Source organism: Vigna angularis, chromosome 6 (genome assembly GCF_016808095.1).
Source record: "Vigna angularis cultivar LongXiaoDou No.4 chromosome 6, ASM1680809v1, whole genome shotgun sequence".
Classification (NCBI taxonomy): domain Eukaryota; kingdom Viridiplantae; phylum Streptophyta; class Magnoliopsida; order Fabales; family Fabaceae; genus Vigna; species Vigna angularis.
Window position 1 is genome coordinate 30,550,576 of NC_068975.1, and position 142,490 is coordinate 30,693,065.

Sequence of the window (142,490 nt, forward strand, 5' to 3'; positions counted from 1 at the left end):
CAGGATGCCTTTTTATTGCCACCAACCGTGATGCAGTTGGACATATGACAGCTTTGCAAGAATGGCCTGGTCCTTCTTTCAACTCCATTTTACTCTTAAACAGTGTAGAATTAGTATGTAACTTGATTTTATGTCGTCATAATTGATAAAACTTGGATTTCAGGTGCAGGGTGTATGGTTGCTGCTATATGTGGATCAACCCAGAAGGAACCTGTTGTGGTAGGGAAACCATCAACCTTTATGATGGAGTTTTTACTTAAGAAGTAAGAAAGTTAAATGCTTAAATGTCTTGGTATTTCCGGAATGTTATCTTTTATGTTATAGTTTTCTCAGCATATATAACTTAATCTTTTTTGAAAGATTCAACGTAAGTTGCTCCAAGATGTGCATGGTGGGTGATAGACTAGATACTGATATTTTGTTTGGACAAAATGCTGGTTGCAAAACACTTCTAGTTCTTTCAGGTAATGGGGTTGTCTTTTTCTGTATATATGTTACCAGAGAAGTCGTTCATAACATATATTGCGATCATTTTTATTGTGGAAACAAACAGGTGTCACAACTCAATCAGCTTTACAGGACCCTTCAAATAATATTCAACCTGATTACTACGCAAATACAATTTCTGACATGGTTGACTTATCAAAAGTATGAATGGGTTCTTCCCAATTTAGACATTCTTTTATACCAATATGGTGAGCACAGCTATGCTCCACATAGAACACTGTTCTATTTAATTTTTTCACAATCTAATTATAGCTTATATCTGGATCTCTGTTACATCACTTCGTTGTCAGGTGGTTTGCACCAAGCATTAATGGAAGAGAGATTGGTTGCTCTCCTTTGCGAAGCAGAACTATTTTATAATTGCACTGTATACTCATTTCTTCACGACGAGGGGAAATTACTCGTTCTGGTATTTCAATAAATGAGACATTGTAATGCAAATTTTTATATTTCCAATGCTGCAGTACTTCATTTAAATTTACCAGTTTGGCTCTGTTGTATAACTGTATGGTTTATTCATTCAGAGTCTCAGTAGGGTAGCTCATCCAAGAGGGTTCATTGGATTCAAATTCAGATGCTTTAGAAACTCCAACGTTAAGTATTAGATATGCTTGGATAAAGCCACGTTAAGTCATTAGGGAACAAGGGCCAATGTCGCATAAGACTATAAAAAGTTATCCACTACAAATATCTATTCTTGTTGCAAAAGGTAAGCAGCATAACAATTCTATCTAAGCCTAGTATAGGAGGATAGAAGGACTATAGTAAAAAAACTTAATAAGCAATCATATATCCGCATAAAATGTATTATGCTATTAAGTATCACTGGCAAGATGTTCTGTCCCACACCAACACTTCATTATGACTTGTCTCTTTTAAACGTGTCAACCTCGAACTATAGAAGTTTCCAAATGAACAAACACAAACATCTGGGTGGTCTACCATCATGAATAGTGCTCAGATTGAATTTCAAGCTACTTTGCCAATTCAGGTGGTACAGGACTATTACTTGGAATAGGCATGTGATATTTTGGTCCTGATGGTGGCAGGTTAGGTGAAGTCTTATCAGAAAGATGACTCTTCAGGTTTTAACTCCGAAATTTTTGGTAAAATTCACTTGGATACACTCCACTGTCACAAACATCACTGTGATCATTTCAACATTCACATGCTTGCCATGGTTTGGTTTCATGATATGAGCCACGTCAGGAATGGCAACATAAGTTGTAACTGGGACATCATACATGTCATGATACTAAATCCTTCGAGATCAATATCCTTATTTGAGATCAATATCCTTATTTGTAGAAATTCTTAGTGGGTGATTATTTTTTTTTACGTATTATAAATTGTAATTTTTTTTATTTAATAATATAAGTTTTCATTGTTCTCTTTCAGTATATTTTTCAGTTCGTTTATGTTCATTTTTGTTCCCTGTTAAAAGAATTATGCTTTCTTATAAACTACCAATATTCTCTCCTCTTCTTCACATTAAACCAATCTCTTGAGCATAAGTATTTTCTTAACTTCCATTAATGCACATATTGGGCCATGGTGGCCCAATGTATCTAAATGGAATCATGGCCCAATAGTAGCCACATTCTAGATGAAAAAAAAAAGAGAAGGGTTGTGTGTTTTGTCGCATCTGGAAAAATATTCTCACGCTGTGCTGTGTCAGAATAATTGACTTGTTACACTCCCGCATCCCTCGGCTGTGACACCAATCAACATTGATACAGGTTTGATGAGATTCTACCGTTACTCACTTCACATGCTGTCAAACTATATTTTACATAAAATATTTAATATCTGAATATTTGATAACTAACATTGAACTTCACTCCTCCATGACTCAGCCATGCTGTAAAAAATCCATCCTTCCAATGAAAAAGATAAGAACAGCTCTTAAACTGAGTAATCCACATATCATAATTGGTCCACATTTTTTTTTTCTTTCTAGACAATTTACAGGTGAAGGATGTGAATGATGATAAGTGTGAGAAAGGTTCCTCAAAGGAAAAGGTTGGACCATTTAGCCATGCCAAAACCTTGAGTTGTGCGTGCAGTCAAATTTTTATCCAACCAATCGCGAAAGCCAAAATTTTAACACTTCCTTTGGTGGTGTAGATTTTGACATCAAAAGAAACTAAAAAGTAAAGCTAAAAGTGAAGCTAGCAGCCAAATCCTATATATCCAATGCTTTTCTTAAAAGCTTTTTCTGCTTGGTGAGACTATCAAACTCTGAATCATCAGACTCTCCCGCTTGAAGGAATATATTCCCTTCTACCAGTAAAACAAAAAACAATTCAAACTTTGCCCAGACCCATATATTTTTAACAAAATAACTATATATGTAAATTATGTTGAGGGGCCCAAGACTCACATGCATGCCACATGTTAAAATCTCATTGTACTGCTCCTTCCATTTGGTAGCTGTTCTTATTATATCAGTGTCTCAGTGATATTTAATCATAGAAAGTATAATAATGAGTTTAATATGAGTGAGGAGGAGAGGACCACTGCATGAAACTGCTAGTTTTTATTCAAAATACAGAGAGCTGCATGTGGGCATGGGGTAAGTAAGTAGCTCGCAACTCTATGCATGGAACTCAGATCTGCTTTTTTCTTCTCTTATATTTAATTTTCCCTTTGCATTCTTATGCATTTTTTTAGTATTCCCCTATATTGTTTCATAGCCTCAGAGGAAAATTGAAACCAGGGTTAATAGAAACATATGCAAAGGTTTCCTCAACTTGCATGGTTTGGAAAGTCACAAATAATGCCCAAAAAAGGTCAAAAAGTGTTATATCGTCACACAATGTTATCTCTAAAGACCATGTCGGTTTCTGAGACAGTGATTGAAGCCGTTGGTTGATTATTAGTTCTCAATTAACTACAACTCTTAAATTGTTTCAATGTAACTGAAATACAAAATCATAATAAACTCGATTTTAGGAGATTGAGTTAGGTTTAAAGTTCACTTATTAATATGATATTAAAGCCTCTCTTAATAAAATTTGTATGAACATATTGTTCTCCCTACTATCATACTATTTATTAATATCTAGTCTTATACTCAAAATATATATATTTCGATACAAAGAGGTGTGTTAGAAGTTTCACATCGTTTAAAAATAAAATTAATTTAAAGTATATAATAAGGAAACAGAGACCTTACATTAACGGTTACCATAATCTCATTGGTAGGAATAAAACTTCATTTTTTTTTTCTTTGGTAGAATTTCACTGAAATTGTAATTCCTACAAATGAAAGAGAAAGAAGACGACCACGGCCTAAGTTTCACGACTATTCATTGTTCAATCTCTACATTGGAATTCATGAACTTGTTATATAGCAGTCATGTTTTAAAACTATTTGGAGCAGTGAGTTAATATAAATCACTATAGCTGGAGTTGATAACTTTGACTAGAATAAACAAAACCAAATAGTTCAATCAATCAATATTACTTTAAAAGAAAAAATTCTGAAATGAAATGTATATATATATATATATATATATATTCTCAAGATGCAACTGAAAATGGAAAAGCTGACACTATTTTTGTATATGAGAAAAGTTGTCTTAGTTTGGTTCCACTGAGTCTTAACACGCCACACGTTTCTAAACCTAGAAAAATAAAAGGCAAGAAAAATGTTATGATGATTCAACATTTTCCACAACCAAAAAAGCCTAGACAGAAAAGGATAAAACTGAGGGAAATAATAAAGTTTGGTTTGACCCGGGAAAAAATATTTTTAGGGGGAATGGTCTATAAAAAAGAGGAAAGCAACTGAGAAAACAAAGTGTCTGTTTGAGAGGGGGAAAGGACCAAAGAAGCGTGGAGTGCTTTTATTTTGGGACCAAACTTAGCTAACATTTTGTGGAATCAAATTCCAAAACACACTAATCCTAATGTTAACTCAACCTTCTTTTTATTGCCCCCATGTGGCTATTGCTGAATGACTCTAGACAAGACACAAACCAAGAACCAAAAAGGTCTCCACCACACCACCAATCAAACAAAACCATGGTAAAAATTTCAAGTCACACTTCAAACTTCATTTGTTGTCGTTTTTAGACACTTAGATTCTCAGCTCCGTGTTCAGATTTTTCCAATTTGGTTAGCAATGCCTCATACGTAACTACTGTCTGACAAACATCATAGCAGGAAAAAAATACAATATGCATGAAAGAAAAAGTCTAGAAAGAAAAAGAAAACACTTTGTTGATGTTTGAAGTGGACATTTTTGGTCATATAGTAGATAAGATATATGTTATATACTAGGGCCATGTATATGGACTGACAAGTGTCACTTCTGTGGTGGTTATTTAAGTGATACCTCTCAAGAAATTTACACTCTTTTGAAAACCCTTGTTCAAATTTTGTAAGAGTTGCTGATATTTTGCTTGGCTCTGGTGCTTGCACATCTCACTGTGGCTGTCAAAATAAGATGTGTTTGTGGATGTGCTTTTGGGAAAGAGATATTTGGATTACAGGAATCAGAAAAGAAGATCAAAATCAAATTTTGTTGATTATTTATTATCTGGGTGGTGTTCATATGTGAGAAAATGAATTCCAACCACCTCCATTGTTATTCTTTATGAGATTTCATACTCAGTTGGGACCTTATACAGTTGTACTCATCTCCAGAAAAACAAAGACCTAAAGCTCCATCTACTTGCACACACACTAATGAAACCAGTATGAGGGAAAAGTTATTAATTAATGCAACCTCTTTGTATATATATATTTCTCTTTCTGAATTGGTGACATAAAGAACAGAAAAGGGGTCAAGTGATCCTTGTGTGATTCCTTGTCCCATCATAGGAATTGCATTTAGAAACTGGGCCCTGCTTGCCAAGTATTATTACAAACCTGCAATGAATGAATGAATGAGATGAACATATGTTAATTAATATTATTATAAGTCATGTTTTAATTTTAGAATGAGATTATACATAATGTATATGATGATTATGTGATTCTTAATAAGAATATGGGGTGAGTGATTGAGTGAGTGTGGTCCACCAAAAGTTATTATAGGGTGGATGATTCAGTAATACACCTCTATTTTTCATTGGATCATCCAAACATTCCATGAACCGTTGGTCCATTACTTGGTGATTTTATTGACTGCAGAGGAAAGTAGCACCCATTTTAGGTAACCAAAAATCTTCATGTCGGCTTAAGTGATGGGAATTTGTATTTCCATCAAATGAACAATGCCAACATAATCATAATAACAATTATTGTCTATAGGAAGTTTATTTATTATTCCCTTCATTCTTTTTCGTTTAATTTTGCTTCTCATGTTTTCATTTTTATCTTAATTGTGAATTTTATCACTTATTTATTAACATTTTATAAGTTTTATCTCATTCTTTTTATACATTTGACCATCAATTTTTTTCATTTTTACAATTTTTACTGTTTTTTAAACAAAGTAATCACATGGTTTTTTAAAAATATTAGAAAAAATTAATATAACATGATTTTATAAATTTGGAAATGCAGCAATATTTTTCACATTTTAATTTTTTTATAACATGTCATTGTTTTGTTAAAAAATTAAGGATTTTTTTAACATTGTAAAATTAAATATGAAAATTGATTTAGGTATAAAAGTGATAAAAAGAACTCAATTAAACCTATTATAAATACATATATCTTCAATTGAGTTTTTATTTAAAAAAAAGATCAAAATTTATCGATTGAGTTTGTAAATTTAACTTTATCTTCAACTAGAATTATTGTTTAAGTTTGTGATTGAATTAGTATCAGATAGAGATTCAAAATATTTTAAACATCCGGTAATAACAAAATTATTTAAAAATATTCACATTTTTAAAATACTTAAAATTAAAATATGTTATTTTTTTTTGTAATAAAAATACATAAAAAAATCATGATAGAAAAAACTATCTATTTCAGTTAACCAAAATATCAAAGAACAGAAGTTAGAAAAATATAACTTTTTTTAACCCTCAGTAAAATAATTTTTTGATAAAAATTTAATTAAGTTAAATTACAATAATCTAAAGAAATTAGGCCTTCCTATGGGATGGAAGGAGGTTGAGAGGGCATTAGATTCTCCCGACAATGACGAAGTTGTCGTCTTATTCAACCTGGTCACACTTTCTTCCTCAATAACATGAACTCACTATTTTTTTAATGTATATTTCCAATTATTAACTATTTAACTAATATTCTAGTTCGAAACTTGTGCTCAGTATTTCATGAGAATTCGTGTTAAGATTCAATTCATTATATTTATTCTTTCACAGCTGTCAAACAGGTTAAAAATATTTTTTTTTAAAATCATCACCAAAATTCGGTATACCATAATGTAATTATCTATTTCATCGAAATATTAAGAAAATAAATTGAAGATTTTGGCTTTCATAATATTTAAACTAGTTTTTATGTTTCTTATCATTTGAACAACCTGTTTAAACTTACAACTTGTGTTTGATATAAATAGGTTTAAAGTAGATCGTACCGTTGCTATAAATATTTAATAAAAACAGTTTTTAAGTAAACTATAATTATTTTCTATATTAAATAATATAATAAAAGTAACATTATTACATTGAAACATTTCCTTAACTCGTGTTATTAGGATGATAAATAAATAAAAAAGATAAATTAAATATTTTAACTTGTTTATAAATTCCTAAAATTTGGTAGTACGTACACATATCGTGTATGTTTCTTTTAAGTTCATTCATGTTTTTTTTTTCGATTTATCTAAAACTACAAAAGTAGTTTTCGTTCGCGTTTATTTTTTTTTTTTATTTCAGTTGAATTCAAAGTCATTTTTATTTCAACTAGTATTTAAAAGTTAAAAACTATTATAAATATTATTTATTTTTACAGACAGACTTATAAAATTTATTATTTTACTAATTTAATTAATAAAAATAAAGTTATCACAATTTTGTACTCTTATGCTGCATTTCTTATAAACGAAGCATACTTTCTTTTTCAATAATATAAACTTATAATTCTTACAAGTCACGGGAGCCAAAATAAAAAAGATTGACTCATATTATCATCGTCACAATTTATCTTCTCGTTATGAAAATGATTTTCATAAAAGATAACTACAAATATTTATAAAGAAAAAGAATCAAACATAATATATAAAAAGTTGTAATAATTAAACCTAAAACACATCTTCATAAAACAAAATAAAATTATTTTTGATATAAAATATTATTTAAATACATCATTTTATATTTATCGATTGACATATACTTTTAGTAATTCCATATAATTCAATTATCCACAAATTTCAACTAATTAACTTTCAGATTCTATTTAACTTTTCAACCATAACTAACTAACTAACTTTTCAGTACTATATAGTTTTGCCTTATTTGTCCGTATATAGTTTTAATTCTACTCCATATACAAGTAACGTAACATTTTTTATACTAATAATATACACAAAACACCAGTCAAAAAGGGTTTAGTCAAATGATTTTTTTGAAAACACTGAGTATAAATTAGTACATAACAATATTAATTTTTTTCTTGAGATGTAATAAAATTCATGAATATAATAATAACATTTCCTAATAAAAGAATTGGACTAATCATTTAATACCCATAGTTAGACTTTCCCTTTAATATATTGAAAAAGTTTGAATAATTTGCATAAGATATGAAAATAGTCATCGATGTATGCATACCTTTATACATCACTATTGAAAAATAAATAAAAAAAAGAGTAGAATTAATATAAAAGGAGAAGAAAAGAGAAAAAAAAAAGAGATAAAAATGAAAAGGATAAAAGAATTATTTGGGCAAAGGCATGACAGACAGGTGCAAGACCTCAGAACTGTTTAGTGATTTGGACCTCTCTTGGTTTTGGCGACAAAAACCCTTTGAAATTATTGAATCAAGAAAAAAGCTTTGCTTTACCTTTGACCCCTCTCTCTCTCTCCTCTCTCTCTTTCTCTCTCTCTCTCTCTCTAAGCTACCACCAGCTCCCTATCTACAGTGCTATCTCTCTCTGCTAAAGCAACGAAGCTGTGTTCTGATCCTTCAAATTAGGTACTCTTTTGTTCTCTTCTTACTTTCCCTTTCTTCCAATCCTTCACTTCTCATTTGCTTTTCGCCATAGCTCTTCAAGTTTAACTCTTTTTCCATCTGGGTTTCTCTCTCCCCCTTCCGATCTGCTTCAGATTCCACTTTTCCTCTTCAAGATCCATTTTTTATACAATTCTCTCAGGATCACTCTCTTCTACCTGCTTCTGGTAATTTCCCTCAAACCCCAATACCCCTTTTCTCTCCAAAATATGCTTCCCCGTTTTTGCCGGCAAATTTGACCTTTTTACTTTACTCTTCTCTTGGTCTTTTAAGTCCACCCCGTGTTCTTCTTCTCTGATTTTTTTCGTGTTTTTTTGGTTGATTCTTGTCTTGTTGGTGTTCCGTGACTGTTCTGCTTTACTAATTGGATCGTGCTTTGCATGTAGCTTTGCTAGGGATGTAGATATATGGTATCTCTTCTTGCTAAAATTGGTCTTAGGGTTCTGTCCTCTGTTTGTTCTTGGAATATGGGATGGGGTTCACCTTTCTGGTGCAGTCTGAGGTCTTGGCTGTTTAATTATCTTGTTGTGTTTTGGTTAGGTTGTGATGTACTTGTGCTGTTATGTGTCAAGTGGAGGAACTGTTTTGTTTTTATCTGTTAAAAGGATCTATTTGTCTGATTCTGAATGTGAGGAAAATATGTTCTGATTTTATTGATGTTTGAAGTGTTTGTTCCGTGGATTGGTTCATGAATATCTGTTAACGCGTACCCGTTTAACCAGCATGTTTTTCATACTGTGGCTTGATGGCTGACTGATTTTTTATGATGTTGGTGGCTTTTTATAGGTTGTTTGTTGTTTTTGGAGAGATAAATGGATGCTGAGCCACTGTTTTGGTCGATTTGATCTTGATTGAAACTTTTTAGTATTTCTGATGGACTCAAAAACTAGCTCTAGATCTCTTCCGAAACACCATCAGAAGACGGCTGGAATTCAAACCCTTGAGGCAAAAGACAACGGGTCTTCAGGGAATCCAGCTTCTCTGAAAACAGGGAAAAGTGAACTGGCTGGTCCAGAGGATTTATCCAAGTCTGTAGGAACCGTTTCCAAACAGAATACTGGGGAAACTGCTGAAAACAAGAAGTTAGGAGTTTCAATCCAAAAGGGGTCTGCCGATTCCTTGAGCAATAAAAGTAGTTCTGGTGCTTCTTCATCTGTTCTCGACAAGGCGGATGGTGCTGTTAATGAGAACATAGGCTCACAGGAAAGCTCCATTGACCAAGACAAAAAGACATCGGAATATGGAAGTGTAAAGAACAGTTCTGTTTCTGCCAAAGTTAGTGATGGGGCGAGCAGTCTTGCAAAGACAAGTGGAAGTGCCAAGATTAGTGACAGAGCTGATTTTGTTGAGAGTGGTAAGAGCAGTATTTACAGAGGAAGTACAAGCAGTGATGTGAGTGATGAGAGTACTTGTAGTAGCTTTAGTAGCAGCATAAACAAACCTCACAAGGCAAATGACTTGAGATGGGAAGCCATTCAAGCAGTTCGAAGTAGAGATGGGGTGTTGGGATTAGGTCACTTTAGACTACTGAAGAGGCTGGGTTGTGGGGATATAGGCAGTGTTTACCTCTCCGAGTTGAGTGGAACTAAATGTTACTTTGCAATGAAGGTAATGGACAAAGGGTCCCTAGCGAGTCGCAAAAAGCTACTGCGTGCCCAGACAGAAAGAGAAATCCTGCAGTCTCTTGATCACCCATTTCTCCCAACTTTGTATACTCATTTTGAAACTGAGAAATTCTCATGTTTGGTAATGGAATTCTGCCCAGGTGGTGACCTCCATACTCTCAGGCAGAAGCAACCAGGGAAGCATTTTCCTGAGCAGGCAGTAAAGTATGTTTAAATTACAATTTAATTTTGGTTTATGCATGCTGATTGAGTATTTCTCCTTTAGAGTTTCTCCATTTTCTTATACTACTTGTGAGTGAAAACTGGATCCGATTTCAGATACAGTGCTTTACCGGCTTGTTATTCTACTGGGAAAGAAACTAGATTTGAGTCCTCTCAGGGTGTTGTAATTACAACTAAATCATTTATCTTTTAATTTCTTTTCAAAATTGTCCCTGGATAACCCCTTAATTCTAATGTAGGTGGTTGCAGAGTGGTCTCATCCTTATTTGTGCTTATTGCTCTAATTGCTGCACTAGATTTAACCAACCTAATTCTAATGCTTTGATCACTAAATCCTCGTATCTAGATCCTGGCTACCATTATAGAAGCATCTATGACCACTTAATTGCTTAATATGTAAAGAACATAACATTTTTAGTGTAGAATCTTCCTCTCATGCAAGCATGGAAGTATAGGTGGAGGTTGTGATACGAGTTCTTTTGCATGTGGGCTTACTTGTTTTACTTTTCAAATGTTTATGATGCTTCTGGTTGATTTATTCAAGTCCTATATGAAGTCAGATACTGTATTCCAGACAATTTCATAGATCAATTGTGGGTTTGATGTCTGCTTTCATTTTTCCAAATGAACAAATCTATACATAATCTCAAACCTAGTAAATTGAATCTTCGAAAGCTTGATTGTGGGAAGATAAATTTAGTGGAAATCGTAACTGTCTTTAGTATATCAAAACAACTCTAGGGCATCTGTTTATTTTACTGTGCGCATGCCTTTTCATTTTCTATAAATTCTTTCAGCCGAAAATGAGTTGTCTGAATGTTCCTTAAGCTTCTTAGTCATGATTTCTTCCTTTTTGGGTACTTTGCCTGGTTTTGGCAGTTATGTTAATATATGATCTGATGGTAATCACAGACAATTTCCTTGTAACTTGCAGATTTTATGTAGCAGAGGTCCTTCTGGCTTTGGAGTACCTGCACATGCTTGGGATTGTCTACCGTGACCTTAAGCCAGAAAATGTCCTTGTTAGGGACGACGGACATATTATGCTCTCTGACTTTGATCTCTCCCTCCGATGTGCTGTCAGTCCGACCCTTGTGAAAACCTCATCCACGGATTCTGAGCCTTTAAGAAAGAACCCTGTTTACTGTGTCCAACCAGCATGTATTGAACCACCTTCCTGCATCCAACCATCCTGTGTTGCACCCACTACATGCTTTTCACCCCGGCTCTTCTCTAGCAAATCAAAGAAAGACCGGAAGCCAAAAACTGAAATTGGCAACCAAGTGAGCCCATTACCTGAGCTGATTGCAGAGCCTACTGATGCTCGGTCCATGTCATTTGTTGGAACTCATGAATACTTGGCACCTGAGATCATCAAGGGTGAAGGTCATGGGAGTGCAGTTGATTGGTGGACTTTTGGGATCTTTCTATACGAGCTGTTGTTCGGTAAAACTCCCTTCAAGGGATCCGGTAACCGAGCCACGCTGTTTAACGTTGTCGGGCAGCCGCTGCGTTTTCCAGAAGCACCTGTTGTGAGTTTTGCAGCAAGGGATCTTATAAGGGGGTTGCTGGTGAAAGAACCTCAGCACAGATTGGCATACAAAAGAGGGGCAACTGAGATAAAGCAACACCCTTTTTTTGAAGGTGTGAACTGGGCATTGATCAGATGTGCTACCCCACCAGAGATCCCAAAGGCTGTAGAGTTTGAGAAGATACCTTCCCCAGCCACATCAGGTGGTGGTGAAAAGGCTGTTAACCACATGTCAATAGCTAATCAGAAAGGTTCTGATAATTATCTGGAGTTTGATTTCTTCTAGAGGTAGAGACACTATTTAAGAGGGGAGGAACTTTTTTTCAATGTTTCAGAAAACAGACCATGAGGAATTGTATGTTTGTTTTTTGTTGGCTATTTGCAGTTTCAAATTTGTATGGCACAATTAATGCATGGCTTCTCTGTCATCTCAAAAACAAAGTTACATAAAAACAACATTTATTCACTACCAGCCAATGCTGGTGACGATGCTCTAAGCTCCCCAATTGGTAACTATGCAATTTTGGATAGTGGAGCACATGTGCATCATCCAACATCCTCATTTTAATCTCCACAACAACATCACCACATGTGCCTACAAACCCCTCTCATTGGATCTAAAATCTTAATTCAATCAAATGCAACTAAATGTTTTTCTTTTATCTCAATATTTGTAATTTTGTATTCCCTTTCTAACGCAATTTCATGGTTGTATTTCAACTTTATACATCATCACTCATACTTTTATTTTTGTAAACAGTGATGATAAAAAAGAATGTTGGGTGATAGACATGCAAAGAAAAAAAAACTTAAAAGTTAAAACATTTTTTAAAATAAATAAAATTATGATTCTTAACTTGTATGAATATAGATTAGACTGTGCTACAATTTTAATTTAATGCTAGTTTCACTTTATTTCGGTATAGATGATTAAAATTTTAATTTAAGAAGCTTTTCTTAAAAATTGCTGCATTGACCACTATAGAGAATGCGGCTTCTACTTTCTAAAAAGAAGTCCTATCTATCAATTTACTTTTTAAAAGAGAGGAAAAGATTACAAATCAATTACACTTTTGTTCGTGTTTGTTTTAAATGAGGAGTACAAATATAAAACAAACAAAAAAACACAAATTCTTAGTAGATTTCAACAAATACTTTGTTAATAATATATTTTGTATTTACTCGTCTAAATATTCAGCTTATACTATCACTCGTCAGCCAAATTCAGCATCTTTTCTAGGCCCAATAATGAATGTTAATTGAGTTTATTCATTAATTATGTTAACTATACAATACTAATTAATAAAGAATGTTTTAATCTCTTCATTGACATTAGTGAAACTAAAATATGAATTAGTCAAATTACACGCCACTGATAGGAGTATCATTTATGTGTATAGATTTCACCAGTACTTGAAATATAATTGAATTTTTTAATTTTCTATGTTTTTTATTTTTGAAAAGCACTTAAATTATATGAAATTTATTATCTTTATTTTTGTTCCATAAAATATTGTTTGTCTTTATAATATTTTTTTATTTTAAATTAATCCCTGAAAAGTATTCAGTAAAGCAATAGAAAAAAAAAACTTTAAAGGTACTAAAATAAACTAACAAGGACTAGAGCTAAAATAGATCAAAAGTAAAAAAAAAACAATTTTTTTTAGAAAATAAAAAAATAACTTTATTTCAAAAATTAATCCCAAATAATTATGCAAACAGGTAATTGAATATTTGAGTTGTTTCAAAAGTCAGAGCAATTTAAAATTAAACCATTTTTAAGAAATAGTAGATAATTTGAAGTAGGACTTGGTCAATTGAATTTATCATATTCGATATAAATATTATCTCATCTCAGACTAGTGATGCATGTGGTTTGTAAAGCATCATAGCAAGAATTTGAAGGCTCTGCAACCACCACATGTCACAGCAATATTACCATAAAATACTTTCAGCCTAACTCACCACATCATCATGCATCACACGCTCACCACTAATTGCTTGGAATAGACAATTGCCACTTTCAGTAATTACATTTCTCTAATGTATACATCTGCATAATGATAATTAGCTCTTTAAGCATCAATTATTCACCAATTAATCACATTTTTATGCAGCACCTCTTTGTAATACTATATTAAAACAGGGTCATTGATCAAAATCTGGGTCTAAATAGCCATATGGGATTGGACACAAAACGTATAAGAGGAACAAAACCACATGATTCATTCTCTTCATGTGCAACTCTGAAACTGCTAATCATTTGATCTGTTACTTCTTTTCCATCGCATATTATTTTAACATCACAGATTTCTGGTACATTTCTGAGGACCTTATCTGCTATGCCATTTCTCCTTCTGGACACGGATTTGCTACACATCACAGTAAAATATTAGTGACAGATTAGTAGAAACAATTATTGCTATTAATTTAATTTTACATTATTGCAAGGAATGGTACCTTAAATTAGATTTGGTGATTCCAATCACTAATTTTCTTATATCATGATCTCTAACTTGCTCTGTTATTGCTTTGGCAACGTTGTCACCCTCTACAACATTCACTTCCACCTTAACCTGTACTTTTCTTTGCATATTAAATTCCACGAAAGTGATATTTTTCAACTATCAAACTGTGTATTGTTTTTGTGTGAGAGAGATTTCTTTACCTTTGAATCAAAGCACAAGTCAATGAACTCTTGAAGGAGCAATTTTTTCTTGCCTTTCTGTCGAGTCAAGTGAAAGTTAACATACTCTGCATTTACACGATTCCTTGGAAATTTTCCAACTGCCATCAAACATCAAAAGCAACAAAGTCATAGCTTAATGAATGGCTTCATTAATCAATGGAAACAACCACTTCATTCATTCGTTGACTTCGGCATTTTGATTAATAAAAAAGGTAAGAACCATGTTATTCATTCCTTGAATCACTCCAACAACAACTAACCTTGTGAAGTCTTATACCAGCAAAACTATTACATAGTCTAAAACCACAACATGTTTATACTTCCAACCAATCTTTTCATGACGAATAACCAAAAATTTCAACTTATAAATTAGTCTGGACCATGTGATAACGATGAACTATGCAACAATTTATCTTCAAGAAGATGATGACTCACATGGACTTGGGATGAGCCTGATTTCTGGAAAAACGTGTATGAGATAGACAGTGGTAGAGGGTGTGACAGCATGGTTCAAAGTCCATAAAAGGGCTTCCATGCTTGATTCTCCAACGTGGTCTACTGCCACATGAACAACATCTGTGTCGTTGTTGTTGTGAATGTCAAAAGAGAACACGCTGCTCTCACAGTCTTCTGATATTGTCTCCAATGATTCCTTCAGATTGATCTCAAATAGCTCCTCTGAATCTTCATTGTTTATTTCATTGGCGCTGCAGTCATACACCTGAATGAAACCGCAACAGCCTTCTTCATCGGATTCGTGGTGCAAACAATCATGTCTCGTTTTCCTTGACATCATTGGTAGCAACTGTGACAACTTTACATCAGCTTGGTTTGCCTTATGATGAGTTTGTAGACTTTCTGATTAAAAATTTAAGAAGAAACTGGGAACTGGATTAGAGTTTCACTGTGTTTAGCATAGCTAAAACGAAACTTCAATGAGTAAGTACGCGGTTTATGAACATTTTTTTGTCTTTTACGTAGACAATAGGTATTTTGTTTTTGAAGTTGATGTTGTTCAAACTAGACAAAATTATTATGAAGGAAACTTTTATACAATAATTTAATTCATTTTCATATTTAAGACTTGAACCAAATGTTATTGGAATTAAGTTAAAGTAAGTTGAAGTGAGTTGGCATACATTTTCAATGGTGTATATTTTGTTTTGTAACAATAAAGAAAGTGGGAAGAGGAGGATTTTTAATTAGTAAAAAAGTGATACGAAGATGAATAGAAATATTCTTTAAAAAGATTAAAAATAGAAATTAATGGGGTTGTGATGAGGAAAAGTAAGAGAAGTAGCTGAGTTTAAAGTCAAATCATTGGAACATGTTAACATATCAAATATGATTATCTCATCTCTTTCAAATGGAAGATTAGATAATGACTATACATTGGACACTTGTGTTAATTAATTAAGATTTATACTATAGCCAATTGTTGACCGTAACAAGTAGCTAGCGGATTTTGTTTTTCGTTAGTAATAATAGAATTATAATTTCAATATTATTTGTTTTTTATATTTGAACTATATATACATATATACCTATAATTTTGAGTTGGTTGATAATTATAGTTTTGGGGTCTCTAATAAAAAATCTGTGACAAATAAGTTTAAGGATTTTAAATGAAGAATTGATTCATTGGCCACAATTGAAAAAAAATAAGGATAACGGATAATAATGTAATAATAATGACAATTATAATGCTTATTATAATATGACAGAGAAATAATATGATAATGGAGATATTGATTATAATGATTATAATAGTAATATAAACTTCGATATTACGAGTTAGATATCTTTTTTTAACTTATAATGAGAAATTTTTAATCAAGCATGCAGTGCATTACGATGAATATAAGATCTCTTTATTAATTGAGTCATACCATACAATAAGTTCCATCTTATGTAATTGTTCATTTGTAGCATTGTAGCTTAGAAAAACCTCACTGTACAACTTCACTTGTGATTGAATATGTGTGGTAATTGGAATTAAATTATTTTAGAGCGAACCAAAATAAATTATTTTACATGAATTAAGAACATATTTAATAATAAAAAAAAGTCTACAAAATTCAAAAAATCGACATAAGAATTTTTTTTCAAAAACTGTGTGGATTCCAGCCCACAAATTGCTGGATAAACCACCCTGAATGAAGTTGACGACTTGATCAGCTTGACCCAACAAAATGTAATCAATGGTTAAACACATCAATTTTTTTTTACCAAAAAAGTTGAATTGACAATTTAACTACATTTCAACAAAAAACTTTAACATATATTTTAATATTAATATTTGTTTTTTCCGAAAATTCTTACGGACTATTAATTTTAATAAATTCAGATGAATATGTACTTTAAAATGAATGATAGATATATGTATATATATTCCTTTTGATTTTGAAGATAAATTCTCCTATTTTATCTACTCTTCTCCCAGCAACTGAATAAATAAAAAATTCTAAATATATGCTAGATTTTCTTAAACCCAATCCACATCTCTATATAAACAATGGTAGATTGATGAACATTGTTGGTTTTTCAAAGGGTAAAATCTAAAACCAACATTGATATAGTGAACTATTCCCAATGCTGAAATTCAGTGACTGACACACAGTACTTATGAAAAGCTTTGGTCTTAAAAGTTGAAGCAAACACACGAAACCGAAGCATTTTGCTGATGCTTGTTTTTCTGGGACATGGAAGTATCAGTGGCAATGGCAGCGGCTATCTGTTCATTTACTTCCTTTCCTTCACATACAATACTCACATTGCAACTTTCCGGAGCATTCTGAAGTATCTGATCAGCTATGCCACTCCCTTTCTTTGATCTCAATTTTCTGTCCAACCAAAATGTTACAAGACTAAATTATCGATTCTTTTCTCATAAATCAACATCCTTAACTGTTTCAAAAATATTCTACCGTATTTGAGATTTGCTTGCTCCAATCACTAGTTTTCTTATTTGAAGAATGGGAATGAGGTCGATGATAGCCTTTGCAATCAAGTCACTCTCAATCAAGATTGTTTCGACCTTAACCTGTTTGATATTTTTCTTACTTCAATTTTGTGTGAAATTGGAAAGTAGTTTCCATTTTATAGTTGTAGAATGAGTACCTTGGAAGCAGAACATAATTGCAGGAATTTGTTAAGGAGCTCTCTTCTCTTGCCTCTTTCTTGTGCCATGTAGCTCTCTACCTGCTCAGGACTCACTTGCTCCTTCGGAATCACTCCAACTCCCACTGTCATAACACAAACACACATTCACAAGAAAAATCTTATTTGCATAAAAATTACAAAAGTTCAACAAAAGATGTTTGACCTTTTCACATTCCTTTATTTCAATCATGTTAGGACATTACAACTTTAACTTTAGCAGACATTTTTTCACTCTTGGATTATCATAAGCCCTCAAAATTGATTCCCGGGTTATACTGAAGAAAACCGAATAAAAAAAATTAAAAATTTAAGTAACCATGTTGACCTTTCAAACTGTAAACCGTCATATACATATCTCAGAAGCGATTAATAATTTTTCTGTGGTCTTGAAAACAGCATGGTGGTTAAGACCTCAACCTCACAGGTAGGGCAAGGGTGTGAACAACTTGCACCTATCTAGCGTAGAGGTAGAAAAGAAAGAATGATTGAAAAACTATAATAATCCAAAAAGCAAACAACAAAAGAAAGAAAGAAACAAAAAACAAAGAAAAGGGAGATGAGAAATTTGGAAGAAAAGTTACATGGATTTGGAAGGTGCTTGATCTCTGGGAAAACGTGTATGAGATAGAGAATGGTAGATGGAGTGGTGAAGTTGGTGAGGGTCCATGACAAGGCTTCGATGCTGCTGGGGCTCTTTCCGACGGCGACATAGACAGTGTCTTCCTCCTCCTTGTCTTGTTCGTTAATGGTAACAAGAGAATCATTGTTGAAGGGGAAGTCTGAGGAGTTATCTTCCTCTATCTCAGTGACGGTGGTGCTTCTTCCAGAGTGGTTGTTGTCCACCTGAAGGGACAGAGGTTCAGGTGAACGGTGCATGGTGTGAGTTAAGGTTTGAGACATTTATATGACTGAACAGTTGTTGTTGTGTGGTGTTGGTTTGGGTGAAAGGGCAATAATAGTTGTGTTTAGAAGAGAGTTGAAGGTGTAAATGAAGAGAGAAAGTGTGGTGTAAATGAGAGAGAGAAATGTATGGAGTTTAATTAATAGTAGCACCGGCCTCAGAGACAGATTTGAGGGTGTGAAAAGGCATGTGATTCGTAGACTAGGAAATTTAGAGTTTGAATGAATATCAACTTTGACTTTTATTTTTCTCTAGACCGACCCAAATGTCTTTTATTAGATATTTTGCCACTCGATAGTGTAGTTTTTTTTTAATTTAAGAATTTAGGTATTTTTCTTGAAATATTTACAAGTTATGAAGAACTTGCACTCGATTGATAACTTTATTATTATTTTTTTAAAGTTGTTACTTAAGTAGTCTTAATTCTTTTTACACTAAAGAATCTCCTTTAAAGTTACTATTTGTTTTTTTTTAAATATTTATATACTTAAAAGTAAAATTATTAAGGTTTTTAACTAAAACTTTACTGTTTAATTTTTTAATTATAGCAGTGTTATTTTTATATTTAAAAATATTTAGGTATTGATTTTTGTAAGTTGTAGTTAATTTACTCTTTAGATGATACATATTGAATAACTTCTTTTTAAGTTTAAGTTTTTTAAATTGAAGTAAAATTTTAACGGAATAGTACAATAAATTTATTTATGAGAATTTGTCAATCTTCTTATTTAGTTGTCAAGTCTTTATTATAATCATTCATTTATTAACATAAAATTGGTGAGTTTTAATTATTGAAATTAATCTCTTTAATTCTCTAATATTTATAATAGAGAAAATACTTAAAGACATTTTGGTAAAAAAATAATTTATATAAAACAATTAGCATTTTATTTATATAAACAAACAAAGAAATTGTCCGTGGCTTATATTTAAGGTAGGTCTAGTTGCTAAGTAACATTATATTTAGGGTGACTAAGTCTCATTAAGAAATAGCATTATATTTAAGGTGACTAAGCCTAAATAAGAGATATCATACCCAATTACTTAGAGTTTAAAACACTACTTTTGTCTTCCATGATTGAATTTAAAAAAAAAAAATTAAACTATTGTGTTTGTCTTTAAAAATGAAGAAAGCTACTAATTAGTTTAATTATGAAAATATGACCAAATTAGTTTATATTTTCAACTTTATAAAATGAAAGATTATTCTACTTTTTTTTAAAACCCAGGTTCAATGGGTTCCACATTGTTCCATATGATTTTGTATAGAAAACACTCGAAACATATTACAATATGATATTTTACTTCCGTTTGATTAAAAAAATATGATATTTAAATTGATTAAAAAAATATGATATTTAAAATAACTGGTTCTCATACCTAATGACTTGGATGAAAGAAAAAGGTTTGACTGAGATATGTAAGAAGAAGCATTCAAAAAGAACGAGGGAGATGAGTAAGAGTTTGGAGATCCTTTTTAGTTTTGAGAATGAAAATTATTCAAATATCGTTAACCTTAAAACTTATAATCGACAATATATAATGGTATTTTTGTTTATTAAAACTTGGTACACATTACTAAAATTTACCAACTGAAAAAAAGAAATAAGTTAACAAACCATATATATATATATATATATATATATATATATATATATATATATATATATATATATATATATATATATATATATATATATATGACAAATATATAATAGAATACAGTAATTCTTCGATTTTTTGAGACTATATTATTTACCTTAATAACAACTTTCTAAAGGAACACAATATCAGGCTTTTTTTTTTCAACTATCATTGTGTCAGAACCCTTAAAAATCCTGTGAATGAAAGCCAGGAGTTAGTGAAAATCAGAAAGTGGAGGACAGGTGTGAGCAGCTGAGTGGCCGATCGGTTTTGACGGTTATGTAAAACTTAAACTTTCAATTTTCGTGCCACTTTCTCTGCATGCACCCTTCATCTTCAACCTTTTGAACCTTTCATTTTCTCCTCCTTCTCTCTACAACCTTCTTATTCTCTCTACAAAATCTTACCCTTTTCTTCTTCCAATCTTCAATCAGACCACGTCTGAGTCTTCTTGGTGTCAAGAGCTTCACTTTACACCTATCAAATTGTTGGTTTGAGCTGGTAAGTTCATTCCTCTCTCAGCAATGTTGTCTTTTGTCACATGCAAACCGAGTTTCTGGTTGCATGAGTTTGCCATCTCATTCTGAGCACACTTCTGGTCTTTTGTTTGGTTTAGTTTCATAAATTGTGACCGTAGGAGCGTAAGATTTCTGGTGGTGAATTATCTTATACAAATTGTGAGCGTTCAGCTAAGCTTAAAAGGTAAGGGAAGCTTATATAATTTGATTATGATTCTTGTTCTGAATGGTTGTATGTTGGTTTGATTATTTGATGAATATGAAATATTGATGCTACTGTATGTTGTTTATATGAGTGGATGATTTATAACTGAGGTAGATTGGGTTGAGATAGAGTTTGATCTTTAATTTGCAACTTTCTGTATAATCATGTGTTTGACACCGAGAGTCATTATTGACCGTTCGATTTTCCTCTGAGCATTCGGTCTAAATTGAATTCTTCTTCTGTAGAGAATTTAGTTAATGACCGATCGATTTTATATTATTATATATGTAAATGAGTGTTCGGTCTACGTATAGTTTCTCCTTTGTACTTCTTAAATCAGCTTAGTTAAGATATTCAAAAATACCTAAATTCTTAAATATTATATTTATCCTTTGTTGAAAATAAGTCATATGTAATTGTAATTAGAATATATTCCTTCATTGTATAATCTCTGTAGTGCTTGATCGTAAACCTAGCTCTTGGTCTAGGTAGTGCTCGGTCACCAACCAAGCGCTCAGTCTCAGTAGTATTAGGCTTCGAAATAAGTGCTCGGTTATACAATATATTCCTTAATATATCTGCTTTGGGTATTAAGAGTGTTCGGCCAAACTCCAAAGTGTTCGGCCTAGTTTGTAGTGTTCGGTTTAAACTCTTAGGTCTTTGATAAAAACTTTCCTTATCATTCAGTCAGGTTTAAGTAGATGTATTCTATAGTATTCCACCTATTTCTTGGGTTCTGTCTAGTAAAGATCTTTCGGTTAAAGTTGTTGTGTATCTCGTAGTCTTTTCTTATCATTATTATAAGTGTTAGGCTTATGATGAGTCTTGTCTCTCATGGACCGCTCGGTCCTATTTGGTGGATAAGTGAAAGACCGCTCGGTCTTACACTAAGTGTTTGGTTAGATTAGTTTAAGAAGTATTTCTCTCATTCGGTTTTGCTTCTAAGATGGAATATTGTTTCCTTGATTTAGTTTGAATGTATTGATAATGAAGTATGATGACTTTAAAGTATGATGTGATTTGAATGATATGGATATGAAAGAGTATTCCAGGGAGGAATATCTCAAGATTTGTTATGGATTGGTAAAGTATGAATGTGATCATGCTAAGGTGGCGTTTATCCTGATATTCTATTATTACTCATTCTCAAGTAGAGAGGAGTAAATCATGTGTGAGAATGGCAAGAGCTCCTAGTCCATAAGGTTAAGATGGGCGATGTAAGAACGGACTAACCTCGAGTGGCAGCTGTTGAGACATCCCAGCTACTACATCACCCGTGTGCAAAAACGTCGTAGCTACACATAATTCACACAGTCCAGACAATCAGAGTCAAATGGTTGGTCATTGCATGCATTAATGTATGATTGGTGGATTGATTGAATTATGGAATTATATCAGATTGATATGAATTATATGTGTATTGAATTAATTAAATTACATAAGCTTACCCTATTTCCTGTCTTGTTTGTTTGTCCTTCTTGTTGTCGTTTTCTGTTGCAATGATCATCTTGTGGATGTGAGCAGAAGGAGAGGAGTTACTGGAAGAAGCTCTTGAAGAAGTGGAGGTTAAGGTCGAACCATAGAACCGTTCGGTAGTTATAGTTACTTCGTTTTGTATATCCGTTCGGTTTAAGATTGTTTTGTTGGAACCGTTCGGTCAAGTATTTAGCTTTGTAAAGTTTAATTTCTGTAATATTTTGTAAGGTCGTTCGACCATAAGCGTAATCTTCCTTTCTGAACTGAATTGTAATATTGTTAATATATGAGTATTCTATGATATGATTTTATACTGTATTTTTGGGACGTTACACAATGTCCATATACTTAATAATAAATATAATGTAAAGATTTATAAAAAAATCAAATAGTAGTACTACTATGGGATGACGTCTACAGTTTCACTTATTTACAGATATACCACTGGTCAATTATTTACGTTGGGGCTTTTGTGGACGAACGTCTATGGGATGACGTTAAAGGCCAATTCTGCACTAGTAGTATAAAGAGAAAAGTGTGAGAAATTTGACAAAAAAATCTCATAGAGAATTAATATGATTTTATTTAAAAAAAAAGTAAGATATTTATGAGATTATTTTAAATACTCTTACACCTCTATATTTTTATTATTATAATAATGAGTTTTTTTTATTGAGAATATATATGTAGAAATGACAATATTTAAAATAAAATATAAATTTGTACAAAATTAAAATAACATAAAATTTTGAATATAATTTGAACAAATCTTAAAAAATATTATCATAATTTTTTTTTATACTAAATCAACCCAACTTGCTGAACTTCTAAGTAACTAACTAACCTCATTATACCAACAAACTAGGTAGTGTCAAGAGTTGTTCATAGTTTTATTATTATGACTTTTTTTGTTTGTATATTTTCAATCTTTTAAAAATCTTATAAGAAGATATCTTAGTATTTATGTATGTTTATAAATATACAATTTATTTAAATAGTATTAATATTGATATTTATATATAATATTAGTATACTTTTATATTCTCTATATTTATATATGTCAAATTGTATGTTTTTAAGTATTAATTACTTTATATTATTTTGCAAAAGATGACACATTAAATAATTTAGTGGTCAAATAATGACGTTTGACTATTAAACTTAGTCAAAATATGTGCATAGGCTTGACAAACCATCTATTCGCCTAGACTAGGGATACACCTTGAATAAAACTTCGAATGCCATATATTAAGTTTGAAATTATTCAAAAGCTCTTTCATTCTAAAATGTTTAACTTATTTAAGTAAATATAAATAATATTTTTCTGTTAGTACTACTATTTTAATTATATATATATGAAACCCAAATAGTTATTTATTATTTTTAGTGTTGAAATGTTTCTGTCATAAACAAGTTCTTTAAACTTAAAAAAAAATAGTGTTTATTGGTTTGATTGTAAAATGTATATTTAAATGAGTTGTTATGAATGAAAATAAGATGGGATCTTAAAAACAAATTTATATTTTATTAGCTGTTCGAAGATTCTTATAAAGTCAAACCTATTAACTTTCATTAATGTTCCACGATAAATTATTTCAACCATGATGATTTATAATTTGTTTTACATAAATATTTTTCTCATTGACTATTAAATTGTTTAGGTAAAAACCTATCTAAACTTTTAATAAGTAAACAAATTTTTAGATGAGTTAACGGAGCCGTTCATATATTTTCCTTAATCGTTTCAAACGAACACATAGAAAGCAAATAAAAAAAGTCTATAACGCATGACACGTGTTTGATTCTTAAATGTAAAGATGGAAAATATTATTTTTTGTTTGATATTTTATTGAGTTCGTTATAACCGATGTTGTCTAAAATAGTGTTAAATTTGTCTCGATTTTGATAAGAAAAATTTGCTTTGATTAAGTATAAAATATATGAATAAATAACTTTTAAGTATTTAAATTGAGTTTAGGAATAGTATGAGTATATATATATACAATTGTTTCATATTTATAATTATTTTCGTGTTTATATTCTCGTCTTTAATTATTAAACACTCATAATGAAATAAATAATCTAACAAACTTATTTTTTTTACCGAGATCTCTTATTCTTAATTTATCATGATAGGTGGTGCTTGTATGTTATGTGAGATAGTGCAACTTTCTCTTTTTAGATAAGAAAAGCAACCTTGCACATGTATTTACATCCATAATTTTTATAATAATAAATATGTAGAGCATCATCAATTAATTACTTCATAAAAACTATATAATTCTCAAATCATCACTTAATCACTTCATAAAAACTATACTCTTAAATCATCTTAGATTTAAATCGAGTTAAATCAAAACAATTAGGTCAAAATTAAATTTGATCTGCAAATTTATTTAAATTGAATCAGTGATAGATAGTTATATTTATACAAAAAAAGTACTAGACAAATGTACATTAATATTTATACATATTATGATTATAAAAAAAAAGTCAAAACAAAATATCGAAAGAGTTTAACTTAATAACTTTGAGAAATCAACATTTTCATATACATTTACGCCATCATATAAATTTTATGACTACAACTTTCTAAAAATCATCGACATTGTTTAGTTTTTCTTATATCAAGATAATAGGCTAAAACACAAAAGTATTTATAAAGTCTTTTGAACATATTAAAAAAGAAAAGAAAAACTAAAAAAACTTTACAAATGCAAAATATAACAATCAAAACATCATAATAGATTAATTGTTGGAAGTCCCAAATTGACTAGAGATAAGACCAATTTATAGTTTATAAATGAATGCAAACCTCATCCTACAAGCCGGTTTTGTGGAGTTTAATTAGGCTTAAAACTCACTTTCTCATATGATATTAAAGTCATGGTTAGAGTCTATCCTAAAAGCAAAAAATCTTATATTATTTAGAATTTCGATATGATCTATGACTCTTTATTAAATGTTGTCATGGAAAAAAAAAAGCCTTGATTGAAAACTTATATAAAAGAGAGAATATTTCACATTTTAAGAAATAGAATTATTTAATAGAAAATAAATTTGTTTTAAAATCATTATAATATTTTCTAAAATATATTTTCATCCTTCTTTAATTTGATTTATTTGTGTTGATGATATAAAAACTCATAATTTTGATTGTATTTTGATGTCACTTTAGAATCTTATACATGGATGCGAATATGACATCACAATTGGGGTTTTTACTTTCCGACAAATCTCCACATTTTGAAACCATTTGATGCCACCCATCAAGGATTTTTCAATATTCACCCATCCTTCTCTTTTGCCTTAAAAAAAAAAAAAATAGTATTTTTACCATTTATGTATAATCAGAATTAAAGTCTGAAAATGTGTAAGTTGACCATAGAGGCAAACACCATGGAATATGTTAAAACCATGTTTAAAATTTGAAGAACATGTTGCATGTCTTTACCATGCTCCTTCAATTGATCAAACATTCAATTGTTGGGCCATTTCGAGCCCATGCCACCGCCAGGTAAAATGTCCAGGTAATTTCTTCAATCTTATCATCTTCTTTCCTTTACTTTATTATCTATTTTTCACCATTCTACCACCTATTTGCTAAATGCTATGTTTGGTGGCCAAAAGAAAGAAACAGAGTACAAGAAAAAAATAATAATAAAAAAGATAAAAATAAAATAATTTTTATAATTGAATAACTAAAACACTTCTTTATTAACAATCGAATTATATATGAACAGTGAATAAATTTGTTTGACTTTAAAATATAAAAAATGTGAAATTAAATTTTTATAAGATTGGAGCTTATAAAAACTAGTTCACAAACTAGTTTCATGACATTCTCGTATATCTCAGTACATTCCAACCAATGAATTATAATTGCTTAGCAAAACAGGTGGTACAGTAAAAATCATACAAAATGTGTTTTGTTTCATGGTTTGATACCAATGTTCAGATTAATTAGCTCTTAGTTATATATATATATATATATATATATATATATATATATATATATATATATATATATATATATATATGTATGTAAACCCTAAAGAGATAAAATAATCATATTACTTATTAATCTTGATTTTTGGAAGCTGACTATTAACCTTGTATATTATCATGTTATCTAAATTATACTAATTTTTTCCAAAGTCACACCAATCAATTACAATGTTAATGAGTTTAGTCATCTTCTAATAATCATAATATTGGTTTGTTTTATAAAACACAAACTATCTTATATAACTGGTAAAATTCATAAAGGAGGCTCTTAAATAAGAAACCAATAACATTAAATTTGAATAAAAAAAAAAGTAAAAGAAAAACCATAAAATTTAAGGTTTCCCAATGGAGCATTTATTTAACCTGTTATAGGAACTTCATGATTAGGGAATCCGGATTATGATGCTGCAAGTATATTCTTTTTTTTTTTTCATAAAGAATATATGAGAATAGGTTAGATTTTTCTCCATAAAGTGCATGACAAAATAAGTAAGAAAACAACCAATTAAAACTTTAAATAGTTAGATTTTTAATTATCTATTATTGTCACCTTTGCAAAAGTCAAATTTAAATCGGTCGGTGGAAAATATACAGATCGAGCAGGCCGGGACCAGTGCAGTGAAGGCTCAGATTTCGTCATGCCTATATCAGCATTCCACAGTTATAAATGAAGACCACGATATCATTAATTTATAAAATATAATTGTGATCACGTTTTAAAAATTATTTTAAAATAATTATAATTATGATTTTATATTTTCTATATTTATCTTTTACAGGCTAATTATTTAATTAAATATTTTTGACAGTAAAACTAAAATAAGTTTTTATGATCACTACTTTAATATATTTTCTTTTAAAACAACAACTCATTCCAGTTTTTTTTTTAATTGTAGTAAAAACTAATTGTACATATTTTTATTTTAAATTGTTTATATTTTACTTAATACAAAGCCACTTAAGTAGTTGTCTACAAAATTAACTGTAGTAAACTAAAAGTATTGAATTGCTTTAATTTAAATATTAGAAAGCAAAATTTGATGGTTTATAACAATTTTATTTAATTTATGAAAAAGTATTTCTGATAAAATAAGAAAGATATTCCCTCCAATTCTTTTTCTTTATTATATTTCAAGTTTTAAGACAATCTTAATCATGCATTACTAGTTATATTCTTACATTTGCAATTAATAAATATAATTTAAATTAAGGAAAAAATAGAGACCATAACAGAAAGTTAGTTTATATTTTTAATAACTGAGCATGAACAACAATTATGATATATTTTATAAAAAGTATTGTAGTCTTGAAAAAGACATCCAACCAAATAATTACAAAAGCAAAGCCAATGGTTAAAACTAATATAAACAGTGGGAAAGAGAGAAAGAGAGAGGTGAATGGCATGGTGGATTGAATCTTGGGTATATCTATCTGTGTAACTATCTACCTGAGTCACTTACTGAACATTAAGTGGAATGACTGCATATAACATCAAACTTTGGTGTGCAGTACTGTATCTGTAACACTCAAGCAATGCAAACACTCTAGATAGTGAGTGAGTGAAGCTAAAGCTACAAAAACTACCAAACAAAAATTACTCTTTTTTCTTCTCTTCTCTCTTCTTCTGGGGTTTTAGTTTTTTTTCATTCTCTCACCAACACACAAAATGGGCCGTGTTGTTTCTGAGGATGCCCTCAAGAAGCTGCAAGCTCTCATGGATCAAGGTTTTACCTTTATCACATCTTCTTTCTTTTTCATCTTTCTCTATTTTGTTTTTCTCTCTCACCCCTTTTTCTTTTCTTTCTTCCTTTTGTTGAATTGTTTCTTTCTAGTTGAGGAGGAGCCACTGCTGAGAACTTTTCAGGTGACCATTTTGGTTACTCATTCCCATATGCTTTGAACATTCTAATATATTTTCTTCTGTTTTTATTTCTTGGATGTCTGTTTGTTCAACATCTGCGAGCTGACCCTGATCTAGCTCTCTCTTTTTTGTGTCTGACCCGTGTAAATTGCTCAATGGATTTTGTTTACTGTGGTCTTTGGAACCCTGAAATTCCGGTGATTGTCTGTGTGTTTCATGGATGCTGTTGACTAATTGGCTCTTCTACATTCCTCCTCCTCTTCTGTTTAAGACTTCTCTCGGATACTGATGATTCAGCTAAAGAAAGGGGGAGGGGGATGAGATCTGATTTCAAGTGTGTAGGTCAATCAATGTTGAACTTCTGTGTTTCTCTTCGAAACTCAATGTTAACTTGGTTGAAGGGGACAATCATTTCTTGTGTTCCACACCTTTTATTGTTAAGTGTGCTGACAAATATGTAATTGGTAATAAGATCTTTCTATTTCTGGATGGCTGCTAATTCAATCAATTGCGTGCGATTATCTACTTATTCTAGTTTGAGTTTGGTGAAATCTGGTGATCTCTTGACAACTTAATGCACCTGCTTAAGGACAAATGTTTGCCACCAGAAAAGCACTCTATCTCTTCTTTTGGAATTTAATTGCTGTTTTTTGCAGAATGTTCATCAAGGATGTGTTACGGAAACCTTAATTCGATTTCTAAAGGCTAGGGAGTGGAACGTTTCCAAGGCACATAAAATGGTAAGACATGTGCAGTGTTGTTTTATTGAATGCTTTGCATATGTGTTTGATGCAAAGATAAACAGGGCTGTCAGAAGGCCCAAATTCTGCTGTATACACATGCTGTTGTGGCATATGGCTCCACCTAAGTGGGTCTCCCTTCACAAATTTCTTATGGTGGAGGGGTCAGAAAAGTCATGTTATAGTGTTGTGGCGGTGCTGTAATGGATATTTTGCAATATTAGTTTATTGTTGGAAATTGACTGTTATCCATTTAACTTAGTTGTAGATGCCTGTATTATTTTTCAGATAATCGAATGTCTAAATTGGAGAGTGCAAAATGAAATTGACAACATATTATCGGTAAGTCTAGTTTATTGTTTAGACGTTTTTTTGGCAGTTCAGATTTTTTAGTTTGGAGTTTTGTCTGTAATTCGGAAATGTTCTCATTGGGGCCCTTTGTGTATTTATTGTCAAAATCTTATTAAAATGTATACTTATTGTACAAGACTGAGTTCTTACATGTTAAGCCTGGATGCTGTTTCATTTTTTCAGAAGCCCATAATTCCTACTGATTTATACCGAGGCATTCGTGATTCACAACTTATAGGTTTGTCAGGTTACTCAAGAGAGGTGCTCTTCAAACACAATCTTATCTCAGTACACATCGTCTTAGTTGTTCTTGATTACATTTTTATTGTCATTAATCAAGATTACCTAACTTGCTTGTTATATCACATCTTCCCAATTTTAATGCTTGTTCTGCCTTCCATACTTTCCAGGGTCTTCCTGTCTTTGCAATTGGTGTTGGGCTTAGCACATTTGACAAAGCATCTGTAAGCATTTTTAGTGGCTACGTTTGGACTTTGGGGCACTATCTATTTCTTCATCTTAAAGGCCTTGTGTTCTTATCTTTTCTAACACTATTTTGCGTGCTTGTATGATTGCAGGTTCATTATTATGTGCAGTCTCATATTCAAATTAACGAATATCGTGATCGTGTAATATTGGTGGGCATTTCACTTTGAAATCTTCAGATTCTTGATTTTTTTATTAACCTGCTAATTTAGCTTCTGCCCTTTTATTTGTTTTGACCTGTATATGCTTGTAGCCTTCTGCATCAAAGAAGCATGGACAGCCTATTACCACATGCATAAAAGTTTTGGATATGACTGGTCTGAAGTTGTCAGCCCTAAATCAGATCAAGGTACTTCTAATTCATACAGCTATCATGTTCAGTAAACTAGAGCATATCTGGAAGTAATGGACTTACTCAAAGTTGCACTCCAAGATTGAGTTTAAATTAAACTATTATTGTTATTACTTTGTGCAGAAATGCACAAAGCAGAAGACTTGTTCAACCTACTGCCTTTGTTTTTAAACATTTTCCTATATTGCTGAGTTGTCTTTCATGCTGATGCAGTTGTTAACAATAATATCATCCATTGATGATCTGAACTACCCTGAGAAAACAAATACTTATTACATTGTAAATGTCCCATACATATTTTCAGCCTGTTGGAAGGTATTCCTTGTGACTTTTGTTTTCTGTATGATATTTTTGTTCATTATATTGGTTTAAGTTATGCACTTAGGGATAATGCTTAACACTTTGCTTTGGCAGGTTGTGAAGCCACTTCTGCAAGAGAGAACAAGAAGAAAAGTGCAAGTCTTGCCGGGTTGTGGGCGAGATGAACTGTTGAAGGTAAAGTGGTTGTTTTTATTTTGTCGTAGAGATACTAAATTGGAAATTTTATCCCCAGATAAGAGACAGTAGTACATGCCTAAGAATGAGAATCTTTTCTGTATTTCTTTCAACAGCATGCATGCTCTTCACTGCTTAAATCTACAAGCATAGAAATTAATTATTCTATGACATATATGCATCTCTGCACTGTTTTTCCATAAAAGGTAGCAGTAGCCAGAACGGAGCAGTTCATTCCTGTGGAAGTGTGTACAATCTTATCGTGAAAATTTCTTTACTTTTCTGTTCAGTCCTTATTAATAAGCTTGTGGAGTAGTTCCTTTTTTTTGTCATAAATAAATGTTTGATAACCTGTTGTCTGTTTTTATATCCTTCAGTGGAAATTAACAAATAAAATTTGCATCTAGATCATGGATTTTGCATCTCTGCCACATTTCTGTAAAAGAGAAGGCTCTGGATCATCGAAACATTCAGATAATGGAAGTGGAAATGAAAGTTGCTATTCCTTGGATCATCCTTTCCATCAGAAGCTCTACAATCACATAAAGGAGCAATCCAGAATCCATGAAGCTGTTGAACCAATCAAGCAGGGATCGTTCCATGTAGATTTTCCTGAACCTCCTGCTGAGAAAGCTGAGATTGTCAAGACTTTAGAGTCTGAGTTACACAAGTTTAAGATCAGCAATGGGAGTTGTGATTGAAGATTGATGAATACTGTTGTCAATGTTGGTCATGTGATCTTTTTCCAGTCCTACTAACCATTTGAAAACTAATATAGTACAAGGGTTCTTCCTCTTCACTACCATCAGGATTCCGCAGTACAAGTTAGCCTTGTTTATGTTAGCTTGAGAAATTTAGGGAGTAGTAGTAAAAATAAAGCGGATCCTAGATTTGCATTATGCCATAAGGCAAGTAAGAAATGTTATTAAATGTGATCTTTCCCATTATGTTTCTTCTAAAGCTAGATATTTGCATTTTTAATCTTCAAATTTCCTTCTCAATTCAAATACATAAAAGTTTGTGTTTGAAGTACTGAACTTGGAGATAAATAGTGTATATTTGTGGAAAAAGAACCTATTCATTTCCATTTTTTTACATAAAATATTATAATGAAAAGACATTCAATTTGTACCTATATGGAGAACAGAAAATTCTTCTAACAACATCTAATGCAATAAGTAGTATCTATCTTAAACTATGTATATCTTTTCTATTAAGTAAGAATAATCAATTATTACAGTGTTATATGTTGAGATACTTTCTTATATTTTTTTTTGGGATGTGAATTATATTATTTATATATAATTAATCAATGCATTGAAAACAGTTTTTTTTCTTAATTGTTCATTTGATTTATTGTCACAGTCACATACTATTCTTATATGATAATTTTCTGTAAACATGTTAAGAGAAACTCAAAAGTAAACACTTCTTAAAAAATAGAAGAAATAAAAAATAAACTTCTTCCTTCCTAAGTTGGATTAACTCATACATTAATTGAAATAAAATTTTATATGAAAACTAATATAAAATAATTTCTATAAATTAATATAGAGAATCGATTATTTTTACCTTATAAAAGTGATTATGATTTTTTCCAAACAAATCTCTTTTATTTTATCATTTTTAAGAAATTCTCCTAAGAATAAGCAGAAGGTAGCTTCAGGAGCCATTTTGAATGACTTCTTGGGAAATACATTCAGGTTAAAAAAATAGAAATAGAATACGAAGTTGATGTCGTATATTAAAGTTGTGCATACTTTTTTGAACTTCTTGTTTTTAATTTGTATATTAGTTATATCAGACAGAAGTCCATTTTATTTTACTTTTTAAATTGTTTTCTCTTAAAAATACTTATTAGGAGAACATCATTGAAGATTATACTTGTTTATAGCTTCTTCACCTCAATTGACACGTTTGTAAACGATGAACACCAAAGAATAGGATCTGAACGTTTTCTCTAAAAATGTAGAACATGAAAAATTTCTGTTCTCAAGGAACTAAAGAAGCCAGGAATTTGACAATAAGCATTCACATTTGCATGGAAGTTGGAAACAGTGATATGACTTTGAAAGCTAAATGATTGATCATGTGGTGCAAGGAGCCTTTCAACTCCCAAGAGAAATTAAGGCACAAAGCCAGTGAATGCTATTGAATACTGATAAGTGTTAGTCCCTTTTGCTGCATAACGGAGGCTGAGATTTTCACTTTTAAATACGCAGAGAGATTGATCTTGGAGAATTTTCTGTGCCTTCAAAGTTTTGTTCTTCTAGACGCCACTTCTTTAGTTCGTTCTCAACTACAACCTTAGCAGAATCTGCCATCTCTGCATTCTTCAGAGCCATGTCTGTCGCAGCTTTTATTTCCTCAATTGCTTTCAGGTTTGCCTCCACCTTTTTGTTCACTTCATTCTTTCTTAAGTTGATTGCTTCCACCTGAGCCATGGATGCTGTTTCCGTTCTGTCAATCAAGTCTTCAGATTCCTTGATTTTCCCACTCAATGCTGCAAACTCATCAACTGTCAACACAATCTTTCCATTAGCATCTAAAACTGAGGCCGTGTCTTGACTGTCGACACTTTCAGACATCATCTTCATCGCCACAATGGCTTTTCGTTCTGCTTCTCTGGCTTCCTCAGCCTGTTTCATATAAAGCTCAAGTTTCTTCTCCAATTCTTTTGCCACAGCTTTGGATTTTTCAGCCTCATGCTTCAGCTCTTGAGTTTTGCTTCTTATTTCTTCTTCTTCCTTTCTTGCAACTTCTGTCTCAAATGAAAGCTGTTTGATCCTCAATTCTACTTTAGCACAGTTTTCAGATTCTTTTTCCACGGCAGAACTTGTCTCTTCTGATCCATTCCGTAGTTTATCAGTTAGGGTAGCAGCATGGGCTTCTGCTGCCTTTTCCTTCTCCTTGAGATCCTCTTGCTCTTTCTTGACTTGTTCTAACTCTGTCCTAATTAAATCCACTAGGTTTCTCAGGGAGGTTTCCTCTTCTAGAACTTCCTGAAGTGTTTTTTTGGCTTCTTCGATCTCCAAAGTTATAACTCTCACTGTATCCATCTCTGAAGCATGTGCCTGTTTCACCTGTTCTTGGAGAACCTGAATCTCTCTACTTGTTTCATGAAGTTTGGCCTCTAGACCCTGTGTTAGTTCCTGGTCACATTCGTTCTTCAAAGCCATCAATTTATTCTGTGCTTCTTCCTTGGCATTTTTGTAGAAACTTACTCGTGCTTCTCTTTCTTCCATGGCCTTTACCTGACCATCTTGGGCTTGTGATGAGGCAACCTTCAAATGTTGAATTTGTTCTTTCATGGTTGCAATTTGGTTTGAGAGTTCTTGGAGCTTTTCTGAGTTCAATTTTGCAGAACGCTGAGCCTCTCCCGCTGTTTGGAATGCAGCCAGTTTTGCCTCCAAAGCTGTGTCAAAATCCTGCCTGATTTTATTGAGTTCTTGCTTGGAGGCATCTAGTTCCTTTACTGTTGTTGTGTACTCTTTTCTTGCATGCTCTAGTTCTTGTTTCCATGCTTCATATCCTATAGCTTTTTGAGATAATGCCTGTTCAAGTTCTTTGGCTTGATTCTTCACAGCTTCAGCAGCCTCTATGGCTGATTGCTTTGATTGTCTGACACTGTTGAGCTTCTTTTCCAATTCCTGAAGTGTTAAATTGGCCTTATCAAGCTCGGAAAGTGCTTTTCCTTTTGTGATCTCAGAACTATCCAGCTTTTTCTTTATTGTGGTTAATTCTCTCTGGGCCAAGAGAAGCTGAGTCTCCTTTTCCAGCACATTCTGCAACTCACAATTGAAAAATATTAACGACATATTCTATTCTTAAAGTCAAACTGGTAATTAACATCCTTAAATTTAAAAAGATATTTTTTTAAGGATAAATTATTCATTTTCAAATAGCAGATGTCCTTGTACTAAATTGCTTTTAAGGAAAAATTATGTTTGATGTTTACCTCTGACGATCTTCTCTTGAAAGAACGTTTGTCCCTTGACACGGCTACTTCACCAAATAAACTAACTGCTGCTCTAACAGATTGAAATGGAGCCCTTGTGTCAATCTCTCCAACCTCTCTTGGAGAATCGGATTCTTTTTCTTGATCTCTCACTCTGAAACTCATTATACGCTTGCAAAAGGTTTCTGCATGCATGCAGCAGATGATACATAGTAAGGAGCAATGTACAGATAAATCTCATTACACGAAACTTTGTAATAACAACGTATTTATATCATTGCACCTCTTACATATAAATTTATGTAATGCTTACCTTAATGTCTGATGTTACAACAAAAGATATAATGAAACAAATATGGAGGCAGAGAGTTCTCCTTGCACTTGATCAGGTAGGACCCAGATAATGAGTTTGGAAAGTGAAGGTGTTGAAACTCAAAGAATGAATTCCTTTTAAGTCCAACTTTTATTTACCTTCCTGATAAGACCGTTGAAAGAAGAAACGCCCTAAAATATGGCTGGTTAAATTTGCTTGGAGTAGAATTGGCTATATATAACTTATATTTTAGAGGGAAGATGGGTTTGTGGTGGTGCTGACAGAAAATGCCAACCCCGCAAAAGGGTTATCCAATACAAAAAATGACCCTTTTCCTTTCTGTATTTGCGGAAAATGAGGAAGATTCAAAAAAGCCATGATGAATATAACATTCCACAGTAAATATGAGTCGGAAAATTTACCAAAGGGTCAACATTTTTCAACTCAGTTCACCATGTTTAGAGGTTGGCAATTCCTTCTTTTAGGGTTCTAAAGGTAGGATATGGCAGAAATTTGCGTATACCTTGCTGATCTGGATCCATTATATATACAACTATAGTAACTATATACGGATTTAGTCATTTGATTGTGATAACTACCCATTTGTTGCTGCAAGCTTGTAACCACAAAGGGTTGAAGAGATTTTTCTCAAACATTTCCTATGCACGTCTAAGTTAAGGAAATAAAATAGTTAGATAGCATAACAAATATCTATAAAATGTTATAATAGAATAAATATAAAATGGTTAAATAAAAAATAAAAAATAAACAAAAAAATACTTTGATTTTGATTTCTGAAACAAATTATAAAACATTAATCAGACAGACCATATTTTTTGCTGGCTGATGCATCTAAATAATGGTGGGAACATTTTTATCATTATAATTTTGCAAACTCCTTTCTTTCCTCTGCTTATAAACCTCATAAAAAAAGTATGTAGTTAGTATACTTTGGAGTGTTAATACGAGGACTTTGCACCTTGGAGAAATGTCAAATAATAAAGAATTCACTTAAAATTACGTTGAAAATGAAAAATTTGTCTTGACTTGAGAAAAAAATGTTAAGTTACTACTATAAGGAAAATGAATTATAATGTAAAGAAAACAGTAAAAGGTTCTCTTGCAAATAACAATGTATTTCAATGAAATGACCTTATTCTTTTTCTTTAAATACATTAATTTAGAAATAACGTAATACAATAAGAACAAATTAAAAACCAAAGAATTGTGATGTTTTAAATTATAAGATAACTTAGATATAAATATGAAGATATATAGTTTAATTAGCTAAACAATGCTTACTCAACAATTTAAATTATAACAATCAAATTTATAGATATTTATCTAAATTTATCAATCAATTGTGATGTTTTACTTTTTCTAAATACTTTATTTTTTTAATATTTTATAAGTATTTTATTTTTAGTCGTGTATATTAGTTTTTAGTTTTAATCTATTCATATTTTTTTTAGTTTTAGTCGTGTATATTTAATATTTTTTTGGTTTGTGAGTAGATTGTATCAATCTTTTAATTCCAAACGTTTGAAGTACATCACTCTATATATTTAATAAGAATTCCATTATTTACTTTAAGGTTTTAAAGAATTTGTGATAGTTCAATTCACCTCTTTCTTCAACTCAACTATTCTTTTTTAACCTAATGCACAAGAAGGACATAAGAACATAATGTTAGAATTGAAGAGTATAAATTTGGATAATAATTTTACTATATTATCAACTTTTGTTTTAAGTAACACCGACCCCTTGAAAATATTCATACTCTTACGATAGGTAATTATTCTTATTTTCAGTGTTAAATAAAGTCATTTAGATTAAATAATAAATATCTAACTTTTCAAAACAATTAAATTTTTGAAAGTTATACTTTAATAATGTGATATGTTGTCAAATATGATTATTATAAGTTAGTAGTGCAACAAAGGTTTTCTATGTTAGTTAAAAAATATTTTTATGTTTGTTATGGAGTTGACGTAAATATAGTTGATATAGAAATTTTTTACTATGTTAATTATGGATCGACATAAAAAAGTTTACATTCTATGCTAGTTGTGTTATAACTAACATAGAAAGTGTGATTTTCTACTTTTGTGTTCTTATTGTTTTTAGACCTCTACACAAATGACAAAGACAGTTTTAGAAGACTAGGAGAAAGCCATATTTACGTCGAGCTTGGAGGAAGAAGCTCTTGACGAGTTCATGGTTAGGCTTCATCATGCCAAAGTAGGCGCAAACATGAAATCTGTTGGTGAACTTGGTGGAGGACATGAAGGAGTTATCGGGGACGTTAAGCTTCTAGACCTTGTTGTCAAGAATATGGTGAAGGAGGCGTCGTTAAGCAATACGAAGACATGTGTGTTGGAGGAGATGAAGGACCCTAATAGCATGTTGGTGCCTATGGTGATGGAGTTGTGGTGACCAATATTAAAAAACTAAAATATTGATTGAGAGAAAGGAAGAGAGAAGGAATGAAGAAAACCCTAAATGAGAAAAAAATCACCCACTTGCCAAATGAGAGAGTTGCGAGAGTGAGAGTGACCTAGGAGAACAAGAGCAAGAGTGAAAGCGAGAGAGTGCAGTGTAGTGAGGAGGAGACGAAGAGGCAAATAGGGTGCATAGGGGATGAGAGTTGAGAGTGAAAAGTGCATTGCAAGAAGACTCGAAGGAAAGAAAGAAATTAAAGATATTATGACCGTGCTTGTGATAACTAACATATAAAGTCTTGTAATTTATTATAAAATTGTCCCACTTCTACTTTTTATGTTAAATCTAGATTTAATCAGCGTACAAGATCTTATATTCTATTATAAAATTGTTACCACTCTCACTTTCAATGTCGCTTCTAAATATAATTGATATAAAAATTTTATACTTTATTACAAAATTGTTACTATTTCAACTTTTTATTCTTATTCTAGTGATAAACTATATAGAAAGTCTTATCATATTTACAAATTTGTTACTATTACATTTATTATGATGGAAAAATTATAACCTTTAAGTGAATGTTAGATTGTATATATAATTGCATATATACTTATGTTTGTTTGTGGTTGTTGCATTCATTGGTTTGATGGTGAAACTATTGAGTTTATGGAAGTTTGTAGATATATATACATAGGACACTTCACTCTTTGATTATGACAACTATGACATGAAATATACTTTTGGTAGTTACAATTTACCAATATTTTCTTTTATAATTCTTTTGGCTAAAAGGATGCAATGAACATCCGTAGCTAGATCACTTTGGTTGTCAAAGTGATTTTTCTAGGACGTCAATAATTTTTTAAGAAGAAAATTATAAAAAAAATGAGTGAAGTTAGATAATAACATATATATATATATATATATATATATATATATATATATATCAAATAAATATTTATATAAGAAGTAAAACAAATAAGTTTTTTTATATTTTGATTTCAATACAAAATTAAAGAAATCACAAAAACATTAGGGACGGTATGGTGCATCCAAATAAGTTGTCTGTTTTATTTGTCAAATTGTAAACCTCAAAAAATTATGTCGATATAATCAACTAAATAAACTCTAAACTATTAATCTACTCTGTTCCATTTATTTCTCTTACATAGTTTTTAACATATCAATAGAAAAAGTGAAAGGATCTTTCCTGGAAGCTGCAATGTAAAGTGACAGTTTTGACTGTTTCAGAGTTTATCCATTCAATCAAAGCAAAAGTGAGGAGCACCATTTTCGCTTTGAATATAGGATTTTTAGAGTAAATTAACGTGTATGATTATTTTCCAATAGCACGACTTCATATAGACTAGAATGGAAAATAACAAAGTTATGTTGTTTTTAAATCATTAACGATAACATCCTTCACATCTTTGAAAGACATCAGAAATATTATTTTGTTTTTTATTCTTACTCTTTGAACAACGTTATTCATAGGTTATTTTTTTTGTTTCTATTGTTTTTGTTCGTTAGCACTTGGAACAACATTCACAATCTGATATGAATAGCTTAATTGTCAAACATTAAAAAGGAACCAACAAATTATTTGTTAAAAATTAGGCAATGATGAAAATCATAGTAATATTTTAAAGAACCATTAGCAGTTTGGATATTTTTTTATACCCGAAAATTATGAATCTCAAAAACTATAAACTTTATAAATAAATATATTCTTGATAATGAATATATAGTTATTAAGTATAGCAAATTAAATACTAGTGGGTAAGTTTAAGTACTGTTTTTAAAAGAAAATCATTTATTTTGGTTAATTATATATATATATATATATATATATATATATATATATATATATATATATGGTAAGATATCTGCATCGAGCGACTGGCAACCCAGACGACCACTAAGAATAAACAAGTCACATATGATCACTCCCGAGCGATCGTCAACCTGCTAGACAGAACTATTGTCATATCATATGCTCGTCATTGTCGCTCCTAACATCAATCGTCCAACGATCGTATGTTGGTTAAACCAAACAGTCAACATCATCTCACAGGGTCACGTCAACCCAGTCAAAGGTAAGGATCAACATACGTTCGGTCAGCTTTAGTCAGACTGGATCAATTAATCCAGATAAACTAAAGAATAAGTGGTTAGAAATATCTGGCCATGATGTCGCAAATCACGAAACCAACTAACCCAATATCCAACACGACCAAGCGGTTGTGTTTTCCAAGCAGTTGAGTTCTCCAACCAACCGGATTTTTAGGTAAATGGTTTATCTTACTGTTAGATTAAATATGAAAAACCAGAAGGAAAAAATGTACGTTTTTCTGATGATAGAGAGAGAAAGGAGAAAAGATTATTTCTTTCGTTATTGAACTAAAAAAGTTCTGTCATTCCCTTTTTCTGACTTAAGCGTCGGAGTGCCTTCGCAGGTACCCACTCCATTCTCCCTGAAGAGCCCTGTGCAGGAGGAAGATATAAGGATAACTACCCTGCGAAGGCACTCCGAAAAATCCGGTTGGTTGGAGAACTCAACTGCTTGGAAAACACAACCGCTTGGTCGTGCTGGATATTGGGTTAGTTGGTTCCGTGATTTGCGACATCATGGTCAGATATTTTTAACCACTTATTCTTTAGTTTATCTGGATTAATTGATGCAGTCTGACTAAAGCTGACTGAACGTATGTTGATCCTTACCTTTGACTGGATTGACGTGACTTGTGAGCTAATGTTGACTATTTGGTTTAACCAACATATGATCGCTAAAAGACGATCGCTGGACGATTGATGTTAGGAGCGACAATGACGAGCATATAATATGACGATAATTCTGTCTAGCAGGTTGACGATCGCTCAGGAGTGATCATATGTGACTTGTTTATTCTTGATGATCGTCTGGATTGCCAGTCACTCGACTCATATATCTTACCATACATTATTGACATGTTTCTATTTGAGAGACCAATCCTACCTAACCTTAAGACGAATTACAGATAAACAGGTAAAAAATATTCAATGCATGTACTACAGTAAAGTAATAATAACGTGTAATTATTTTCCAAGCACGACTTCAAATACACTAGAATGCAAATTGACAATTAATAAATTATTTTGTTTATATTTTGTGGTTAGATGGAACAACATTCACAATCTAATATTACCTATTACAAATTCTCAAATTAAGTCTGGTTAACCATAATACGATGTGCATCATTTATAAAAGTATATTAATAAATGAAGCCTATTATATATAAAGGTCGAAGATCCAATTGTAATAAGATTTTAGATAGAAAACAGTGTAGTGTATGATTAGACTCATGTATCTTTGATAGTGTGTTATCTCTCTAATAATCTCCTCTTTGATAGAACCGTGCTTTGTTCTTATAATCTTTTTCTTATTTTGGTTTTTCTTCATCTCACGCGCTATGTTTCTATCATATTAGCAACAGTCCATGGAGCAGAGGGTCATTAAGAAGAAACCAAGAGACTATTGGTTAATAATTAGGCAATGACGTGAAAATCATAGTAATATAAATACCCATCTTGGTAGAAGTTGGAAGCCTGCACCAAACCTCTTGAATCTTGACCAGCCAACAAACCACAATGATTCTGAAATTGGTAATCCATTTCATCGTTTTGGTAATATGGTTTATACATGTACAGGTATCTGCACAATATTACCCACAAGTACTAGCAAAGCCTGGCTGTGATTCGCAGTGTGGAAATCGTAAAATTCCCTTTCCGTTTGGAATGAATGGTTCAGAATGCTACTTAGGGAAATGGTTTGAAATAGAATGCAGAAACACTTCCACATATCAAACACCTTACCTCAAGTCAATAGGACTGCAAGTCACATCCATTGATGTCCAACAAGGCACGGTTACTATCAACAATTCCATTTACCGTAATAACTGCGGAACCAGAAATTCTACGCCGGTGAACCGGTCGCTGGAAGGAAGCCCTTTCGTGTATTCGCAGGAACACAACAAATTTGTGGCCGCAGGTTGCAATATCATTGCAATTTTGCAGATAAATGGGTCAGAAGGTAGCGGTTGTGTGTCCATCTGCGACAAAGACTTCAAGGTGGATGATATTGAGAAAATGGAGCTTAAAAACAGTGATTGTAATGGGAAGTCCTGCTGTCAGAATTCACTGCCACCGTATCTTAAGGAATACAGCACTGAAGTAAAAGGTTTGAAGGAGAATGAAACGGATGGTGAGTGTAGTTACGCCATGGTTGTACAGCAAGAAGAACTGAGCCCATACGAATGGGACTACCTCCCACAGTATTCTTCTTATACTCCCAAAGGCTACTACTTTCCTGTGAATGGTGAGATGAAGGATGTGGATGTGGTCCCTGTGGTGCTTGAATGGGAGATTCCCAACAACTTAAACCTTAAACTTCCTTCAAATTATCTCTCCCACTGTTTCGACACTAATATTACATCTTCACGATATAATCGTTCGGGTCAGAGATGTTCCTGCACGTACGGTTACGGTTCCAATCCCTATGTTGAGGGAGGTTGTTCAGGTATATATATATATATTTTCAACTCTACCCAATTTTTATTTTATTACTTATTTACTGCAGTTAAAAATACTTCTTTTTTGTATGGCTTCTAATTTTTCTTTTTTACATGCTTAAAAGCCACTTATCAAAATAAAAACAATGATAGCAGACTTCATTAAAAAAAATACAATCATCAAAATATTGCGGCTAAAGGTCAAATTGTCAGAAAATCAAAATAAAAACAAGTAAAGAAATTCATATTATATATATATATATATATATATATATATATATAAATAAATAAGATTACTAAAATAATATTATTTTCTTTAAATATATTTGCTGGTTTCTGACATACAAAATAATCTCATTTATATAAAATTTACTATCTTATTTAATTTAAATACATTTGGAGAATAAAATAATAATATTTATTTAAAATTGAGAATATCATACTTAAAATATCTGAGAATATCCATATATTTAAAAAAAAATTATAAAACAATCAACAAGCCATTTACACTACACAATCATGTTGTAATTAATTAAAAAACTTACAACTCGTTTTTTCTCAATTTCATTTCTTATATTTTTACTGAATAACATTATATAAATATTTTAAACTTTATTTATCACATTTCAGACTATCATTCCGTCTCGACTTCGCCGAGTCACGTATCAATATATGTCATAAAAGGTATGTACGAAGTATGAAGTGTTTAATAATTTATATGATTCCCTGATTAGGAGTAATAATAATCTTTATATTTATATTAATTAGCGTAAACACATATACGACACACGTGTATTGTCACGAATATGTGTATGTATTTTTAAATATCTATAATATTTCATTAATAGATAATGATATTGTAATTTGAATAAATTAATATATGAAGTAAATTTATATTTATTATGAGTAAAGAATAATATTTATTGGTATACATATATTTAAGAATTTGAGCTTTGTTGCAATGTTTACATATAATTATTTTTTATAATGAAGAGATTAATGTTTGTTAAATGACATTTGTTCAATAAATTTCAATTTCATGATTAGAAGAATGTTTTCTATTTGAATATGTTGATTGTTCTTTGTTTATAAGTTTTATTCTTGTAAATAGTTATTGTTCTCTTTATTATATAATTATTCTTCTTCTATTTGTAGTATTTAGTCTTCATCTTTGTTTTTATTGATGTTGTGTTGATATGTTGTCATTTATGTCAAAATACAGAATTAAATTTTAAAGAAAGAACTCATATTATTTAATATACTTGTGTGTATATTTTCTAGTAATTTAATAAACTTATATGTACATCAAAATTAAAATTGGATGCTCATTTTATTTCATTTATAATTTAAGGTGTTTTTACTCATATTAAAAAAAACAAAATAAATTGAATAATTTTTTATTAAAATATATTTATCCTTTTATTTTTTTTATTATTTGAGAAGTCATTACTCATATACTATGCATTTTCATATTATATTATATATTATATATATATATATATATATATATATATATATATATATATATGAAATAAGGGAATTTTTCTTTCTTCTTTAGTATTATATATCTCGTTAATAAATTATAGGCTTAAATGTTTAGTTTGTTCTCATGTTAAAAGTTGATTTTCATTAGTATCTTTTTTAAAAGTGCATATATTTAATTTCAAAGTTGTAAAAATTATATGAATCAAGTCTCTTCTGTTAAATGAGCAGAAACGGAGTTAACTCTCAGCTGATGTGCCAAAAAGATCTACACTTTTTCTTCTCTCTTCTCTGTTTTTCCTGCCATGCCATGCCATGCCTAACTTTCTCTAACTTTCCCTAACTTCATCTTTCTCACTCTCCCTGCTCTTATGCTTCTCTGCCATGCCCAGCTTTCCCTAACTTCATCTTTCTCACTCTCCCTGCTCTTATGCTTCTTTGACATGCAATTAATATTTTGGAGTATTCTAGATTTAAGGACATTTCTTCCTAGAATACTATTTCCCGTTGCACTTTTACCATTTCCTGTTGTTCCAACTAAAACTAACGTCTTCTCTTCATTAAATAAGGAATTTTGTTCCATTATATCAAATTCAGATTGCACCTTTTGAGTAAAAATAGCCTAAATAAAAAAAATAACATCACAATAAACAAATGTTTATAATAACAAATAACATGTTAAAAAGATAAAAAAAAATAGTATTATTGAAGCAAATATATATCTATATATATATAATTATTATAATGACCTTTGAATAATTTTACCAACTTGATTGTGCTTGAATTATATATTTTTGAGAAGCCTTTTATAGTTGCCAAGTAAAAAATTAAACTTCCTCAAGAAAGCACAAATATATTAAAAAAATAAACTAAAACTATTTCCCGATTTATTTCTGTTAATTTTCTTACGTATCAAAATTCATTCATTTATTTATGTTAATTTTCATTTATCAAAATTTTGATTATTTTGGAGAATCATTTGAGTTTGTATCTATTAAGTATTAATGAATTTTTCTACAAAATTTTCATTTATTTATGTTAATTTTTTCTTTCTGTTAATTTTTTATTTTGACTTTTGTAGAAAAATGAATTAATACTTAATAGATACAAACTCAAATTATTTTCATTTTTTGTGTAAACAGATAATTATCTTATGATGTTGTTAGTTTTAAACTACAATCATACAAATTTTCAAATGCAAAATAATATTATAATAATTTTTATACCACTTTTTATATAAAACACTTTTATCCAAATGAAAAATAAAATTAAAATATCAACGAAAATAGTAAATTTAATTATATATATTGTCAAAGAAATTAAAAATAGATCATATTTTTTTATTTATTTGATGAGATTTCATATGTTTTAGTATGACTAAAATATATTTTATGTATTATTTTATAATTATCTTTTAAATTTATCCCTGCATTTTCTTTTTAACGAAATTACATGCAGGGAATATTTTAAACAAAATATTTATTAAGTATGGTTGTGCACATTTAGGTGTAGGTGGTTTCACAATTGATGATTATATAAAATATTATATTATATGTGGTTTTTCATAACTTATATATTAGTTATTAGCTTAGAAGCAAGATGTTAGCGGATCAAAACGAACAAATTTTGATACATAAGAAAATACTCCAAAATATTAATTGCATGTCAGAGAAGCGCAAAAGAGCATGGAGAGTGAAGAAGATGAAGACAGGGAAAGCTAGGCATGGCAGGAAAAACAGAGGAGTGAGAAGAAAAAATGTAGACTTTTTCGCCACGTTAGCTGGGAGTTAACTCCGTTTCTGCCCATTTAATGGAAGAGACTTAATTCATACAATTTTTACAACTTTGGAACTAAATGTATCTACTTTTAAAAACGGGTACTAAACTGAAAATCAACTTTTAACATGGGGACGAAGTAAACATTTAAGCCTAAATTATAATAGGTTACATATTCTATTCAACCTAAACACAAACAACATATGGTCATTAGTTCCAGACTTTATTTTATATCATATAGCTTACCTTAAAGTATAAGAATATAATTACATAATAACATTTCAATTTTACTTTGATAGAAGTTCAAAAACACTCAATAAAAATGGTTTGACTTTCATTTGAGCAAGAGATTCTTGTTTTTCAACTTTATTTTGGTTACAATAAAATTTGTTACTTAATTTTGTTTGAGTGAAAGTTGTATCGTTAACACTCTCGTTTGAGTAAAAAATTCACTGTCTTAGGTTACATCAACACCATCACACTTTCATTTGAGCAAAAAATACTTTTGCTTTTGCGAAAATTTCACTACTTTGAGATAATTTGCATTGAAATATTTTCCCTTGAACAAATAAGGTTTCACATGAGAAAAAAGGCTTTATTTGAACAAAAATAAGCTCGAGAAACACCTCTTCTCCCCTCTCAAGGGGAGGAAACATTCTTTTTTAACCAAACAAAGAAGTTCTCTACATATCATACATTCTAATTATTATTTTCAAATGTTAACAAAATAGTTTAAGTTATATAGATTCATTTATATATATATATATATATATATATATAAATATAAATATAAATAGTATAAGGTTTCTACATGTGTTAGTTTAATTATAATTGTTAGGCTTTCTAAATGATTAAAGACTTATTTTAATTTATTGATATGGTAAAATATGTAGGAATTTCTATAAGCTTTGGATCTATCATTTTACTTCTTATTTTATGGCGGGTGTTCAAGGTTACAAAAAAAATCATAGTGAAGAGATTCAGAGAAAAATTCTTCAAAAGAAATGGAGGATTATTATTACAACAAAAATTGTCTTCTGGTGAAGTTAATGTGGATAAAGTTAAAATCTTCAGCTTAAAAGAATTGGAGAAGGCCACCGATAACTTTAATTCAAACAGAGTACTTGGAAAAGGAGGTCAAGCTACTGTTTACAAAGGCATGTTGATAGATGGAACAATCATTGCAGTGAAAAAATTTAAGGTCCAAGGAAAGATTGAAGAATTTATTAATGAATTTGTTATTCTTTCACAAATTAATCACAGGAACGTGGTTAAGTTGTTAGGAAGTTGTTTGGAGACTAAAATTCCTTTGCTTGTCTATGAATTCATTCCTAATGGTAATCTTTTTGAGTACTTGCATCAACAAAATAAGGATATGCCATTGACATGGGACATGCGTTTGAGAATTGCCATTGAAGTTGCAGGAGCTTTATTTTACCTGCACTCTGCCGCTTCTCAACCTATTTATCATAAAGACATCAAGTCAACAAATATACTATTGGATGAAAAGTATAGGGCGAAAGTAGCAGACTTTGGTACATCAAGAATGATTTCCCTTGATGTTACACACCTTACTACAGTAGTTCAAGGAACATTTGGATATTTGGACCCTGAATTTTTTCAAACTAGTCAATTCACAGAAAAAAGTGATGTCTATAGTTTTGGAGTAGTTCTTGTTGAACTTTTAACAGGACAAAAGCCAGTAACCGTCCTAAGTCAAGAGGAAGCCAAAAGTTTAGCTTCATATTTCATCATGTGTGTGGAGGAAAATTGTGTGTTTGATATTATTGATGAAAGAGTGATGAAGGAAGGGGAGAAATATCATATAATGAAAGTTGTCAATCTTGCAAATCGATGTTTAGAGTTGAATGGAAAGAGGCGACCAACCATGAGGGAAATCACATTGGAATTAGAAGGTATTCGAAAATTGGAAAAGGAGTCTAATGCACAAGAAGGACATGATGAGTTTGTTAAAAGTGAAGACTATCAATCTTGGGATGATAATTCTATTATCTCAGAAATAATGTCAACTTTTGATCTAAGTAGGAGAATGCCAATCTTGAAAGATGTTCCTATTGTTACCATGTGATGGATAAATATTCTTATTTTTGTATTAAGTAATTTTGGGGAAATAAGAAGTATACAACATTCCAAAATTTTGAACCATTAAAATTTTAAAGATTATACTTTAACATTGTAATGATATGTTGTTACATGTGATTATTGAGAAGTGTTCATGTCTATATTAGATTGTATATAATGTATGTCATGACTTATGTTTCATTGTGGTTGTTTTATTATCGAATGATAAGGAAATTGAGTTCATTAAGGTCCATAGAAGAATTGAAGACATTCAACTCTTTGATTATTAATACTCTATCATATATAGAATATTTGTGGTTCCCGATGTTTTCTAGTATGGATAATCTTTCTTGCTCTTTTGACTAAAAGGAGGAATACCTTACAATATGTGTGTGTCATCAACAACTTTTGAGAATGAATATCCCTAGAAAAAATTTGTCAACAACTTGTGATCCATAGTGAGGCCTAGTCATTTGTCCTTCTAGGTATAAAGAGGATGTTTCCTTCCTTGTTAGAGTTTACAAGTTATTTTTGTGAGTGTAATAATCAGATTTTAGTTTTCTTTTGCTATACTTCCTTTAATGTAAAATTATTATATAGATAACTTATTATCTTTTATAAATATTTATTTGTGAAATTACAACATGATCTTTATTATCATATATAATGATTTATGAATTTCTCAAGAGGAAAGACACACAAAATTTATTTAGTTTCTGTTTTGGTCCAAAAATGTCAAATTGATTTTTTAGTTTATTTTAATCTTAATTTTGTCCTTGTGACGTCCCAAAATATATATTGAAAGCACATATAATAAAGACGTCATCATTTATTAATATAGGAAAGCAGTCAAGAGTAATTTAAGGATTACAATCATCCTTAAAATAGCATGGAATTGAAAACTTAGAGTATTAGGGTTTCTCCCTAGAAATTACATAGAATTTAAAGCTTTAAACGTACAAAAGTTCATCAAAGCTAACTAATAAAAGCTAGCGAATCTAAGCTGCAGCATTGTCTTCCCCATCAAGTACTGTTTCCAACGTATCCTCCTTGCCATTTGCTCCCGTATAACGAATTATACGATCATCGCACATACCCAAACACAAACAAGTAGGGTAAGCTAACATGCAACCAATAATTTATAAAACATGCATGCAAACCTCATATAATAATTATGTCAGACATACTCATACCATCATACAACAATCTCATCATACATACTCATCTATTACTTTGATACACATGATAAAATGATATCACAAGACTTGTTACTTTATACCCCGACTCGTCCGGACTAGAATGATTACCGAGCTATGGCGGGTCTTGCACTCGTGGTGGCTTTATGAAACTTGGGCACTACCGCCCGGCCACAGTCACGAGGTTAATCCGTCATCACTCACCTTGGATCATATGGAAGCACCCAAGACTAGGACCTCCTGCTACTCCTCACCACATGGTTCAATCCTCTCTACATGAGAAGAAAGACCATTGGAGTTTCAGGATGACTCCCAAAACTGAGCTACCATGCAATCATTCTATACACCCCCAAATCACCACCATGTATCCTCTCCTTGAGGATCATGGAATTACGTATATGAACCATACTATCACTTTGAAACTTAACCCAAGACATGAATAACTAGATACTATCATATTATCACAGTGAATCCAACATATCTCATGCATTCACAAACTTTCCACATAAATCACATCATTATAGTTCACAACCATGTTCAGATGCATAATTCAAATGCAATAAAATCCAATCATTTTAGAAATTATACAAACTGAATATATCACAAAATAAATTAACAGTACATAATCTGTTCAATAGGATTTAAGTTAAAAACTTGTCGAGTAGACTTCTAGGAAAGAGAGGTGCGTCACAATGGACAACTTAAGTACCAAGTCTTTCCTTAGCCAAAGTGTTCCTCAACTAGTTTTTAACAAATTTCTTATTTACAGATTCAAAACAACAACATATAATATTAACACCGAATTTCAATATAAATAAACATACAGTAAGCATTAACAGTATTCACACAGAATTTCAAGATATGAATAGTATTAAAACAATACTAAATCATAATATAAAAGCATAGAAATACTAAATCATAGTATAAAAGCATAGAAAGGTTAGCTCCCCTACCTCTATTCCAGACTTAATCTCTTGCTCCGAATTTGTTTCCCCGAAAACTCTTCCGAACCTCTACTCTTCTTGCAATTAAAAATTTCTCCCTAACTCTTTCTTCTATATTTCTCAAGCTCTCACTTGATTCCTCTTTTCTTGGTGTAGAATACCCTTCCCTCCCATGGCTATTTATAGGTAAAAAAATTTACTATTCATTAATTATTTTAATATTATTTATTATTTTAATATTATTTAAAAATAATATTTTAATTAGCCACTTGATTAAATCTGAACCTAATTCCATCCATCCTAAGGAATTCTAATTTCTTCCATGCTAAGAAATTCTTAATTTTTTTTTACTATTCACTTTTTACTATTCACTATTCACTTTTAACTATTCAATTTTTTAAAAAAATTCTAAATAAATTATCAAAATTTTGAAGCTCTCCTTCTAGAATTACTATAATTTTATATCCAAAATTTACATTTTTTTCTATCCATTAAAATTATTATTACTAATAAAATGCTAAAATTTACTATTATAAATATTTTTCATGAGTCTTACCTGAGATTTGTAAAACATTATGCAATAAGGTCATTTAATTAGTAATGTACAATCACAGTTTAAAATAATGTGACATGTCAATTTGTAATTTTTTTTAATTTTTTTTGAAAAAAAATATTCACGTATTAAATTAATGTTGTGTTATGTGATGCACTTAACGTACCAAAGTTTCAATTTAGTTTTTATATTTATTTAATTTAATGTTAATTTTTTGTTAAAATAAAATAATACTCCTCTTTAATTGATAAATATATTAATAAATGAAGCCCATTAATTTATTAGATAAATTGTTGATGTCTAACAATAATTATATAATTAGGAATAATTTAAATTGAAATTTTAAAAGACCTATTTTTCAATATAAAAACTGTTTTCCTAATAAAAAAAGTTTAATTATAATAAAGAACCTCATCAAATTAAAAATTTAATCTAAACAACTATTTTTTATATTTAAGATTAATAACATACATATCGGCTTTGTACGTCCACCTTTGTCTTCACAAGCTCCACAACTACATAAAATATAATGTACACTGATGTTTAACTTTTTAATTATCCAAACTTAACTTTACTCTTATAATATTTACCTTAAAATAATTTCAATAACATGGGAGAAAAAAAGGTATAGCAAGTTGTTTTTTACAATGATTAATATATCATCGAATATTTTAACTGCACACTGCATTTATTTTTGTCCAATTTTCAATTATTTTTGTTATTTATTAGTGTTTTTGTTCTCATGTTAAGAAGATCAAATAAAATTATACACAATAAAAAAACTATTAAACCAAACAACTCAACTAATTCGTAGCACTTAGGAAAAAAAAATTAACAAAACAAGAAAAAACATAATAGATGAAGAAAATTAGAATTAGATTTCCAAGTTTTAAAACTTTGTTTGATTTGTCTCGTGCATACTTTTATATGTTCTGCAAGAAAGACTTTCAATTTCTTAAGATTTTCTTTACTAAAAAAACTCTTAAACATAAATCGATTACCCCAAACAATATGACACATTTTTTTTAACTAAGAACATGTCTGGTTTTATTCTTTTCAAGAGTGAAATTTTTATCACTTTTTTCTTTTCAGGAAGATCTGTTGCAAACATACTTCAATTGCAAATCAACATGTACGATAAATTTGATGTTTTTATAAATAATTACTTCAACGGTTATATAAATACCTATTTGTAAACGTTAAAATAATTTTATACAAAAACTATGTAAGTATTAAACTTAAATATTTAATTTTTTTTTCCACTAATTTAGTTTAGTTGATGAAAGAAGTGTTTTTTTTTCTCCTTTAAGTTGTTTTATTTGTTGACATCATCTCTCCAAATGAAGCTTTTATCTTATCATAACTTCTAGACCTAAAGAAATAGGAGTACAGTACAAAATTAGAAGACAACTTCAAGCCTTTAAGGAAAGAAAAAAATTGCACAGGATCATGGAGAAGGAAAATTATAATAAATGTTTGTTCATACTCTGAATTTTTTATTTTGTAGACATTAGTGAGAAAGACTGTAAAATGTAAAATATGTTTTTTCTTCCTAAAACTTTTATACTTTCTTATCTTCCATCTCTAACTTTTAACAAACTTTTACATATAGACAAGGAAAGAGAGAAATTGTAACATATATATGACTAAAAGTAATTACTAATTATAGTATATATTGGTTGACTTACTTCTTTGTTTTGAATTTTCGCTTAAGGGATCTTAAATAAGTTTTGATTTATAAATGATTTAATCAATATATATAAAATAACTCTATTAATTTAATTATTTTATTTTATTTTTCATACCATCAACGGTTTAGTTACATAATTCATAATTATCGTTGACTCACAAACTTTTAAGATCAAACATAATTTATCCACATGAAATTGATTTTTAGGGACATTTGTTTATATAATAAGAAAATATTCTCATACATATTTAATAAATTTTAAATATTTTTCAATTTAAATTAATAATTCAAGTTATCAAACTGGTTACGAGATCAAGCTTGTTAACTTCTCGCAATAATTTAGGAAAAACTTATAAAGAAAGCCTATTAACATTTTAATAAAAAATAAGGACATAAATTACTAACAAAAGAATACTATTAAGTTTTGAAAATTAAGAACTTTCCCATCATCAAACATTTGTCTCGTCTAACTTAAACAAAGAGACTTTAATATTTTGTAAAATTAATTACGTAACAATTAATTGTATCAACATATTTTAATTTTTTTATTATTTAATTTAATGAATATATGTATATAATAAAAATAAGGTTATTAAAGTGAGTTTTTTAAGATGTCAAATTATAATTTCTTAGAAAATTAAAAAAATTGAGTAAAGTTAGACTATAACAAAATACTTATGGGAAATTCACTTCAAATAAAAATAAATTTATTTCTATATATAAAAAGATGTATGAAGATTTATATGAATTAAAAATAACATTAATTTATATTATATAAATGAGTTATTTCTTATTTTATCAATTGATTTGTATTTACTCCGCCTTTGAAAAGTCAAATCAGATGCTCTGAAGATCTTTCCAGGAAGCTGGGATTTGAAGGGACAGTTTTGCCCGTTTCAGAGGTTATACTCAATCAAAGCAAGAGTTAGGACTCTTTGAATATAAAATTCAACGTAGATTTTGGACTAAACCAATCTGTATGATTATTTTCCAAGACGACTTCAAATACTCTAGAATGCAAATTGACAATCAATAGATTATTTTTTTTATATATTTTGTTCTTAGATAACAACATTCACAATCTAATATTACCTATTACAAATTCTCAAATTAAGTCAGGTTATCGATGATACACGTGCATAATTTATAAAAATATATTAATAAATGAAAAGTTAATTTTTAATTAATATCATAAATTCTATCCTAATAAAAATATTTGATTTAACAAGAACCTCATAAAATAAAAAGTTTAATCAAACAATTAAATAAAATGATTTTTGTATTTAAAACAATAACATATAATGGAATAGTTTGTAAGTTAACATTTATCCTGGCCATTTTTCTTTCTAATTTTGGTTTTTGTCAACCTCACTGTTTATGTTTCTATCTTATTAATAGGGTTGTCAAAATAGCTTGCCTCATGGTTAGAACTCTTATTCAAACGCGTGGAAGAGTGGCACAAGAATTCAAATGAGTAAGACTAACTAGCAACGCCCAGCAGTGAGTCATTGAGAAGAAACCACGAAATTATTGGTTAAAAATTAGGCAATGATGTGAAAATCATATATAGTAATATAAATACCCATCTTGGTAGAAGTTGGAAGCCTGCACACACATCTTGAATCTTGAAGCAGCCAACAAACCACGATGATTCTGAAATTGGTAATCCATTTCATCATTTTGGTAATATGGTTTATACATGTACAGGTATCTGCACAAGATTACCCACAAGTAGCAAAGCCTGGCTGTGATTCGCAGTGTGGAGATGTTCAAATTCCGTTTCCATTTGGAATGAATGGTTCAGAATGCTACGCAGGGAAATGGTTTGAAATAGAATGCAGAAACACTTCCACGTATCAAACACCTTACCTCAAGTCAATAGGAGTGCAGGTGAGATTCATTGATGTCCAACAAGGCATAGTTAATATCAACAATCCCATTGACCGTAACAACTGCGGAAGCAAAGATTCTAGGCCGGTGAAGCAGTCGCTGGAAGGAAGCCCTTTCGTGTATTCGCAAAAAGGCAACAAATTTGTGGCCGCAGGTTGCAATATAATTACTTTTTTGCAGGTGAATGGGTCAGAAAGCAGTGGTTGTGTGTCCATCTGCGACGAGGACTTCAAGGTGGATGATATCGGGAAAATGGAGCTTAGAAAGAGTGATTGTAATGGGAAGTACTGCTGTCAGAGTTCCCTGCCACCGTATCTTAAGGAATACAGCACTGAAGTAAAAGGTTTCAAAGAGAATGAAACGGATGGTGAGTGCAGTTACACCATGGTTGTACAGCAAGTAGAATTGGGCCCATACGCATACCGCTCACATTTTTATTATATTCGCAAAGCCTACTACCTTCCTGTGAATGGTGAGATGAAGGATGTGGATGTGGTCCCTGTGATGCTTGAATGGGAGATTCCCAACAACTTAAACCTTAAACTTCCTGCAGATAATCTCTCCCACTGTTTCGACACTAATATTACATCTTCACGATATAATCGTTCGGGTCAGAGATGTTCCTGCACATACGGTTACGGTTCCAATCCCTATGTTGAGGGAGGTTGTTCAGGTATATATATATATATTTTCAACTCTTTCCAATTTTTATTTTATTACCTATTTACTGCAGTTAAAAATACTTCTTTTTTGTATCATAAACAACCAGGCCTCTGATTTTTCTTTTTTTCATGCTTAAAAGCCACTTATCAAAATAAAAACAATAATAGCATACTTCATTAAAAAAAATATATTCTTTTAATAATTTTTCTACCATCGTTTACCTATGTGATAGTTCATCTATTTCAAATATACAAATCAATGAAATAATATACATAATTTATTTTCAAAAAGTTATTAAAAAAATGGCTAACATGATCCTTGAAAAAAAATACAACCATCAAAATTTGCCTACTAAAAGTCAAATTGTACGAAAATAGAAAAGCAATTAAAAAATTGATATTCTAAATATATATATATATATATATATATATATATATATATATATAAACAAATAAGATTACTAATACAATATTATTTTCTTTAAATATATTTCCTGGTTCGACATGCAAAATAGTATAAAATTTACTATCTTATTTAATTTAAAGACATTTAAGAATAAAATAATAACATTTATTTAAAATTGTGTATATCATAGTTAAAATATATGAGAATATCCATATATTTTTTATTAAAATTATAAAACAACCAACAAGCCATTTACACTATATAATCATATTGTAACTAATTAAAAAAAAATTGCAACTCTTTTATTTTCTCAATGTATCCTATTTCTTGTATTTTTCTTGAATAACATTATATAACTATTTTAAACTTTATTTATCATATTTCAGACTATTATCAATCCAACCGGAACTCGCCGAGTCACGCGACAATATCTATCATAAAAGGTATGTATGAAGTATGAAGTATAGGAATAGTTATTATCTTTATATTTATATTAACTAGTGTAAACACATATGAAGGCACGGTCATGAATGTGTGTGCGTATATTTTAAATACTTATAATATTATTGGTAGATGATAATAATATTGTAATTTGAGTAAATTAATATATGAAATAAATTTATATTTTATTATGAACAAAATATAATATTTATTGGTATACATATATTTAAAATGAACTTGAACTTTTCTGCAACGTTTCAAATAATTATTTTGATCTGGTTAAGTGATAATTGTTCAATAAATGTCAATCTCAGTGTTAGAAGAATATTTCCTATTTTAGAAATGTTGATTGTTTTTTGTCTATCAGTTTTTATTTATTATAAATAGTTCTTGTTGCCTTTGTATAGTTATTCTTCTTCTATTTCCAATATTTACTCTTCATCTTTGTCTTTATTGATGTTGTGTTAATATGTTGTCATTTATATCCAAATACATAATTAAATTAATTTTTAAATTTTAAAGAAAGAACTCATATTTTATAATATATATATATATATATATATATATATATATATATATATATATATATATATATATTGTATCAAATACAAGAAATTTTACATATCTCATTAATAATTCATAATATATTACATGCATTAATCCCTTATTCTACTCAACCTTAAACACAAGTAATAAATTATGGGCATTAATTTCAAATTCTATTCTACTTCTCATAGCTTACTGTACATAATTACATAATAATATTTTAATTTCACTTTGATAAAAGTTCAAAAACATTCAATAAAAAGAGATTGATTTTCAGATATTTTCACCTGACTGGAAATAAGAATAAGCTTGTTTATCTACTTTATTTTGGCTACAATAAAATTTGTCTCTTGATTTTGTTTGAGTGAAAATTGTATTGCTAACACTCTCGCTTGAGTGAAAAATTTGCAATCTTTGATCACATCAGTACCATCACACTTTCACTTAATCAAAAAAAACTTCACTTGAGCAAAAATTTATCACTTTGGAACATCTCACATTGATTTTTTTTTACCTAAGCGAAGAAAGTTTTACTTGAACAGAAATAAGCTCGAGAAATACCGCTCTTCTCAAGAGAGGAAAAATCCATTTTTTTTCTAAATAAAGAATTTCTCTACTTCATGTATTATCAACAAACAATTAAACAATGACTTAAACATCTAAAACAATACAAAATCAAGGTTTCAAACAAATAGTACACATAATAATTACTAAGACAATTGCATATCATACATTCCATTTATTATTTTTAAATGTTAAAGTATAGATTCTTTTTATATATATGTGTGTGAATGAAGGAAGAGTATTCGAATTTTACATATGTTGGTTTAATTATAATTGTTATGTTTCTAATTAATGATTAAAGACTTATTTTAAAGTTATGATATGGTCAAATATGTAGGAGTTTCTATAAGCTTTGGATCTATCATTTTACTTCTTATTTTATGGCGGGTGTTCAAGGTTACAAAAAAAACCATAGTGAAGAAATATAGAGAAAATTTCTTCAAAAGAAATGGAGGGTTATTATTACAACAAAAATTGTCTTCTGGTGAAGTTAATGTGGATAAAGTTAAACTATTCAGTTTACAAGAATTGGAGAAGGCCACTGATAACTTTAATACAAACAGAGTACTTGGAAAAGGAGGTCAAGCTACTGTTTACAAAGGCATGTTGATAGATGGAACAATTATTGCAGTGAAAAAATTTAAGGTCCAAGGAAAAATTGAAGAATTTATCAATGAATTCGTCATTCTTTCACAAATTAACCATAGGAACGTGGTTAAGTTGTTAGAAAGTTGTTTAGAGACTAAAATTCCTTTGCTTGTCTATGAATTCATTCCTAATGGTAATCTTTTCGAGTACTTACATCAACAAAATGAGGATATGTCATTGACATGGGACATGCGTTTGAGAATTGCCATTGAAGTTGCATGAGCTTTATTTTACTTGCACTCTGCCGCTTCTCAACCTATTTATCATAAAGACATCAAGTCAACAAATATATTGTTGGATGAAAAGTATAGGGCAAAAGTAGCAGACTTTGGTACATCAAGAATGATTTCCATTGATGTTACTCACCTTACTACAGTAGTTCAAGGAACATTTGGATACTTGGACCCTGAATTTTTTCAAACTAGTCAATTCACAGAAAAAAGTGATGTCTATAGTTTTGGAGTAGTTCTTGTTGAACTTTTAACAGGACAAAAGCCAATAACCCTTCTAAGTCAAGAGGAAGCCAAAAGTTTAGCTTCATATTTCATCATGTGTGTGGAGGAAAATTGTGTTTTTGATATTATTGATGAAAGAGTGATGAAGGAAGCGGAGAAATGCCATATTATGAAAGTTGTCAATCTTGCAAGTCAATGTTTAGAGTTGAACGGAAAGAGGCGACCAACTATGAGGGAAATCACATTGGAATTAGAAGGTATTCGAAAGTTGGAAAAAGATTCTAATGCACAAGAAGGACATGGAGACTTTGTTAGAAGTGAAGACTATGAATCTTTGGATGATAACTCTATTCTCTCAGAAATAATGTCAACTTTTGAACTATGTAGCAGAACAACAATCTTGAAAGATGTTCATATTGTTACCATGTGATGGGTAAATATTCTTATTTTTGTGTTAAGTTAAGTAATTTTGGGTAAATAAGTAGTATATAACCTTCATCATATGTGTCATCAACAACTTGTGGGAATGAACATCCCAAGGAACAAATTTATCCACAACTTGTGATCCATAATGAGACCTACTCATAAAGAGATGTTTCCTTCCTTGTTGGAGTTTACAAGTTATTTTCGTGAGTGTAATGATCAAATTTTAGTTTTCTTTTGTTATACATTCCTTTAATGTAAAATTGTTATATAGACAACTTATTATCTTTTATAAATATTTATTTGTGAAATTACAACATGATATTTATTATCATATATAATGATTTATGGATTTGTCAAGAGGAAAGACACAAAAAATTTATTTAGTTTCTGTTTTGGTCCAAAAATGTCAAATTGATTTTCTAGTTTATTTTAATCTTAATTTTGTTCTTATTTGTAAAAAATTATGCAATAAGATCATTTAATTAGTAATGTACAATCACATTTTAAAATAATGTTTCATGTCAATTTGTCACTTTTTTAATTTCTTTTTTATTTTATTTTTTAAAAATTAATGTATTAAATCAATGTTGTTATGTGACGATGTTAACCTGACAAAGTTTCAATTTAGTTTTTATATTTACTTAATTTAATGTTAATTTTTTGTTAAAATGAAAGAGTACTGCTCTTCAATTGATAAATATATTAATGAATGAGGCCCATTAATTTATTGGATAAATTGTTGATGTCTTGCAATAATTATATAATTAGGAATAATTAAATTTTAATTTTAAAAGGCCTATTTTTCAATATAAAAATTGCTATCCTAATAAAAAAGTTTAACTATAATAAAGAACCTCATCAAATTAAAAATTTAAACAAACAACTATTTTTATTATATTTAAGATTAATAACATACAGATTGGGTTTGTACGTCCACCTTTGTCTTCACAATCTTAGCTCCACAACTACATAAAATATAATGTGCACTATTGTTATAACTTTTTAATTATCCAAACTTAATATTAATCTTATAATATTTACCTTAAAATTTCAATAACATAGAAGAGAAAAGGTATAACAATGTTTTTTTTACGGTGATTAATATATCATTGAATATAATTTGTGTTTATATTCGAACGAGTTTTAACATTCGACTTTGACGTGTGAGTTTTTCATAGCAAACGAGCTTTACCATTCGATTTTTAACTAGGAGGTCCTGGAGAAGTTTATAGTGAAAGAGCTTTATCTCTCTCGACTTTTTGACTTTGACCTAGGAGTTCTTCCTAGGGAAGGGACTTTACCGTAAAAGTTCTTGGAGAACGCCCTAGTGAGAGGGTTTCACCTCTCGACTTTGTGACTTTGGCCTAGAGTTCTTCCTAGGGTCAATTAATCATATTTAGTAAAACTCATAGTGCAAAAACAACAGTGGTAGCAAATGAAAAATAAGTGGGTACTTCATGATGAAGTTTTGCACATGAGGATCAACTACGAAGATGACACTCATTTTAGAGTGTCTAATATTTCTCATAAATTTTTTAATTTAAAAATGATGTGAAACCAATTATTATGTCATTTATGAAGAATTTTCTGGCCATGTAATTATTTTTAGTAAAACTCATGGTGCATAAAAAGCACTCGTAGCAAAGGCAAAATAAGTGGGTACTTCAAGCTAAAGTTTTGCACAGGAGGATCAACTACGAAGACGACACTAATTTTGGAGTGTCTAATGTATTTCTCATCATTTTTTCAACTTAAAAGTGATCTGAAACCAATTATTATGTCATTTATATAGAATTCCATGGGCAAGGAACCATATTTAGTAAAACTCATGGTGCATAAAAAACAGTGGTACCAAAGGCAAAATAAGTGGGTACTTGAGGCTAAAGTTTTGCACATAAGGGTAAATTACGAAGATCACACTCATTTTGAAGTGCCTAATATATTTCTCATCAGTTTTTCAACTTAAAAGTGACGTGGAACCAATTATTATGCCATAGAATTCCATGGACAAAGAACCATATTTAGTAAAACTAACGGTGTAGAAACAACAGTGGTAGCAAAGACAAAATAAGTAGGTACTTCATGCTAAAGTTTTACACAGGAGGGTCAACTACGAAAATGACACTCATTTTGGAGTGCCTAATATATATCTCATAATTTTTTTCAACTTAAAAGTGATCTAGAACCAATTATTATGCTATTTATATAGAATTTCATGAGCAAGGAACCATATTTAGTAAAACTCATGCTACATAAAAAACACTGGTAACAAAAGCAAAATAAGTGTGTACTTCAGGCTACGAAGATGACACTCATTTTGGAGTTCCTTGTCATAATCATTGCCTCAACATCACATGTATGTGAAATAAGTGTTAAAAAAATTATGAACTTCAAAATCAATGTCATTTGGAAAGGTGACCTACATGTGCAAAATCTTTGCTTAAATTCTCTAGTTATTTAGTCTTTAAGGTAGCTTTTTCATAAGGGTTCTAGAAAAAAATGATATTTGGGGTTGAAGTTTGATATAAATGTCATAGTCATTGCATGAACATCACTTATATGTGAAATAAGTGTTAAAAAAATTTTGTAGTTCAAAATTAATTTTCAATAAAATATTTCAAAAAATATAAAATATTTTTTTGAAAAAAAATATATAAATATTAGTTTTATTACGTACAAACCTATATTATTCATTGGTTCTTTTATATACAAAAACATGTAAAATATTAAGAAAAATATGACAAACAAATATTTCAAAAAAAATATTCATTACTTTGGTGTATGAATAAAATATGACAATTACGAATCCATATTCAATTAGTCATCTATAACTCTTGATATTGACACCTCAATGAAAATGTTATGCCTAATTAAATTATTAAAGGATGTATTAAAAAATTAAAATTTACAACAATATTTAGATATTATAATTCATCAATATCATACTCATATTTGATAACAACAAAAAATCTATAAAATTTTCTCACAATTATACTAAAATCTTTTTTACTAATAATAAGATAACACAATAAAGTTTATCTTATGCATTCTACATATGTATCACCTATTTGCATGTTGCAATTGCAATCATCTCTCCATACAACTAAATATGGAAAATACTTGTCACTTATCTAACATATATCTGCATTCTGGTTATTTTTATAAGGATACATAAATTTTCCCATCAAATTTTCCTCACATATGTTCAAATTTCAACTATAACTAAATTTGTCATGACTTCTTCGTTTTCAATCTCTACATCAATCAAATTCAGGGCTTTCAATCTCAATCTCTACCATGTATGTGACCGTCACTGGTCTGTGGTATGAAAATTTGAGTTCACTCCTTTCATATGTAAGAAATTTCATTCCCAAGAAATTCATTCCCAAGTCGTATGAAAGAATATGATCACACCGAAAATAATTGCAAATTTTAACATAATCATTTATATAAAGAAAGATTTTGTAAACAAGAGTGGTTAAGAGATTGGTCAATACACCATATTGAGCACTTTCTAATTACTAAAAGAAAAAAGGCAATTAAATCATAGATATGTGAACATAAAGTAATATGAAGCCACTGTGTCGATGACTAATCAGGCAACTAATGGTTGTGTTAGTAACACATTAGAACATAAGACCAGTATAACCTGAAGTAAGAACATGATATAATGCAAACATATCATGTAAATTTAAAACAACAATCAAACTGAAAATCTAGACAAAATAACATAGTAAGAAGAGGGGACTTAATCAGGGAATGGATCATGAAGGAATAATGATGAGTCAACAGTAACAAATATATATAATAAAAATGTTTTAAAAGGTGAATGAATGTTGTAAAGCATGTTGTCATTACATAGATAAGAAGATGATTATAGATCAACAGAGTCACCTTCCATAACTCGATATAAGAGTCAATCTCTTATATCATAAGCAAGAGGAAACTAGGATAACAAATCATATTTTATAGGAAAACATTTTTAGTAAATAGTTGAAACAACACGTGTAACACTTTCCTGGTGAAACTCATCGACCCCTACCAGCTCTTTGTCTAATAGAGGCCCTAGATATTGGAGCCACAACCAAATTTTCAATATCAGAAATCTGTTACTAAGCATGAAAGAAAATTACACTTGAAGACATCTAAGAAATCTGTGTAAGGTGGAAAAAAAGAATGAAGGGAATAGTTCTAAAAATAAAATTACTAGAATGGCAGCTAGAATCAACCACAATGACTAGGAAAATTATAATAAATTGAAATAATGAAGAAAATACATAAAAGCATGTTAATTTAAAATTCATACAGTACCATGACTAGGAAACTATCAACCCAATAAATATTGAAAATTTTAATGTTTTAAATTCTTCATAAACAAACAACAACTTGTATAAAATTTTAAAAAAGACAATAAGTGTCATAAAAATTGATGAAACTTCTCTCAAATTTTGAGAAAATACAAGGGATATTCTTCAAAAATTATATTACAGTTACTATGATATGTATCAAATAAACACTCAGTTTAAAATCTCTGATCAAGTCTAATGTAATCACTTAGCAACAAAACATGTAATTAAACTGAAGTGATTAAAATGCCTCAAATATAAAATGCATTACTTGAATTTATTCCATCTCATTGTAAGGGATTAAAATACCCGCTCGTGGATTAAGAGTGTCGTTGAAACAACAGCCTGAACGTAGTCTTGGACAGGTTCTTCAGCATAATTAATTTGTACATTGAATCCTCTACCCTGAAAATCATAAAGCATTGTATAATGAAAACTTTAACCTGAAAACCACAGTCATAGTAATGCCCCACTTAATTAAAGCATTTCCAAATTATATTCACTACAAGAAATATTACATTTACATACAAATATTTATATATGGATTGTAATCCGTATGTAATTCAAATATTACATACAGATTTTATATACGGATTTTGGAAAATCATTATTAAAAAAAAAATCAAAGTTTCAGACTCTTTCCTCTAACCGTCTTTCCTTAACCTTCTTCACTTTTCTCTGTTCTCTAAGCTTCTTCCCCATCTTTACTCCTCTTCATGCTTCTCCTTCAATAAAACGTGAACTTCTTGGGCCCTCCTTCGAGCTTTTTCTTCGTTTTCATCAGTGCGTGCGTGTGGCTTTTCTCCTTCGTCTTGAACACTATCTTTCTTTCAGGTTTGTTCTCATCTTTCACATTTCGTCTTCCTCGAGTTTCCTCTTTCCACTCGAGAGCTCCTCATTCACAAACCATTTTACTTCACACAATCTTCTTCTTCTTTCATATTTAGCTTTTCCATAGCCTTTGCAACCATCGAACGTTTGTTCTACCGATTCATTAGTCGATCTACATCTCTAGTTAGGGCTCCAACCTCTTTTCACCATTTTCTTCATTTTCAACCGATTAAATCCTCTTTTCTATCGATTAAAAGCCTTTCCACCGATTGATTCTTCGATTAGCATCATTTACACCGATCAATCTTGCATTTGCACCGACTAATCGATCCATTTTAGGTTTCCTTCGTCAACCTAGGGTTTTAGGGTTCTTCGCGTCGAATCCTCTCCGTTTTTGGAGTATTCCTGGATTCTCAGGGTTTGGAAGAAATTGCACACAAATGCTATTCAGGAGAACAACTGAAAGATGCGTTGTCCAGCTGGAGCCATGCTTTCACCGCAACTGCAGGTATCACTGGTTGGGATGACAAAGATTTCAGGTAAACAAATGGGTCCTTCGTACTTTCTTTGGTTTGAGAGTGAATGAAGCATAAGTTAAGGTTGTGAAAGAGAATACTGTAAGAACATTATTTATATAATTTTGAAACTTCTTTTGAAAGTGTTTTCTTTCTGAGTGTAATGCATGTGTTGTTAACTTGTTAAACTAAACGTTAAGCATCAATAATCAACAATTATTTATCTTTCCTATATTCATCACAGGGGATAAGAGCTATCGAAGGATTGTCCCTGAAACTGCATTCCAGCATTAGAGATTGCTTGGAAGCTCGTTCTTTCAAGAAAATGAAGAGACTAAGACTCCTACAACTTGATCATGTACAACTTAGTGGAGATTATGGGTACCTACTTCCAGTAAGATGGCAGAGTTTTTGTTATTTCTCTTTTGTACATTCTATTTATCTTGCCTTTCATGCACAGATGACTGAGTATGATGAGTATGGCACACCTCTGGACCGTGAAACATTTATGAAAGAGCTTGAGAATTTCTACAGACAGCGGTCCTTGGAATTTAAGCCTCCTATGTTTTACGGAGAGCCTCTAAATTACCTTAAGTATGTATAATATCCCCTGTGACGCAAGGGTGTAACCCCTTTCACATAAGCATTCTAAAGGCTAGTTTAAGTTGGCCTGACCTCCTTGATATTTGAATGTGTTATTACATTGTTCTGATAGTGGATCCCTTACTTTTCAACTGGCTGCAGGTTGTGGAGAGCTGTTATCAGACTGGGTTGCTATGATGTGGTATGGACTTGTCTTACATGTTATTTTTGACAGATCATCTCTTTGAATAGTTCTAGGCCATGGCTGTAATTCTTGCATTACTTTTCTTACTTCAAACTCAAGGTTGTTGTTAATGCTATTTCTAATAGCTTCATCCCGTTCATATCTTGCGTAGGATAAAAGGGCCGTTTAAATGAACCAAATGTTTGCATCACATGGACTAACCCTAATTGATCTAGTTGCTCTATCAGGTATTTCAAGCAATTGGTGCTTTCAGAGGATTTCTAAGACCATATTCTCTTGTAAGTAGTGAAAAATTTCAAGAATAAAGCTTTTGAAGATTACTTTAAATTTAATTTATGCTTTTTCTGGTTGCTTTTGAATATTGTAAGTGCATGAATCATCTGATAATTGGGTTGCTCTGTTTGCATCAATGCTTAATGGTCCTGTTAAGTTTTTTATTATAACCACTTATTAGTTATGATTGCATTAATGTTTGCATCTGATATTCTTTCATGACTAATTTTAGTTCATATCTTGTAATATACCTGTAATGAAATGAAATAAAAACCAGAGAATAAGATTTTTCATTGCTCCTGCATCTCTATCCAAGTTACGCATGGTTGGATTAAATTTCTATTAATTATTAATACTTATTAAATTAATGCTTTTATTTTCACAACTTTTCTTTTGTTTTCAAAGTATTATATGTCGATTTTATATCACGATACTTTTATGTATTACTTGAAACGATGATTTGACTTTTATTTTAATGCATAATTTATTAAATAGCATCATACAATGTTAGAAATTAAAAAATAGTATTTTTTAATTTTATAAAAAAGTGAAAAATAAAGAATCAAATTTTAATCATTTAAATTATAAACATATTTAATAAAGTTTTGTTGAATGTAACTTAATTAAAAAGTAGAGTAGTATTCTAGTATAAACCCGCATCAGCTTTTCAATAAAAAATAGTAATGAATTTACGTAGTCGCCTGACTTTTTAATATGATTGATGCCTACTTTTCTGATATACTATTATAATTGTTTTTTTTTGTGCAGATCGCAATTATATTTATTTACATATCCCTGTATAGAAGGGTCTCCAACAACATTTAAATCACATTCTGGTAGATTGGGTCACCTGTGCATCAATCTTGTTTTCATTCTTCTTATCCTAACGTAATGTAAAATACCTATAATGTTATGAATTTTATTAAATTCATCTTAATGTTCTTGGTTTTGATCTTCTTAATTGTTTAATAGAGTCTGTCAACTTTATGTATGACCATCCAATTGCATTTGTTTTTGTCAGTATATGGCATCTAGTGGTCCTAATCCACCTCCTCCACTCTAGGCACAATCTAATAAGGAGAAGGGAAAAAGCAACGTGGTGAAGTTGTTATCACGGTGATGGAGTGCAACAACAATGTCAATCCAAGATGAACAAAATCCTTAGTGATTATTAGGAAATTATAGACTTGTCATTCTATGTTGTTTGACATTTTATGAATTGTAGAATTTATATTGTTTGACATCTTAGGAACTGCACAATCTATTTATGAATATTAGACATTTTGTAAACTTATTTGATAATGATTTTTAAGTAATATATATCTATTTTTAGTGTGAAATGTTTGATATGGTGTTAAATAAAAGTTATTGTGGTGGTTGGTTGTATGTATATTACAAGTTTGTAATTAATGTATGTGCAGGTGTTGAATAGAACAATTATTTCTATAAACAATATTATATACGGATTTTTTCGTATATAATTATATATGGATTTTTTTTATGATTATATACAAATTTTACATACGGATTTGTTCGTATATAATTATGTACAGATTTTATATACGGATTTTTCGTATATAATTATATACGGATTTTTTCGTATGTAATTATATACGAATTTTTCCGTATGTAATTATATACGGATTTTTTCGTATGTAATTATATACAAAAAAATCTATATATAATAGTAGTTACGATCATTTTATATACGGATTTTTGAGATTTTATACGGATTTTGGCGGTAGATAATATCGATTTTTCTTGTAGTTTTGTAGTTCAGTTTCTAGAAAGTTGTTGCTTTGTCAAATTAATATAAAATGGAAAAGAACAAAAAAACAAGGGTGATAATATGAACAGATACGAAAAATTAAACAATAATAATCATTGTAGTCAAAATCACAATTTGACATGTAAGGCTATCGTGATCTTCATTGAAAAATTTTAGTTTTGTCATTGAACATTGCAACTTGCAGCATATTGCAACTTCTTGCTATTGCCTTTCTAGGTTAGTTTGATGGTCGGGATTGCAAATCAGTTTTGTAGCCCTTAAGATGCTTCACTCAAAAAAACATAAATTTGAAGTCTAAATTTTGTGTTCCTTATAAGGTCAAAATACACCCGCACCCTTATTTAATTTCTTCCACTCACTGTAATTTCATTTGATCTCTTCTTATCTTTGTGTTGATTGTAAGACTTAAACACGCTTGTTAGGGATTTGGTATTGAAGGATCCCTCCTCCTCTCTCTCGTGTTCACAACGCTATTTCCCCAATTTGGCTAACCCTAGGTATTTTCGATTTTGGGCAAAAAGAAAAGAAAAATAAAGAATGAAGAGATAAAAAGAATAATTGAATTAATCTTCGAAAACTTAGAAAAAATGCATTTTTAGGGTATGAAAAAGGGCAAAGGAGAAACAAAGAAGAGAAGGAGGGAACGAAGGAACAAGGATACCTGAATCTCAGTAGACGAACGAAACACTATACATCTAGTGCTTGAGGCAATTCCGCCGAAAGTAGCACGAAGGAGCAAAGAGAAGCATGAATGAGCGAAATGAAAAAGAAACACGAAGGAGCGAAATGAAAAAGAAGCACTAAAAAGCGAAACGAAAAAGAAACAGGATAGTCATAGTGCTTATCTTAAGAAGCGTTATCTACTGTGTCCTGATACAAAGCGCTTTCGTTAGCTTCAAAACCGCAGAACGACAGCAGACAAGACTTCGATGAACGATGACGGTCCGGTGAACGGTACAAATTCCGTGAAGGGCCACTTCTGCTCAGGCAACTGCTTAGGTGAAGGTTGTGTGGGGGAACACTTTCTCTCTAGGGTTCACGTCCTCTCCCAACCTTCTGTTCTCTCTCTACCAAAGTCTAAGATTCAAAATCTGAATATTGGAAATGAACCCAAAAACTTGAAACCCCTTTCCCCAACTTCCTTTCCACGTTATTTTAATTTTTTAAATTATTTTTTACGTTCACTACTCTCATTTTCACACATGTGCCATGTCAAAATATTATTAAATTGTTAAAGTATTATTTTTCAAAAATAAATTTATATATATATATAAAGATGTATGAAGATTTATATGGATTAAAAATAACATTAACTTATATTATATAAATGAGTCATTTCTTATTATATCAATTGATTTTCACAATATAATATCTCAAAAATATATACCATGATAAAATTGTATCTTCACATAATTCAATATCTTTGTATTTACTCCGCTTTTGAAAAAGTCAAATCCAGATGCTCTGAAGACCTTTCCAGGAAGCTAGGATTTGAAGTGACAGTATTGACGGTTTCAGAGGTCATCCACTCAATCAAAGCAAAAGTCAGGACTCTCTCATTCAGGGTGTCATTTTCGCTTTAAATATAGAATTCAATGTAGATTTTGGACTAAACCAACCTGTATGATTATTTTCCAAAGACGACTTCAAATACACTAGAATGCAAATTGATAATCAATAGAGTATTTTGTTTATATTTTGTTGTTAGATGGAACAACATTCACAATCTAATATTACCTATTACAAATTCTCAAATTAAGTCAGGTTATCGATGATACCACCTGCATCATTTATAAAAAAATATATTAATAAATGAAAAGCTAATTTTCAATTAATATCATAAATTCTATCCTAATAAAAATATTTGATTTAACAAGAACCTCATAAAATAAAAAGTTCAATCAAACAATTAAATAAAATGATTTTTGTATTTAAAATAATAACACAAAATGGATTAGGTTTGTAGATTGGCATTTATATCCTGGCTATCTTTTTCTAATTTTGGTTTTTGTCAACCTCGGGCGCTGTCTATGTTTCTATCTTATTAATTTAGGGTTGTCAACATAGCTTTCCTCACGGTTAGAACTCTTATTCAAACGCGTGGAAAAGTGGCACAAGAATTCACATGAGTAAGACTAAATACCAACGCTCAGCAGTGAGTCATTAAGAAGAAACCAAGAATTATTGGTTAATAATTAGGCAATGATGTGAAAATCATAGTAATATAAATACACATATTGGTAGAAGTTGAAAGCCCGCACACAAACCTCTTGAATCTTGACCAGCCAACAAACCACGATGATTCTGAAATTGGTAATCCATTTCATCATTTTGGTAATATGGTTTATACATGTACAGGTATCTGCACAAGATTACCCACAAGTACTAGCAAAGCCTGGCTGTGATTCGCAGTGTGGAGATATTGCAATTCCCTTTCCGTTTGGAATGAATACTTCAGAATGCTACGCAGGGAAATGGTTTGAAATAGAATGCGGAAACACTTCCACATATCAAAAACCTTACCTCAAGTCAATAGGAGTGCAGGTGAGATTCATTGATGTCCAACAAGGTACGGTTACTGTCAACAATCCCATTGACCGTAACAACTGCGGAAGCAAAGATTCTAGGCCGGTGAACCAGTCGCTGGAAGGAAGTCCTTTCGTGTATTCGCAGGAGCACAACAAATTTGTGGCCGTAGGTTGCAATATAATTACTTTTTTGCAGGTGAATGGGTCAGAAGGCAGTGGTTGTGTGTCCATCTGCGACGAGGACTTCAAGGTGGACGATATCGGGAAAATGGAGCTTGAAAACAGTGATTGTAACGGGAAGTCCTGCTGTCAGAATTCCCTGCCACCGTATCTTAAGGAATACAGCACTGAAGTAAAAGGTTTGAAGGAGAATGAAACGAATCGTGAGTGCAGTTACGCCATGGTTGTACAAGATTATTTTAGTTTTTATTATACTCGCAAAGGCTACTACTTTCCTATCGATGGTGAGATGAAGGATGTGGATGTGGTCCCTGTGGTGCTTGAATGGGAGATTCCAAACAACTTAAACCTTAAACTTCCTCCAGATGATCTCTCCCACTGTTTTGACACTAATATTACATCTTCACGATATAATCGTTCGGGTCAGAGATGTTCCTGCACGTACGGTTCCAATCCCTATGTTGAGGGAGGTTGTTCAGGTATATATATATATATATTTTCAACTCTACCCAGTTTTTATTATACTTATTACTTATTTACTGCAGTTAAAAAGACTTCTTTTTTTGTATCATAAACCACCAGGCCTCTAATTTTTCTTTTTTACATGCTTAAAAGCCACTTATCAAAATAAAAACAATAATGACAGACTTCATTAAAAACAGAATATAGTTTTTTTTTTCACAACTTTTTTATAGTCGGTGATAAAAATTTGTGATTGATCTATTTTAAATAAAAAAACCAATAAAATAGTAATATATTATTTATTATAACAAAATTGTTAACATGTCCTTAAAAAAATACAACCATCAAAATATTATCCGCTAAAAGTCAAATTAAACGAAAATAGAAAAATAATTAAAAAATTGATATTATAAATATATATATATATATATATATATATATATATATATATATATATATATAAACAAATAAGATTACTAATACAAAATATTATTTTCTTTAAATATATTTCCCTGTTCGACCTGCAAAATAGAATAAAATTTACTATCTTATTTAATTTAAAGACATTTGAAGAATAAAATAATAACATTTATTTAAAATTGTGTATATCATAGTTAAAATATCTGAGAATATCCATATATTTTTTTATTAAAATTATAAAAACAACCAACAAGCCATTTACACTATATAATCATATTGTAGTTAATTAAAAAAAATTGCAACTCTTTTATTTTCTCAAATGTATCCTATTTCTTATATTTTTCCTGAATAGCATTATATAAATATTTTAAACTTTATTTATCACATTTCAGACTATTATGAATCCAGCCGGAATTCGCTGAGTCACGTGACAATATCTATCATAAAAGGTATGTATGAAGTATAGGAATAGTTATTATCTTTATATTTATATTAACTAGTGTAAACACATATGAAGGCATGGTCATGAATGTGTGCGCGTATATTTTAAATACTTATAATATTATTGGTAGATAATAATAATATTGTAATTTGAGTAAATTAATATATGAAATAAATTTATATTTTATTATGAACAAAATATAATATTTATTGGTATACATATATTTAAAATGAACTTGAACTTTTCTGCAACGTTTCAAATAATTATTTTTGATAATGAAAAAACTAATGTTTGGTTAAGTGATAATTGTTCAATAAATGTCAATATCAGTGTTAGAAGAATATTTCCTATTTTAGAAATGTTGATTGTTTTTTGTCTATCAGTTTTTGTTTATTATAAATAGTTCTTGTTGCCTTTGTATAGTTATTCTTCTTCTATTTGCAATATTTACTCTTCATCTTTGTCTTTATTTATGTTGTGTTAATATGTTGTCATTTATATCCAAATACATAATTAAATTAACTTTTAAATTTTAAAGAAAGAACTCATATTTTATAATATATATACATATATATATATATATATATATATATATATATTGTATCAAATACAAGAAATTTTACATATCTCATTAATAATTCATAATATATTACATGCATTAATCCCTTATTCTACTCAACCTTAAACACAAGCAATAAATTATGGTCATTAATTTCAAATTCTATTCTACTTAGCTTACCTTAAGTACATAATTACATAATAATATTTTAATTTCACTTTGATAAAAGTTCAAAAACATTCAATATAAATATATTGATTTTCAGATATTTTCACCCGAGTGAAAATAAGAATAAGCTTGTTTATCTACTTTATTTTGGCTACAATAAAATTTGTCTCTTGATTATGTTTGAGCGAAAATTGTATTGCTAACACTCTCGTTTGAGTGAAAAATTTGTCATCTTTGATCACATAAGTACCATTACACTTTCAGTTAAGCAAAAAAAATATCACTTGAGCAAAAATTTACCTCTTTGAAACATTTCACATTGATTTTTTTTTTACCTAAACGAAGAAGGTTTTATTTGAACAAAAATAAGCTCGAGAAACACACTCTTCTCAAGAGAGGAAAAATCCATTTTTTTTTCAAATAAAAAATTTCTCTACTTCATGTATTATCAATAAACAATTAAACAATGACTTAAACATCCAAAACGATACAAAATCAAGGTTTCAAACAAATAGTACACATAATATTTACTAAGACAATTGCATATCATACATTCGATTTATTATTTTTAAATGTTAAAGTATAGATTCTTTATATTTATATATATATATATATATATATATATATATATATATATATATATATATATTAATATGAATGAATGAAGAGTATAAGGTTTTAACATAGGTTTAATCATAATTGTTATGTTTCTCATTAATATTAAAGACTTATTTTAAAGTTATGACATGGTCAAATATGTAGGAGTTTCTATAAGCTTTGGATCTATCATTTTACTTCTTCTTATTTTATGGCGGGTGTTCAAGGTTATAAAAACAACTATTGTGAAGAAATACAGAGAAAATTTCTTCAAAAGAAATGGAGGGTTATTATTACAACAAAAATTGTCTTCTGGTGAAGTTAATATGGATAAAGTTAAACTCTTCAGTTTAAAAGAATTGGAGAAGGCCACTGATAACTTTAATACAAATAGAGTACTTGGAAAAGGAGGTCAAGCTACGGTTTACAAAGGCATGTTGATAGATGGAACAATTATTGCAGTGAAAAAATTTAAGGTCCAAGGAAAGATTGAAGAATTTATCAATGAATTTGTCATTCTTTCACAAATTAACCATAGGAACGTGGTTAAGTTGTTAGGAAGTTGTTTGGAGACTAAAATTCCTTTGCTTGTCTATGAATTCATTCCTAATGGTAATCTTTTCGAGTACTTGCATCAACAAAATGAGGATATGCCATTGACATGGGACATGCGTTTGAGAATTGCCATTGAAGTTGCAGGAGCTTTATTTTACTTGCACTCTGCTGCTTCTCAACCTATTTATCATAAAGACATCAAGTCAACAAATATATTGTTGGATGAAAAGTATAGGGCAAAAGTAGCGGACTTTGGTACATCAAGAATGATTTCCATTGATGTTACTCACCTTACTACAGTAGTTCAAGGAACATTTGGATATTTGGACCCTGAATTTTTTCAAACTAGTCAATTCACAGAAAAAAGTGATGTTTATAGTTTTGGAGTAGTTCTTGTTGAACTTTTAACAGGACAAAAGCCAATAACCCTTCGAAGTCAAGAGGAAGCCAAAAGTTTAGCTTCATATTTCATCATGTCTGTGGAGGAAAATTGTGTGTTTGATATTATTGATGAAAGAGTGATGAAGGAAGGGGAGAAATACCATATTATGAAAGTTGTCAATCTTGCAAGTCAATGTTTAGAGTTGAACGGAAAGAGGCGACCAACTATGAGGGAAATCACATTGGAATTAGAAGGTATTCGAAAGTTGGAAAAAGATTCTAATGCACAAGAAGGACATGGAGACTTTGTTAGAAGTGAAGACTATGAATCTTTGGATGATAACTCTATTATCTCAGAAATAATGTCAACTTTTGAACTACGTAGCAGAACAACAATCTTGAAAGATGATCATGTTGTTACCATGTGAGGGTAAGTATTCTTATTTTTTTGTTAAGTTAAGTAATTTTCGGTAAATAAAAAGTATATAACCTTCATCATATATGGTGTGCCATCAACAACGTGTGGGAATGAACATCCCAAGAAACAAATTTATCCACAACTTGTGATCCATAATGAGATCTACTCATTTGTCTTTTCCGATACAAAGAAATGTTTCCTTCCTTATTGGAGTTTACAAGTTATTTTCGTGAGCATAATAATTAAATTTTAGTTTTCTTTTTTTATACATTCCTTTAATGTAAAATTGTTATATAGACAACAAAAAATTTATTTAGCTTCTGTTTTGGTCCAATATATATATATATATATATATATATATATATATATATATATATATATATATATATATATATATATATATATATATATATATATATATATATCATGGTAAAGATGTATTTCATTTATGTCTTATCTTATATTCACATAATTCAATATCTTTGTATTTACTCCGCTTTTGAAAAGTCAAATCAGATGCTCTGAAGACCTTTCCGGGAAGCTGGAATTTGAAGTGACAGTTTTGGCTGTTTCCGAGGTTATCACTCAATCAAAGCAAAATTGACTCTCAGGAGTGTCATTTTCGCTTTAAATATAGAATTCAACGTAGATTTTGGACTAAACCAACCTGTATGATTATTTTCCAAGACCAATTCAAATACACTAAAATTAAAATTGACAATCAATAGATTATTTTGTTTATGTTTTGTTGTTAGATGGAACGACATTCACAATCTAATATTACCTATTACAAATTCTTAAATTAAGTCAGGTTAACCATGATTTGATGTGCATCATTTATGAAAATATATTAATAAATGAAAAGTTAATTTTCAATATCATAAATTCTTTCCTAATAAAAATATTTGATTTTAACAAGAACCTCGTAAAATAAAAAGTTTAATCAAACAATTAAATAAAGAATGGTTTTTTTATTTAAAATCAAACCTCGGGCCCTGTCTATGTTTCTATCTTATTAATCACGGTTGTCAAATCTGCTTTCCTCATGGTTAGAACTATTATTCTAACGCGTGGAAAAGTGGCACAAGAATTCAAATGAGTAAGACTAACTAGCAACGCTCAGCAGTGAGTCATTAAGAAGAAACCAAGAAATTATTGGTTAGAAATTAGGCAATATTGACGTGAAAATCATAGTAATATAAATACACATGTTGGTAGAAGTTGGAAGCCTGCAAACACACATCTTGAATCTTGAAGCAGCCAACAAAACACAATGATTCTGAAATTGGTAATCCATTTCATCATTTCGGTAATATGGTTTATACATGTACAGGTATATGCACAAGAAGACCTACAAGTAGCAAAGCCTGGCTGTGATTCGCAGTGTGGAGATCTTGAAATTCCCTTTCCGTTTGGAATGAATACTTCAGAATGCTACTTAGGGAAATGGTTTGAAATAGAATGCAGAAACACTTCCACATATCAAACACCTTACCTCAAGTCAATAGGAGTGCAGGTGAGATTCATTGATGTCCAACAAGGTACGGTTACTGTCAACAATCCCATTGACCGTAACAACTGCGGAAGCAAAGATTCTAGGCCGGTGAACCAGTCGCTGGAAGGAAGTCCTTTCGTGTATTCGCAGGAGCACAACAAATTTGTGGCCGTAGGTTGCAATATAATTACTTTTTTGCAGGTGAATGGGTCAGAAGGCAGTGGTTGTGTGTCCATCTGCGACGAGGACTTCAAGGTGGATGATATCGGGAAAATGAAGCTTGAAAACAGTGATTGTAACGGGAAGTCCTGCTGTCAGAATTCCCTGCCAGCGTATCTTAAGGAATACAGCACTGAAGTAAAAGGTTTGAAGGAGGATGAAAGGAATCGTGAGTGCAGTTACGCCATGGTTGTACAGCAAGAAGAACTGAACCCATACGAATGGGACTACCTCCCACAGGATTCTTCTTATACTCCCAAAGGGTACTACTTTCCTGTGAATGGTGAGATGAAGGATGTGGATGTGGTCCCTGTGGTGCTTGAATGGGAGATTCCCAACAACTTAAACCTTAAACTTCCTTCAAATTATCTCTCCCACTGTTTCGACACTAATATTACATCTTCACGATATAATAGTTCGGGTCAGAGATGTTCCTGCACATACGGTTACGGTTCCAATCCTTATGTTGATGGAGGTTGTTCAGGTATATATATATATTTTCAACTCTACTCAATTTTTATTTTAGCATCCTGATATTTTAAGAACAAATTTTAATAATAGACCACGTGTCATTGTTTTATTAGTCTGTTTGAATTTGTTTTAAGAAAAATATTTGAAATCAACCCATCATAAGCCACCACCTCAGTGTCAAAAAATTGTTAAAAAAAAGATGTTAAAAAAGACATTTCCTTTATTTTATTACTTATTTACTGCAGTTAAAAATGATTCTTTTTTGTATCATAAACAACCAGGCCTCTGATTTTTCTTTTTTACATGCTTAAAAGCCACTTATCAAAATAAAAACAATAATAGCATACTTCATTAAAAAAATACAATCATCAAAATATTGCGGCTAAAGGTCAAATTGTTAGAAAATCAAAATAAAAACAATTAAAGAAATTCATATTATATATATATATATATATATAAATAAGATTACTAAAATAATATTATTTTCTTTAAATATATTTGCTGGTTCTGACATACAAAATAATCTCATTTATATAAAATTTACTATCTTATTTAATTTAAATACATTTGGAGAATAAAATAATAATATTTATTTAAAATTGAGAATATCATACTTAAAATATCTGAGAATATCCATATAATTTTAAAAAAATTATAAAACAACCAACAAGCCATTTACACTACACAATCATGTTGTAATTAATTAAAAAACTTACAACTCGTTTTTTCTCAATTTTATTTCTTATATTTTTACTGAATAATATTATATAAATATTTTAAATTTATTTATCACATTTCAGACTATCATTCCGTCTCGACTTCGCGGAGTCCCGTATCAATATCTGTCATAAAAGGTATGTACGAAGTATGAAGTGTTTAATAATTTATATGATTCCCCGATTAGGAGTAATAATAATCTTTATATTTATATTAATTAGCGTAAACACATATACGACACACGTGTATTGTCACGAATATGTGTATGTATTTTTAAATATCTATAATATTTCATTAATAGATAATGATATTGTAATTTGAATAAATTAATATATGAAGTAAATTTATATTTATTATGAGTAAAGAATAATATTTATTGGTATACATATATTTAAGAATTTGAGCTTTGTTGCAATGTTTACATATAATTATTTTTTATAATGAAGAAATTAATGTTTGTTAAATGACATTTGTTCAATAAATTTCAATTTCATGATTAGAAGAATGTTTTCTATTTGAATATGTTGATTGTTCTTTGTTTATAAGTTTTATTCTTGTAAATAGTTATTGTTCTCTTTATTATATAATTCTTCTTCTTCTATTTGTAGTATTTACTCTTCATCTTTGTTTTTATTGATGTTGTGTTGATATGTTGTCATTTATGTCAAAATACAGAATTAAATTTTAAAGAAAGAACTCATATTATTTAATATACTTGTGTGTATATTTTTTAGTAATTTAATAAACTTATTATATATTAGCATATACATATATACATTTCAAGTTATATGTACATCAAAATTAAAATTGAATGCTCATTTTATTTCATTTATAATTTAAGGTGTTTTTACTCATATTAAAAAAAACAAAAATAAATTGAATAATTTTTTATTAAAATATATTTATACTTTTATTTTTTTATTATTATTTGAGAAGTCATTACTCATATACTATGCATTTTTGTATTATATATATATATATATATATATATATATATATATATATATATATATATATATGAAATAAGGGAATTTTTCTTCTTCTTTAGTATTATATATCTCATTAATAAATTATAGGCTTAAATGCTTACTTCGTCCCATGTTAAAAGCTGATTTTCAGTTTAGTACCCGTTTTTAAAAGTATATATATTTAATCCCAAAGTTGTAAAAATTGTATTAATCAAGTGTCTTCCGTTAAATGGGCAGAAACGAAGTTAACTCCCAGCTGACGTGACAAAACACTTCTTCTTTTTTCTCCTTTGCTTTTCCTGTCATGCCCAACTTTTTCTATCTTCATCTTCCTCACTCTCTCTGCTCTTCTGCTTCTCTGACATGCAATTAATATTTTGGAGTATTCCAGATTTAAAGACTTTTCTTCCTACAATACTATTTCTCGTTGCACTTTTACCATTTCCTGTTGTTCCAACTAAAACGTCTTCTCTTCATTAAATAAATAATTTTGTTCCATTATATCAAATTCAGATTGCACCTTTTGAGTAAAAATAGCCTAAATAAAAAAAATAACATCACAATAAACAAATGTTTATAATAACAAATGACATGTTAAAAAGATAAAAAAAATAGTATTATTGAAGCAAATATATATCTATCTAAATATATATATATATATATATATATATATATATATATATATATATATATATATATATATAATTATTATAATGACCTTTGAATAATTTCACCAACTTGATTGTTCTTGAATTATATATTTTTGAGAAGCCTTTTATAGTTGCCAAGTAAAAAATTAAACTTCCTCAAGAAAGCACAAATATATTAAAAAAATAAACTAAAACTATTTCCCGATTTATTTATGTTAATTTTCTTACGTATCAAAATTCATTCATTTATTTATGTTAATTTTCACTTATCAAAATTTTGATTATTTTGGAGAATCATTTGAGTTTGTATCTATTAAGTATTAATGAATTTTTCTACAAAATTTTCATTTATTTATGTTAATTTTTTTTTCTGTTAATTTTTTATTTTGACTTTTGTAGAAAAATTAATTAATACTGAATAGATACAAACTCAAATTATTTTCGCAACGAAAATAGTAAATTTAATTATATATATTGTCAAGGAAATTAAAAATAGATCATACTTTTTATTTATTTGATGAGATTTCGTATGTTTTAGTATGACTAAAATGTATTTTATGTATTATTTTATAATTATTTTTTAAATTTATCCAATATGAAAGCGTAATTAATCGCATTTTCTTTTTAACGAAATTACATGCAGAAAATATTTTAAACAAAATATTTATTAAGTATGGTTGTGCACATTTAGGTGTAGGATTATATAAAATATTATATTATATGTGGTTTTTCATAACTTATATATTAGTTATTAGCTTAGAAGCAAGATCTCAGCCGATCAAAACGAACAAATTTTGATACGTAAGAAAATACTCCAAAATATTAATTGCATGTCAGAGAAGCGCAGAAGAGTAGAGAGAGTGAAGAAGATGAAGACAGGGAAAACTGAGCATGGCAGGAAAAACAGAGGAGAGAGAAGAAAAAGTGTAGACTTTTTCGTCACGTCAGTTGGGAGTTAACTCCGTTTCTACCCATTTAATTCATACAATTTTTAGAACTTTGGGACTAAATGTATGTACTTTTAAAAACGGGTGCTAAATCGAAAATCAGTTTTTAACATGTACGAAGTAAACATTTAAGCCTAAATTATAATAGGTTACATATTCTATTCAACCTAAACACAAACAACATATGGTCATTAGTTCCAGACTTTATTTTATATCATATAGCTTACCTTAAAGTATAAGTATATAATTACATAATAACATTTCAATTTTACTTTGATAGAAGTTCAAAAACACTCAATAAAAATGGTTTGACTTTATTTGAGCAAGAGATTCCTGTTTTTCAACTTTATTTTGGTTACAATAAAATTTGTTACTTGATTTTGTTTGAGTGAAAGTTGTATCGTTAACACTCTCGTTTGAGTAAAAAACTCACTGTCTTAGGTTACATCAACACCATCACACTTTCATTTGAGCAAAAAATACTTTTGCTTTTGCGAAAATTTCACTATTTTGAGATAATTTGAATTGAAATATTTTCCCTTGAGCAAATAAGGTTTCACATGAGAAAAAAGGCTTTATTTGAACAAAAATAATTCTTTTTTAACCAAACAAAGAAGTTCTCTACATATCATACATTCTAATTATTCTTTTCAAATGTTAACAAAATAGTTTAAGTTATATAGAGTCATTTATATATATATATATATATATATATATATATATATAAATGAAATAATATAAGGTTTCTACATGTGAGTTTAATTATAATTGTTAGGCTTTCTAAATGATTAAAGACTTGTTTTAAATTATTGATATGGTCAAATATGTAGGAATTTCTATAAGCTTTGGATCTATCATTTTACTTCTTATTTTATGGCGGGTGTTCAAGGTTACAAAAAAAATCATAGTGAAGAAATTCAGAGAAAAATTCTTCAAAAGAAATGGAGGATTATTATTACAACAAAAATTATCTTCTGGTGAAGTTAATGTGGATAAAGTTAAAACCTTCAGCTTAAAAGAATTGGAGAAGGCCACCGATAACTTTAATTCAAACAGAGTACTTGGAAAAGGAGGTCAAGCTACTGTTTACAAAGGCATGTTGATAGATGGAACAATCATTGCAGTGAAAAAATTTAAGGTCCAAGGAAAGATTGAAGAATTTATCAATGAATTTGTTATTCTTTCACAAATTAATCATAGGAACGTGGTTAAGTTGTTAGGAAGTTGTTTGGAGACTAAAATTCCTTTGCTTGTCTATGAATTCATTCCTAATGGTAATCTTTTTGAGTACTTGCATCAACAAAATAAGGATATGCCATTGACATGGGACATGCGTTTGAGAATTGCCATTGAAGTTGCAGGAGCTTTATTTTACTTGTACTCTGCCGCTTCTCAACCTATTTATCATAAAGACATCAAGTCAACAAATATACTATTGGATGAAAAGTATAGGGCGAAAGTAGCAGACTTTGGTACATCAAGAATGATTTCCCTTGATGTTACACACCTTACTACAGTAGTTCAAGGAACATTTGGATATTTGGACCCTGAATTTTTTCAAACTAGTCAATTCACAGAAAAAAGTGATGTCTATAGTTTTGGAGTAGTTCTTGTTGAACTTTTAACAGGACAAAAGCCGGTAACCGTCCTAAGTCAAGAGGAAGCCAAAAGTTTAGCTTCATATTTCATCATGTGTGTGGAGAAAAATTGTGTGTTTGATATTATTGATGAAAGAGTGATGAAGGAAGGGGAGAAATATCATATAATGAAAGTTGTCAATCTTGCAAATCGATGTTTAGAGTTGAATGGAAAGAAGCGACCAACCATGAGGGAAATCACATTGGAATTAGAAGGTATTCGAAAATTGGAAAAGGAGTCTAATACACAAGAAGGACATGATGAGTTTGTTAAAAGTGAAGATTATCAATCTTGGGATGATAATTCTATTATCTCAGAAATAATGTCAAGTTTTGATCTAAGTAGCAGAATAACAATATTGAAAGATGTTCATATTGTTACCATGTGATGGATAAGTATTCTTATTTTTGTATTAAGTAATTTTGGGGAAATAAGAAGTATACAACCTTCCAAAATTTTGAACCATTAAAATTTTAAAGATTATACTTTAACATTGTAATGATATGTTGTTACATGTGATTATTGAGAAGTGTTCATGTCTATATTAGATTGTATATAATGTATGTCATGACTTATGTTTCATTGTGGTTGTTTTATTAACTGGTCGGATGGTAAGGAAATTGAGTTCATTAAGGTCCATCGAAGAATTGAAGACATTCAACTCTTTGATTATTAATACTCTATCATATATAGAATATTTGTGGTTCCCGCAATGTTTTCTAGTATGGATAATATTTCTTGCTCTTTTGACTAAAAGGAGGAATACCTTACAATATGTGTGTGACATCAACAACTTTTGAAAATGAATATCCCTAGAAAAAAATTTGTCAACAACTTGTGACCTACTCATTTGTCCTTCTAGGTATAAAGAGGATGTTTCCTTCCTTGTTGGAGTTTACAAGTTATTTTTATGAGTGTAATAATCAGATTTTAGTTTTCTTTTGTTATACTTCCTTTAATGTAAAATTATTATATATACAACTTATTATCTTTTATAAATATTTATTTGTGAAATTACAACATGATCTTTATTATCATATATAATGATTTATGAATTTCTCAAGAGGAAAGACACACAAAATTTATTTAGTTTCTGTTTTGTTCCAAAAATGTCAAATTGATTTTTTAGTTTATTTTAATCTTAATTTTGTCCTGAGATTTGTAAAACATTATGCAATAAGGTCATTTAATTAGTGCTGTACAATCACAGTTTAAAATAATGTCACATGTCAATTTGTAATTTTTTTAATTTTCATTTTAAAAAAATTCGTGTATTAAATTAATGTTGTGTTATGTGACGCACTTAACGTACCAAAGTTTCAATTTAGTTTTTATATTTATTTAATTTAATGTTAACTTTTTGTTAAAATAAAATAATACTCCTCTTCAATTGATAAATATATTAATAAATGAAGTCCATTAATTTATTAGATAAATTGTTGATGTCTAGCAATAATTATATAATTAGGAATAATTTAAATTGAAATTTTAAAAGACCTATTTTTCAATATAAAAACTGTTTTCCTAATAAAAAAAGTTTAATTATAATAAAGAACCTCATCAAATTAAAAATTTAATCTAAACAACTATTTTTTATATTTAAGATTAATAACATACATATCGGCTTTGTACGTCCACCTTTGTCTTCACAAGCTCCACAACTACATAAAATATAATGTACACTGATGTTTAACTTTTTAATTATCCAAACTTAACTTTACTCTTATAATATTTACCTTAAAATAATTTCAATAACATGGGAGAAAAAAAGGTATAGCAAGTTGTTTTTTACAATGATTAATATATCATCGAATATTTTAACTGCACACTTCATTTATTTTTGTCCAATTTTCAATTATTTTTGTTATTTATTAGTGTTTTTGTTCTCATGTTAAGAAGATCAAATAAAATAATACACAATAAAAAAACTATTAAACCAAACAACTCAACTAATTCGTAGCACTTAGAAAAAAAAATTAACAAAACAAGAAAAAACATAATAGATGAAAAAAATTAGAATTAGATTTCCAAGTTTTAAAACTTTGTTTGATTTGTCTCGTGCATACTTTTATATGTTCTGCAAGAAAGACTTTCAATTTCTTAAGATTTTCTTTACTAAAAAATCTCTTAAACATAAATCGATTACCCTAAACAATATGACACATTTTTTTTAACTAAGAACATGTCTGGTTTTATTCTTTTCAAGAGTGAAATTTTTATCACTTTTTTCTTTTCAGGAAGATCTGTTGCAAACATACTTCAATTGCAAATCAACATGTACCATAAATTTGATGTTTTTATAAATAATTAGGTTATATAAATACCTATTTGTAAACGTTAAAATAATTTTATATAAAAAATTAAACTTAAATATTTAATTTTTTTTCCACTAATTTAGTTTAGTTGATGAAAGAAATATTTTTTTTTCTCCTTTAAGTTGTTTTATTTGTTGACATCATCTCTCCAAATGAAGCTTTTATCTTATCATAACTTCTAGACCTAAAGAAATAGGAGTACAGTACAAAAGTAGGAGACAACTTCAAGCCTTTAAGGAAAGAAAAAAATTGCACAGGATCATGGGGAAGGAAAATTATAATAAATGTTTGTTCATACTCTGAATTTTTTATTTTGTAGACATTAGTGAGAAAGACTGTAAAATGTAAAATATGTTTTTTCTTCCTAAAACTTTTATGCTTTGTTATCTTCCATCTCTAACTTTTAACAAACTTTTACATCTAGACAAGGAAAGAGAGAAATTGTAACATATATATATATATATATATATATATATATATATATATATATATATATATATATATATATATATATATATATATATATATATATATATATAAAATTGATGGATACATTTTGCACAAAAATATTATTTCTTCCCTGAAAGAAAACAAATAACTAATCATAATTAATTTGAGTTATTAATGGAATAAAAAAGTGAGACTAAAAGTAATTACTAATTATAGTATATATTGGTTGACTTACTTCTTTGTTTTGAATTTGTTTTGAATTTTGGTGTTAGTAAGAGATCTTAAATAATTTTTGATTTATAAATGATTTAATCAATTTATATAAAATAAATTTATTAATTTAATTATTTTATTTTATTTTTCATACCATCAACCGTTTATTTACATAATTCATAATTATCGTTGACCTCACAAACTTTTAAAATCAAACATAATTTATCCACACGAAGTTTATTTCTAGGGACATTTTTTTATATAATAAGAAAATATTCTCATACACATTTAATAAATTTTAAATATTTTTCAATTTAAATTAATAATTCAAGTTATCAAACTGGTTACGAGATCAAGGTTGTTAACTTCTTGCAATAATTTAGGAAAAACTTATAAAGAAAGCCTATTAACATTTTAATAAAAAATAAGGACATAAATTACTAACAAAAAAATACTATTAAGTTTTGAAAATTAAGAACTTTCCCATCATCAAACATTTGTAAAATTAATTACGTAACAATTAATTATATCAACATTTTTTAATTTTTTATTATTTCATTTAAAGTATGAATATATGTATATAATAAAAATAAGGTTATTAAAGTGAGTTTTTCAAGATGTCAAATTATAGTTTCTTAGAAAAACAAATTGAGTAAAGTTAGACTATATAACAAAATACTTATGGGAAATTCACTTCAAATAAAAATAAAGGAGGATAATACTTTAACAACAATCTCTCAAAATAAGTCACGTGTCGCGCTCTGATTGGTCTATGTGGAAAAGATTTTAAAAATTGAAAATAACATGAAAATGGAAGTCAGATGGAGTTAAGGGGTTTTGATTGCACATGATTCATTTTGGGATTTCAAAAATTAGAAATCTCGTTCTTGCTAGAAAACCCTTGAGAGAGTCTTCCCAACCACAAGTGTCGTTTGAGCATAACTGGTCGTTGCCCAACTTTTCACCATTCATCGGATTCCCGGCGTTAACCGGAGCCTTATCCGTCGTTGTCCACCGTTTTGAAGCACCAACAAAGGGCGAAACCACCATTGGATGTGGTTTTTGAAGCTTCTCGCTGTTCTTTTTGGTAATCCTTGTTCTTGTTCTGTAGGTTTGAGTTGTTTTTAATTTTTTTTACCATTTAGAGGTTGTTGTGTTTACTGTGGTACCGTTAACTGTGGTTTGAACTTTTGTTGATCATTTTGGGTTCTTTTGATTTTTGGGTGCAAAGTTTCAATTTTTTGAGTTTGTGGTTGTTGTTGGGTTATTTTGACTTATCTTTTGTACAATGTTTCATTTAACAGTTATAGATTCCATTAAACAACAAGGTCAAAACAATGTAGGTAAATGTGTTGTATTAAAAATTTATTAGTTTGTTTTGATAATGTTTTAAGTCAAGCTTTTCTGGATTCGCTGAAGTCAGCCCCAAACTAAGCTCATTGCAGGTAATTTCAAGTTGAGTCTATATCCAAGGTATGAATATGTGAAAACGATTGCACTTGTATATGATGAGTGAATGTGGTAGAAATTTGGGTACTACGGGATTTGTATATGATGAGTTCTTGGTGGAGTATTTGAATGTTTTGCTTTCCTAGAGTGAGAACTTTATCACATCTCAATCAAAGCTCTCCCAACCAAGTAGTAATAACTTTCTCTCCTTGTCTACATTATTTACATGCAGATTTCCTAGGAGTTGTCCGTGTAATTCCAAATAAAATTCTCAGTTTTCACACAACAAGAAGTTGGGACTTTTTGAACGTAAACAATAAATAATAACCAGTGGGTGCTCTTTCCAAGGGTCAATCTGGAAGAGGAACCATCATTGGCATCATGGAAACAATTGGTATAATAAAGAAGAAGAAAAGACTTGAATTAAATTAGAAGTGGTTGAGCTTTTAGTCTAATTCCCCAAAAAAAAGATTTAATTTGTGTGTCATCTTTTATGATTGTGCATTCAATTGAAAAACTATTATACACCTATTTGGATGACTGTTGCATGCATGATTTGGTATCATCATCTAGCTTTTAGGTAAATCCAAATTGGCTTTGTTTGTTCACTTGGCTTATTATTTATTTTATTTATTTTTTCTCTTAACCCTACCAATAAATCAAGTTTGAAACTCAAGTCCTACCGAATTTATCAATGTTTTGATTTGACGTTGTCCCTCCTGCTTAGACTACTGCAATCACATTTTTGAGGTGGGAGTTTTATATGCAAATATGAATATCTAACCTTCATAAAATAGAAGTAATTTGATTAACTCAGGTGTGATTATTGTTTCAGGTTTTTCTTTGGTGCTGCTCCTGATTATCAAGAAGTGAGTTGAATTGGTTTTCTCATTCTTTTCTATTGTTACAAAAGCTTTGCGTTCATACATTTTCTTTTTATATTTCAGACTCCAAATTCGAAGATTGAATTTCTGGGTTGGTATTTTGTTGAGCTAAGTTTCTTGGATGATGATTGTATAAGATTTTTGCCCTCTGTTGTAGCAGCTTCCGCTTTATTTCTGGCCAGATTTTTTATTGATCCTAAAGTGCATCCTTAGGTAAGTATATATAATGGATGGTGATAGAATTTTAATTTAAAAAAATAATCTAAATGCTCTTCAAGTACTCAATTTTGAGAACATTTTGCAGACTTCTTGTTTGAATGTTCGGGTTACAAACCAGTTGAGTTGAAAGAGTGTGTTCTCATCTTGCATGATTTGCATTTGTCAAGAAAGGCATAATCATTCGAAGCTGTTAGGGAGAAATAAAAGCAGCACAAAGTTATTATCTTGGCATTTCTTTTGTTATAATATATTTTCATTCTCTTCATGGCAAATCTACCTTCTCCTTCATATGTACCAAGTTACTACTCTGAATATCAGTTGCATATGACTGATCAGCAAAAGTTATGTATGATTGACAATTTACATTCTACTTGATGAAAATTTTAACCTTGTCTACTGTATTTTTCTTCTTGTAACATTGATATGGTGGGAGGTAAATATTTTCAGACCATAATATTTGTGTAATTAAATTTATTTTTTATTACAGTAGTCAAATTAAATGAAAAATTATCCTTCACTTTATCTTCAAATATTTTTTTAATAAAACTAAATAATAATAAAAATAATAAAATGAAAAATATATAGAAATAAATTTTATGTATGCTCATATTTAGTCTTTGAAGTACTAACCTATTTTTTTACCTATTTTTTTACCTATTTTTTTAAATAATGCAAAATATATACATGTATAAAACCTTTACAACATTATTAAATGAATTTAAGTGGATTCTTAATACTCTCTAATTATTTATAAATGTGTTTTAAGTTCCTTTACTGTTTTTTAAACAAAAAGTTGATTTTTCTTCTTTAAGTAAAAAGAATGATCAAATTCTAGTTTGTGTTCTTAAATATTATTCTTTTAATTGAAAAGTTGTTTATTGGTAACACTAGTACAAAAACAATGTACAACGTCGAATATTTTTGGCCTTTCACGTCGAATTTGAGAACGACGTCATATCGGGAGACGTTAAATTGACGTCGAATTTAAAAAATTTGATGTTAATTTAACGTCGAATTTTGTCAATATACGACGATAATTTAACGTCGAATTTTGAACATATACGACGTTAATCAATTTTTTTTATTTTTTTAATTAATTGTAATCCTTTTTAACAACTCTATAAAACCTGAAAGGCAGAATTCAATCAAACAACAACAAACAAGTTCAATCAAACACCAACAAACAAATTCAACCAAAAAAAACAACAAACAAGTTTAACAAATAAGTTCTTCAAAACGAAAACTAACCTTTAAAAGGTGGGTTCATTGGAATAAAGTGTTGCCACCAGTGAGAGAGAAAGCAAAATGCGTCTATAAAGGACAAAAACACGAAAATAATAGGTGAAAACAAACGAAAATCATACCTAAGTAGTTAATTAACATGCATTTGTATCAAATGAAAGAAAGATTACATGTGATGGTCGTCAAACTTCGTTCGAGAAAAGTTTGAGCAGAGAAGAGGGTCTCACGCGTTAAGATGAAATGAATGAATTTTCAATCTCCTGCTCAAATTTTTATTGAATTCACTAGTCTTTTAACGTCTAACGCTGAGGTATTCGACGTTTTATATCGTCTTACCTTGAATTATAATTCTAAACGACGTTTAATAATTGCATTTATTTACAAAATTGCCACCGATCATTTTTAATGTTGGTTATTTAATGGTTAGACGTTAAACGCGTGACGTTATATGTTGTTTTTCCACTAGTGTAACCATATTACTACAAGAAGATTTAACCGTACAAATATCTTAAAACCTTACATATATCTTCATTTACATGTTAATTATATCTATTTTTATAAAATATATAAAATTTATTTGTACACTCTAACATATTTTTGAAGTGTCAAGAAGAAAGTCTTTACTAATGAAAATTTTGTAACACACTAAACTTTTTCTCCATGTGCACACTTGTACATACAATTTGATATATTTTTGTAATTTCTTAATACAAATTAAATGTTTGAACCAGGAGTAAAATGCATTATATTCTCCATCACTAATTTTTGTTAAAGTGGTAAGATTAATAATAATGTATTTGTAAATTTTTCTCATAAATTATTTAAAAGTAGTTATTATTTGTAATTATGATGGGAAACCAATTATTATGCCATTTATGAAGAATTTCGTGGTCAATGAATCATATTTAGTAAAACTCATGGTGCAAAAACAACAGTGATAGCAAAGGCAAAATAAATGGGTACTTCATGATGAAGTTTTGCACAGGAGGATCAACTATGAAGATGACACTCATTTCGGAGTGTCTAATATATTTCTCATAATTTTTTTAATTTAAAAGTGATGTGAAACCAATTATTATGCCATTTATGAAGAATTTTGTGGTCATGTAATTATTTTTAATAAAACTCATGGTGCATAAAAAACACTGGTAGCAAAGGCAAAATAAGTGGGTACTTCAGGCTAAAGTTTTGCATAGGAGGATCAACTACGAAGACGACACTAATTTTGGAGTGTCTAATGTATTTCTCATCATTTTTTTCAACTTAAAAGTGATCTGAAACCAATTATTATGCCATTTATATAGAATTCCATGGGCAAGGAACCATATTTAGTAAAACTCATGGTGCATAAAAAACAGTGGTACCAAAGGCAAAATAAGTGGGTACTTGAGGCTAAAGTTTTGCACATAAGGGTAAATTACGAAGATCACACTCATTTTGAAGTGCCTAATATATTTCTCATCAGTTTTTGAACTTAAAAGTGGCGTGGAACCAATTATTATGCCATAGAATTCCATGGACAAAGAACCATATTTAGTAAAACTAACGGTGCAGAAACAACAATGGTAGCAAAGACAAAATAAGTGGATACTTCATGCTAAAGTTTTGCACAGGAGGGTCAACTACGAAAATGACATTAATTTTGGAGTGCCTAATATATTCCTCATAATTTTTTCAACTTAAAAAAGTGATATGAAACCAATTATTATGCCATTTATATAGAATTCCATGGGCAATGAACCATGTTTAGTAAAACTCATGATGCATAAAAAGCAGTGGTAACGAAGACAAAATAAGTAGGTACTTTAGGCTAAAGTTTTGCACATTAGGGTAAGTTACGAAGATAACACTAATTTTGGAGTGCTTAATATATTTCTCATTATTTTTTCAACTTAAAAGTGACGTGAAACCAATTACTATGCCATTTATATAGAATTCCATGGACAAAGAACCATATTTAGTAAAACTCATGGTGCATAAAAAACAGTGATACCAAAGGTAAAATAAGTGGGTACTTGAGGCTAAAGTTTTTCACATAAGGGTAAGTTACGAAGATCACACTCATTTTGAAGTGCCTAATATATTTCTCATCAATTTTTCAACTTAAAAGTGATGTAGAACCAATTATTATGCCATAGAATTCCATGGACAAAGAACCATATTTAGTAAAACTAACGGTGCATAAACAACAGTGGTAGCAAAGGCAAAATAAGTGGGTACTTCAAGTTAAATTTTTGCACACAAGGGTCAACTACGAAGATAACACTCATTTTGGAGTGCCTAATATATATCTCATAATTTTTTTCAACTTAAAAGTGATCTAAAACCAATTATTATGCCATTTATATAGAATTTCATGGCCAAGGAACCATATTTAGTAAAACTCATGGTGCATAAAAAACACTGGTAACAAAAGCAAAATAAGTGTGTGCTTCAGACTACGAAGATGACACTCATTTTGGATTCCTTGTCATAATCATTGCCTCAACATCACATGTATCTGAAATAAGTGTTAAAAAAATTATGCACTTCAAAATCAATGTCATTTGGAAAGGTGACCTGCATGTGCAAAATCTTTGTTTAAATTCTCTAGTTATTTAGTCTTTAAGGTAGCTTTTTCATAAGGGTTCTAGAAAAAAATGATTTTTGGGATTGAAGTTTGATATAAATGTCATAATCATTGCATGAACATCACTTATATGTGAAATAAATGTTAAAAAAAATTTGTAGTTCAAAATTAATTTTCAATAAAATATTTCAAAAAACATAAAATATTTTTTTGAAAAAAAATATATAAATATTAGTTTTATTATGTACAAACCTATATTATTTATTAGTTCATTTATATACAAAAACATGTAAAATATTAAGAAAAATATGACAAACAAATGTTTCAAAAAAATATTCATTACTTTAGTGTATGAATAAAATATGACAATTACGAATCGGTATTCAATTAGTCATCTATAACTCTTGATATTGACACCTCAATGAAAATGTTATGCCTAATTAAATTATTAAAGGATGTATTAAAAAATTAAAATTTACAACAATATTTAGATATTATAATTCATCAATATCATACTCATATTTGATAACAACAAAAAAACTATAAAATTTTCTCACAATTATACCAAAATCTTTTTTACTAATAATAAGATAACACAAGAAAGTTTATCTTATGCATCACCTATTTGCATGTTGCAATTGCAATCATCTCTCCATACAACTAAATATGGAAAATACTTGTCACTTATCTAACATATATCTGCATTCTGTTTATTTTTATAAGGATACATAAATTTTCCCATCAAATTTTCCTCACATATGTTCAAATTTCAACTATAACTAAATTTGTCATGACTTCTTCGTTTTCAATCTCTACATCAATCAAATTCAGGGCTTTCAATCTCAACCTCTACCATGTATGTGACCGTCACTGGTCTGTGGTATGAAAATTTGAGCTCACTCCTTTCATATGTAAGAAATTTCATTCCCAAGTCGTATGAAAGAATATGATCACACCGAAAATAATTGCAAATTTTAACATAATCATTTATATAAAGAAAGATTTTGTAAACAAGAGTGGTTAAGAGATTGGTCAATACACCATATTAAGCACTTTCTAATTACTAAGAGAAAAAAGGCAATTAAATCATAGATATGTGAACATAAAGTAATATGAAGCCACTGTGTCGATGACTAATCAGGCAACTAATGGTTGTGTTAGTAACACATTAGAACATAAGACCAAGTGTATAACCTCAAGTAAGAACATCATATAATGCAAACATATCATGTAAATTTAAAACAACAATCAAACTGAAATCTAGACAAAATAACATAGCAAGAAGAGGGAACTTAATCAGGGAATGGATCATGAAAGAATAATGATGAGTCAACAGTAACAAATATATATAATAAAAATGTTTTAAAAGGTGAATGTTGTAAAGCATGTTGTCATTACATAGATAAGAAGATGATTATAGATCAACAGTCACCTTCCATAACTCGATATCAGAGTCAATCTCTTGTATCATAAGCAAGAGGCAACTAGGATAACAAATCATATTTTATAGAAAAACATTTTTAGTAAATAATTGAAACAACACCTGTAACACTTTCCTGGTCAAACTCATCGACCCCTACCAGCTCTTTGTCTAATAGAGGCCTAGATATTGGAGCCACAACCAAATTTTCAATATCAGAAATCTGTTACTAAGCATGAAAGAAAATTACACTTGAAGACATCTTAGAAATCAGCGTAAGGTGGAAAAAAAGAGTGAAGGGAACACTTCTAAAAATAAAATTACTAGGATGGCAGCTAGAATCAACCAAAATGACTAGGAAAATTATAATAAATTGAAATAATGAAGAAAATACAGAAAAGCATGTTAATTTAAAATTCATACAGTACCATGACTAGGAAACTATCAACCCAATAAATATTGAAAATTTCAATGTTTTAAATTCTTCATAAACAAACAACAACTTGTATAAAATTTTAAAAAAGACAATAAGTGTCATAAAAATTGATGAAACTTCTCTAAAATTTTGAGAAAATACAAGGGATATTCTTCAAAAATTATATTACAGTTACTATGATATGTATCAAATAAATAACACTCAGTTTAAAATCTATGATCAAGTCTAATGTAATCACTAAGCAACAAAACATGTAATTAAACTGAAGTGATTAAAATGCCTCAAATATAAAATGCATTACTTGAATTTATTCCATCTCATTGTAAGGGATTAAAATACCCGCTCGTGTATCAAGAGTGTCGTTGAAACAACAGCCTGAACGTAGTCTTGGATAGGTTCTTCAGCATAATTAATTTGTACATTGAATCCTCTACCCTGAAAATCATAAAGCATGATGTATTTGTATAATGAAAACTTTAACCTGAAAACCACAGTCATAGTAATGCCCCACTTAATTAAAGCATTTCCAAATTATATTGTAGTTCAGTTTCTAAAAAGTTGTTGCTTTGTCAAATTAATATAAAATGGAAAAGAACAAAAAAACAAGGGTGATAATATGAACAGATACGAAAAATTAAACAATAATAATCATTGTAGTCAAAATCACAGTTTGACATGTAAGGCTATCGTGATCTTCTCCCTTGTTTCTGAGTTTTTATCTACTGTAGATTGAAAAATTTTAGTTTTGTCATTGAACATTGCAACTTGCAGCATATTGCAACTTCTCGCTATTCCCTTTCTAGGTTAGTTTGATGGTCGGGATTGCAAACCAGTTTTGTAGCCCTTAAGATGCTTCACTCCAAAAAACATAAATTTGAAGCCTAAATTTTGTGTTCCTTATAAGGTCAAAAATACACCCGCACCCTTATTTAATCTCTTCCACTCACTGTAATTTCATTTGATCTCTCCTCATCTCTGTGTGGATTGTAAGACTTAAAAACGCTTGTTAGGGATTTGGTATTGAAGGATCCCTCCTCCTCTCTCTCGTGTTCACAACGCTATTTCCCCAATTTGGCTAACCCTAGGTATTTTCGATTTTGGGCAAAAAGAAAAGAAAAATAAAGAATGAAGAGAGAAAAAGAGAATAATTGAATTAACCTTCGAAAACTTAGGAAAAATGCGTTTTTAGGGTATGAAAAAGGGCAAAGGAGAAACAAAGAAGAGAAGGAGGGAACGAAGGAACATGGATACCTGAATCTCAGTGGACGAACGAAACACTATATATCTAGTGCTTGAGGCAATGACGCCGAAAGTAGCACGAAGGAGGAAAGAGAAGCATGAATGAGCGAAACGAAAAAGAAACACGAAGGAGCGAAATGAAAAAGAAGCACTAAAAAGCGAAACGAAAAAAAAAACAGGATAGTCATAGTGCTTATCTTAAGAAGCGTTATCTACTGTGTCCTAATACCGAGCGCTTTCGTTAGCTTCGAAACCGAGGAACGACGGTGGAACGACAACAGACAAGATTTGACGGTCCGGTGAACGGTACAAATTTTGTGAACGGCCGCTTCTGCTCAGACAACTGATTAGGTGAAGGTTGTATGGGGAAACACTTTACTTTCTCTCTAGGTTCACGCTCTCTCCCAACCTTCTGTTCTCTCTCTACCAAAGTGTAAGATGCAAAATTTTCAAAATCTGAATATTGGAAATGAACCCCAAAACTTGAAACCCTTCCCTCAACTTCCTTTCCACGTCATTTTAATTTTTTAAATTATTTTTCACGTTCATTACTTTCATTTTGACACATGTCCCATGTCAAAATATTATCAAATTGTTAAAGTATTTTTTTTCAAAAATAAATTTATATATATATATATATATAAAAAGATGTATGAAAATTTATATGAATTAAAAATAACATTAATTTATATTATATAAATGAGTAATTTCTTATTATATCAATTGATTTTCACAGTATAATATTTCAAAAATATATTCCATGATAAAGTTGTATCTTCACATAATTCAATATCTTTGTATTTACTCCCCTTTTGAAAAAGTCAAATCAGATGCTCTGAAGACCTTTCCGGGAAGCTAGGATTTGAAGTGACAGTATTGACGGTTTCAGAGGTCATCCACTCAATCAAAGCAAAAGTCAGGACTCTCACTCAGGGTGTCATTTTCGCTTTAAATATAGAATTCAATGTAGATTTTGGACTAAACCAACCTGTATGATTATTTTCCAAAGACGACTTCAAATACACTAGAATGCAAATTGATAATCAATAGAGTATTTTGTTTATATTTTGTTGTTAGATGGAACAACATTCACAATCTAATATTACCTATTACAAATTCTCAAATTAAGTCAGGTTATCGATGATACCACCTGCATCATTTATAAAAAATATATTAATAAATGAAAATCTAATTTTCAATTAATATCATAAATTCTATCCTAATAAAAATATTTGATTTAACAAGAACCTCATAAAATAAAAAGTTCAATCAAACAATTAAATAAAATGATTTTTGTATTTAAAATAATAACACATAATGGATTAGGTTTGTAGATTGGCATTTATATCCTGGCTATCTTTTTCTAATTTTGGTTTTTGTCAACCTCGGGCGCTGTCTATGTTTCTATCTTATTAATTTAGGGTTGTCAACATAGCTTTCCTCACTGTTAGAACTCTTATTCAAACGCGTGGAAAAGGGGCACAAGAATTCACATGAGTAAGACTAACTACCAACGCTCAGCAGTGAGTCATTAAGAAGAAACCAAGAAATTATTGGTTAATAATTAGGCAATGATGTGAAAATCATAGTAATATAAATACACATCTTGGTAGAAGTTGGAAGCCTGCACACACACCTCTTGAATCTTGAAGCAGCCAACAAACCACGATGATTCTGAAATTGGTAATCCATTTCATCATTTTGGTAATATGGTTTATACATGTACAAGGAAAGATTATTGCAGGAACAATTATTGCAGTGAAAAAATTTAAGGTCCAAGGAAAGATTGAAGAATTTATCAATGAATTTGTCATTCTTTCACAAATTAACCATAGGAATGTGGTTAAATTGTTAGGAAGTTGTTTGGAGACTAAAATTCCTTTGCTTGTCTATGAATTCATTCCTAATGGTAATCTTTTCGAGTACTTGCATAAACAAAATAAGGATATGCCATTGACATGGGACATGCGTTTGAGAATTGCCATTGAAGTTGCAGGAGCTTTATTTTACTTGCACTCTGCCGCTTCCCAACCTATTTATCATAAAGACATCAAGTCAACAAATATACTATTGGATGAAAAGTATAGGGCGAAAGTAGCAGACTTTGGTACATCAAGAATGATTTCCATTGATGTTACACACCTTACTACAGTAGTTCAAGGAACATTTGGATACTTGGATCCTGAATTTTTTCAAACTAGTCAATTCACAGAAAAAAGTGATGTGTACAGTTTTGGAGTAGTTCTTGTTGAACTTTTAACAGGACAAAAGCCAATAACCCTCCTAAGTCAAGAGGAAACTAAAAGTTTAGCTTCGTATTTCATCATGTGTGTGGAGGAAAACTGTGTGTTTGATATTATTGATGAAAGAGTGATGAAGGAAGGGAAAAAATATCATATAATGAAAGTTGTCAATCTTGCAAGTCGATGTTTAGAGTTGAATGGAAAGAGGCGACCAACTATGAGGGAAATCACGTTGGAATTAGAAGATATTAGAAAATTGGGAAAGGAGTCTAATGCACAAGAAGGACATTATGAGTTTGTTAGAAGTGAAGACTATCAATCTTGGGATGATAATTTTATTATATCAGAAATCATGTCAACTTTTGATCTAAGTAGCAAAACAACAATCTTGAAAGATGTTCATATTATGTGATGGATAATAAATGTTTGTTCATAAGTAAATTTTTTGTTTTGTAGACATTAGTGAGAAAGAGTGTAAATGTAACATCTGTTTTTTCTTCCTAAAATCTCTTATGCTTTCTTATCTTCCATCTTTTAACAAACTTACATAGACAAGGAAATAGACAAGGAAAGAAAGAAATTGTAACATATATAATTGATGGATACACTTTTCCACAAAAAGTATTATTTTTTTTTCATGAAAGAAAACAAATACCTAATTAATCATAATTAATTTGAGTTATTAATGGAATAAAAAAGTGAGACTAAAAGTAATTACTAATTATATTATACATTGGTTGACTTACTTCTTTGTTTTGAATTTTGGTGTTGGTAAGGGATAAATAAGTTTGATTTACAATTAATTTAATCAATTTATATTAAAAAAAGCTCTATTAATTTCATTAATTTATATTATTTTTCATACCATCAACTTTTCTTGACTTCATATGTTATATAGTTCATAATTATCGTTTACCTCACAAACTTTTAAGAATCATAATTTATCCACATGAAATTGATTTTTAGGGACTTTTTTAAATAAATAAGAAAATATTCTCATACGTGTTTAATAAAATTTAAATATTTTTTAATTTAAATCAATAATTCAAGTTATCAAACTGGTTACGAGGTCAAGCGTGTTGACTTGTCACAATAATTTAGGAAAAGCTTACAAAGAAAGCCTAATAACATTCTAACAAAAGAAAGAAATAAGGACGCAAATGACTAAGACTAACAAACGAATACTATTAAGTTTTAAAAATTAAGAACTTTCCCATCATCAAACATTTGTCTCAAAAAAGAGACTTTAATATTTTGTAAATTTAATTACGTAACAATTAATTATATTAACATTTTAATTTTTTTTTATTATTTAATTTAAAGTATGAATATATATATAGCATGATAAAGACGTACGGCGATTTCCATCAATTAAAATAAAATTAATTTATATTATATAAATGAGTTCTTTTTTATTTTATCAATTGATTTTGATAAATAATATCTAATAAATATTTTATGTTAGTATTTAAATAAGAAGTATTTTGATTTTGTTTCAAAACAACGAGGTAGCTTATCCAACTGGTCTTGTCGTTATAAACTAAAGAAATCAAGTGTCATTATTCAGTTATTTATATTTGAGGGAGCAATCAACCTAACTTATTTTTAAGTAACCACTGACAAGCAGGGCGAAAAGAGGCCGGAGTCTGTGCAAAACCTCTATCCTTTCATCTACTTTCTCTTTCATTTATTTCTTATCTTATCTTCTCACAATTCAATATTTTTGTATGTCTTAGGTTTACACTTACAAGACACAAATACTAAGATATGAATTCAATCATATAAATGAAATATTATTTTTTTTTATTTAAAACTTTAAGATAATTTCATCTTTGAATAATATTTTATTTTTTCATTTTTATTCAATATAAGATTTAGAGTAACAATAGTCTATATGTAATCAGCTTTTGAAAAGTTTAATCAGATGCTCTGAGACCTTTCCGGGAAGCTGCTATATAAAGTGACAGTTTTGACTGTTTCAGAGCTCATCCACTCAATCAGGAGTGTCATTTGGACTAAACCAAAGTGTATGATTATTTTCCACGACTTCAAATACACTGCAAATTGACAATTAATAGATTATTTTATTTATGTTTTGTTGTTCTTAGATGGAACAACATTCACAATCTAATTACCTATTACAAATTCTCAAATTAAGTCTGGTTATTGTGATACCACATGTGCATCATTCATAAAAATATATTAATAAATGAAGCCTATTAATTTTATCTCATAAATTGATGGTGTCTTACAGTAATTATATAATTAAGAATATTTTAAACTGAAATTATAAAAGATCTATTTTTCAATATAAAAATTGCTATCCTGATAAAAAAAAGTTTAAGTATAATAAAGAACCTCACCAAATTAAAAATTTAATCAAACAACTATTTTTTTATTTTTGTATTTTAGATTAATAACATACAGATTGGGTTTGTACGTCTACCTTTGTCCACACAGTCTTTTTCTTATTTTGGTTTTTCTCCATCTCACGCGCTATGTTTCTATCATATTAGCAACAGTCCATGGAGCAGTGGGTCATTAAGAAGAAACCAAGAAATTATTGGTTAAAAATTAGGCAATGACGTGAAAATCATATATAGTAATATAAATACCCATCTTGGTAGAAGTTGGAAGCCTGCACACACACCTCTTGAATCTTGAAGCAGCCAACAAACCACGATGATTCTGAAATTGGTAATCCATTTCATCATTTTGGTAATATGGTTTATACATGTACAGGTATCTGCACAAGATTACCTACAAGTAGCAAAGCCTGGCTGTGATTCGAAGTGTGGAAATCTTCAAATTCCCTTTCCGTTTGGAATGAATACTTCAGAATGCTACTTAGGGAAATGGTTTGAAATAGAATGCAGAAACACTTCCACATATCAAACACCTTACCTCAAGTCAATAGGACTGCAAGTCACATCCATTGATGTCCAACAAGGCACGGTTACTATCAACAATTCCATTTACCGTAATAACTGCGGAACCAGAGATTCTACGCCGGTGAACCGGTCGCTGGAAGGAAGCCCTTTCGTGTATTCGCAGGAACACAACAAATTTGTGGCCGCAGGTTGCAATATCATTGCAATTTTGCAGATAAATGGGTCAGAAGGTAGCGGTTGTGTGTCCATCTGCGACCAAGACTTCAAGGTGGATGATATTGGGAAAATGGAGCTTGAAAACAGTGATTGTAATGGGAAGTCCTGCTGTCAGAATTCACTGCCACCGTATCTTAAGGAATACAGCACTGAAGTAAAAGGTTTGAAGGAGAATGAAACGGATGGTGAGTGTAGTTACGCCATGGTTGTACAGCAAGTAGGACTGTACTCTTATTATACTCGCAAAAGCTACTACTTTCCTGTGAATGGTGAGATGAAGGATGTGGATGTGGTCCCTGTGGTGCTTGAATGGGAGATTCCCAACAATTTGACGCTTAAACTTCCTCCAGATAATCTCTCCTACTGTTCTGACACTAATGTTACTTCTTCACTCTATAAACGTTCAGGTCAGAGATGTTCCTGCAAATACGGTTACAGTTACGATTCCAATCCCTATGTTGAGGGAGGTTGTTCAGGTATATATATATTTTCAACTCTACGTAATTATTATTATACTTGTTACTCTAAAGTAATATTATTTTCTTTAAATATATTTCCTGTTCGGACATACAAAATAGTCTCATTTATATAAAATTTACTATCTTATTTAATTTAACGACATTTGAAGAATAAAATAACAATATTTATTTAAAATTGAGAATATCCATAAATTTTTTAACAAATTATAAAACAACCAACAAGCCATTTACATTTTATAATCATGCTGTAGTTTATTAAAAAAATTACAACTCGTTTTTTTTTCTCAATTTTATCCTATTTTTTATATTTTTACTGAATAGCGTTATATAATTATTTTAAACTTTTTATTTATCACATCTCAGACAATGACGATCATCCGTTCTACCGGAATTCGCCGAGTAACGTACCAATATCTGTCATAAAAGGTATGAATAAAGTATGAAGCATGAAGTGGTTAATAATTTATATAATTCCCTAGGAGTATTTATTATCTTTATATTTATATTAATTAGCATAAAAACAGACACGACACAAATTGTTACTGTGTATGTAGGTATTTAATATTATATTAGTAGGTAACGAAATTATAATTTAAGTAAATTAATATATAAAATAAATTTATATTTATTATAAGCCAGATGTAATATTTATTGGTATATATATAAATATTATAATTATTATTACGATTGCATATCATACGTTTTAGTTATTATTTTTAAATGTTAACAAAAATAGTTTGAGTTGTATAGATTCATTTATTTATATATGTATGTATGAAAACGTATAAGGTTTTTACATGTGTTTGTTTAATCATAATTGTTAGGTTTTCTAAAGACTTATTTTAAAGTATTGCTGTGGTAAAATATGTAGGAATTTCTACCAGCTTTGGATCTATCATTTTACTTCTTATTTTATGGCGGGTGTTCAAGGTTACAAAGAAAATCATAATGAAGAAATTCAGAGAAAAATTCTTCAAAAGAAATGGAGGATTGTTGTTACAACAAAAATTATCTTCTAGTGAAGTTAATATGGATAAAGTTAAACTCTTCAGCTTAAAAGAATTGGAGAAGGCCACCGATAACTTTAATTCAAACAGAGTACTTGGAAAAGGAGGTCAAGCTACTGTTTACAAAGGCATGTTGATAGATGGAACAATCGTTGCAGTGAAAAAATTTAAGGTCCAAGGAAAGATTGAAGAATTTATCAACGAATTTGTCATTCTTTCACAAATTAACCATAGGAATGTGGTTAAGTTATTAGGAAGTTGTTTGGAGACTAAAATTCCTTTGCTTGTTTATGAATTCATTCCTAATGGTAATCTTTTCGAGTTCTTGCATTTACAAAATGAGGATATGCCATTGACATGGAACATGCGTTTGAGAATTGCCATTGAAGTTGCAGGAGCTTTATTTTACTTGCACTCTGCGGCTTCTCAACCTATTTATCATAAAGACATCAAGTCAACAAATATACTGTTGGATGAAAAGTATAGGGCGAAAGTAGCAGACTTTGGTACATCAAGAATGATTTCTATTGATGTTACACACCTTACTACAGTAGTTCAAGGAACATTTGGATACTTGGATCCTGAATTTTTTCAAACTAGTCAATTCACAGAAAAAAGTGATGTGTACAGTTTTGGAGTAGTTCTTGTTGAACTTTTAACAGGACAAAAGCCAATAACCCTCCTAAGTCAAGAGGAAGCTAAAAGTTTAGCTTCGTATTTCATCATGTGTGTAGAGGAAAATTGTGTGTTTGATATTATTGATGAAAGAGTGATGAAGGAAGGGGAGAAATGTTATATCATGAAAGTTGTCAATCTTGCAAGTCGATGTTTAGAACTGAACGGAAAGAGGCGACCAACTATGAGGGAAATCACATTGGAATTAGAAGCTATTCGAAAATTGGAAAATGAGTCTAATGCACAAGGGAATGGTGAGTTTGTTAGAAGTGAAGACTATAAATCTTGGGATGATAATTCTATTATATCAGAAATAATGTCAACTATTGATCAAAGTAGCAGAACAACAATCTTGAATGATGTTCATATTGTTACCATGTGATAGGTAAGTATTCTTATAATTGTGTTAATTTAAGTAATTTTGGATAAATAAGATGTATACAACCTTCCAAAATTTTTAACCATCAAAATTTTAAAGATTACACTTTAACATTGTAATGATATGTTGTTAAATTTGATTATTGAGAAGTGTTCATGTATATATGAGATTGTATATAACGTATGTCATGAATGAATATATGCACTTATGTTTGTTTATGATTGTTCTATTCACTGGTCAGATGGTGAGGCAATTGAATTCATGAAGATCTATGGAGGAATTGAAGATATTTAACTCTTTGATTATGAAGACTATCATATATATAATATTTGCGGCTCCCAAATTTTTTTTTATAGTAGTATGGATAGTGTTGTTTGTTAGCTAAAAGAAGGAATCCCTTACAGAAGGAATCCCTTACAGCATGTGTGTGTCATCAACAACTTGTAATGAACATCCATAAGAACAAATGTGTCAACAACTTGTGATCCATAGTGAAACCTACTCATTTGTCCTTCTAGGTGTATGGAGATGTTTCTTTCCTTGTTAGAGTTTACAGGTTATACTAGTTAGGGGGTTATAGTTTGCATAAAAGATTTTAGTTTTCTTTTGTTATATTTTTTTTAATGTAGAATTATTGTTATCTTTTATAAATATTTATTTGTGAAATTACAACATGCTTGCCAAGTGCAAAGACATAATTTCAATTTTCTTCTCTGAAAATAAATATGAAAAAAACACCGAAGCGAAACTATACATGTTGTACTAATTTTAAAAAACATATAGAAAACACTTTCTTAGCTTCACAACCACATAAAATATAATATACGCTAATGTATAACTTTTTAATTACCTAAACTTAACTCTACATTATAATATTTACCTTAAAATTTCAATAACATAGAAGAAAAAAATACAACAAAACTTCTTTTCTTTTACATGTATATCATTGAATTTTTGGTACTACGGAACTCTTATACCTACACATAAAATTCCCAATAGATAATGATACTCATAAGTATTTATTATCCATGGACAGTGAATATTTTAGTACTTATTTATAAACGTGTTGGATGCATATGTTATATTTTCCATACATACAAATATTTTCTATTTATAAAAAATGAAAATAAAAATTTATTTTACATTTTATTAAATTAAATTTAGTTAAAATTAATTTATATTTTATCATATTAAATTAAATTAAAACTAAAATTTAATTTATATTTAATTTAATTTATATTATATTTTTTATATTTTTTTATAATTTTATTTTAAAAAATTATAAAATATTTCTGAGTATTCATATATATATATATATGAATTTTAATTTTTTAAATAAGTATCGGTATGGATAACTTAGTAGTACATCTTATAAGCCTTTAATCTTGAGCCATCAATCACATATAATAAATACAATTAATACAATTGTTACTAAAATATAATTTATACACAGCTACTCAACGGTTATCAAATTAAAATTAAAAAGTATTCCTATTTTTTGCATTTATTTAATTACTCTCATTTAACGATTTGAACCTTAATCTCCCTGCACTCTCTCACTGTAATGACACTAATGTTACTTCTTCACGATATAAAAGATCAGGTCAGAGGTGTTCCTGCATAGGTTCCGATTCCAACCCCTACGTTGACGGAGGTTGTTCAGGTAAATACATAATTTCAACCCTACCTAATTATTATTATACTTATAACTTCATGCAGGGTACAAAAATTACTTTAATTAAAAAATATTAATTTAGAGATATTTTGAGAATTCAAAAAATAATATTTATTCAAATTCAAAATATCATGATTTAAATATATAACAAGAAAACTTATAAATATGATCAATTTTAGTGACAATAATATGTTTAAAAATTAGTATTTTAATTAGAGATATAATTTAGAGACTAATTCTTTTAGTATTTTATATTTAGAGATTAAATGCTCATTATTTTGATTTTTTTTTTTCAATTATGTTTATCTTATTTATAAGTGTTATTGGTTATCAGATAAGAAGATGAAAGAAAATAATACACGAGTTTTATCCTGCAACAAAAAGACAAATATATGCATAGATAAATGATCAATCTGCATCAAATCGAAGCAGTAGATTTCAAGTTTGTCACAAAAATTTTTACTGATAAAACATATCTAACTGGATCTATAGAAATATGATTTTCCTTTTTATGCTGATAATTTGCTAACACCACTCACTCTATTCTTTGCTATTAATTAAGTTTTAATATTTTATTGAGCTCAATATTTTATTCTGCATTATATGTGATTACGGATGAAAATTATACTTATAGTAATATATTTTGCTCAGCTTCTACAATTTTCAACCACTCTTGGTATATTATTCTTAGCAAGGATTCACGTTCTTGTTTTTCATTGTCACTGAGCAACATGCATTCATATTTACTTTTAAGTCAATTACGCACGAGCCATACTGAAGAATGCAAAGAAACCAAGGCGACCCACACAGGTTCAGCATAAAATGTGGTTGAAGCCTACAAGGAAACACCATCAGGAGATTTACAAAGAAAAGTGTTCTTTAAGAATCAAAAGCTTACAAAACCGCATTTGCATCACAGAAGCTATATGGAATTCATAATTCCACCAAAAAGACAAAGGTAAACATAAAGCTTGAAATATTAAATAGGACACACTCATATTCATATTACTCGAGACAACTTTACAAATGTATCACCATGTCACAAGAACATACTGCTAGCATATTAAACGAAACCTGCTCTGGCCACAAGCCAATCAAAAAACCCGCCTAAAGGTAAGGTTAATGCGCGTGCCTTCAGCTTTTGCACGCTTGGGCACAGAGTGAATCCAATCTCTTTGGGTATGGCCTCTCATCACCAAAAGTGAACCATGCTTAAGTCTAAACGTATGCTGATTAGCGTCATGGCTACCCTTCTTTAATCTCTTGCTGGCAGGTTCATCACTTCCATCTGAAGATCCACAACAAATGATAACAAGTTCATGCACACTCACATAAGGGTCCACTACTAGTGTAGTAACATGCACAAGAAAAAAGACAGAGATGGTATAACTCTAACGACAAAAGAACTCATACCACAAGATTTTTTACATAGCTTCTTCTTCAGAACAAAGTCACGTTCACATCCAAAAGTTAGAGACGCAATTTCAGGTGTTGGTCCATAAAGCTTCTCATCATCAGAATGCCAACCAACATAGTCACTACCACCCTTGTACCTATTTAAGAGTAAGCTATTAAAACTACTCCCAGGAAGAGCGTTATGGACCTTCAGAAGTAAGTAGAAAGAAATATTAAGTAACACAACAAACACGAGCCAGATAGCATAAGTCAAATATATTGTCATTAATAGCAGAATAGAAAAGGAACAATGTTGATTGAGAAACATTCTTACAGCCTCCAACATGTCTTTAAGTGGTGGATAATCATCCCAGGAATATGCATGCGGCTGATACCCGCTGTAAGTCAACTCAGTCAAACCTGGAGTTGCAACATAACATGTCTCTCGAGGCTGTAGAGAATTACATGGCATTAGGATATTGTGGTTAATCTATCTATCATGTCCATACACAAGAGAGTAATCTCTACTTTATAATTGGTTTTTTGTCATGACTCAAGCACAAGTAAGAACCCAACCCAAAAAACTAGTTCATCCCAATATCTTAGGTCAAGGTTGTACCACATCAAATAGTTCATCCTACTCAATACGAGACTCCTAACATCTTTTGTCAAAATTGTGTGGTTATTATTCTCTTCACTCTTCGGTTACAAGGATATGTATGAGGAAATTCATTGGTTGAAATAATTTTTATTTCCCACATTAACATTGAGATTGAAGCCAAATACTAAGTACTACATGATTAGGGAACTTGAAATTGCAGTTGGTAACATTTCTTTTGGAGAAATATTTGTTTTGTAAAACGGTTTGTCTAACAAGATTGAGTGTGTTTGGATGGATGTTTGTAATTGCCTAAAATTCATTTTGGAGTAAAGTGATTTATTTTGATGATTATACTTTGAAATCAGTAAACTTAGTGTAAGCTTCTTCAGTTCAATGCAATAACTGCTTGTTATCACTTCTAACGAACCCGACATTTGGAGACAGAAACAATTTTTACCCGAAACAATAAGACACACTTTCTAAGATCGTCTCTGGTAACAAGCAAAAATGATTTTATGCTTTCCACCTCGAAATCATAGGTTCTACTTATATTAAAGGTTTAGTTACCCATGTGATCTTATAGTTACAAAAACTTCCCATTTTAGTTATTGCATTTGAAAAACTTTCGATTTTAGACCTTTAGGCACTTGATTTCTTTTAATCTCGACGGTGTCACTAAAAAGGGATTAAAATGATACGAGTAGAAATTAAAGGGGATGTGATGTTGTCATTAACAGGGTTTAAAAGGAAAAGATTTTGAAACTTATAATACGAAATCAGAAAATCAAACCTATCTAAATGAACATGTATCACTCTAACTGCCTAAGAACAGGGGCATATTTTCAAACTAGATTGATAGTTAATAGCTTCATTTTTCATTCTAAGAACACCAAAAGATGATATTTTTGTGGAATCCGACGTTCCAGTATGGGTAGAATTTGCAAGAAATGGGGGAATGATATGAACCTGAAGGAAGGATTCTCCGAAGACGCGAATGGTGGGTCTGGTCCATGGAATGTGTTTGTCGAGATACTGAAACCATTTCCATGACTGATCGGAGGGTATTAGCCTCTGAATGTATACGACGTCGCTTCCATTTCCGAGATCCACCGTTTCCCTTTTCACATTCTCCTTAGGGTTCTCGTTCGGCACCGCCTTCAGCTTCAACACATTCATCGGTGATGGAAAACTGTTCATAGCCTCTTCACATTCTAATTGATAGAATAGAAATGCAAACTGTGATGCTAAATTGCGTATTTATACTTTTGTAGGATGAGATAGTTATGGGCTCTTCTCTTCTTATTATTTTAACGTAATTTTAAACACGTTTTTATTTATTATTTTTAAATTAATTTTAAAAATTATCCTAAGTATAATACTCAAATAATAGTTATAAAGTAATACCTTTTCATTATTAATCTATATTTTCATAATTTATAAACATTAGTCTAAAAATATATTTTGAGTATATTAAGTTTTTTTCTGTATATATGATTTTTTTTATGAAAAAAAAAACATTCCTTTTAAAGATATAGTAAATCAAACACTAGTTTATAATTATACATTGTTATGCAGTTTTAATTTTATAACATTACGAGCATACTCCTTAATGGATTTTTTACTTTCAAAATATGTAAGCAACAGTTTCACAGAATGAGAATATGCACAAGTATTGTGTTTTTTTGGAAGAACTAAAATTGCAAAAGGCGTTTCCAGTATTTATAAATCCTATTTTTATAACAAAAACTAGTTGAAATAAAAGCAAAAAAACAAAGATCACAACTATTATTATGCAACTAAAAAATACAGATTGATAATATCATGTCTTAGTTAACCAATAATGAAACTTTGTTAGCGAAACTTTTTGTTTTGGCTCAGCAAGTCTCCATGTTGATTCTTTATTCTTGAAACTGTGCTTCACAGTCATCTGAGTATTCTTATGGATTGAAAAAAATGAAATCTGACCCCAGAAAACTCATCACTGTCTGTAGTGTTACTGCTAATGGGATTCACCGCTAAATTATGGTCGAGTAATTATAGTTTGACAGTGGTGTTACATTATTAAAGTAGAGCAATTCCGTTGATTATTGAATAGTTTATTATGACATGTATAAAGTGGATATAGAAACTAGTAAGCAGAACAACTTCTCTTTTCTTAACTCAACTGAAAAACAATACAATACCATCAAAACTTACGGAATACCCAATGAATGATCATTGCTAAAATAAGGGCTAGTTTCTACTTTTCGGGGGAGGGTATGTAATACATGGTAACAAACTTAGCACACCATAAAGCAGAAGCCATAAATCACCACAAGTTTATTTGAAAATGCAGCTTCTGGAGGCTTTTATCTATCAATGACATTTTTTTTTTCATTTTTTGGGTAGAAATTCATCTATGCAGAAGTTAATCAAAAGCATGACTCAACTACACATAAAATGTTACAATTGTGATCTGGTTAGAGATTTTCACTTGGGACAATTGCAAATTCTGCACTATGTTTTAGGAGTAATAGGTGTGGCCAGCTTGATGATCAATTCTAGTTCCCCAGACTCTACTCCACGAAGCCTTAACCAAACATTCTGCACCACCTCACCATTAACACAATTGATACTGCTTTCACGGACAAGACAGTTTTCAGTATCAGGTATGACCTTCCTTAAGGTTGTCTCACCAGAGGACACTCGTAAGATATCTCTTAATCTCGCTGCAGACACTAATGGTTGAAGGTTGAGGAAAGCATTTCCCATCTTGTCATCAGCCTTTAACAGATCTTTATCAAACACTTCCTATAAAAAAAAGGAAAAAGCAAATCAGTTGTACAATTACAAAAGCTAATAAACAGTGCCCTGTATTCAAATATGATAAAATATGTCTTAGATTCTTATCTTTGGTCAAAATTTATTTTAGAGATGATCTTGGTTCTCATGATGTCAACCCTTAATCCTTAATATGTAACATTATACCAGAACAAGGAACAAAAATTGCCAATAGAATGACAGAACCAAAATCTTTTTTTATAAAGTATAGAACTAAAGCTATATTTAGCCAAAATGTAAAGGACCTAAAACAAAATTTACTTTTTAAAATTACCAGAACAAATCACCAATCTATTTCACAAACACTGAGTAGGGAGAGTATCTTCCTTGCAAAATAGACTACAAACTAGAGATTGAAGAAAAGAAGAATGAAGGGGTACACTCAAATATTATGGAACTTACCAAATTCAGCACTCCCAAGGGTTCTGTAAGAGTGAAATTAAGCTCTTCATTCCAAACAGGATTCAAGCAGCTGTTGATTACCTTGGTCTTTGCAGTCTGGTTTAGTGTGGTAACATTTTGGGGTTAAATATGCTACATAATTTAATGTTAACAGAAATAAGCTAAAATGAATTTGACATATCAATCCTATTTACCTGGTTCCCTAGTTTCAGCACAACATAAGGATCACTGGTCTTGAAATCCCGGATCACCAACCTTTTCCCTTGCACAACAATGACTTTTAGCAGCCCCAATTGTTCACTCATCATTTATACTCCTGCAAACAAGTTAAAACAGTAATCAAACAAGGTCCAAACCAAAGTACAAAGTATGAAGTTGCAATACTCACCATTCATTTAAGACACAAAAACAAGAAAATGGTGGAAAATACTTCCCTTTTACAAAGAATTGCAACTTATTTACAAAGAATTGCAACTTATCAACCCCAAGGCAAAAATTAAAAAAATGTTAGTCTCATTTTTCTTTTAACCCAAATAGCAAGAAGGAAAAAGATAGAAGGAAAAGTTAAAAATATGGAAGTCTGAATTTTCTTTTTCCTTTCTGTAAGTAAGGTTTTTGCTGCAAAATTACCAGTAAAAGAAATCCAACGTAAGCATAATGAGAAATGAACCCAACCCAACAGAAGAATAGAATAAACCAAGTTGAAGAAGGGTGCTTTGTGGATAGAAAAATAGTTACTTTACTTCCTTTTTCTGGAAGAAAGATACTTTTTCTTACCTACCCATATCAAAAGTCGAGCTTTTTCAAGAAACTAAATATTCAAAATTTGCTGAGGTATTAACAAAAGCATTTTGAGAGCAGAGAAGGGGAAGTACCGACAACAAAAAGCAACAGATCATTGAACCGAATGAGAGAAAGCAAGCGAGGAATGAAGGATGAATTCCTCAGTAAATCCTCATTAAACAAAAGAAAGAATCATAGGAGAAGGATCCCGATCCCAAAGCCAAGTGAAGTGTGTTTGGCATTTGGCTCACTGATCCAACTTACACTAAAGAAAAAAAGAAAAATGAAAAGGATGTATCCCTTTGGGAAGTCAATAGGCAGAAAACAAAAGAAAGAAAGACATGAAGGATGTTGGAACTTACCAGTGGATAAGTGTGTGTGAGTGTGTGTGCGTAAGGTGGTTTGGGAAGTGTGTTAATATATTATTTGTGCGTTGTGTTGCTGTGATTTGTGAATGAGCAAAAAGGAGAAGACGATGAGACTTAAAGACAGTAGAACAACCTCTTCACCGGTAGCTACAGGTGGGTTAATGAGAAGGCTATCTGAAGACAGGAAAATGTGAGAATCACACCTGTCGGTCAAAGGATATGATTATGCATTATTAAAAGATCCACTGTGTTGGCCGCAGGATTGACCAGGCCTGGTCTTCTTCTAATATCCCACGTTGAAACTTTAGTAGATTTAAGAATTCTTTTAGCTTTTATGTTTTCTACTGACATATTTTTGGAGACAAAAGTACAAAAATTATTTTAAAATTTGAATTAAACCTACAAATCTTACGATGTATTTAAAATTTTTAAATTTAAAGAGTGATACAACAATACAACACAGTTTCTCATTTTTTTAGTTTTATTTATTATCATGAAAGTGTACTGTAGAAGTGCGTGCGCGTTTGTGACTTGGTTCAGTGCTGACTCTGACCACGCTCTCTTATTTTCTTTCTTTACGTTACTTACTCGGACACTCTCAGCCGCGTGCGCCACAAAGCTTGCTTTTCCCACAGTTCATTCATACTCTTCTCGCCCATTGCCACCGTCACCATTAAACAAATCAAATTATAAATTACGAAACTTATCACGCATACCACCACCCTGTATTCTTCTGTGAGAATTTCAACCATTTTTCTTAGTTAGTGTTTACCATGTAACCTTAACCGAGTAGTTTTTTTAATAACTTCAGTAGAAGGGTTATGAAAAGGGATGCGATAGTTAGTGGGTTCTAAGTATTTTTTTTTAATCATAGTGGGTTCTAAGTTAAATTATATAATAATCTAATCTATGAAAGAATTTAAAACTGAGTATTATTATTAAGTAATTGGACATTTCTATAATAAGTATATTAGTATCTTTAAATAAAGAATTAAAATATATTGCTTAAAAGTTAGTTGAAACCAGTCCAAAACTATCTATTATTTTTTTTTTCAAAAAGTGACAAGTTTTTACGTACAAGTAAAATCACACTTCTCACTCGAAATATTATCATGCCAAAGATGAAAATAACATAAATCACTCATAGCCACGAGATAATTTACTTACGTAAAAGGGTACCTAGATTTAATAAATAGTGAGGAATAAACATGTATAGGGAAAAAATCATTAATGCCCTTCCAAGAAAATGTACGGAAATATAATTTTCACGAAATGTTATTCCAATGGTAATTATCTTATTTTGAGATATACATTTTTACTTACCTTTCTTGCAAGTGTTGATGGAAAATATATGATTAAAGGCATATTGACAAACAAAACAGACACACATACATTGAATCATAAGCCAAAATACCAAGTTAAGTCGGGGAGGGTGTGAAACTGGTTTCAGTTCACAAAATAAAAAACCGCAGGTTCATAAACCATGTGCAACAAAACAACAAGGAGCGCAAGGTTAGATAATCTCTGTGACGGATGCTAAGACTACATAAGTATGAAGAAACTAGAGTTACAAATACAATTATCCCCACGTATAGCTGTACATGTTGGCCCACTCAATGAAAAATCAATTGTGTTGGAGGGATGGAAACATCCTCATGAATCATATGCTAAACCTATCACCTACACTAATAATAAAAGGTCATTTAGCATAACATAACCCTAACAAGCCCTAAAACACCACTTTTTTTTTCTTTTTTCTAAACGTGGGGATGACAACTGTTAAATTACATCTACAGGTGGATGCAAGAAACGCATAGAATATCTATTAGTGTGTCAATAAAATGGCAGTCATCATCCACACTGATACCTATACTTGCACTGAAACACACTAAATGCTGCCACAGCACTACTGCCACTGAAATGTTCAGAGATTTGTGCTACAACTGACAAACTGCTCACCGTTTTTGCCCTGAGCTTTTCTTTCCCGAAGGACGCCTCCATTTGCTCTGCATAAGCCATTCTTAGTGATTAGCTTAAAAATAAAATGTGCAAGATTTTTATCAGGTAAACAAAAGCAGGCGCGGCGATTCTACAAAGGATGAGTAATTTACCAGCGGCTCGTCATCAGAAACTTCAGCGATTTTGGCACTATCAGGACTCGCTGACTTTATAGGTGATTTTTCCACTTCTCTGGGACTACTTTTCCCATTGCTGTCATTTTGGTTCCCTTCAGAACCGGATTCTTCTCCAATATCATTTTCTCTCAAAGCTCCTCTTGACTCATTGACATCTATCTCTTTCAAACTTTCTGCACCATTATTTTGATCTCCTTGTGGGACACCCTCTTTAGAAAGCCTCCCAACATATTCCTGCTTCTCTTGATCTGATTCTTTCTTATAACTTGAGGTCTTCTCTTTCTTGGGTTTCTTTCCACGTAAAACTGATTTTGGTTTCTTGCTAATTTTCTTCCTTTTAGTTATTATTACACCAGATCCTTCGACCTGTTCCGCTTCAGAACCACCTAGAACAGAAAAACAAACAAAATTTATAAAGAGAGCAGACAATTAATTATATTTATGGTTTGAAACTCCAAGCATAATAGCCATTTCCCTAGGTAATTGGAAAATTAAGAATTAAACATTTCACAAAAACAAGAATACTCACAGATCATATCACATGATACATAGGTTAAGAATATTTAAGCTAAAATCTATTTTAGATTCAATATCCCAAAGCAAAAAATGTATGCAAAACTTAAGACTACGTTAAGAATATAAAAGGGAAAGCTTTTATTAGGAAAAGAACAAGTTTATTACATAGTAAATATGAAAGTCATTTTTTCACTTCCTTAATACAAATTTCCCATCTTGTATTCTTACCACCGGTTCATATGTTGATTTTAACAAAATCTATTACTAGATGAATTTGGTTACTAACCTCTTCCGAGCTTTGTTCCTCTTAATCATCAAAGTGCCTAGTCAAAGACTAGCTACTTCAAGTCAAAAAACATTATTTTACGAATTTCTTTTCATGGGTACGTACGACAGATAAGAGGGAGAATCCCTGGCCAGTCATTAAATTACTGTCTTGTGATCTGGTGGGAACAGGTTCTAGTCGGAGGAATAGACTCTTACAAGGGTAAGGCTGTTTTCATTTTGGCCTTCCCTGACTTCCAAAATGTTGGGAGCATCGTGTACTAAGCTTCCCCTTTCTGGGTATGGCGGATAAAAGATAATGAGTTTTCACAAACTCCACTGCATTCACAACACAACTATTTTCCTAACCGACAAAGATTGTCGTACCATTTGATCGGAATTTGGTAGAACACATTTCCCTTTGAGATCAAGACTGTCTATTTATCTGAATGAATAGTACATCTAAACCTGGATAGTTGACCCGTATTTTTTAAAAGGAAATTATGAAATTATTATTATACAAACAGACAGCCGTTGGTCAACAGGAAGCCATCCTCCTAGGTAAGACATGTAAAGATGTTTAACATACCAATCACCAATTCTACAGAAAACAGATGATTTAGAGCAAGCATGAAGATATATAACCTGCTAGAGGATGAGAGAGTAGTGGTTAAGTTTTATATTGTACAAATATTTTTTTTTTTAATTTCACAAAGTTGCATTGAAACAGAACTACCGGGTTTATGCAGGTCCTGAAGCGTTAAATCCAGATCCATTACACAAATATGACATATAATCAATCAGGTGATGTAAATGAAAAACATATGTGCATCAAACCTTCTACATTGCATTACCTGAGTTAATCTCAGCTTTAGATATAACAGTATCTTCAGGGTTTGTTAAGTCAGAACTCTCTTTGGCATCCTCACGATGGAAATCGATTTTTGAGGCACCTTTTTGTCCATGTTTTACTTGCTTGCTAGGAGATTTACCATTAACTCTAAACAGCATAGGATACAAGTTATAATGATAGAACATTTAATAAAATCATAAATGTGCAATATAATCTCATTTTTTCACTAACATTTGTTTTGTCTTTTTACTTTCTGAAGTACTAGAACTTCTCTGCTTCTTCCCAGTAGACCTATAAAATAATTGAGAAAAATAACCCACAAAAGATGGCAGCACATTCAGAATGGGGTACAAGGCATCCAATGAAGCTAGAAGAAATAAAAACACGACATACTTCAATTCAATTTTTCCAAAATAGTGGAAATTTTTATATTGAGATTTACGTGAAACATATGCCTCCAATTAAAAGTAAACTAAAACTAATTTGAAAAAGGGATACTTACACTTCACGGGAAGACACAGTTTTTGAGAGTTTTAGCTTCTGGAAAAAACAATGTAAAATTGTATCAAACTTCAAAGATATTTGATATATTAGCGGAAACAGAAGAACAGCAAAAATGTGTCAGAAAAAATGAAGGCAAATGGAAAAATGGAGACCTTATTAGGTTTGCCACCCTTGTCAACAAGCTCCCATCGCTCCTTTTCCAAACAGAGCACTTCTACATCCCCATCATCATATAATATCTTCCACATGACATGCCACAGCACAATAATGTCAGAATTGTAAGTTGGAGGCAGAATATTTGCACCAATTCAGAATGTAAGCTTACCACATGTTTCCTCTTTGAAGAATCGTAAGACTTAACATTGCCTTCATAAAATCTGCAGCATATCAATACATCAACATGGAACTTTAATTAGAAATCCTAGGAAGACAATAAGGCAATGGGAATTTAAAAAAATTGTTTCTAGGATCAAACTAAAGAAAACATACAAAAAACACATTAGATGTTATAAAGCAGTACACGGATAATTGATCGAGAGCCAGTCAGAAATATTTAAAGCAATTAATCTGTACAGAAGCAATATGAAAAACTTGATAACTAGGCAAACTAATAAAAGTGCAGTAAAAAAAAGAAGCTAAATCCGTGAGTAATCTTTGGAGGATGTGGTCAAAAAGCTTTCGACATAACTAAAAATTTATATACAATTTTTTTCACATGTCTTAGATTAATAAAAACGGTGGCATCAATATACCATTTTGCTACTTCGACTGATCTCTCAAGATTTAATAGAAGAACTTACTTCTTATCCAAAGGCCACCAAACTTTAATTCTGCAGCCAATTAGATCTTCAGCATCACTTTCACCTTCCTTTGTTATACACTATAGGAAAAAAATCAAAATCAAATTAAACTAATATCCAAGAGACTCACGGGAACACACATTATAGCATGGCATAGACACCCTACTTGAAAACAACTACAACATTGACAGCAATAGAGATGGAGAAATTTACCTTAGCCAATCCTCCAATACTTTTTCTTTTCAGTTTTTTAGCAGATCCTGTGGATGACTTGAATTTGTCACCTTTAGACTTGTCAGTTGGCTTTGTATTATCAGGACTCTGCAAGAGGAAGCAAATAAGCAAAAGTCTACAACGTGATAAATTCAACTTTAAGATCCTATAGTGGTATAAATCTGCCTGACAGTAAGATTTCACCTTCATGTCATGCTCTTTAGATTTGTCATCATGATAGCTCTTGGAAACCTTGGCTTTTGCTTGTACTGAGGGCTCAGTGCCTTTAACCTTTTTTCTCTGAATTGTTTTGCTATCTGTATCGGGGGTAAATTCTGCACCCGATAGCAACTTCACTCTAGAAGAGTCTTCCCCTGAACCTCTCGGAGGAGCCTTTGATGGGGTACTACTCGACCTTGATTTTCCATGGGCAAAGGAAGACCGTTTACGTTTAGGCACTGGAACCAGGGTTAAGTCTTCTCCTTTTCGCTTTTTAATTGTTGCCCGCTCTGGATCCTTCTGCAACTTCTTACTCAATGAATTTTCATGACCGTTAGTAGATTCAAAATTAGTGGATAATCCCAAGTTATCTATGTTAATTTGTCTGACCACATTTAGGATATCGATATCGTTTTCAGCCTTTTTTGTTTCAGCTGGCACAGCCTTTTTCTTTTCAGCTGGCACAGCCTTTTTCTTTTCAGCTAGCACAGCCTTTTTCTTTTTAACTCTTTTGCCCTTGGTTCCCCGAGATTTTATGTCCTTTATTATTTTTCCAAGGGACATTTCTTTTCTATCTTTTTCACGGTCCTTTGAAGTGTCATCCTCAGCTAATTGAGATGAAACCTGACATATGGAAGAAACACTGTCACTTAATATAAGACTTCAGAAGCACTAAAAGTTACTCTTTAACATTACCATTTGCGCCAAACATACCATTTCTAATTCAAGTGATTCAAAGTGAGCCAAGACACTTTCATCAGCCAACCAGGATTTCTCTTTGCTCACCTGCCAAATGAAATTACACTAATAACCATTTCTTTTTAATTAATAGAAATAAACCAAGATCTTAGATATATGTTCAAATCGGTCAATGAAATACAAATTCGAGTTCCATGTACAATGTTAGAATCTTATACATATGTTAGAATCCTGTAGAACATAATAATTGATGAGATTAGGATCAAAAAGTATTTGGGATGCATTTTGTAACACTTTCCAATTTAGCATACCAGAAGGAAACTCTAAAGTTTGACAAGAAAGAAGAATACCATGGGGCCACTTTCCTTCTCACATGCTTTGTATAGCATTGGAGGTAGAGAAACTGAATGAGACAACGCTTGTAAATCAACATCCTTTGCTACTAGACGATTAGTAATTGCTAACCCAAGGTCACATATGGCATGTGAGTTCTGGCCATTCATTGATCACAAATGTAAGATTACAGTCTCATTACTTTGACATTAGCAACTTTTATCTATATTGTAAAAGAAGGTAATTTAGCCTCAACCTTTGATTTTGATGCATCAACCACATCTTCGGATTGCTTAATACTCCAAAAGATAGAAGTAATGGTAGATATAATTTCCTTCTCATTGTTAATAGCTACTTCTGACTTGACGTCATCATCTCTTTGCACTAGCATTGATAGTATCAAGTGTAGCTGTCTGAAAATTCAGGACAGAATGAAAATTCTGTAAGAATGAGAGTTCTCCACATGTCCCATATTTTGATATTGTATAAACCAAATTAGTATGTAGATAAATTGAAGTGTTACAGCCAAACAAAAAGGCTATTCATACAGACCGAACATGTTGAGGACGTTCAAACCGGGCAAATATTTTATAAAATAACACAGGGAACTCATGAAACAAAACAAAAATTTACTGCACGCACAAAAGTGAGATTTAAAATTATTCCAAACTAAAGATTTATCTGAGTTTTTCCATAAACTGCAACAAAAACAAACTTTCAAGGAAAGCAAGTTATATTATTTTAATCTACATACAACTCCAATAAGCATTATTAGTAATACAAATCATAACATCAGTATACAGCTCACTAAGGATGCATTTGGGATAGCCACAAAAAAATTCAACAATTGATAATAAGTATAATCGACTATTGTTATAATCAATTTTTTCTTTGGACAAGTTTGCTTAAAAGTTCATTTTTAAGATAGTTAATCTTGCTTGGATGCAACAACAAAAAATCAGCTATTCAAATGAAGAAAAAAAAACATGAATGAAATTGAAAGAGAAAAATAATTTCTGGAAAATAATAAATATGCTACAAATTTTCAAAATCATAAAATCATCTTATTTTTCGGAAAGAAAATTAAAACTACAAATTTAAGGTATTAACATACAGCTGAAATATCAAAGCAAAGTCAACCTACCCTCCCCACCCCCACTGCAGAGGTGAAGAAACAAATAATTTCTCAAAATTAAGTAGTCCCAAAACATAGGCTAAATATTTTTACAAAATGGTTTAGGTTTAATTTAACCATATAAAACTGGCTTGTAAGTCAGGGACTACCCTCATTTATATCCCACCATATAAAACTGGCTTGTAAGTCAGGGACTACCCTCATTTATATCCCTCATTTATATACTGTATTTTGACATATTTCTAGTTAATATGGGACTTGGGTTTTTCCTATACACCCTCTCACATACAGCATTATTGGGCTTGGTACATGAATAATGTTAGAGATCTCACATTGACTGGCCATATAAGCAAATAGTAATACATAATTGAGTGCAAACCTTATCTTACAAACATGTTTTATGAGGTTGAACTGGACTTAAATCCATTTTGTAAGATGTATCAAAATTTATTCTAACAACGTTTGTAGAGTCTATCACCCACAAATATTTAGCATACCATGTTCAAGATGTCTTAGGGTGTCAGAATTGCCCTCACTTATATAGTGCATTTTGACACTATTTCTATTTAATGTAAGAGTTAGGTCTTTTCCAATAAATACGTATCCAGTTCAGAGATGTCCTATATGGATGAAATAGTACCTGTATAGATTATGGTATGCTTCAACAGTCTTACAGTCATCAATATTGGGGCAGGATAGGTTAGCAAGGGCATGAACTAGGTATGTAAGGATGTATTCAGGGTAAGCGGTCAAGGAATTTGCATCCGATTGTCCAGAAAGCTGCCAAGCCCTGGTTTGGTGATGCATGTGAATAATGTCATTCAGGTTCTGCTTGTCCTGCATTAACAAACACATATCATCATTAAGACAAAATTGACATCAAAGAAAGTAATTTTGCAATTGCAAAAAGGAATGAGTCAAACAAAATATTACCACTGCAAACTCCTCTGGCTTGGAATCCTTGGATCCAAATATGTTGAATATAAAGGCACATGCATATTTGGTATCTAAAAGGTTGTCCTTTATATATTGATGAACTTTGCTTAAGAAAACCTTCTTAGCTTGAGGGAAACCAATCTATCAGACCGGAAAGAAGACAGAGAAGCAGTTATTTATACATTGAAATCAAATTTTCAACAAACCAATTTCAGCTTACATTTAATTTTGTCTTGGCAATAATGTGGTGAACAAATCATAAATGCTATATAAGAAATTAAGTATACAGAAGGAGGAACGTACCTCTGTTATTCTTAGAGTTAAGTGGAAAATATCAACAGGTATCTTGTGATCCCAGAGCCTTGATAAACGAAGAACTGCCTTTGCAGAAGCAAGTCGCAAATGGGCCTTATCAACTGAGCTGCAAGAGGTCATAAATGAGTATGAAGTGGCATCTAAACCACAGAACCATTTGAAATGAAAAAGAGAAAAACTGATAATTCTCAGATAAATTAACGAAAACATTTAGCTCTGTCAAGCTGATATACCTTGACTGTAGTTCCTTTGATATTTCGCCATAAGACAGTATGTTTCTCAGGATACCCAGAAGACCATCTATACCAGGACGAACATGAGCATCTTTGGCTGGCAAGTAGCTTTTCACTAGGGTTTTTATGCCATATATCTGTAGTAAAGAAAGAAGAAAAAAAGCTCAACATGGAAAACCTACTAGAACTATCCAATGAATCAAATTATAGAATACAGATACCATCCAAAGTATCTAAAAAATCAGAATAGAATATCGTCCTACCTTCAAAACACAAAGATCACTCCTATCGTCCCAAGATATTCTTGAGTGATCTTCTTTCTGAAACCATGATAAAAGCATTTAAATAGAAACTAATTACTTCCATAATTATATTTTAAAGGAGAACACCGTGGAATGGAATTTGAAAGGCTTACACTATCACTTTTCAGAATCTTGTTGATTATAAATGCTTCAATTTCACTTTCTCTAGTTTCAAATACAGGCATTGCAGTCTGTGCTATACACCCCAGAGACTGTAATACTGCAGGTAGATGTGTTTTCTCTTCCAGCATATCTACAAGTCTCTGCATATAAGGTGAGAACAATCAAAATATATAAAAAATCACAAATACAGGGAAAATGACCTACTTCCTTTGAGGCCCAAATTACACTTACACCTTCTTTGTTGGAAAACTACCTCTAACTCCCATACTTAAAATATTGTTCTTGAACTTTGACACCTTCACTTTCTAAGAAATCATACATACACACCCCTTACTATTTATGTCAGAGTCCATATAGACCCCCTTAAAAATGACAAAGCCCAGGAGGTAGGTGTAATTTTTCAAACAAGGGTTTACATGTAACTAGCCCTAATTGGAGGTCAGCATAATTATCCTGTAACAAATAATTTAAATATATTAAACCTTGTACAGAACAGAAAGAGACTTGAGGCCATCGTCCTTTGTAATTGCAGCCAGAGCGTGAACAGCATACTTGGCTTGTATTTGACTTCCTTCTAAACATAATCTCTCCAAAATAAGGTCTACAGAACTGCTTGAAACAAGGAGCAATAGGAATGTTATAAATGGAAATGGATATAAGAGTCATCAAATTTAACAGTATAGTCTCCCAATAAGGTCTACAAAATTGCATGGTACAAGGAATAATAAGAATATTATAAAAGAAAGTGGATCTAAGAGTTATCAAATTAAGAGTGACACCTTGATGTAACTGCGAGCTGTTCACGAATAGTACCACCAGCCTTTGCCAAAACATTCAGAACACCCTCTTTAATCATATCACTATTATCCTTAAGTAAATTCACCAGCTCCACCTCAGTGCCACTAAAAAGATATGGACAGAATCGAGCAATTATCTGCATCTCATCATTAGTCAACCAGAAAGTTAGTGTTAGAGATATGATTTGATTAGAAAACGAGATTCCAGTATTTTAATTTTCTTGTCCAAAATGACTGAAAACATGATATTGCTTGATGACAAAATCATGCAACCATAAGAAATAATAGAAAGGGGCACAGCAAAAACACAAGCATCCAAACTCACAATGCTGTTTTAAAATTTTGATAAACCATAATTGGGACTTCTAACAGCTTATATGTAAGAGATGAATATGCTTCTTGATGCCTCTTTAAAAGATGCACAAACCTTGCCACACCATTCCCACAAACTAAATTCTAACCATAAAGTATGCGTTTCTTCAAAAGTTTGAGCTTAAAGGCATTCTATATGTGGAACTGTGTTAGAAATATCAAGAAACTTAAGTTTCAGGGCTTAAGTAATCATCCACTAATCTGAAAAAGCTATAGAAAAGTTTAGGATTTATATCTTTGCCACCCCCACCCTCCCTTCTGCAATGAACTAAAGTGAAAATTGTTTAGCATATCCAATACACAATACAAATATCGAAAAAACAAAAAAAGTCAATAAACCTAGAAAGGGCATATTCTTACCACTAATATGTTCATACAATATTGTATATGATGATCATTCTCTGAGGATTTATTTGTGATGATTTCTGAAAGAACAGCTTTCACATGCTCCTTGTTGAAAAGTAAATAGGAACACTTTATATAAAGGGTATTCAGAAATTCATAGAGCTGATGATTTTCACCGAGTATTTTAAGGAATTCATCCTGGAGATAAAAAGCAAATAAATAGCTAACATCAGTAAATAACAAACTACAAACTACAGTTCCTTTCTTTCTATAATAGAAAAAAATAAATAAATAAAAGTTAAGAGCAGTTAGTCCAAACCATAATGAGATATTACCATTTCGATGTTCAAATACTACTCTCCTAAGTCCTAATAGACTCCCAAAGTTAAGAGCTCGTTGAAATTACAATTTATGAAATTCATCTAATTGGCACCTTAAAAGAGTTCATACAAGTAACAGAAACACAGTAATAGAGACACGGTGAAATGCATTGGCAACAAGTTCTGAAGCTTATAAATCTATCCCACAGGATTTGCGTCAAAGACCAATTCCTATCAGTTGCAGCTATAACTACCCCAATCGGTATCTCTAAACCATATCCACAAGTTTTAGATTATATTACCCTGTATTCACGAGTTTGTTGGAAGCTAGTATTTGGATCAACAAGATCTGTCAAAATTTTCCAGAGATTAGGATCTTGTAATTGATCAAGAATCTGAAAACTCTCTTCTGCCTTTGTTGGGTCAGCAAATGAACGAGACATTACACGGAAACAGAACACAATCTTTTTTTGGACCTCAGGAATGTCTTTCCCCTGCATTTAAATGAGATCAAGCCCATTTTCACATCAAATATCCTCTGAAAGTTCACATTTCCAACATCCACAGTAACATACCTGATTAGTCTGCCTCAGAGCTAAATATTTTCGCATTTCTTCCTGTAATCTGGTACCAAGTTGCACCATGAAAAGTAAAAATTTGAGACACCAGGAGGAATATAAGCCATTCAGTAGTAAAAAAATGTACCTTTGTTTTTGTTCAAGTATCTTTTCAAGAGCCTTGGCTTCCACTTTATCAAATCTAGAGAAAATCCCAACCCAATGTTTAACTATATCATTGATTGAAAAATCTGACGGAAACAAGGATTCACAAAGAATTGATTCAATTATATCCGATCTGCAGAATGAAAAGTGAACAAAAGAAATATCAATAACTAACATTTTATTCCTGAGGGAAAAAAAATAACAAGAAAATTAAAGCATATGGAAAAGAAAGAAACAAGCTTAGAGGCTACAATAGTTTAGATAATCGCCACTTTCCAGTTTGTATAAGTATGTTGATACTGGAAGAAAAAATATCAGAAGCACAAAAATACATAAATCAAAGCAATGAACAACTTGAAAGTCATTGATCTAGTACACCAATGGCCTTTCTGAATGACAGGTTATCTATAAGGAGGGGGCATTTGAAATTTACAGCTATTTCAATCTTGATATTCTCTATATAAAAATTGAGACTTTAAATTTGATGCACAGTCTGATAGGTTTCTGAATTGGAAACCTATCTAATTCGCACTATCACACACAAAACAAACAGAAAAAAGAGTATATTTTTGTATAACTGCACAGCCACAACCACCAAGAAAGCCAAGTTCTCTCTCCACAGGATAGGAATGATCCTGTCTATACATGTATACCATTCAAAAGGTGCCTATTACTCAATTACATCAGCTCTTTTATAGGAGCTTTATTTCCCGCCCAAACTATGATTACAGTTATAACTGCCTGTAGCCTCTCCCCCTCTTTATTCCCTTTTTTCTTCCTTTCATAAACTCTCCGTACCCTATCACAGTCATTCTACAATATTTTGCACCATAAACCAATCTTGTATCAGTAGCTTGTTTAATGAGTTTGACTATGTTAAGAATTGCCAGAGAAATCAAAATCATTAATGACTTACAAAATTTGTTTTTCTTTAATAAGCAAACTTACAAAAAATTGTTTTATTGGTAGTGAATCAAAATTAAATTAAAAAATGTATTCATAAAGAAAAACTGGCATGCTAATACTAACAAAAACATATATTAACATGAAACTATGCACATGGTATAATATTTAGGCATTTACTCCAAGATAATCACATCTAAAAATGATCTTGATCATGTAAGACAAGAAGCTGTAATTAGTGGTGTTACAACAAGTTTTAAAAGACTTCTACTTTCTCAATAATCTGAGGTGTTAGCTAAAGAGTATGTAGCTTCAGATGAGGAGTGTATTCAAACTTACAACTAAAAATTAATTTTAAGAAAATAATAGGTATGTCCTTATTCTATTCTCACATAACAGTAGTGGATTATCTCCCATTAACATCGTATGAAAATGAAAAAAAAAACTTCATATTATAAAAAATAAATTACCACAAAGCAAATAATGACAGAGATATAACATAACCAAATATCTTATGCAGCATCAGTGTTTCACCTGAAATCTTTGTCATAGAAACATCTAATGATCTTCCCTGGAATCCAGTCATATTCACTGGGATTAACTGTGTTGGAACTATTCTCACAAAAAGCTCTATATATCTCAGCCAATCTCCCCATAGTATACTTTTTAACAAGTAGCTGGAAATGTAAAGCCAGACAAGGATTTAGCTGTGGTAAGTTAAAATAATCAGAGTTTAGAGAGAATGTTAGGCAATGGGTAATTTAGATTATAGAGGTATACATACAGATTTATCACAAAGCCGCTCAGCGACAAGTTTCACAGTTTCATGAGAGACTGCATTTAGGGTATGACATGCTACATCACAGATAACATCCACAACTTGCTTTCGAAATTTCTCATCAGAATCCAGCAGTCCATCAGAAAGGGAAGCTAAAAAGGTGTACCCAAATGAATTTAGAAGATATAGAAAAAAATATATAAAAAGCTGGGACTGAATATCTTGTACATGCATCCAAGGGACTCACAGATAATTTGAGGAGCTTCAGCCCTTAAAGGATTTGACAGCAGACAACTCTTTGCATGCTCAAGGACAGACATGCGAACCCCAAAATCTCTATCGGTCAATCTCTTTAAAAACTCTGAAAATGTTGTCTGAAGTGCTTCAGAAATGGAGGATCCAGGAAGAGAAATTATATCCCCAACCAAGTTCACTGCTTTCAAACGACTTTCGAGCTTGTCAGTCTGCAAATGTTCAATTACAAATGAGAATCAGGCATCAAATGTGAATATCAGTCAAAAGTATAACAATCTATGACAAACTAAATTTAATAGGGAATAAAAAGATGTAAAAGTGACTCTTAGCAATGGTGAGATCTTTTTCCTAGTCCTGTTTGTTTTCATTCAAACAATAAAAACCCTCCTTTCCATTCTCTGTTTTCTGTCTTGGGTTCTTGTCAGAAACTCACATTCTAAAGCACAGCTATTTACAAAGCATAACATGATGTCATTAAATTTAAATAATGAAACTCCTTTACAATAGCATCAAGGTCGTTTAAATGGAAATAATTTAGAAACCACATAGAGCATCACAAAAATCAATAAATCAGTATTCACCATTAGCTCTCTTGTAACATAAGGAAAAACTTCATATAGGATCTGAGGAGCACAGCAATAGAGATCGTAGATAACTTCATCGTATTGAACTTGACTGTTCATTTCCTGGCTGTCTCCTGATATTAATGATAGTAAAAATTGTTTGATACTCGGTTCAAGTTTCTCCATGCATTGTTGTACAATACTCAAGGAAAGCTTCCTTGCAGCCCCAGAAACATCCTGCAATAAACAAAATTTAGACAATCGTGTTTACTATATAATATTAAAGATGATACATAAGACAACATTCATTCTCCAAGTGCATCAGCTACTGCCTAAAACAGGAAAAGAAATTATATAAGAAAAAGTACTCACTCTTCTGTCACGGCCTAGTGTAGACAGTACAATAGACAAAAGATCCGGATGTACATCCTCACTTTCTTCTAAAAGAACAGCCATTATGGTTTGCATGGATGACAGAACACTCTCTGGATGATCATCTCTGTGCATGAAATAAAGTACACAGGTATCACTGATTGATCTAAAGAGGATTTTTAATCAAGAAAAGTACTATAGAAATGTGACATTTGAAAAGTACTACTTAAGATTAACACTTCAAAGTTAACATCACACAACACACAGAAGTAATACTCAATATATATGATTGATAAACCAAAATTGGACAATACAAAAAACTGGTAGAATAATTAGTAATAGATAAAAAACAGTCATCATCAAATAAAGAAACAATCAATCTAAGTACACAAATACTAGTGTTATACACAGCAAAATTGTAGGTAAAGAAATATGTCAATCATCACACTAAAATATCCCAATGTAATGTAGGACAGTAAGCAATAGACTGAGAGATATTAGTTTCACTACTTCAGAATTACAATATTTGTTTCTCCACTCCAAAACATCACATTCAAAGTATACAAATATTTCAGTTTCTGCATATCTAATTATCTTAAATTCATTTTCTCTTTTCTTTTATCAGAAATAGAACAGAACCTTTCAGGGAAATATAACTCTATAATGAACTCACACCTTCAACTAAGTAAAAGACTTTGTGATGAACTAACCTGGCAACTGAAAAGAAAGTACGGAACATTTCATTCACCAGATCATCACATTCAAGATCCAGCATTACAACACAGGATCTATATTTTGCAAGAGTCTCCAGTATAGCAACTCTCCGATCAAAGGATGGGCCACTTGTATCACTCAGACCACTAAAAGTGCCCACAATCAACTGAAATATGTCCTGCAAAGTGATATAATAATGATTAGGATGAAGGAGACTATGTTCCCAACTATATTTGTCTTCTTGTTTGACTAAAAGTAAAGGGGTACTTCAAATTATTTTTTCATATAAATAGAATAAATGAAAGATACCTTTAGAACATCATCACTGTAAGGAGCTTCAGGAGCGGTGATTCGAGTAATCTCACAAACACATATTGCAACTAGAAGCTTGACGTCACTATCCTCGTGCTTTAGCAGTTCTGGCTTAACAATTGCATTAAAAAAGGGCTTCATTGACTCCAATGTCGAAGCTGATGGTGATTGATCCAAGTCAGTAAGGCATGATGCAGCTTGCTGTAGATAGAACAACATTTTGTTGAGGGAGGTTAGTAGTTGCCAATAAAAAAATATTGCTTTTGGAAAAGCAAATTTTAATGCAGCACAGCAGTAACATAAGTAAAAAATAATGGAATTTACAGCACACATTTGATTATTTTGGCCTGCATTATATGCCTGTGAACTAGTTTTAATAGTCAAGTGTAAACTTGATTTTCTGTTTTTGGGTGATACCACACATTCATTATGCCGTAGGAAAATAGAAAATCCATAACATAGAGAAGCTACGAACCACTGAGAAGTGCATACTTTTCAACACCTTACAGTAATGTTGAGCAGAAAGAAAGAAATTTCTACAAACACTTAAAAGAAACGTATTATTTGTTATGATTAGAGAGTAGATCCAGAATTAAAAGAGTAGCTTGGTAACAAAAGAACTGTATTGAGACTGTGTCATATGTCCATAAGACCTACCTAAAGTGAAGCCTTAATACGTTTGTTAACTTTCTCTCTTCACGTTGTGATTGCTTTATCAACAAGGATCTAGGATTTTGAGACTAAACTACTATTACTAGTCACTAACCATATGGTTACCAACTTACAGGAACAGCACACACATTGAACCACATCAAGCCTTATCCATATACTACCTTAAAAGGATCCTCAGGTTTTTCCAAGAAGATAACATTTAAGAGAACTACAGCTCTAATAGCCTTCCTAAGCAAAACACCGAATTTACTACCATATATGTATCATGTTGTGTTGGGAACCAGTCAATTTGTTTGATACAGTATACGTAAACTAGTTAGATTTTAAGATTGATAATCATTCAGCAAGTGTGATGCTACATCTTCCTAATTCAATGCTTTTGGTGGGGGAGGAGGGTATCCTTCTTAATTTATCTCATAGTCCAATTCTAATAAACAACACTTTCAACCTTAAATACACTTGAAAATGGAAATTGAACCATAATTCATTCATACATGCCAAATTCCATCACGCTAATTAGAATAAACCTGGCCTCGGTTAAGTAAGCAGCAATTTGAATAAGTATCTTCTTTTCACTTCTAATCCCACCATCTTTGTGAAATTTTGAATATTCAGTAGCTTCATCTTTTTCCACTAATCCAACCAAAATATCCACAGATTTATTAAACTTAACTAGAGCACAAGACAAAACCAACTTAACAAACACAGAAAATAGACCTAGAGCCCCTTCAAAAACCATTCACAAACTAACCGGACTCAAAAGCCATTCTAGAAACACTCAATCTCCCAATTGTTCCTCTCAATTTCAAAAGACCAACTACCAAAACCAAAATCCTCAACTAATTACAAACCACCTACACGAAGAACCACAAAAACGGAGACCCTATACACGCATTTGAACTCAATTCACTCATTCCAACAGAGAAATCAACTTAACCGAGAATAAGAGTCACAGTTTTCCTAACCTGAACTCCCCAAACAGAAAATAACGAACATAACTAACCCCAAAAAACAAAAAAGAGTTTGAAATTTCCGCAAAAAAACACGAAATTGTCGAAGCGGGTCTAAAACAATTACGAAACGAAGCAACGAGAAACTCGGAGACACACACCTGCAAGAGCTCGATGAGAGCGTCGTGGGAGGAGGGAAGAGATTCGAGCTTGGATCCCAGCTCCTCGAGCAGAAGGTGAAGCTTCTGAGCCATGTTGCGCAAAACGACGTCGTTTCAGCGACGAGCGTGCACTTTCATAGAGTTTGGACTAGGCTAAGAGCTAAGGAAGAAGAAGAAAGTGAAGCAGTGTGAAAATAAGAAAAAGAGGAGGGTTTGCCTCTCTTCTCTCTCTCTATCTTGTTTTTGTGTTGCGTTGTGAAGTTCGATTTTCGAACAGCGAAGCCAAATCCAAATCTAAGCCAAACTTCACGCGCTGACTTTTTACCTTTTTGTTTTGCAGCTGTGACCTCTGATTTTACTCGTATTTCCGAATCCTCCCGTTTCTGCCCCGCGCGTCTTGCAATTGCGCCCCTCTCATAATTGGTCTTGTTTGAGAAAGTACGTAAATAACACAAGAGACAATTTTAATGAAGTTAACCTTTTTTTTCCGAAATAGAAGTGTGATTGAGAAGTGGAGTTTTTAGTTGCCGTCACTCGCGTACTGTACTCAGTTTTTCGAACATGCATTTATCAGACCATGTTAAACCGTGAACAATCTTAATTACTGCGAAAACCTTTTTAAAAATGTCAATAATATTGATTGCTGTCCAAATACCACGAATCTTCTTTTAAATTTAAAAGTTATTTTATTTAAAACTAAACATTTCATGTACTGTAAAAATTTAGCATGTTATCTTTTTAAAAAATTGCATTTTTGTTAAATCAATAAAGATGTAAAATCTAATCTTAGGATTGTGTTTTTTTTTTCTGAAAAACACATTTTTTAGCAAAAATTAAGTTTCTTCCCACTTTATTTATGACACTTTAGTGTTTATGAAAAAATGTTGACAAATAAATTATACAAAATTCTGATTTATGAATTCCTTCGAAGGTCGTGCATTTTTCGAATTTATAATTCTCTTAATATGTTAATGTCTAAATCTCCTTCAATTTCTCTCATAACAAAGTCGTCATCCCCAATATAAATTGTTTAGGTAACTATTGGAATTAAGACGAATCATCTCCAAACACCCAATTCTAAATATATAATTCTATATGTACTAATTTATAATATTTAAAGAGTTTATTTGAGTTTTCCTAAAAAGAACATTTAATTTCTTTATCAAAAAAAAACACTGCACTTTTTAAATGTTTATTAGAGTTTTTTAAAACGTAAAAGTCGATAATAGGTTAAAAACAACTTCTTTTAATAAATTATTTGGAGTAAATGATTTAAACAAGCTGATTTATTATATTATGGTGCAGACTAATGCAATAAATACAAACTTCATAATAGACCTTTTTGTTTAATGAATAAAGTTATCGGTAAGCTTGTACCTGAATTGGGATGAGATTTGAAAAACCATAAAAGAAAAGAAAGAAAAAGAAAAGAGAATTGAAAACTATATTTATTTGAATTAAATTAGAAACCAAATGCAAATAATTTACAAGTAATTGATTTGATTTATTAAAAAAATTATAAAGAGATAATCTATAAAATGGTATATTATTATTATTACTGTTGATATTATTATATTATAATAGTAACTAGTAGCAGTAGTATTACCATTATTGTTTATTTTGTAACTATTTTTACACAATTGTCGTTTTTATTTGTAGAAACGTGATATCTATTTTTTGTCCTCCATTTAGTTTTATTTTATTTAAAAAAATTTAATGTGATTCTTTTTCTTAGAAAATGTATTAAAACCATTTGAAAGTTGATCACTATCTTGACTTTTATTATTATTTTCTTCTTCTTCCTCCACCTTCCACCACTACATCTCTTCTCTACCGCACACTACACTTACTGTCTACTTTTTGTTTTATTCTATGCATTTTTTGTTTTATTCTATCCAAAAAAAAATTATTCTTAGCCATTGACTTATCATTAGTATTAATCTAACTTTAAAAATGAAATTGAGATTACCATCTAACATTAAAAAATCACAAAATGGAAACTCCTAAACTCACAAACACATATGAACAAAAACGTAATGATTTCGAGACTAGGTTTGATGAAATGAACAAGAGTGGTGAGGGTTTTAAGTGATCCTTAGTTGAAGTACCAATTCCTTCCCGTGATGGCCAATAGCCATCAATAGGAGAAGGTCCTAACTCTCCTTCGAGTCAAGTAATTTGTTATCGAAAATATATAAAGAAGGTTAAAATATGGAGAGTATACAAACCTTAATCCTTTATTCATTTGAATGAATTTGGGGGAAAGTGATTGAGTGAATTTGAGAAGATTTGAAGATAAATTTTTTGTTATTTATTTGAGTGAATTTGGAGGTAAGTTAGAGTGAATTTGGAAGCAACGTTTGTGAGACTTAGTGTAGGATTTGATTGATTTGACATATTAAAAAAAATTACTTCCAAATTCACTCTCACTTACCTTCAAATTCACTCAAAGAAACAACAACAAAATTTATTTTTAAAACCACTCAATCACTCTCCCTCAAATTCATTCAAGTGAACAAAGCCTAAGAGATGGAGAAAGATGAGGAAGGAGACAAGGGCGGTGGAAGGATGGTGGATAAGAGAATGAGAAAAGGAAAAAAGTGGATAAGAGAGGGAGAAAGGGAAAAGAGGGAGAAGAAAAAAACAAAACTAGAAATTATTCACCTTTCGAGCATAAGGATGCAAATTAATTTCTTTGACCTATCCTATATAACATTTAGTCTACAAGTTTATAAGGTTTATTTTGTTATTTTCTATAGTATGTAAAATATCAAATTGTGGGATTTTAATAACCTTAATTCAAGTGAGGGGTAGCGATACCAAAGTAGGTATGAAAATGAATGTTCCTACTAAATGAAATTTTACCTATCTTATGCTTTAGAGTTCAATTAGATATCAACGTGCCTTTGAAAGTTTTGTTATCCATGATAAAAAATTATGTTCACTTTTCATCAAATGATGAGTGGAAAAGGGCTGAAAAATGTGAGTTCTTAAAACCATTTTATGTAATAACTAATTTGATTTTAGATTCTTCTTATCCAACGTTTAATCATGACTTCGTGCAAGTTTGAAAAATTAAATGTTTGTTGCAGGAAAATGTAAAAAGTGATGATTCGACGATTAAAGATATGTAATTGAGTATGATGAACAAATTTAGTAAGTATTGGAATCAATAATATGACATCCGTGTATTACTAGGACTATTTTTGATCCATGAATGAAGTTTGAAAGAATTTGATTTTGTTATAAAAAAATTAATCTTTCTACTTGTGAAGATAAGATTAATGCTTTTCAATGATAAAAATGTATAAATTGTTTAAAGAATGTGTCAAATTGCATTAAAATAAGTAAAATATTTCAAGTTCTCAAGTTTTCCCTACAACACATCAACCTTTTTTTTACTAACGATGAACCAATTATTAATGCATTTGATGTAAGTTTTTAATTCTCAATTTTTTTCTTACTTATGATGAATAACATATTAAATTTGTTTCATGATGTCTTAGGAGTATTGTTGATTATTTGAGTCAACATGTTGATAACACCGGAATGTCTGAATTGAATCTTTATTTAGATTAAGGAAATCTTGGTCCTAGGTTTTTTTATAAGTTGGATGTATTGAGTTGTTGGAGGGATCATTGAGATCATTATCTAAACTTGTCCAAGATGACTTATGATGTTCTTAGCATTCCAATCACTACAGTTGCTAGTGAGTCTGCCTTTAGTTTTGATTTTTGTGTGCTAATCAAATGTCATTCCTCCGTTCTTCGAAAGAATGTTAAGGTAATAATTTTAACTCAAAATTGGTTACATGGTTTAAAACTAACAAGTAACATTATTTCTAGTACTATGAAATTAATTTAATTATTTATTACTTTATGTTTCAATATTATTAGTTAACATTTTTTTATTGTATTATAGATGTGGATAAAGAAGAAAATACTTTAAGAGTGCAAAATATTATAGGTTTATCCATTCAAGACTCTAATATTATAGATAAATAAGTGACATAAAAATGATCAATATTAGATACTTATTTATTTTGCTTTTGGAGTTTAAGATGATTTTTTATTGTATTGTATTTTTTTTATTTATTTTGAACTTTGGAGTTTAAGATCATTTTACTTTGAAATTTATTTAAATTTGAATTAGAAAAAAATTGTTATTCTTTTTTTGAAATTAATAATTGAGTCAATCCATTTAATCCACCAATCCATACTGAGTTAGACCGAATTCAAATTTTTTAACTCGCTAATAAATAAGTCGGATTGAGTTGACTCACTAAGTGATTCACTCATAATGAGCCGGATAGAGTCTGGGCAGATGACTCATTTTGATAGCAATAGTTATAATTATCTTTCAAATTTAAAGCTAAGTTTTGTTTTTATTTTATGGAGGATTTGTAAATACAATGTATATACTCTTGTGTTAGTATATGCTTTTTATCAATGTAATGTTTAAATTTGTAGTGTAAATTTACTAAACTGGGATTTTAAATATTTATGATAGAAAGAGAATATAAATTCACATTTAATAAACTTAATAAATATTAAAATAAAAATACCAATTTATTATTTAATTAAATGTTAAAAAAAGGTTACCTCTTTTAAATATATTACGAGTGACAAACGAAACTTTATTTGGTAGATAATACAATAGATCAATTATTTTCCACTCATAAGCTTGTTTTGCCAAATCAAGTTTAATATGTCGATCCTTTTAAATTTTAAATAAAAATAATTTACAATGTTAGTTTTTTATATTTTATTATTTTATACAAATATATAATAACATTATAATTTAAACATTAATACTTAAAAATCAAAGTTTTAAAATTAAGTATAATAAAGTAATTTAATATATAAAATAATAATAATTTAATTAAAAATATTAATTATTTAACTAAATATATATAAATTAGTAAAGAAAATAAAATTTTCAACTCATTCTTAAAGGTACAGTAAATGGGTTAAGTTTGACAGGTTAGTTTGTTACTCGAGTCTTGACTTGTCCAATTCATCAAATGTTTCGGTGTAAGTGTTGTCCGTTGTGTCTTTGTTGTTCCTGGTTGTCTGGGACGTTTGATCTTCTCCAATTGTTGTTGTTCATACTTGACAAAGGAGGGGGAGGTACCTGCAAAGATACTCCGACGCTCAAGTCAGATGTGAGTTATGGAGCCTCAGCTCGTCAGATGTGAGTTATGGAGCCTCAGCTCTCAAGAGAGTGTGATTATGATACTGCTCTGAAATATTATTTAGGGTCTCTAGACATAAAGAGAACGTAGCTGGACCTCTGCCCTGTTACTGTATTTATAAGCAAAATAAGAAATAACCACTTTACCTAAAAATGTGGTTAGTGGCTTTATAAATATCTTAGATATTTTATGTAATAAATATAATATTTAAGATAAAATATCTTACTACATAACATTTGACATATCAAGATGTGAATTACTTCGACTTAACTTGTTGACTTGTTTTTATCAATTAATAATTAAAATACAAATAATTTAAAATATTAACCTTTTTATATTATATTTTTTAAAGATATAAATATATAATAATATTGTAATTTAAATAAATAACTTTTACCAATTAAATTTCAATTATTAGTTATAATAAAGTAATTTAAAACATAAATATAATAATTATTTAATAAAAATATTAACTAATCAATTAAAAAGTTTAGAAAATATTTTATATAATTAAATATGTTTTTAATATAATTTATATATATAAAAAAAATTTAAAAATAAAAAAAATTAAAGAAAGGTACACCAGTCTAACCTCGATTCTACTCGTCGAGACAAATTATCACTAATAACTCGTTTTAATTTGATAAACTACCCTAACCCAATTTGTTTTTAACAAACCAGTAGCCAAAAGGAGCATATTCATCCCTTTTCACCCCATATTAATCATTTATTTACAATAGAATCTATCTAGCTCCCTTTTAAGTGGATTAAACAAACTCTTTTTACTACCTCTAAGAAAATATATTTAATATTTTCTTAAGTTGATTATGATTTATTGAACGAACATTTTGCATACATCAGATTCTCCGCTATTTCTTTAACCATTGCTTTGTAATAAATTGCATTGCAAAGAATATATCATCAGTGTAAAATTACGCATTTACAATGTCTTTTTCATAATGGTTAGTTGTTGAAATTAGTGTGGTCATATTTTAAAATAAATTGATGAACAGTAATTTTTCTCTCTCCAAAAATTGTTGTACCCTCCGAGTATTTTTACTTTTTGACAGTTGTCATGTTTTATTCAAACATTTATTGCTTTCCAGCAATTCTTGCACTCTTGGAACATTTTTATTGTCTAATTTCAAGCATTTTTATTTTATTCCAAAAAATATGAATTTAAATTATAGTTCGAATGGTTGCTGTCTAATTTAATGTCCATCATATTTTTTGAAAAGAAAAATTCTACAATTTTTTTAATAATTATTTATCGCTAATATTATAACTAGTCAATAATATTTCAAATAACATAATATCATATTTAAATTATTATTTTAATTAATTACCGTATACATACAAATATATATATATATATATATATATATATATTACTAATTAATATTAGCAAATTAATTTCATCGTCCCCATAAATCTTTCAGTGACCCTTACAAAGCAAGTGTATTAACTCAAAGACAGTTTATTATTTTCGAAAAGTAAAACTACGAGCAAATAAAACTGACCAAATTAAAGGAAGCAGTTCCGCGGAGAGTGTCTCCAACAAATCCCTAATCCAAAATGCCGGAATCACCCGGCGGCGGAGACGCCGGCGCTCCACCGCAGACAACGGAATTGAAAAGGCCTCACACTGACCAAAACGCCGCCGAAAAAACCGACGCGGATCCTCCGGTGCTCTCGAAAAACGCACAGAAGAAGCTGGCGAAGCAGCAGAGGTTTGAGGCGAAAAAGGCGGAGAAGAAAGCCGCGGCGAAGGAGCAGAAGCGAAGAGATGTAGAGAGAAAGCGCAAGGAGTGGGAAGACAGCCTCGCCGGCGTCTCCCAAGAGGAGAGAGCGAAGCTATTGGAGTCTCGAAGAACCCTCCGCAAGGAGAGAATGGAGAAGAGGTCACTGGAGAAAGAAAACAAGAGAGAGAGACTAACTGTAGCGAGAGAACAAGGTCAAAACGTCGTCGTCGATCTCCAGTTTTCTCACCTCATGAACCCTAACGAAATCCACAGCCTCGTTCAGCAGGTTCGTTCCTCAACTCAAAATACTGGATTTCACCTTGAGAAGGTTTGAATAAACAATTTGCAATCACATTGTGAAGGTTTTTATACTCTCTGCGGCTGCAATACGGGTGCATTTATCCGTCATTTCTCGCAATAACAATGATAGGTAGTCGCAACTGCAATCTAGATACTGTTTGAATAAGCTTCTCTATAACAGGAAGAAATTGAAAATAAGGTTTGCATAAATCCATAATAAGCTAACAAAGTAGAGCTTCTACGAAATAGTTTAGGCATGATTTTTGTTTTCCTTCGGAGATTGCGTAAACAGAATCTCAAGTTGAACTCTGTAGTTTTGACTAAGGCGTCTTTGGATGGGCTTTTTCAAAAGAACTAGGAGAAAACAAAATAAGATGAATAAAATGAAATTGGCATCCTCAAATTAAAATTAGTTTGTAGACAGGGTGTTAATTTGGATAAACTCTCTCATATGTCTTCAATTTTATTTTTAAACTTTTGCGTAAACTAATTTTAATTTGTGAAGAAGTTAATTTTATTTTTATTGAAATTTTTTTCTCTTATAAGTCCTTGTGATTCTTAACGAATAATGGATCTGTTAATGGTGCGGTTATTGAATTTGCAGGTTATGTATTGTTATGCTGTGAATGGAAGGTGCGCTTCTCCTGCGCATCTTTGGCTCACTGGCTGCGACGGGGAAATGGATAGTGCATTGAAGCGGATTCCGGGGTTTGATAAATGGATAATTGAGAAGGAGAATAGGTCTTACATTGAAGCCTTGTGTGATCGAAAGGAGGATTTGGTTTATCTCACTGCGGATTCAGAGATTGTTCTTGAAGAACTTGATTTGAAGAAGTTTTATATTATTGGCGGGTTGGTGGATAGGAACCGGTGGAAGGGCATAACGTTGAAGAAAGCACAAGAGCAAGGGATCCAAACGGCTAAACTCCCTATAGGAAATTTCATGAAGATGTCTAGCTCTCAGGTATTATTCCTCTCATGGTCAATAGTAAATACTATACCATTTCGTTCTGATAATGATAACTTCTGTTGCTTTAGTTCCTGAACGCTTTGTTCTGTGAATCTCTACAAATTAGTCTTTGGGGATGAGATTAATATCCAAGTCATTTAACAGGGTGGAGTACATTTGTCAATAGGTTGAGGTTTTGTGTAGTAATTTGAGACATTATATATAGCTTAGAAGAGGAATTTCTATGATTAGAATCAATAGACATCTTATGGCATTGCACTTTGTTTTTCTTTACTTTCCTTCTGTTGAGTTGATCCTGATGTTTGGGTGGGATCTTTTACCCGGCATAGTCTTCTAATATCAGACCAGTGACAACATTGTAGTCTTCTACTTAGAATATGCAAATTTCCTTTTGTATTAATTCATCTTATTTCTCGGACGAGCCTTCAGGTTCTTACTGTGAATCAAGTGGTAGAAATATTACTCAAGTTCTTGGAGACGAAGGACTGGAAAACATCTTTTTTTGCCGTTATCCCTCAACGGAAAAGATGTCAATCCGATTCAGAAGGAAATGCAGAAAATACGGTAGAGGAAGAACACGAACAGAACGATGGTCTAACGGCAAGTAAAAAAAAATGTGTTGAGGAGGTCCCTTCAAACAGTTAGAATTGTCTCTGGCTCAAAGTATCCTTACAAACCTGTTGATCTTCTTCTGAAAAGCCAACATCAAAAACAGAAACTTCAAATAAGAGCTTCACATGCAATCTTAATACTGACAGGGATTTGGCATAATTTTTATATGCCTTGTAACAATCTGTAACAAGTATCCCCAGATGATGTTGAAATGGAATGATTCTTTTTGAATGTTGCTCCTTGGCTGTTGGATTCATTCACAATTATATTTACATTCCTCTTCTTTTTTAAAATTATTTTTCGTACTGTTTTTTTATCACCTCACTTGTTCTCTCCTTTTCTCCTTTCATCTCTCGGTTATCTTCACACTCGTTCGTTTTAACCTTTTAGAAACACATTCAACAGTCGACGGCTGAGTAATGTTTTATTTTTGACATATGGCGATTTAAGGTTTGAATATGATTGTATGAGGAACCTTATTTTCGGTAAAAGATGTGTAAATTTTTTTGAGTGTGTGTGCGTTGATATATAATTCAATGAAGAACCTCTTGGCAATCCTAATACCGAAGTATCTGTTAGAGGTAGGTGGCACAGCTGTATTCTCAAATCTATTGTTGTTTCGGTTCTCATATCTTTGACGTGGATAAAGTATATTTTTTTATATCAATAAACTTATCTTTAGTTTTTGTTTCTAAATATTGACATTTAATATCTAATTTATATATATATATATATATTAAAAGACTTATAAAATAAAGATTAAATCTACCTATACTTGAAAGTAAAAAAGGTATTTATTTATTTTTGGGTAAAAAGATGACATCAGAACATTCAACATGTTCATAGACAGAAATTAAAATATTTATTTTCATAATTGATGTAAGATCGGTGAGATTTATTGTTTTTTTTTTCTATAATTTTTTTCTGGTTTCTTTTAATTAACTTGATTTTTTTTAGGTTTTTGTTTTTTATTTTTTTAAGTTTGTCACTCCATTATGGTCTTTGTCAAAATCATATCATTCTGCTAAAACTATCACTTAAATTTGTGTGAGAATAAAATTACAATATTTTTTTTAGATATTTTATTATTTATGTATGAAATAGTTAACAAAAGAGATAGTTTTAGAAGGTTTATTATTGAAGTCGTATTATTTAAATGACAAATGTAATTCGAAAAAATAAACTAAATCAATTAATTCTCCTTTAAAATTATGTAAAGTAAAAAATGTCATTCAAAGAAAAAGAGGTATTAATCAAATAATATGTTTTCAACTTTATTGAGAAAGAATAAACAATATTATTTTATTGAGTGAAACTAAGTCGGTCAAATTATATTAAAAACATTTTTAAAATCTAAAACTCGTTAATTACTACTTTTAACTATATAAATTAAGAAAATTATTATTTATACTTATTAAATTATCAAATTGTGATAATTAATTAGAATTTTATTTAAAATGTTTATCATTTAAATTGTAATATTATTGTATATTTACGCATCTTAAACAAAACACTTAAAATATTCATATTTAGATTATTTTTTATTTTAATTATAAAATATATGTGAGTAAACATAGGTTTTATAAAATGAACAATTTTATATTTTAATATTAAAAAAATTATGTATATATAATATTTTAATAAAAAATAACTCACGGGTCAACCCGATCCACCACAGATTCGAACCGAATTGGGTTTGAAAAAAATAGAGTTGTCAAAACGGGTAACTCAGCCTGACCCGACTCGGCCCGGCCCACCATGGATTGGTCACTTAGTGAGCCAACCCAACCCAACTCACTTATTAGCGAGCTAAAAAAATTCGAACCCGACTTGACCCACCACAGGTTGATGGGTCAAACAGGTTGACTCACTAACTCACTTAATTATAAGTTTTTTTTTTAAAATAAAAAAATTATAATTTTTTTAAATTCAAATCTAAATAAATTTTACTCTAAAATGACGTTAAATTCCAAAGACAATTCAAAATAAAAAAAAATCAAAGTGTAATAAAAAAACAACCAGACAAACAAATAAGTTTTTAATATTGATAATTTTTGTATCAGTTGTCCATTTATAATAATAGAGTCTTGGATAGATAAATTTATAATATTTTTCTTTCTTGAAATATCTTTTTTATCCCATCTACAATATAATAAAAAAAATGCTAACTAATAATATTGAAATACAAAATAATAAATTACTAAATTAAATTAGGTGGGTTGGTGAGCCTACACGGGTTCAACCTACGTGAGCCAAGTTCTAAGTGAGCCGGGTTGAAAACTAGCCCGCATAAAAAAAATACATTTTTTTCAAACCCAACCCGACTGAAACTTGTGGTGGGCCGGATTGGCCCGTGGGTTACAACCTATTTTGAAAGCACTAGAAAAAAATGTATAGTTTCATACGGGTCAATTTTCAACCCGGCTCATTTAAACTCGGGTCATCCAGGTTTAACCCGTGGTGAGTCGAGTTGACTCACTAACCCACCAAATTTTATTTTGTTAATTTATTATCTTATGAAATCCTAAAAAATACCATTTGACTCATTATACACGGATTATATTGTAGTTTTTTATTTTTTTGAATTTTCTTGAGTTTAACATCATTTTGGGAGTGAAATTTATTTAAATTTGAATTACAAAAAGTTTGTAATTTTTTTATTTTAAAAAAATTGTAACTAAAATGAGCTAGTGAACCAACCCGTTTAACCCATCAATCCATGATGGGTCGAGTCGGGTTCAAATTTTTCTGGCTCGCTAATAAATATATTAGATTGAGTTAACTCATTAAATGACCAATCCGTAGTGGAATGAACCGAGTCAAGTCGGAAGATCCATTTTGCCAACACTAATTTTCATATAACTATCAATCAATCACATTGTTGTGTCTAGGTAATTTATTGAGTTTGATAATAAATCAATCATCATAATAGTTACAATTCGTCAAATAATAAAATATTATTATGATAAATTTGTTAGTTTTTAAAAATATCAATATTCATACACATTTCTTGTATAGATTAATTAAAAAAAAATATAGACTCGTCATAATATATACAAATTACACTCTTTAAATTTGCAACCATTAGTAATTTCCTTTAAATACGTATTATTGAAATTCAATTTCAAAATAACCATAAAATATAATACATAAAGATATAAGATAAGAAGTTAAACAAAAAATTCAAAATTGTCTCATGACTTAAAATAATTTTTAAATTCAAAACAATTATTTGAATTTAAGTATGAACTCTCACATAAGTAAATATGAGTAAGAATATTAGTATATAAGTAAAAATGATAGAAAAATCAATTGAAGGGAAGATTCTTAGAATTCAAGTCTTGGATAAAAAATTAAGTAAGATGACTAATATGTAAGCTAAAAAAACTATTAAGAAGAGATTGGTATGATTAAAAGTGAGTTTGAAATCTTACATCCCATAAAAATCAGGAAAATAATTTGCATATAAGCAGTGGAACCTCATAGAGATTGTAAGGATTCAATTAAAGGTACAGTATCTAAACAAACGTTGTAGGGTGAACACATTCTCTAGACTTAATTGACTCCTAAATCTTAAATTCGATTTTGTAAACTATACTTTTATCTTTCGTAATTTTTCCAAATAAATAATGATGACAACTCTTATGTACTTTTTAGAAATTGTTTTTGGTTGTCCCATCGTGATCGGAGTTTTGTTTTGGTAAAGATCCAACAAAGGAAAAATTTGTTAAGATAAATAGGTGAACTAAGTATGTTTTTGTTGTAATAGAAACTGTTTTAAAACTCAATTCATTTGAAAGGAAGTCTCCTATAAATCTAAATATAAGTTGAATGTTTCACATTAAATTTAAATGAAAAAGATGAGTGACAAAAGAAAAGAAAAATTACATAAACATTGACAATTAAAATTTAATATTGAGTCATAGTGGTTCTAAAAGTGTCATAAATTCTTAATACTCTAACATCTAACTTTCTTTTTTTCTTCATGATAAGATACATGCATCTCAATTCATCTATTAATTAAAATTTATGCGGGGGGAGAAGAATCTTGTTTTAAAATAATAATTTTTGCTAAAACGGTACTCGTTAGAAAATAGTAGTAACTATATATATATATATGAGTAGAAAAAGGTATATATAATAAATGTAAGTAACCAATTTAAGTTAATGGTTCTTCCCCTCTTTCACATACATATAATCACATGTATTCAATCCAAATCAATCAATTTTAATTCGAATTGATGAACATAAAAAAATGTTTTCACCTTTTTCAATTGTTTCCTTTAATACAATTGTTTTTTGGCGTTACCTCAGACACATATAACTATATAACAAAATCATATTTACTATGTAAGTGCACTGTCTCCTGTAGAAAGCAAAAGCATAGCAACGAACTTGGAAGGAGATGCATCACGACAGATGCGGAGACAACAGAGCTTTAGCAATGTTGCTGATGTTGTTTCTGTTACTATTCTCAGTATTGATGTTCCCTAACTTGATGGCTCCAGAACCTCCAGTTTTCTTGCTTCTATGCATAATTTTTATTCCCATCTTCGTTCTTTTCTATTCCATTTTTCTTGCAATCTTCGTTTGGTGAAACTGCCATTGATGGGAAGGCTGAAGATGAAGAAGTAGCATTTTCCATAACTAGCAAATGATGTTGGGAAAATTTTACCCTATTCATTCTTTTTAATGTCCAATGTAAATAGAGAAAGAGAGAAAAATCGGTCAAGTTGTGAAAGATGAAATCATTTTCCTACTCAATAAATTCAAAATTCCGAACTTTATCTTTAGAATTTGTTGGTTTGCTCTTATGAGAATCACAGATGAAAATTTTAAATGTCCGAGAGATGATTATTGTTAATGGTAATCTTATGAGTGATAATTTGATTACAAAATTTGGGAATTATAGGGTTCCTTAGCCTTGGGGGTGCATAATTGGTGTAAGAAGAGAAAAAAGATAAAGTGAAAAAAATACAGACAAACTGCTCATTTCACCATTCCATTCCAAGGAGTACAGAAAAAAATGTCCTAGATTCAATTGAAAATTTTCCAAATCAGCCCACAGGAATTCCTAAATCTAGGAAATTGCTTTCTTCATCCTTACTTGTTTCCTTCCTGCACCCAAGAATTGCTATGGTAAAAGTTATATGGAGAGGGAGTCTATTGAGTGGTGGTGGCTGCTGGTTATTGGTGACGGTGGTAGTTATTGGTGGTGGCCGGTGATGCATATTCAAATTTCACATATTTTAAATTATACCATTTATTTTTCATAGTGTTATAATTCATTTGAGACAGACCATGGTAACAAGTTTAAGATGAATTGAATAAGAAAAATTTTATCCACTTCCATTTAATGAAACTTGAGTTTTATTGCGATGTTTGTTATGTCTATCAAACTTCATGAGTTAAAGTACTCATTATTACCTCACCAAAAAATTTGTGTAGTTTGAGATTTTTCACAAATTTCACAGACTCTTTTACATTCTCATTTTTGTATCCTCAATTTCAAGACAAGAAGTTAAACAAAAATTCCAAAATTGCCTATTAACCTAAAATAATTTCTAAATTAAAATAAATTATTTTAATATATATATATATATATATATATATATATATATATATATATATGATAAAAGATATGAAATTTTAAAAACATTCATTAAAACTATTCATGTTTATATATGTATTTGTAATAAATTAAAACTGCATGAAGAGTGAATTTAACCGCTTGGATTTAAGGAAGTCGAAGACTTACTAACAAAGCTGAGTTAGTTTAGATTAGTTGAATAAATCTTGAAAAACAGGATCTGTCTAATAGAGTTTCTTAGTTGTAATTCTTTGTTTCTGCCTATATAAGGCCTTGATCGAACCACACACCATCACAACATTAGAATACACATCAAACATTTCTTTAGTTTTTAGTTTTTAGTTTTCGTTTTCTGGGTTTCGGGAGAGCATTTTCTCTGTGTCTCTTACTATCTTAGACTACGAAGTTAGCAAAGCAATCAAGAACGTCATTGTATTTTGTACTTCTAAACCAGGTTCTATATACTCAGTTCTTAATCCAATTCAATTTCTGATTTTCTTGCATTGCTTTGTTGTTGGTCTGTTTACTTTTATTCATTTACAATTTCAATTTACAGTTTACGCCAATTTACTTTTTACACATAATAAATCAAACCCATTTTTTAGTTTTGAATTAGAATCAAAATCTTTAGGAATATTGATCACTTGATTTTCATCTGTGCACTTTGCTAGACTCGGTTTTTCAACCAAGAATTGAGTTCTTCGGAATCTGAAATGATCACTGTATTCCAATAGTTCAGAAATTAATCATTGGCAGTCAATAAAGGTTGAATGATCATAACTCAACTTCAGTTTTAGTTTTAAAAAACCCATTTTCATTTATTTAATTCTATAAACCCATTTCTTGATTTCCAGTTTTATAATATGTTTTTCATTGCAAATTTTTTCCTTAATTTGTTTTCATGTTAGTATATCTGTTCTAATCATTTCATAAAAGTTTCGATTCAGAATTGTTAAAAATTAGAAAGTTAGCTAAAACTTTTCTCGCCACTGTTCTCTGATTTTTAAATTCTGCATTCTAATCTTTGTTTTAATTGTGTTTCAATATTTTTCATATCAAAAATATGTTTGAACGCTCAATTCTGTTTTCAGTTTCATGTTTTCAGTTCGTACCCATTCTTATACAGTTAGGTTTTCAAGTTTTCCATAACGTTCTTCCTTTATTATCGGTATTTTTATATTTCTACACCAGGATTATATTTCTATTATTATATGTTGAAGGCAGGTGTTATGTAACACTTGATCAAAATATATATATATATATATATATATATATATATATATATTTTATGTATTTATATATATACGTATGTACGTATATGTATGTATGTAAGATTCTTAACTCAAACTTTAACTTTAAATCTTAAACTTTAAACCCTAAATCATAAATCTCAAACCCTAAATCCTAACCCATAAATCCTAAACCATAAACCCTAAACCATAAACCCTAAAATCTAATCCGTGAACCATAAACCATGAACCCTGATCCCTAAACCATAAACCTTAAGCCCTAAACCCTAAACCCTAAACCATAAATTGTAAACCATAAACCCTAAACCGTAAACCCTAACCCTACTCTAAATCCTAAACCCTAACCCTACACCATAAACTCTAACCCCAAAACCCAAAACCCTAAGCTTATCCCTA

General features: G+C 30.4%; 16 protein-coding genes, 2 long non-coding RNA genes and 1 pseudogene across 70 annotated transcripts in view; 12 read left to right on the forward strand and 7 right to left on the reverse strand.

Annotated features, from left to right (window-relative positions):
* The window catches only part of LOC108343216 (phosphoglycolate phosphatase 2), a 7,062-nt gene extending 5,158 nt beyond the window's left edge, over window positions 1-1,904 (forward strand). For 2 of the 7 annotated variants that reach the window (XM_017581342.2, XM_017581345.2), the window contains exons 7-11: window positions 1-69; window positions 164-263; window positions 361-464; window positions 554-648; window positions 798-988. The exon at window positions 1-69 is cut by the window's left edge and continues 29 nt beyond it. In XM_017581342.2, the coding sequence (XP_017436831.1) occupies window positions 1-69; window positions 164-263; window positions 361-464; window positions 554-648; window positions 798-818 (389 nt within the window). In that variant the 3' untranslated portion in view covers window positions 819-988. Of the gene's footprint in view, window positions 70-163; window positions 264-360; window positions 465-553; window positions 696-797; window positions 989-1,556 lie in introns of those variants that run through there. The other 5 variants (XR_008249894.1, XR_008249893.1, XM_017581344.2 and 2 more) reach the window with 5 other exon arrangements.
* Window positions 1,905-8,321: 6,417 nt separating this feature from the next.
* Window positions 8,322-12,396, forward strand: LOC108342890 (serine/threonine-protein kinase D6PKL2). Of its 2 annotated transcripts, XM_017580783.2 has the most exons (4): window positions 8,375-8,568; window positions 8,700-8,771; window positions 9,391-10,433; window positions 11,386-12,396. In XM_017580783.2, the coding sequence occupies exons 3-4, from the start codon at window positions 9,478-9,480 to the stop codon at window positions 12,266-12,268; spliced, it is 1,839 nt and encodes a 612-aa protein (XP_017436272.1). In that variant the 5' UTR covers window positions 8,375-8,568; window positions 8,700-8,771; window positions 9,391-9,477; the 3' UTR covers window positions 12,269-12,396. The 2 variants fall into 2 exon arrangements, with proteins under 2 accessions (XP_017436271.1, XP_017436272.1); XM_017580782.2 differs by lacking the exon at window positions 8,700-8,771 and having other exon boundaries at window positions 8,322-8,568.
* A 1,400-nt stretch (window positions 12,397-13,796) lies between these two features.
* LOC108342892 (U-box domain-containing protein 35) lies at window positions 13,797-15,696 on the reverse strand. The gene is made up of 4 exons (XM_017580787.2): window positions 15,107-15,696; window positions 14,651-14,769; window positions 14,443-14,558; window positions 13,797-14,354 (listed from the first exon to the last, which is right to left on the reverse strand). The coding sequence occupies exons 1-4, from the start codon at window positions 15,465-15,467 to the stop codon at window positions 14,138-14,140; spliced, it is 813 nt and encodes a 270-aa protein (XP_017436276.2). The 5' UTR covers window positions 15,468-15,696; the 3' UTR covers window positions 13,797-14,137.
* A 1,437-nt stretch (window positions 15,697-17,133) lies between these two features.
* LOC108342891 (U-box domain-containing protein 35) lies at window positions 17,134-18,880 on the reverse strand. The gene is made up of 4 exons (XM_017580784.2): window positions 18,415-18,880; window positions 17,792-17,916; window positions 17,599-17,714; window positions 17,134-17,514 (listed from the first exon to the last, which is right to left on the reverse strand). The coding sequence occupies exons 1-4, from the start codon at window positions 18,731-18,733 to the stop codon at window positions 17,313-17,315; spliced, it is 762 nt and encodes a 253-aa protein (XP_017436273.1). The 5' UTR covers window positions 18,734-18,880; the 3' UTR covers window positions 17,134-17,312.
* Window positions 18,881-28,003: 9,123 nt separating this feature from the next.
* On the forward strand, window positions 28,004-31,851 carry LOC108341035 (phosphatidylinositol/phosphatidylcholine transfer protein SFH9). The gene is made up of 11 exons (XM_017578640.2): window positions 28,004-28,309; window positions 28,418-28,449; window positions 29,103-29,186; window positions 29,475-29,528; window positions 29,721-29,798; window positions 29,948-30,001; window positions 30,116-30,175; window positions 30,277-30,372; window positions 30,589-30,690; window positions 30,790-30,870; window positions 31,278-31,851. Exons 1-11 carry the CDS (start codon window positions 28,252-28,254, stop codon window positions 31,569-31,571), a joined length of 993 nt encoding a protein of 330 aa, XP_017434129.1. The 5' UTR covers window positions 28,004-28,251; the 3' UTR covers window positions 31,572-31,851.
* A 1,229-nt stretch (window positions 31,852-33,080) lies between these two features.
* LOC108341604 (WEB family protein At1g12150) lies at window positions 33,081-34,993 on the reverse strand. The gene is made up of 2 exons (XM_017579267.1): window positions 34,829-34,993; window positions 33,081-34,655 (listed from the first exon to the last, which is right to left on the reverse strand). The coding sequence occupies exons 1-2, from the start codon at window positions 34,991-34,993 to the stop codon at window positions 33,081-33,083; spliced, it is 1,740 nt and encodes a 579-aa protein (XP_017434756.1).
* A 6,216-nt stretch (window positions 34,994-41,209) lies between these two features.
* Window positions 41,210-47,480, forward strand: LOC108341605 (wall-associated receptor kinase-like 8). The gene is made up of 3 exons (XM_052879624.1): window positions 41,210-42,141; window positions 45,977-46,016; window positions 46,271-47,480. The coding sequence occupies exons 1-3, from the start codon at window positions 41,214-41,216 to the stop codon at window positions 47,478-47,480; spliced, it is 2,178 nt and encodes a 725-aa protein (XP_052735584.1). The 5' UTR covers window positions 41,210-41,213.
* A 5,992-nt stretch (window positions 47,481-53,472) lies between these two features.
* On the forward strand, window positions 53,473-58,136 carry LOC108341606 (wall-associated receptor kinase-like 2; annotated as a pseudogene).
* A 4,733-nt stretch (window positions 58,137-62,869) lies between these two features.
* Window positions 62,870-65,986, forward strand: LOC108342046 (AT-rich interactive domain-containing protein 5-like). Of its 40 annotated transcripts, XR_008250009.1 has the most exons (8): window positions 62,870-63,074; window positions 63,411-63,610; window positions 63,831-63,980; window positions 64,047-64,180; window positions 64,331-64,370; window positions 64,589-64,651; window positions 65,415-65,534; window positions 65,668-65,986. XR_008250009.1 is itself a non-coding variant. In XM_052879345.1 (7 exons), the coding sequence occupies exons 2-6, from the start codon at window positions 63,912-63,914 to the stop codon at window positions 65,469-65,471; spliced, it is 363 nt and encodes a 120-aa protein (XP_052735305.1). In that variant the 5' UTR covers window positions 62,870-63,610; window positions 63,831-63,911; the 3' UTR covers window positions 65,472-65,482; window positions 65,668-65,986. The 40 variants fall into 40 exon arrangements, 8 of the variants coding, with proteins under 8 accessions (XP_052735305.1, XP_052735306.1, XP_052735308.1 ...); XR_008250008.1 differs by having other exon boundaries at window positions 62,870-63,610; window positions 65,415-65,539; XR_008250007.1 differs by having other exon boundaries at window positions 62,870-63,610.
* Window positions 65,987-68,669: 2,683 nt separating this feature from the next.
* LOC108341234 (wall-associated receptor kinase-like 2) lies at window positions 68,670-74,610 on the forward strand. 3 transcript variants are annotated; one of them, XM_052879439.1, is made up of 4 exons: window positions 68,670-69,622; window positions 70,418-70,474; window positions 71,957-73,157; window positions 74,479-74,610. In XM_052879439.1, exons 1-3 carry the CDS (start codon window positions 68,734-68,736, stop codon window positions 73,153-73,155), a joined length of 2,145 nt encoding a protein of 714 aa, XP_052735399.1. In that variant the 5' UTR covers window positions 68,670-68,733; the 3' UTR covers window positions 73,156-73,157; window positions 74,479-74,610. The 3 variants fall into 3 exon arrangements, with proteins under 3 accessions (XP_052735399.1, XP_052735400.1, XP_052735398.1); XM_052879440.1 differs by lacking the exon at window positions 74,479-74,610 and adding an exon at window positions 73,653-73,941; XM_052879438.1 differs by lacking the exon at window positions 74,479-74,610 and adding an exon at window positions 73,662-73,940.
* Window positions 74,419-80,734, forward strand: LOC108341235 (wall-associated receptor kinase-like 22). The gene is made up of 4 exons (XM_052879625.1): window positions 74,419-74,433; window positions 74,479-75,343; window positions 76,131-76,184; window positions 79,443-80,734. Exons 1-4 carry the CDS (start codon window positions 74,419-74,421, stop codon window positions 80,636-80,638), a joined length of 2,130 nt encoding a protein of 709 aa, XP_052735585.1. The 3' UTR covers window positions 80,639-80,734.
* A 3,339-nt stretch (window positions 80,735-84,073) lies between these two features.
* LOC108342468 (uncharacterized) lies at window positions 84,074-86,181 on the forward strand. Its single transcript, XR_001833386.2, has 4 exons — window positions 84,074-84,315; window positions 85,513-85,546; window positions 85,625-85,774; window positions 85,866-86,181. It is a non-coding gene; the product is annotated as an uncharacterized LOC108342468 (long non-coding RNA).
* Window positions 86,182-90,076: 3,895 nt separating this feature from the next.
* LOC128197404 (uncharacterized) lies at window positions 90,077-93,138 on the reverse strand. Its single transcript, XR_008249933.1, has 2 exons — window positions 92,699-93,138; window positions 90,077-91,882 (listed from the first exon to the last, which is right to left on the reverse strand). It is a non-coding gene; the product is annotated as an uncharacterized LOC128197404 (long non-coding RNA).
* A 1,216-nt stretch (window positions 93,139-94,354) lies between these two features.
* On the forward strand, window positions 94,355-95,358 carry LOC108341608 (wall-associated receptor kinase-like 22). The gene has a single exon (XM_017579271.2). It carries the CDS (start codon window positions 94,355-94,357, stop codon window positions 95,339-95,341), a length of 987 nt encoding a protein of 328 aa, XP_017434760.1. The 3' UTR covers window positions 95,342-95,358.
* Window positions 95,359-97,553: 2,195 nt separating this feature from the next.
* On the forward strand, window positions 97,554-101,280 carry LOC108341219 (wall-associated receptor kinase-like 8). Of its 2 annotated transcripts, XM_017578901.2 has the most exons (4): window positions 97,554-98,512; window positions 98,879-98,941; window positions 99,387-100,582; window positions 100,818-101,280. In XM_017578901.2, the coding sequence occupies exons 1-3, from the start codon at window positions 97,612-97,614 to the stop codon at window positions 100,577-100,579; spliced, it is 2,157 nt and encodes a 718-aa protein (XP_017434390.2). In that variant the 5' UTR covers window positions 97,554-97,611; the 3' UTR covers window positions 100,580-100,582; window positions 100,818-101,280. The 2 variants fall into 2 exon arrangements, with proteins under 2 accessions (XP_017434390.2, XP_052735724.1); XM_052879764.1 differs by lacking the exon at window positions 98,879-98,941.
* Window positions 101,281-103,229: 1,949 nt separating this feature from the next.
* LOC108342031 (DNA oxidative demethylase ALKBH2) lies at window positions 103,230-105,507 on the reverse strand. The gene is made up of 4 exons (XM_017579732.2): window positions 105,214-105,507; window positions 103,981-104,097; window positions 103,665-103,854; window positions 103,230-103,539 (listed from the first exon to the last, which is right to left on the reverse strand). The coding sequence occupies exons 1-4, from the start codon at window positions 105,442-105,444 to the stop codon at window positions 103,346-103,348; spliced, it is 732 nt and encodes a 243-aa protein (XP_017435221.1). The 5' UTR covers window positions 105,445-105,507; the 3' UTR covers window positions 103,230-103,345.
* Window positions 105,508-106,439: 932 nt separating this feature from the next.
* Window positions 106,440-108,871, reverse strand: LOC108341194 (protein C2-DOMAIN ABA-RELATED 11). 4 transcript variants are annotated; one of them, XM_017578858.2, is made up of 5 exons: window positions 108,615-108,740; window positions 108,345-108,517; window positions 107,664-107,785; window positions 107,470-107,565; window positions 106,440-107,037 (listed from the first exon to the last, which is right to left on the reverse strand). In XM_017578858.2, exons 3-5 carry the CDS (start codon window positions 107,775-107,777, stop codon window positions 106,744-106,746), a joined length of 504 nt encoding a protein of 167 aa, XP_017434347.1. In that variant the 5' UTR covers window positions 107,778-107,785; window positions 108,345-108,517; window positions 108,615-108,740; the 3' UTR covers window positions 106,440-106,743. The 4 variants fall into 4 exon arrangements, with proteins under 4 accessions (XP_017434347.1, XP_052735375.1, XP_017434346.1 ...); XM_052879415.1 differs by lacking the exons at window positions 108,345-108,517; window positions 108,615-108,740 and adding an exon at window positions 108,754-108,871; XM_017578857.2 differs by lacking the exon at window positions 108,345-108,517 and having other exon boundaries at window positions 108,615-108,747.
* A 1,262-nt stretch (window positions 108,872-110,133) lies between these two features.
* LOC108342924 (sister chromatid cohesion protein PDS5 homolog A) lies at window positions 110,134-126,738 on the reverse strand. The gene is made up of 33 exons (XM_017580832.2): window positions 126,437-126,738; window positions 124,651-124,854; window positions 124,338-124,519; window positions 123,628-123,754; window positions 123,274-123,492; window positions 122,685-122,901; window positions 122,444-122,589; window positions 122,194-122,336; window positions 120,740-120,889; window positions 120,610-120,658; window positions 120,337-120,528; window positions 119,730-119,912; window positions 118,980-119,134; window positions 118,683-118,809; window positions 118,191-118,340; window positions 118,039-118,095; window positions 117,776-117,912; window positions 117,531-117,648; window positions 117,225-117,368; window positions 116,932-117,128; window positions 115,413-115,569; window positions 115,174-115,314; window positions 114,839-114,910; window positions 114,110-114,748; window positions 113,906-114,013; window positions 113,693-113,772; window positions 113,218-113,269; window positions 113,045-113,131; window positions 112,891-112,928; window positions 112,620-112,679; window positions 112,390-112,535; window positions 110,732-111,141; window positions 110,134-110,626 (listed from the first exon to the last, which is right to left on the reverse strand). Exons 1-33 carry the CDS (start codon window positions 126,527-126,529, stop codon window positions 110,576-110,578), a joined length of 5,031 nt encoding a protein of 1,676 aa, XP_017436321.2. The 5' UTR covers window positions 126,530-126,738; the 3' UTR covers window positions 110,134-110,575.
* Window positions 126,739-133,103: 6,365 nt separating this feature from the next.
* LOC108341817 (uncharacterized) lies at window positions 133,104-135,485 on the forward strand. Its single transcript, XM_017579469.2, has 3 exons — window positions 133,104-133,658; window positions 134,277-134,636; window positions 135,072-135,485. Exons 1-3 carry the CDS (start codon window positions 133,206-133,208, stop codon window positions 135,285-135,287), a joined length of 1,029 nt encoding a protein of 342 aa, XP_017434958.1. The 5' UTR covers window positions 133,104-133,205; the 3' UTR covers window positions 135,288-135,485.
* The last annotated feature ends 7,005 nt before the right edge of the window (window positions 135,486-142,490 follow it).

Coding starts and splice junctions, on each gene's coding strand:
- LOC108341234 (XM_052879439.1), top strand. CDS start 68,734: ATGATTCTGAAATTGGTAATCCATTTCATCATTTTGGTAATATGGTTT. Junction 69,623..70,417: donor TGTTGAGGGAGGTTGTTCAG/GTATATATATAT, acceptor ATCACATTTCAG/ACTATTATGAATCCAGCCGG. Junction 70,475..71,956: donor GACAATATCTATCATAAAAG/GTATGTATGAAG, acceptor TCAAATATGTAG/GAGTTTCTATAAGCTTTGGA.
- LOC108342031 (XM_017579732.2), bottom strand. CDS start 105,444: ATGAACAGTTTTCCATCACCGATGAATGTGTTGAAGCTGAAGGCGGTG. Junction 104,098..105,213: donor TCGGAGAATCCTTCCTTCAG/GTTCATATCATT, acceptor AATTCTCTACAG/CCTCGAGAGACATGTTATGT. Junction 103,540..103,664: donor GCTATGTAAAAAATCTTGTG/GTATGAGTTCTT, acceptor GTGGATCTTCAG/ATGGAAGTGATGAACCTGCC.
- LOC108341194 (XM_052879415.1), bottom strand. CDS start 107,777: ATGATGAGTGAACAATTGGGGCTGCTAAAAGTCATTGTTGTGCAAGGG. Junction 107,566..107,663: donor TGCTGAAACTAGGGAACCAG/GTAAATAGGATT, acceptor ACACTAAACCAG/ACTGCAAAGACCAAGGTAAT. Junction 107,038..107,469: donor CCTTGGGAGTGCTGAATTTG/GTAAGTTCCATA, acceptor TTTTTTTTATAG/GAAGTGTTTGATAAAGATCT.
- LOC108342890 (XM_017580782.2), top strand. CDS start 9,478: ATGGACTCAAAAACTAGCTCTAGATCTCTTCCGAAACACCATCAGAAG. Junction 10,434..11,385: donor TTTCCTGAGCAGGCAGTAAA/GTATGTTTAAAT, acceptor TGTAACTTGCAG/ATTTTATGTAGCAGAGGTCC.
- LOC108341219 (XM_017578901.2), top strand. CDS start 97,612: ATGATTCTGAAATTGGTAATCCATTTCATCATTTTGGTAATATGGTTT. Junction 98,513..98,878: donor TGTTGAGGGAGGTTGTTCAG/GTATATATATAT, acceptor ATCACATCTCAG/ACAATGACGATCATCCGTTC. Junction 98,942..99,386: donor ACCAATATCTGTCATAAAAG/GTATGAATAAAG, acceptor TAAAATATGTAG/GAATTTCTACCAGCTTTGGA.
- LOC108342892 (XM_017580787.2), bottom strand. CDS start 15,467: ATGATGTCAAGGAAAACGAGACATGATTGTTTGCACCACGAATCCGAT. Junction 14,770..15,106: donor CAGGCTCATCCCAAGTCCAT/GTGAGTCATCAT, acceptor GTTTGATGGCAG/TTGGAAAATTTCCAAGGAAT. Junction 14,355..14,442: donor ATCACCAAATCTAATTTAAG/GTACCATTCCTT, acceptor TGTGATGTGTAG/CAAATCCGTGTCCAGAAGGA.
- LOC108341235 (XM_052879625.1), top strand. Junction 75,344..76,130: donor TGTTGATGGAGGTTGTTCAG/GTATATATATAT, acceptor ATCACATTTCAG/ACTATCATTCCGTCTCGACT. Junction 76,185..79,442: donor ATCAATATCTGTCATAAAAG/GTATGTACGAAG, acceptor TCAAATATGTAG/GAATTTCTATAAGCTTTGGA.
- LOC108341604 (XM_017579267.1), bottom strand. CDS start 34,993: ATGAGTTTCAGAGTGAGAGATCAAGAAAAAGAATCCGATTCTCCAAGA. Junction 34,656..34,828: donor TCAAGAGAAGATCGTCAGAG/GTAAACATCAAA, acceptor TGTGAGTTGCAG/AATGTGCTGGAAAAGGAGAC.
- LOC108342924 (XM_017580832.2), bottom strand. CDS start 126,529: ATGGCTCAGAAGCTTCACCTTCTGCTCGAGGAGCTGGGATCCAAGCTC. Junction 124,855..126,436: donor CTCTCATCGAGCTCTTGCAG/GTGTGTGTCTCC, acceptor TTCTATCTACAG/CAAGCTGCATCATGCCTTAC. Junction 119,913..120,336: donor AACAAACTCGTGAATACAGG/GTAATATAATCT, acceptor TTTTATCTCCAG/GATGAATTCCTTAAAATACT.
- LOC108341817 (XM_017579469.2), top strand. CDS start 133,206: ATGCCGGAATCACCCGGCGGCGGAGACGCCGGCGCTCCACCGCAGACA. Junction 133,659..134,276: donor TCCACAGCCTCGTTCAGCAG/GTTCGTTCCTCA, acceptor TTGAATTTGCAG/GTTATGTATTGTTATGCTGT. Junction 134,637..135,071: donor TGAAGATGTCTAGCTCTCAG/GTATTATTCCTC, acceptor ACGAGCCTTCAG/GTTCTTACTGTGAATCAAGT.
- LOC108341605 (XM_052879624.1), top strand. CDS start 41,214: ATGATTCTGAAATTGGTAATCCATTTCATCGTTTTGGTAATATGGTTT. Junction 42,142..45,976: donor TGTTGAGGGAGGTTGTTCAG/GTATATATATAT, acceptor GTTTCACATGAG/AAAAAAGGCTTTATTTGAAC. Junction 46,017..46,270: donor AAAAATAAGCTCGAGAAACA/CCTCTTCTCCCC, acceptor ATTTATTGATAT/GGTAAAATATGTAGGAATTT.
- LOC108342046 (XM_052879345.1), top strand. CDS start 63,912: ATGAAGAGACTAAGACTCCTACAACTTGATCATGTACAACTTAGTGGA. Junction 63,981..64,046: donor ATTATGGGTACCTACTTCCA/GTAAGATGGCAG, acceptor TTTCATGCACAG/ATGACTGAGTATGATGAGTA. Junction 64,181..64,330: donor GAGCCTCTAAATTACCTTAA/GTATGTATAATA, acceptor AACTGGCTGCAG/GTTGTGGAGAGCTGTTATCA.
- LOC108341035 (XM_017578640.2), top strand. CDS start 28,252: ATGGGCCGTGTTGTTTCTGAGGATGCCCTCAAGAAGCTGCAAGCTCTC. Junction 29,187..29,474: donor TTTCCAAGGCACATAAAATG/GTAAGACATGTG, acceptor ATTATTTTTCAG/ATAATCGAATGTCTAAATTG. Junction 30,176..30,276: donor ATCGTGATCGTGTAATATTG/GTGGGCATTTCA, acceptor ATATGCTTGTAG/CCTTCTGCATCAAAGAAGCA.
- LOC108341608 (XM_017579271.2), top strand. CDS start 94,355: ATGATTCTGAAATTGGTAATCCATTTCATCATTTTGGTAATATGGTTT.
- LOC108342891 (XM_017580784.2), bottom strand. CDS start 18,733: ATGTCTCAAACCTTAACTCACACCATGCACCGTTCACCTGAACCTCTG. Junction 17,715..17,791: donor AATTATGTTCTGCTTCCAAG/GTACTCATTCTA, acceptor AATATCAAACAG/GTTAAGGTCGAAACAATCTT. Junction 17,515..17,598: donor GCAAGCAAATCTCAAATACG/GTAGAATATTTT, acceptor TTGGTTGGACAG/AAAATTGAGATCAAAGAAAG.